A 128,170-nucleotide genomic window follows, 5' to 3' on the forward strand; every position below is an offset into this window, starting at 1 on the left:
ATCCGGTCCAAGATAAATCTTGTAAAGTACCACCAGGTGGAGATACTGAGAGCGCTTTCCCCTCTTCTCTTGACCTGTACTCACAGGATGTAAAGCCATATGTCAGAAGGAAAGAACACAAACACACAAGCTAGGAGTTGACATGCGGTTACATCGATCAGAGAATTTTTAGTACGTCTTGATGCATTTATATTGTCAAATGCACTTGAAAGCACTTAACAATGGATTAATAACTACAGCTGGTATTGGTATTTAATACATGCACAAATGTAGTCTGCTGAGAAGCAACCATACCACCTGTTCAAGTCCTATTGAACCAAACGCTCTCAGCCCAATTTTAGGGAATGTTTCCAATTCCATCAGTGTCAGTTTCCTGTTCAAGACAATCATTTCTGGGTGCAATTTTTTCCTGGCACCCATCTCAGGGACTTCTCTTTTAATGTTTTCAATAGAAAGAGAGCACTATTTTAAAAAATATGGACATTTTTAGGGAATAAAATACAATCACAGCGGTTTCTTCACATACAAAACCAACCCAGACAAGGCTTTGGTGTGTGTATGTGTGTGTGTGTGTGTCTGTGTATGTGTGTGAAAAGCGTATACCCATCATTGAGAGGTGAAACAAGCTCGACTGCAGAACAGACCTCGCTGCACTGCATCGCTTGTTGCAATCCCAGCAAACAGCTCTCTCTCTCTCTCTCTGTAAATATCATTGTGCAGCAGTGTACTAGGAACAGTGCCTGTGCTCCAAATTAAAACATTGTAATTATTAAGCATCTCCTGAAACGAAATGGATTTTATGTAAGTTAGATTATTTATACAGAGCATGAATAAGCTGCTCTCTATCTATTTCTATGCTCATTACAGAAAATGGATTCAGTCAGAAATCATTTTAAACTTATGATGAAGGCTTTTTTTGTATTAGACTGTGAATTGGGGGCGAGAAGAATTTGTATCTATATGCGAGGTTCAACACTGTTAGGTACTGTAGCAATAACTGGAAGCATTTACTACAGTCATCTTTGCATTCTAAGAATATTTTAATTTTATTATAATTCTATTATTATTAGCCTATTGTTCAGTTATTCTTGCATGCCGGTTCATAATAATGAAACCTTTGGGCTTTTGTGGTTTTTTTAATGTGTTGCTGATTAAGGGTGGGTTATGGGGAGGGGGTGGAGTTGGGCTTGGGTTCGTTTTATTCTGAATGTTTTTGGGTTTGTGTTGACGGAACACAACACATCCTGTTCATTCTGTTTGCGCACACATACATAAGCACAAAGTATTTATTACGGTGTAGGAATAAAATGGCATTGAAAGTCAAAACATACTTTACGCAAGTGCGTGAACGCGGACGCAAGCTTGTTGCGCACACCTGTGCTTTGCATTCGAGCCGTTATGGCGGAAATTTTTCTTTGAGGACAAATTCTGTTATGTGGGACAGATAGTTAAAGTCTGTTTTTAACAACTTACATGAATAATAACATCTGGGTTTCTGTCAGAGACATCTGAATGTAACTTTATCGCCCTCGTGAGGTTTGTTATCGCCGCTAAACAAACGCAAGAACTCACGTTGGCAGTGCGTCGATTAAGTGCTTGCGTCTGCGCATGCGTACTTTGAGTATGTTTCGACCCTTACAAATGTGACCCTGCGACAACAACGAAACCAGCCATAAGGGTAATTTTATTTTTTAATTGAGATTTATACGTCATCTGGGTTAAAGATGAATAAATGTGCTTTCCATTTAGGTATGGTTTGTTAGGATATATAGGACAAGATTTGGCCGAGATACAACTATCTGAAAATCTTGAAAAAAAATAGCCTATTACTAATAAAAAAAAAAAATAGGTTTTGATATATTTTCAGTATAAAATTTACTAAATATCATCATGGACCATGATCTTCACTTAATATCCCAATGATTTTTCGCATAAAAGAAAAATCTATAATTTTAACCCATACAATGTGTTGTTGGCTTTTGCTACAAATATAACTTACCTGTGCTACTTATGACTGGTTTTGTTGTCCAGGGACACAAACTTGCCAGTTGAAGTCTCCTATGCTTCCACTTACCGAGGAAAATTCTATAAACTATAGGTATACACTAGTCCTACACTTGAAATGAAGGAAACAATATGTCTGTGTGTGATTTTGAGTGTATACCTATATGTGACCACAGACGGCTATTCTACTGAACACTACTGATGACATATTTCAGTTTTTTTCTTTTTCTGAAATTTTTTTTTTTACATTTATGAATCAGAATGTGTCTGTCTCCCTCGATGAAAAACAACAACAACAACAGCAAAACAAACAAAGGTAGCATCTGTTACCAAAACCCTTAAGACTGTACTTACCGTGCAGCATCCTTTTATGTACTAAATATGTAAACATTTTTGTTTTCAAGTGCCATAGCTAGTGTGAAGTGAAGCTGAATGGCATAACGGGGTAGATGCTTTACTGTATAAGTTGTTTACTTGAGAAGCAATCATAAAGTGGAATTCAGATGCAAGTGTGAATATTCAAACAACCAACTGTTTGTTGTTCATGGAGAACAGGCTCTGATTGACAGAACTTTAGCGCATGTCCACAATACAAGTAAAGCACATGTAGCATGGGAGGGTGGGGGCTTCTGTTAACTTGCCAACAGTCTGAGTGTGTGTGTGTATGTGTGTTTTATGTACTGTATATTGTTTGGCTTTAAGACAGTATATAAAAGAATGGTGAATAGCACTTTGTGTGATGGACTGAATATGAGTGCATGTACTTGTTTGAGTCGGGGAAGGGTTGAGCTTGATGTGCGAGCATTGTGAAATGGACATGTAAAAGAACTGATTAATCGAGACCTTAATGTGTCTCCTCCATGTTGTATATACTAAGCGAAGGACTTAAGTGATTTTTGTTAAATTCTATATTTTATGGCTTTTGTAGACATTTCTTTGTGGGATAAAAAATAAAAAAATAAAGAAAATTTTATGGATGCAATCTCATCTTCATTTCATTTTATTATGGATCAGTCTTGTGTTCCAGTAAAATATCGAAACTTGCTTAAAACCAGATTGATTTATTTTAGAAACAAAAGTGTGTAAGATTAGAGAATAGTTTTATTTAACCCTTTTGCAAATGTTCCAATTGTAAACATAAACCTCCCTACATTTGTTTAGATTTATGCTTAAACAATAAAAAATAAAAAATGGCCATTGAATTAAAAATAAAATATATTCCATGAGAACAAGTCTTATCTTACCCAGTAATCTTATGAAATAAATTGACTTTGGCAGCAGAATTGGACGAGACTTTTGCAAGTGAAGTAAGAACATGCTTCAAGATACATTCTCACAAAAGATCATCTTACAAAAACAATTAAAATAAATGTATAGGATGTTAAGTTTTGTTTGAAGACTTGAAGACAAAAATACAAAATTAGATTTAGCATGTGGAGTTTCAGGACCTCACATACAATTATATTTATATTTTTATTTTTAAACATAAAAATATATGTTGAACAATGTTTACACTATTAGTATAGGTACACACAAAGAAATAAAAGAATAAAAAAACTGACTTCCCTTATCACAAAAATGAAATGTTCTGTCACCTTGTGCAGCTCTTTACTATATATAGTATATTCAGTCAGTAAAAACTGCAGATAGAGATTAGATTACGGAACAGGATGTGAACAAGACGAGCTCCCTGGAAACTGAGACTACTTCCAGGTTAAAGGTTAAACTGTGCTGCTCGTCTCATCAAAGGCAGGAACTGACTTCCTCTGGCTGCGGCAACTCCTCAAATCTGAAAAGCCAAACACAATATACTCAACTGTGATGCATATTCATAATTCATCACAAAGAGATGCTTTTCTTAAGATCCGAAATGAAATTTGTGGATTGCACATGAATAATTTGTTTTGATTTGATGTGGTTCTTGGAGAGGACGAAGACGAATAAAAAACAAAGCACCTTTGAAATATCAAACAAATGTGGCGGAGTGGTTTTCGTTTGTTTGTTTATTTTTTATCCCTGTACTTCTGAAGCAAAGCCTCCCTCTTGATACAAACAACAGGCATCTCATATGTCTTCCATGAGACAGTAATTAATATCTAATCAAAGTCAACACTCTCTAACGCACAAAGAACTATTAAATATGTAATCAAAGAGAACACTCAACATGGCACAAAGGAAACCACGCCCCTCTTTTGCATGCCTTTGCTGTCATGGAAATGAAAAAATTTCTGCCTCATTAGAATTTTTTTTTTAAAACCTTCAGGCTTAATTAGAAGGCTTTTCCTGTTCATTTTGAAGTTTGCTCTTTTCAAACAAACTATCAAATCATGCCATGTGGACGTATTTGCGAGAGCTGCCACTGCAGGGAATGAAAAATAGAAGAGTACTGAAAGTTCAACCCTCAGCCGGTGACATGAGTGTTACCTCACCTGAGAGACCGAGCTTCTTGCAGCAGGAGTTGCAGGTGTGCTTGAGAACAAAGCTCTGGATTGCATCATCACCCAAATTAGCAGGTCCAAATGCCATTTCTCCAGAGGAGCTTCAACAGGAGCAAACTTTACTTAGAGGCAGCGCAAACCAGTGCATTGTGAAGTTCAAATCATAGCAAATACATGAAAACGTTTGGATGCTACACATTTGTGGTCCCTATTTACCTTTTATCATCAACTCTGATCAGAGAGGGGTCTGTGAGGTCCGCTCCCACACCTTCAGCCAAAAATAAAAAATCGATTCATCACCTCTCAAACAATAATAATAAACACAGGCTCTTAGAGTGAGCCTATCTTATACCTTGTAGATCAAGCACTAGCAGTTCCCTGTTGGTGTACTCGTATGTCCAGTGAGAGAACGCTAGTATAGCTTCTTCCAGACCAGTGGAGGGCGAGATCTCCTCTCCTGTATTATTGTTGTATTTCCTGAAATGACCGCTCATGTTCTTCTCAACAGTCAACCACTGGCCGTCAGAGCGCCAATGCAGCAAGGAGACATCTAGAAACCTGCACGCATACACGTGCGTAGATGTATGCTTAGTCATCAACTTCTTGTCATCGTAATAACACAGAAAGGATTGATAATGCTGACCTAGGACTGAAGGGCACACTGCTGGGTTTAATTTGGTTGAATCGCTGCATGAGTTTCTGTGCTCCTCTCTGTTGTTGGATTTCCTGCATGGTGAAGAGAAATTAGTCAACGGAGAAGCATAGAGAATAATAATGAGTAATAAACCTGCAAAGTGATATTTAATAATAAATACGGTATATAAATAATCAAAAATTGAAATATGTTTCTATACCGTATTTTCCGGACTATAAGTCGCACTTTTTTTCATAGTTTGTCTGGTCCTGCGACTTTTAGTCAGGTGCGACTTATTTATCAAAATTAATTTGACATGAACCGAGAGAAATGAACCAAGAGAAATGAACCAATAGAAAACATTACCGTCTCCAGCAGCGAGAGGGCGCTCTATGCTGCTCAGTGCTCCTGTCTACACTGAAGACATAGAGCGCCCTCTCGCGGCTGGAGACGGTAACGTTTTCTTTTGGTTCTTGGTTCTAAAATAAATGCGACTTATAGTCCAGTGCGACTTATATATGTTTTTTTCCTCATCATGACGTATTTTTGGACTGGTGCGACCAGTCCATTTTTGGTGGTAAATTAATAAATAATTAATAATGGTTCTTATTATCAATGCTGAAAACTGTTTTTGCTGCATAATATTTTTGCAGAAACCATGACTTTTGAATGGTAGTGTATCCTGGTTTCAGTAGTAAATTCAGTACTTTCAAATTGTAATAATATTTATATTACAATTTGACCAGCCTTTGTTAGCAATGAGACTTAGGGTTAGGTTTTAATTGTGTGTGTGTGTGTATATATATATATATATATATATATATAAAATACAAACAATTAAAACATTTGCTGTATAAAATAAGTGTAAAAATGCAAACAACTAAATTTACATACATCAATTGTAGAAATGTACAGTTTATTTATTTAAAATGTAAAAACTGTACCCGCAGACAGAGATGAAGTGAAGTGCTGATTGGGAACACTTTCTGCCAGATGCGAATCACCTCTGGCCTGAAGGCTTTCACCACATATACTGATCCCAGCTTCAACACATCACTCTCAGCCCAGGTACACACCACCTTGGTGGCCCTGCGCAGACCCCCATCCAGCACCTCCTGGTGGGCTAAAGGCTGAAGAACAGCTGTGCGTCCGTTCTGAATCCAGGTGGAAATTTTAGAGGACTGATCTTTAAGTGAAGACCCTGATTCTGTCTCCTCAAGTGTATAAATACAGACCTCAACGCCACCTGCATAGAGCAGAGGACATTTATATAAATAACTAAATCTGGCTAAAACTGGTTTAAAAAAACGATGTTTTGATTGTTTTTTGATTGTTTTGATTGTTGTTTACCCAATAATGACACAGGGGTGAATGGTATAGAGTGAGCAAGTCTCATAAGGTTGTTCCTCTCCATTGCTGAAAGAAAAAAACACACGCCAAAGACCAAAATAGATCCATCATCTCCACAGAATAACAAAACAAAATATTTGAGGTTATAAAGTCCAATTATTACTCACCTGAGTAATGCTGGCCTAAATCTTCAGTCAACTTAAATGTAGAGCTCTTTACTAACATTACACATAGACAGAGCACGCCAAAATCAATCCCATGCAATTTACTCACAACATAAACAGAATTACAATATAAGTACAAGTAACTTACCTTCTTGTGTCATGCTGCTTACCCTGCAAGAAGTAGAAAAATTAGGTGAAAAGTTAGAAATATTTATTCTTAATAATTAACATGTCTCATCAATCCAAAAACTGAACTCACGAGGGTCTTTGACTGATAGACTTGGCCCAGCTGCTTAGAAGTGGCTGCCCGGGGGTCACCGTGTTCTGAAGAGAGGTCATAACATTCAGCCCATCAAATGTGTCACAAACAGGAAAGAAATCACCTTCATGATGTGAGCACTACAGGTGAACTATGATGGGCCTTACCAGCCATGATGGGGCCAATTTTGTGAAATCCATTTGGTCGACATCTAATAAATAGAATGAAAAATTATCCCAGTGTCATTTTGCAGGTTGGTGTGATTTCATTTCAGGTAACAATTCCAGATATAAGCTGAAATGTATCTAATGTAATTTATACATATTAATATATATATATATATATATATATATATTACATTATATTAATATATTATTATTATTTCAGGGTTTCTAAAGATTCTTAAATCAAAATACATTTACTTGCAATTCAAATATACTGTACATTACATAAAAAGATCAAAAAGATTTGTTTAAGTTCATGATTAAAACAAGAACAAATATCTTGCAATGGTCTCAGAAATATCAACTTAATTCAAAGAAAAAAACAAGTTTCCATACCCCATGAACAGATATTTGTTCTTGTTATAAACATAGCCACACTTAATTGTTCTGGGGTGTATTCCAGAAAGCAGGTTTTGTTGGAAACTCAGAGTTTGTAGAACCTCTTTTCTGGAACACACAAATGAATCTTGATTCAAGGACATTAAGATATTTGTTTTGGAAAAATTTGTTGAGGAAGATACTCATTTTAGTTTTTTTGCAGAGCATGCAAAATTCAGTAGCATGACTGTTAATTTAAGACTTTCTGCTCCAATTTAAGAGCCTTTTAAATAGTGGAGGCCCTGGAGGGGGCACATTAAAACGGTCTAAGACCTTTTTTAGACCCCCAGGAACTCTACATTTGGACATGTTTGAAAACATACTCAGCTGGGTTAGACTGACTGAGGTTCTGAATCTCCGGTCAAACAGGCCTTTTACTTTCCTCCTCATTTTTCTGCGTGGGTCAAGCTCATGCATGCATCCCCGTGTTTCATCTAGTTTTACCTAAGAGACAGTGGCATTACTTAACCATATGTTTATCACTAGGTCTGACTGCTTAAAATTAAACAGACATAGCAGGTTGGCTTACATTCTCAGGGGTTCCTGCTCTGGTCTTTATGGACTTTTTCCCAAATGACCTTTGTCTCTTAAAGATCTTAGATAATCCTAGAGTCATATACATTATTGGATTATTTAACACAAACTGAGAATGACATATAATGTGTGGTTTTTATGGCTTGCATCCATATTACCTCTCTGGTCATGGCTGTGTTGGGGAGGCGCCAGAAGTGTCCTTCTGCTGTGCTCTGATGTCGAGGCATCAGGCATGGCCATAGTCTCCATGCTGGCTGAGAGCGAGTGGCTCTGCTCCAAATCAAAAGCCCATTCGCTGCCTAAAAGTCTTTGAGGTCTTGTGACGTGTCCAGCATCATCAAGCCTGTAGAATGCTGGGTTTCTGATCCCCACTGATTGATCCCCATCACTTTGGGAACCTGTAAGCAGGAACGTATGGCTGGAGGATCTGGACATTGCATGTAAGTTGTCCTCATCATCCTCTTCCTCCATAGACTCCTCATGGCTGGGTTGAAGCTGTAAGTCTCTCATCAGAGGCATGGTGGGAGAACTAGCACGTGATGGTTCCCCAGATCCATACATTCCCTTCTCCCTCCTTCCAACGCATAAGTGAGGTAAAGAGAGATGACATACACCTTCTCTTGAATCGCCACGCTGTAGGGGCCACCTAAAACTACAATCTTCTTCCGCTGGGCTTGCCGACACACATTTGCTCCTGACCTCAAAGGGTCCAACACTCGTCCCTGGTGGCAGCTCCAGGGAAGGACGCTGCCGGCCAGGCCCCAAGCCTCTGAGTAAGGAAGGTGGCATACTGCGGTAGTGCTTTGGAGACGGAAGTGCTTGGCTGGGGCCGACACTTCCGCCAATGCGGAGACAGCAGCTATGGGACACTTGCTCATGGAGGCATGCAATTGGCTGGCTCTGACCAAGACGGGCCACTTCTTGCTGCTGGTTGTCTGTGGCTGAGAGGAAATTTAGAGTGTCCACTGCTAAAGCAGACAAGTCATGCAACTGACCCAAGTGACAGTCTAAAGTGCGCATATTGTCCTGGATGATACTGATCTTCTCAGCAACCTCAACTAATATTCCAGACATCTCTTCAGCCCTACAAACAAACATCATAGACAATTCATTCAATTATTTCAGGTAAACCAAATCATGTTAAATGGAAATTCAGATGCATAGTTTTATTTACAAAGTTCAATCAACTGATAGATTAAATAAAAAAAAAATGATGTATTTCCTGCTGCATCCAAATGAGATTTGGGAGATGCACTGACTTGTCAGCTGCAGAACGTATCTGGTTGATTTGACTGCCTTGTTGACTCTCCTTTTTGTCTCTGAAATATCCAGCGACACACTTTTCTTCAAACTCATGCAACTTCTTCAGATCATCAGGGGCCAAGAGTAATTCTGTACATAAACAAGCAATACACTTAAATATGTGATAATATTCTGTATAAAAAAGGATTTTAAGAAACAACAGTATGCACTTTTTTTGTATTGGATCAATCATAAATGTAAATAATTTTTAATACAAGAAAAACATTTTGAAACTGTGATTGTAAAACATTATGTTGTCACATTTTGCCGATATTTAACAATAGTGCAAATTGCCAATTGCAACTGAATTGGACTGAATTGTGAAAATTTAGCTTGTGTGTAAAATGTGTGTAAATTGAATCAAAAATCATTTCTAATCAGACATGTACATCTCTAGTAAACAGATCTGTTTCTCAGTCAAATTCTGACAGGATCACAATAATCATGCAGCAAAGAATGCTAAATACTAAGCTACTAATATTAACTCTTTTATGCTGTATGAATATTTGAATATGCAATTCATCAAATAAAAATTTCAAAGGTTGTACTTTAAAAAAAAATAATAATAATTTTATTCTAGCTTAAAGCATTATTTTTTTTATCAACACTTGAATATAGGTAGGTTTCATGAAAATGTATAATTTTTATCAAAACCTAAATAATATTCAGTACGATTATCAAAGTATAAAACCAGTAAATTGCTTCCATCAACACCTCCAAAGCTTGCACAGCCATATACCACTTCCTGGATCACCATTTTACTCCATAACATTATGCATTTTTAATCATTTGCTGTCTATTGCTGATGATCGCATTATTTATCAAATGCATCTGTTTACATAAGAGTTCGCTCATTTCTCCATCCTGTTCAAATGTGTTTTTGTTCAAGAGGTTTTGTACTCATTCAGAAGATGTGAAATAGCGCCCCCGAGTGTATAACAGTGAACACACAAAAAGCCGTAAAAACTCATCAATGTCTGGGAAGCGCTGTCTTCTAAATGATGAGATAACTCGTCAATGGCAGGTAAAAGTTAATGTTTTAATTTAATATTATAATCATTGAATATTCTTAATGTTCAGTGAATATTTGATTCTGCTGTTAGATAACAAAAAAGACATGTTGCAACACCTATCGTACAAAATAACTGAACAGTATATGTCATTTTTTTTATTTAATCATTTCGTATTTACATTCTTTTTTTTATCTTTTGAAATAAAGATGTTTCTTACTTTTTTTTTTAAGAAACTTTAACTTGTAAAGAACTATAAACTGGTATTGGTATCCTTTTTTTGTACTGTAACAATCCTGCTGAGTCAATTTTGTAAGACATAAAACAGAGAGCTATGATGGTTCATAAAAAATTGACACACTTACTCAGACCAGTTCTTCCCCGTTTGGATGCCTTTTTGTGCTTTTGCCACATTGAGCTGAGACACAATGTTACATGACTGAGAAGGATGAGAGGCGGAGGCAGCCACGGCTTCTCCTGATATGTCATGATGTAACGATAGCGGTTGTATTTCCACAGCTTACGAGATATGGAGCTCATGTCAAAGTAAACATTGCTGTGAAGTAAATAATAATGCAAAGTAGGTTAAACCATCACAAAACAACCAAGACTCAACAATACATCAACACCAACTCCTGCAGCAATCTTCCACTCTGGATGTCAAGGCACATATTGGTCCAACAACTCAAAAGACCAAACTATCATCACGCCAGGAAACAAATAAAAATATGTAAGCGAAATGACGCTTATGCTAATTCATAAAGATAAAGATGAAGTGCATACTTGAAGAATGCAATAAGTACATTAACCATGATAATGTACTGAACAAATAGGTAGACGGCCTGAAGGAAGGGGGTGAGGAAAGCTCCAGGGACACAGGTTTCAGGATTACTACATGCTGTCAAAAGAAGAAGGCATGATCACAATAGAAATATCTTACAAATGTTATTAATAAGATCATAGATAATAGTACTGATAGAGTAGATCATATACAAGATGTGGAAAAGGTGAACCAAAAACCTGACAACCAAATATTAGAAATAAGGTTTATTTAAATCAGATGAACTAAACAGACAGAATGGTGTTCTTTTGTTGTACTCACCATCAATCTCTCCAGCATACACCTCCCCAAAGATCATCCAGTAGGGCTGAAAGACTACATCTCTGAGCAGATTCCAGGACGGATCCTCATTAGGGGACAGAATGGACTTCCTGGACGTGCCAAAACTGACCAGCACAATCGCCATAATGACTACTATATAGAACATGTTGCTCATCTGTGGGAAAATATATACACATTTTAAATTAGATTTTCTATTTTTGTGAAATGTATCACAGTATTCGAAAACAACTGATCTTATGAAAAACATAACAACAGCAAATGCTGCATGTAGACAGTTATTATGTATTGATAGATTTAAATTACACACCATTTTGGTGATCATGGTCAGGTAGGGTCCTGCATGCTGATTGACAGCAAAAAGGTCCAGAAGCCTGACAGACCAGAAGATGAAATCCAAAGAGTAGACAATGTGACTGGCTAAGCGTGTTTCTTGATGCCACCGGAGGGAGACCCCGACCAGGAACAGGAGGATGCCCATGAAGTCATTGATATTCCAGTACTCACTGAACCACACCTTCAACTTCTTAGTGAACTTCCTGGGCTCTAAAACCAACACCTAGAAAACACATGGGAACCCATGTGTAGCCAGCACTCTCAACACAATATACTACTAATAGACGTATTTCCAGCTGAAACTGAATATTGAATAGAGGGCGTGGCACTCCTCCTCTCTGTTTCACTTATAGCAAGCTAACGGTTGGAGGGGTGTGTTTAAGGAGATTCTGCCCAAGCCGGAAGAGAAATTCATTCCAGAGTGAAAGCAAATATTCCGATTTTGATTAAAGATTACCAAAACTGTTTTTCTTTCAGCGGACTAGCTTGCATGGATTAATTGTTCACATCAACACTAGCAATATGCACTATTAAAGTAAATAAAGTCTATTTTGATTTCATGCAGACTTTAATATATCAATAAGTGGCTTTGAACTAGTGGGTTGTGAACCAGAATTAAGTGGCAGGCTTGTTCTGAAAGGCTCATGAACAGCAGAAAAAATGCTAAATGCTAGTTATAAAATGTAGCTAACCATTTAAAAGATTTAACACTTCCCATATCTGTTGTCATTTACGACAAATATGATACATGAAATCAAAAAGTGGAGTACTCTGGCACAAATTCATCTGTCACATGTTAAAACCTAGCTAAATTAGACTGAAGGAAAGGAGAGAATACATACTTGAACATCAGGAACAAAAGTTTATATGCGGATGAAAATAATATACTACTCCAAAGTATGTTGAAAATACTGTATGTTGAAATAATTGGATTGTAATTTACAACAATATTCTAATTAAATTCTGGTATTAAGGAACTCCAAATAAATAAATAAAGACAGTTCAAACAAATCTATTTTATGTTATTTTATGTCTAGAATCATTATGAGTTATATGTAGTCACTTAAACTGCTTTTAAATATTAGTAAAATTTTGTTGCTGATTTAAAGGAAAGGGCATAATATTTTTTTTTTACTGTTATTCAGAGATTTTTTTAACCAATAAAAAAATAACTCAAACATTTAGTCAATGGCAGAAGTCTGTTAATAATTCCCACAAATGCACTGCTGTAGGGGTCATAGATAACAGAAGATGGGGAGTCAGGCAGTGGCATTCTCAAGGTCAAGGTTGAGAAGAGCCTAATCAGAAAGTGATAGCACCTAACTGAAGACCTTTGGAATCCAGCTTGGTAAAGATAAGACTTTTCAAAGACATGCTTTCTTTAATTGCCCTGAACAGCTTCAAAGGGCACTGAGCCAACTTTTCACAGACAAAAGGAGACATTGACTGCGTTTACATGCAGCCAATAACCCGTTCAAAACCGGGATATTAGCAATAACCCGGTCGCGCACGGCCATGTAAACACCGGCAAAAACCCGGATATGCTCATATTCCGGTTTTTAAAAAAAATTTTTTTACCTGGGGTACCCCTTTTCTAACCCGAATATTTGGTCTTGTAAACGCGTTTCGGCATATCTCCATTAAAATGTGTGTTCTGCGCATGTTCTATTCGCAAGGAATCTTGGTCTTTTGAGTAGAGACGGCGCATAGAAAAAAACCCAGCGTGCAGTATAGAGGCACAGTAGTGTCAAGTGCTGCTGGTGGATCAGTACCAGCGCCAAAGCGCAAACAAAGACTATCGCTATCTGCCCCAAACTATTCATTATCCACCTGCTGCTGCTGTTGTTGTTGTTGTCTTTGGATACAGGAAGAAGAATCGGAAATGACGCATATTGCGTCTTGTTGTCCGTACGTCCAGACGCTAACCGTGCGTCGCCGTTTACATCGGGATTGGTAACTCTCTCTGCTCACGCATGTAAACGGGTTATCCCGAATGTTTCAGAAACCCAAATAGTGACCTTAACCCGACCATAACCCGAATTTTAACAGCATGTAAACGTAGTCATTGATGATCTCATACTGTACATTTCTTTTAACTGGAGGGGTGTGATTTCAAGGGCACTCACCTCTCGAGCTTTCTCCACTGCCATGGTCAGGATGTAAGTTATGACCAAGCACTCCTGAATGTTGGGTTTCTCATCCAGCCTCACCAGCACAGTATAAGAGAACATCATGAGGAAACCCAAAAACGCCATCTGTGTGGACAAATCAAATCTTCAGAGATGCAAGGTTGAAAAGAGCGGTAGCTGGAGCAAGAGGGTGTGAAAGAATGGGAAGGTGAGAGAGAAGGGGAAAACTTAAGGGGAAACCTACTGTGTGAAACCAGAATTTGACCACTGGAGCCGTATAGAAGTCATACACCTTTCTGGTCCAGGGACAAAGACACCTGCTCCCTCTCTCCTCATCACCCTGAATCTATGAATTTAAAGCATCAGATGACAAAACTGCATCACATGCTTAAAATAGAAAGTTTTCATCTGTTGATGTAGATTCTAATATAGTTATCTTTATATTTATCATTCTTGGTGTGAACGGCTCTCTGACGAATCAGTTGAATCTATTTAGACAAGTTTCCCTGCACAGAAATCCTTGCAACACTATAAAGTAGATAAAGAAAATGCAATACTTTTGTGTGAAAATGCAAACGTTTTGCCAACGAACGCTTAAAGAAAAGCAATGCTTTTTGATGGGAGGCAATATTTTTCCAAGACATCACAAAAGCATTTTTCCTCACATCTCATATTTTTCCATCACCATTAGGCCGTGGGGCTCTACTGATAGCTACCTAGTGTAGCTACTAGCCTTTTTTCAAAAGAATAGCTTAACTATAGTTTGTGCAGTGTGATCACTGTAGACGTATTCATAAATAAATGACTCAAAAAGAGTGGTCAGTTTGAATCAGTCCAAAAAAAAAACTGGGCTTACATGATACAAACACATAATTATTGTGTAGTGAGTTATCAGAACAGTGAATGTTTGTTACAGCGTGTGTAGTGTCTGTCTAGATTCCTTACTGTATTTGCTGCCCCTTCTTGCTCTGATGCCCCAGAGCTTCCTAGGTCCCACCCAAACTGCAAAGCTTCCTGGGGCTGAGGAACATGGGACATCTCTGCCTGACTCTTAAACTCTAGCATCTGAATGGCCACAGGCATCAGGATACTGGCAATAATCTGGGGACAAAGGATGTGGTTTTGGACAAAAAATAAATAAATAAATAAATCTGGGTCACAAAAGTGCTGTTAAATGTTAAATGTCAAGACAAAAAAATGAAAAGAGTTATATCTTTGACAGATGGCTGGCAGACCATGTGACCATGTTTCACAAATATGTTTAAAATGTAAGATATTTGTGTCATTTCTGTTTTACTTCTAGGAAATTTGACGGATGAGTAATTTCTTATTTTTATTTTTGTCTCTTTGTTTTGTAAATACAACAGAGAATGACAAGGAATTTCTGCAGTGAAAGAAGAGAATGGGATCGGAACATGTTGCAGGTAAGACTTAAACCTGCATTTTTCATCTTAGCACCACAGTCCAATGTGTTTGGATGCACTTGTGCTAATAATATCAGTCATCTATAAGTAATTCATGCATTCATATTTTAGAAATATGGCTATATTCCTGATCAAATAATCTGTAATGTAGCTTGAAAAATGTTACGTTTACCACAAATACTAAACCAAATTCAACAGATAATTACCCATTCTGCAGCTTTGTTACTGCAAAGAGTAAATTACAACTAATTAAAAATACCAATGTCCAAAAAAGTGGTTCATATTATTTATCATGTACTGTAGATGTACCAATTCAACACACCTTGAACCAGGAGTTCTTGCTCAAGTTGAGCCGGCCCATCCATAGGTCTGTGAGGAGCATCTGAGTGCAGTTGTGAGCCACAAAGGGCCTGAGTCCTGAGGAGACGGCCATTTGTAGACAGGTGAAGTTACTCCAGTCCTTCATCTCCCAGGTCAGCAGCTTCATCGCCATGCGTTCGTTCTCTCTGAAAGCCTGATCCAAGAGATCCACAGCCAGCTGTCCGAACTCTCTAAAAGACCAATACAATGCAATGCATAGCATTGTTTTACCAACTTCTTTTTTATTACTAGTCTTTCAAGATTCAGTTACTTCTAATCCAATGAAATCTCCATTAAGCAACATTTAGCTACGGGGGCCCAGTAGTGCACAACACAACAAATTCGACCCAACACAACACGTAGGACTAATATAAGTTTGTGTTGTGCTAATATTGTTGTGTTGATGCTAGTTTCCATTGTGTTGTGCTAATATAGTTGTTGCGACTAGTATCCGTTGTGTTGTGGCTTGTTTCCTTCGTGTCCAAAATACACACATATACAGTATATGTTTTGAAAATATTTACATGCATATATTCATAATAATAAACTGTATTATATATAAATTTAATATATAAAAATAAAATATTTTTCTTTAAATATACATGCATATGTGTATTTATATATAAATAATAAATATACAGTACACATAGGCCTACATATATTATGTGAACAAAAACTTTTATTTTGGATGAGATTAATCGTTTGACAGCACTACTTGTTCCCATTGTGTTGTGCTAATTTCATTATATTGTGGCTTGTTTCCATTGTATTACAACTTGTTCCCATTTTGTTGTGCTAACTTCGTTGTCTTGTGGCTTGTTTAGTTGTATTGTGCTAATTTTGTTGTGTTGTGACTTGCTTCCATTGCATTGCGTCTTGTTTCCGTTGTGTTGTGTCTTGTTTCTGTTGTGTTGCATCTTGTTTCTGTTGTGTTGCTTCTTGTTTCTGTTGTGTTGGGACTTGTTTCCATTGTGATGTGGCTTGTTTTCATTGTGTTGCTGCTTGTTTCTGTTGTTTTGCAAATTGTTTCCATTGTGTTGTGACTTGTTTCCATTGTGTTGTGCTAATTACATTGTGTTGGATCTAGTTTCCATTGTGTTGTGAAGATTTTGTTGTGTTGTGCACTAATTGGGCCACCGTATTTAGCAGATGTTGTTTGTATTACAAACTTTAGAGTGAGGAAAAACACAAACTGACAGAGAGTTCTTCTTCAGCTCCTCTGCCATGCTGTCACCCATATTGCTCTCTCTGGCTTCCACCGCCATAGCACGGTAAAGCTTGCAGGCCACAACCGCCCTGGCCATAGCCTGCTCTCCATGCTGCCACAGAAACATCGCCATCTCTTGCCGATGCTTGAGCACTGCCCACACAAACAGGTCGTTAAAAGTGCATAAAAACTCGGGGCTCGAGGTTGACTTCAGGTCCTGAGGCGCAATCGCACCCTCCTGCAAAGACACAATTCTGGGTGTTTTTAATAAACGGAATGATTGTGAATCTATTCAAAAGCATATGACTCAATACAGTGGCAGTGAACAGAATGGAGATGTTGAGAGAACCTGGTGTCTGCATGGCTGAGCAGTTCTGTGGAAATGGGAGCGAGATGGGGAGGTCTCTGTAGTTGGAGCTGCTTTCCTGGCTTTGCTGAAAGGGCTGGATGTCTCCTTAACACCCTCCTATCCCATATCAAAAAAGATCATAGAAATTTAAGTTTGATAATGTCTACAATAAATGGAAACTCACTTTCAAAACACAGAAATGAATCGATTATTGGAAAAGAAAGCCGACCTTAGCTGGGTTATGAATGCGACTGTACATGGCTCTGAAGCTCTTGCGTGTATATGTGCTTCGATAAGCTCCACCAATTAGGTATTCAATCACCATTCCAATGTCGATTAAAGATATCCTATAAACAGCAGGCAGACGAGTCTACAAAAACACAGAAAATGCTTATGGAAACAGTATTTCTGGTCAAGGACCCCTTGGTGGATTGATAAACAGAGCATTTTAAGCCTGACCTATAATAGGGATTTATAATATAGAATACATTTTGAGGTCAGTAAAGTTTTAGTTTGGAGTCAGAGTAACATTATTTTATGTTTTGAAATAATTTGCCAATGTTCACAAAGGCTGCATTTTGTATAAAAAGAAAACAGCAAAAAGAGAAATGTTGTTAATACAGTTACTTGTAATATTGTTGTTACAGTCATAAATAACTGTTTCCAATTTTAATAAATTTTCAATTGTAATTTATCTCTGTGAGAATTTCTCTAGTCTTCAGTGTCAGCTGATCCTTTAGAAATCATTTGAATATGCTTATTTGGTGCTCAGTGAATTAAGTAAATTAATTGCATCAATATTGTATTTTTGTTTAATGTATCCACAAAAATTCATACAATAATTTTCTGACTTGCTGTTGACAACCAACACAACAAAGAACAGAAATAACTTCAAGGTTGCACTTCACACAAACCTGTTTGGCATCCTCAATGATGTGTCGAAGAAAATGATCAGAGCCTTTTTGCTGGAAAATACAATTGATTTATCATAGGAAGGATCAGAGATATTCACTTATATCAGAGACAAAATCTTCCTGCAAGTGGTAAATGGGAATTACTGTATTGTAGAGCTGTTCCAGACGACAAATGGTCAAGAAGCATCTCATGGTCATGCCGTTCTCAATCAGCAGCTTCACAAAACTGACACGATCCATTACCAATGCATCCAACATGGTCTGCTCCAGAGATCCCACCTACCAAATCCAGCACTGGATTATACATGTCTGCTCTAACTTATAAATGCCTTAATCTTGGCTGTAAAATCATAACTGTACCTGCCATTGTTGTCCGTACACCAGAATGTTGTCCTTAGCCACATCAGCTCTGTCCCAGGCCAACGTGATATTTAGCTGCCCCTCAGGGGAAGCTCTGGTACCTGTATTTTCATTTTTTGATGAACAACCACAGTAATCCAATATTTAATTAGTATGATAACAATATTACATACCTCTCAGTGATGTAGTCAGGATAGCAACATCTGCCTCTTGAAGGTCCTCTGATTCAGAGTCATAAATGGTGATCTAAAATGAAAAATCGTCGAAGTATGACCTCATTTAAAAAGGAAAATTAATTTTAACCAACACAGATGGCCAGCATTAAAACAGATTTGTAAACTAGTGGCGCTGCTGTGGTGTCATGTTCAATATAGCCAGCCGTTATTTATTTTGTTTGGTATTAGTATGAAACCACCAGCATCCCATGCCAATATATAAATGCATGTAACTCCATAAGACACCCAGAGGAGATGTTCTTCTCTTAACATGCCTTTGGCATTTCGTCTTCACACGAGTGATTCATACCCAATCAAAGAATCTGTGTGCCTGGGGACCAAATTAATCCCTCGATTAATATGGAAATAAGTTTCATGCGCCATCATTCCAATTATTCTGTTCTCTCTCAATTTAGAAGCTCAGAGATGTGGGATGGGTGTGGTAAACTACAACATTCCCTTTGATGGAGGCTTAGCATCAGAGCTTTCGGTGTAGTGACAGAGACCGATACACAGCAGGCATCTTATCACACAAAACAACCAGTGTTTACCGCCAAGTAGGAGGGGAGAGGAAGAAGAGGAAACAGCCAGATAGATGCAGAAGGGGATTTGAATATGTTGCACTAGGTTCACAGCTTAGAGGACAAGAACTTCGCCGATGAGTGAGGAGTTCGAGATTAAGTTAGGACTGACTGGTATTTCCTGAACTGATAATTAGAATCTGCAAACTGATCTGTATCTCCTGAAACCAAGAGAGTAAAAATGTCTTTTAACTATTTAAATTTTAGTTTCCCTTTTGGTTTAAGTAAATTATAATAACTCTGATGAACACATGATTAAAGAGATCAAGTCATTCGTCATCATCAATCCAGAAAATGTTCAGTCAGTCATAATAAATAAAACACTGACATTTGAAATGACTCTTAGTACATGGCTAGGCACCAAAAATAAAACTACAAAAAATAATAATAATTAATTTCATTTAGAGTGATACAAGAGAGATGAAACTAGCAGAGCTATGTAGGAAACCAGTTGTTTTTGACTATGATCATTGACACTGTTCAGCAACCATTATACAAAAATTTGTCATAATTGACCATTTAGGGTAATTAGTTATTTAGGTTATTTAACTTACAAGCTCTCTATATTCCATGCATTCCATGAGTATGCTGAGAAGTTCAGAGGCCTCTTGTCTGTCCACAACAAACGTTTCCTGAATCCTCAGCAGGACATCCTCCTTAATATCCGAGTCCAACTTACTGTGACAAATATGAGACAATATAACAGAACCCAAACATTATTTTAATACATATACACTTATGTGAGACATGCCTTTCTACAGCTGTTTGTTTGTGTATTAAAGCCAGCAGGTCTGCAGCTCTGCCTGTTCCCTCAAACACCAGCACAGGCACAGGAGAACTTCTGCGCACATACTCCAGCACCACTGAGAGGATGGCAGGACCCCCTTCCACTACAACACACACTAAAGGCACATGCTGAGGCAGCCCTAAAATCAATACACACGCATTTACATACACATCAGACATGCACATATACTTTAACTCAAAAGGCATGTGACATTTGTAAGAAAACACTTACTAGGGTGGATTTTCTGAAAGTGTATATGCCTTTCTAGCCTTTTCCTCAAGTCTATTTGACAGCCTGATTTGCCCATGGTCCCATCATCAACTAACAGGAAGTGTGAATGCATGCCGTTCAGGCTGGCACGTTTACTCAAAGGATTACCTAGAGCCTGGTAGTGCCTCAAAACCTAGTGTAATAAACCACAACATCAGTATAGCAGAAGCAAAAAAAATAAAGAAAATATATATGACATAATTCACAAAATAAACCAGCACAAATAATAATTGAACAAAGTAACAATTAACAAATTGTCAATGTCACAGATTTACTGCAGTGGTCCAGAAATATATAATCTTAAATGCATTATTTGTTTTATATCATCACATTTACTTGTTTTGATTTTCTAAAAATCCAGGTTTAAATAATTTTGAATTTTGAATCCCCTTCACCTCGGATCCTACTGTACATTGCAATATAATTCAATAGCATAGTGTTGAAATGTAAAACTCACATCCCGGCCAATAAGGTCAGTGTTATTCTCAATAATGCCCCAGGGTGTGATCCCGAACACATTCCTCTTCCTGAGGTCATGTGACCCATACACTTTTACAGCATCACCAACATACTTAGACACCCCTGAATACAATGAGAAAGAAGGTCCAGTGTTGTTACTGTAACTAAAACTAGAAAAAATTTTATTGGCTATTGAAATATAAAGCTGAAATAAAATTAAATCTATATATAAGATATTTAAGATGCTTAATTGAAATGTGAAATACTGCCTTGGCAAGTTAGTAAAATCAATAAATTATTTAAGTACCAAAAATACTGAAATATAGATATAAAAAAATACAATTAATAAAAAGGAAAAAACTAAATTTCTAAAATTAAAAAATATGAACGTTGAATATATAAAAATAAAAGCCAATTTAAAATATGAATAAATACTACAATAATAATAAAATAACCGTGATAAGGTCATAACAATATGAAAGAAGTTATGTGTACCGTGCTTCACTAGAAAACAGTGTGATAGCAAAAATAAGACTTTTAAAGTATATGTATCCAGCCACAAACACAAACCAGTATTGATCCCGTCAGTCAGTATCCATGCTCCAGTGCTCTCTGCAGCTATGATGAGCCCTGTGCTGAAAGCCTGGCACACCCGTGGAGAAAGATTGAAGTTTTCTGTCCCTCCGTGCACAGAGATCACCAACTTGGGCATCTCCATGTGCCATTCTCTCAGCATCAGTTGGAGCAGGAGCTCTGCTGGAGTGTCACAGGAAAGACGTACATACTGTAGAGAAAACAGCACTTTACTGTATGAACTATGCACAATTCTATATATTATAAATACGCTGTTAACAGGTATAGACACATCTGCCTGGTAAGTTTTTCCTCCTTGTAAGCACCAACCTTGGCATGAGACGTGCGCTTTGTGCTGCCCTGGAAGTCCAGTGATCCGAAAGCATCAGTGGGGCTGACACTGGTGTGTTGCAGCACTGACCACTCCTCATCAGGACCAGGGCCATGTCCCAGCAAGCCAGAGTATGGACCCACATGCTCCGCGATCAGCCTCCCACAGCAACATCTGAGGAAAGAGATGAAATGAGCCAAATTGAATGAGAATAAAAGAGAGATAAAAATAATGACAATTTGTTTCCGTTACACAGAATATATATATATATATATATATATAATTTTTTTTAATGACAGAATTCAGACTCAGATTCTCACAATTCTGAGAAAGAAGTCAGAATGGAACAAATCTTGCAATTCTGACTTTTTTCTCAGAATTCTGAGTTTACATATTGCAATTCATTTTTTTTCCCGCCATGGTTAAAAAAGTAAAAAAGGTAACTGCAACAAGTCTGATTTCTTTTTTTCAGAATTGCAATAATTATGAGATATAAACTCTTATTTTACCTTATTTTTAAACCTTTTTTCAGTCACTATTACTCGATGTAGTTAAAAATATTTTTTTTAGAGATCGCAATCACAAAGAGCTATTATCAGAGTATGACTAAAAAGCATCTATTTAACTGACAATCAAATCCCAGGATTTTTACCAAGAATCCCCATGAATTTTAAAGACTTGAATACTACAGTTCAAAAATGTCCATGACTGTGAGCTTTATGCACACAAATTATTCAAATGAGAAAACATTTTCATGGTAATACATAGAGGATGAATGTACTGATGATTTTACCTTACTAAGCTTTGGCACACTTGACACACTGGATAACACCTGCAAATAAACAAAAGCTGCAGTTCACATGGGTCCTTTAAGACAAATCTTCTGAAGCACTTGATAAACTCACATTATCATTGCTAAAAGTTAAATGCAGATATGACGGCCAAGATTATTAAGCATACCTGTGATGATCACGTGAGGCTGGCAGAAATTTCACACATTCTCTCTTGGAAAAAGTGGCCTGGATCCAACTTCGTCTAGACTGAAGGAAAACAACTACTATAAGCTTTGTTATACTATAGGCCAATTTTAATGAGCCGATATAACCACCACATTATTACTTAAAACTAAGTAAAACTAAGACTAAAACAAAGTGTGTGGTCTATGTAAAGACATCTAAATAGAAGCCACTTCAGAAGCACCACTATCCCACCTTTTTACAGATATAACCTACATACAGTGTACATAACTGTACACTCTTATTGTGTGTGTGTGTAATGCAACAACATACCATTTCTCCTCAAATCTCCTTCACAGCTGGGTGAGTCAGTCATGAATACTTTTAGAGAGCCTTTTCAGCCTTGCAGATAAAAAAAAACCGGAAAAAAAACAATGCATTGTTGTGAGGTGGAAAATTACGTTTATACATCCTTTTCCGGGAATTATTAGGTGAAATACAAAGACACGGATGAGAAACAATATTCCCAACTTAAAAAAACGACATCTAGCAGAGCAAACAAATAAAAGGGTGGAGGGCGTCCTCACCCAAAACAGAGACTGAAACATACTGTATTTTCACTTACTGTACTACAACCTGAAGAGCCACATCTGTTCAGAAATGGTAGATGAGTGCATTTGAAGGAAAAGAGGTCGCAAACTGCTGTAACTACGCATTTAAAACAGCAGTGCTGTGTGGAATGGGGAATGAACTCACAAGTTTTAACATGTCTTGGAGTAAAGCCCTGTAGGATACAACTTTTCGTTTCATACAACAAGGCAGCTACTAACTTAGGCTATACCATACGCTGACGCTCTTAGCCGTTTAATTACCTGTGAAATAGCGTTGTTTCCTCAGTCATGTTTTCCATAAATTCAGCGGATACTTATTCCTGCAATAAACGCGCATAACAGAAGAGATGCGATCAGCTAGGAAGTGGGTGGTCTCTTCCAAGGGCTGTAAAGTGTCGAGTGTGGACACGCAGCTGGAACTCTGATGCGAACATGTTTCGTTCTGGGAAGCTCGTGCTTGCTTGTTCAAGAGAGGCCAATATGGTAGTTGCATAACAAATGTAACTAAATTCTTCACATTCTTCCTGTGTTCATTTCGAAATGTTTTATGAGATTACGGTATTTTATTTCCTCGCTTAAAGTGTTATACGACTTGGTTTGAAAAGCAGCGAAGCGAAAAGGGTTAAACATTGTTCGTGAATGACTAACTTAATGAGCACTGGCGGTTAAAGTTAGTTAAAGAGGAGCGCAAATAATGAACGTTCAGTCAGACCTCAATCATGAGATCCCAGCTTTACAAAAAAACAATGTTTACTTATGAAAATCTTAATTACAGAAATCATCGCTGTAGATTACGTTTCTCACCGTTATATCGCCTCCTTCTGTCAAAAACAGGACGTGATATTAGTACATGCTTGCGACAGGCCCACCGAGTTTGCCGACCTTATCTTATGAAATCGGATTGGCTGATTGCTGCCATTAATTATAAATATGTAGCTGTCCTCATTTATCAGTTTGCATCAAACACATGGCATAACAAATATTTACAGTGTCTATCATGCCAACAATTGCCAAACATTTTTTTAATTTTAAGTACTTATCCCATTCAGGAATTGTAACAAAAAGTGTCTGCCATACCTCAAATAGATTTTCACTCAAAAGTAATGCATAAAAAAAATCTGTCAGTTTTCCACTTTACATATTGGTAACCTTCTATGATGGCAAATATACAAATTACATTAAAATATGTAATAATTGAACACAATTCTAGCCTGTCATCAGAGGTGTGGAGCTTGATTCTCACATGCTTCCATTTCACTCCCAAAAATAAATAAATACATTTTGTCTTCGTTGTCCTTGAGGTTAAAGCACGTCTCTGAATTGCTGTCGTTTCATTAGATTAAGTACTAACAAGACTGCGCATTATTTTCTTGTACATCCCATTTCCACATATTCCCAGAGAACCCAAATAGGACAAAGTATTAAAACTTGGCTTACCGTTGCAGCATTTTACTTTCATGCTTATTTTAGCTTAGCAGATGAGCAGGACTATCTCTATACTGATCACTGGCGATGCAATCTCCTGATAAAGTTGGCATGTTCTCAGCCCTTATACCCTCCTAGACCAAAGGTCATGAGCACCTAACACAACAGCATGGAAACAGGTATGTTTCCCTTCCTTTGTGTGAGGAACTGGGAAAGAAAACACACACCGTATTTCACAATAGTTCTTTACCTCTTAAAAAAAAAAAGAAAAAAGAAAAATAGTATGAATCGTGAAATCAGACAGTTCACCAAGGATATTGCAAGCCAATATCAGTATAAAAAATACATTTTATTGCTGTTGAGCAATTTCAAAAACACTGCAATTACGCCACTGGAACATTCCAAGCACTTCCTGTATCTAAGATCAGAAGTACCACATACTGTTGTCAAAATAATAATGCTGTTCAGAGAAAAAGAACAAGGCCCTAAAGTTTACAAAAACGAAACACCTAAAGAATAAAAGTGGCTTATACCTACTGAACACCATAAACATAAAAAAACAGGCTCAGTCCAAGCAGAAGAACATACACTTGCTTTCACAGCTATACTGAAAAAAGAAAAAAAAATACACTCATGATTAGTCTAAAATGCTTTCACACTGTTGAACACTTGACCTCTAGGACAGGAATATGAGGTCATGTGACCATCATGTGTTTCTACCAGAATGGAATCTTCTGCTGGAGGCCTTCATGCTGTTCACAGCACAAGGCTTTGCTTACATGTTCATCTAGTGCAGACCAGGGGGAATCATCTCATCATATCCAGTCAGGTAATTTGGCAACACCTAGACAACATCTTAACAAGAATGTCACTGTGCACTGGGGATCTCCTCATGTTTCCATCGCCTCTAAGTCTTTGTTGGAAGAGGCTATGTGGCCCAGCCAAGAGTTCAGTCTCCAGGAGAGCGAGATCCAACTCAGGCAGTGGAACCCGCCAGAACTGGAAGGTATTGAATGGAGAGAGGTCCTCATCTGTTTGCATCACCTAGTAGGATAGAAACAGAGCTGAATTTCCAAAGGGTTTACTACAATACAGTACAGCAACAACCTGCACCAAGATGAGTGAGAAAATGCTAATGGTGATTACTTGCAAATTCTAATCTGATACTGACTTCGAATTACATTACAAAATTTGTAGTTAGTAATGCAAGCCATTACACATTTTAGTTAATATAATCAAGTCTACTTTTATATTCCTTTGTTTATCACATTGATTTAATTAGGATAATCTTGTACCATATTGATACAAAGATTAAGAAAATATATTCCATTCATTGTCATTAACAACATTAAGTGTTTAAACATTATATTATGTTAATGTTTCCCAAACTGGGTTTTGTGAAGGACCTGCAGGGGGTTTGTGAGTTTAATGAAAAGCTAATAAGTAATTAAATCATAAATTGTTAAATTTAATCATTTTTAAATCGAAAAAAAGTGTGTACTAAAAATTAAAATGTTTACCTGCATGTCATGTGACCATGAACCAACAGAGAACCATGAAGATGCAAATGTTATATTATGAAAATTTTTATTTTAAAATCTCATGGGTACTTTAAGTAACTATATTATCAGATGTCCAGAATCTGTGCATTTTAATGTGTTTGAAAGACAAAAACCTTCCAAAGACATAGAAATCTATGGTTAAATAACCTACTGAGTGATAATTCAAATAGAAAAGTAACTTGCTCATCAGTAGTTGATGCAATGTTGAAACAATCCGTTAACTTAGTCAAATGCTGCAGACTTTCTGAGTGTATAAGCAGTAGACTATTTTCGAAAGGAGATTTTAAAAGATGAAAATGATGAATTAGGGAGAATCAATATTAACTTATTTCTATTGTGTAAAAAATATGTAATCAAGCAATCCAAAAAAGTAACTGTATTTTAAAATGTAATTTAATATAATTACAAGTACTTCATTTTTGGAATCTGATCATCCAGATTACGTGTAATCGGTTACTTTAAGTTTCATAGTCTTTATAAAATTAATAATAATGTTTATAAGAAAGAGGGAAAAAAAACAGTCTGGCCAGACAGAATAAATAAACAGAAATAAAACAAAAGACAGATATGCCTATTAAAATAATGTGTATAATGTGTACATATTGGTCATGTACTGCCACCTTATGTTCATCTGGAAGCATTGCATATTGTTCCACCGAACACCACGCAGGCCACAAAAAAAAAAAAAAACACGAGATTTTTCGCTCAGGTGCTTGAAACTTTACCTTGTCTCCTGCAGTACTGTTAGTTCTTTCGTCTGTCTGTTTATTTGATTGAGTCTGAAGCGCGCGAAATGACCGTCGCGTGACAGGTCTCCCAGCACCATCCTCGAATGTTCTAGACTTGCACGTGCTCCTGCCTGCCAGCGATGAATTAACCCCGTTTGCAGCCAGCTTTCTCGGTAAGTTATCTGTATCCAGTGAATCTTCGAGATAGCTCGGTCTTTTCCTGCAGCGTGGTCTAGCCAGCGTTAATAACGAGGATGGAATTGCGTTTTGGATCAGGTTCACGCCTCCTACCTGTTTGTCGCTGTCGGACAGAGAACGAAAACATCTTTTATGAGGGATTTCGGAATTCAAAATGTTTTCTGCTCCTCGTTTGGTCATGTGTGCGACCACCAAAACTCAGCTTCTACAAAATAGAGACAATACTTTTTTTTTAGTACGCAGAGGTTGAGTTTCTCGACTGTTTACGACAGTTGAAGTTGAATACAGCGCCCTCTGTGGCCAGAGAGGTCAAACAACAACAATGTTAGTTGGGATAAGCGTCATAATTTATTCACTACCTTCCAAACAATTATTGTGGATTTTGTGGGGTGGATAATAAATAGATTCAAATGCTTAGAATAAACATCATGATTGATTGTAAAAGTTTTATTACACTATATATACAAGATCATGAAAAATCTGTTAAGTTTAAAACAACTTTATTTTGACTAGTACAATTGTGATGGTCAACATATTTCCTAGGGGACACTGGATTATTTGTGCAAGATCCAGAGCAGACTGTGAATATGATTTTGATCATAAAGCTTGATAATGTAAACAATTGCAAGAAAACACTGAAATGTATGTGTGGAGTGACAAGTGGCAATTAGTCAGTTGTGAAGCAAGCAGCACCCAAAACCTGAGGAATATGAATGCAAAGTGAAGCACCAAAACATAACATACATTTTAGGTAAATATCCGAGACAATTCAGCACACAATAAAGCTCCAGATTTCTTGTATTACCAGGAATATACTATAACGCTGGCATTCATGATTAAAAACATCAGTTTATTATTGGGCCATTTGTCTGTGAATTTGTCCAGAGCTTCACCCTTCTAAATGTCATGTTGACATTTTTTTCTGTAAAGAATCCTCAATCTGGCCATGTTTAGGTGTCTGAACTCCATTGATCAACTGTTCTGAAGGTTTCCGCACGATAAAAAACACACAGTCATAAAGGTACTTGAGCATGGAGCGATCATTCTCCGTGTACGTGCTGGGAACAGATTCTCTTTCCAACTGTAGAAAAAAATACAGTAATATGATTTATAATAATTTATTCTGATTAAATAAAAAAATTACAACTTGAGCAATTTACCTCCAGGACAAATCCATATTTTAAAATAACAGCCTTTATTTCCTCATAGCTCAGCTCAATGGACAATTCATTGGCCATGTTCTCATAGTGGTAAAGAAGTGGACCTTTGAAAACAAATACGAAAAGCTTTCAACCCCATGTGTGTTTTCAGGCTTTCATTTGTAGATAACATTTGACTGAAAATGCTTATGTAGAATCTGTGACTGACCCAAGTTCATCCAGACACCACCAGGTTTTAGAATATTCCAGATGGTTTCAATGTAATCAAGCACATTGTGGGCAGTGTCAATGAAGAAACAAGTAGCAACACAATCCCACAGTTCTGTATGGAGGATAAAACTCGAAATGTTATTGTATGTTAATGCTATTTAAGTGCAAATCATTATTATGTTCATGTTTATTCATATAAACACAAAAACTCACCAGGGTCACTATATATTTCCTGGAAGTCTCCAGCGACCATAGAGAAGTCGGAGTCTTCTGGGAGACTCTGTGGATTGACATCGGGTAAGGACACAGGTCTTGTCTGATCGGAGGACATTTTGTTATTACTGAACTGGTGAATCCAGGGATACAGTGTCAGTGCATTTTCCTTATCACACCTGAGAGACAAAATATTAGTTAGTGTCTTCATAAATACAAATGCAATAAACATTCCGACTTCATAATTCAAATTTGCTGTCAGAATCATGTGCTTTAACACGATAGAATGTGGTTTACCTGTTCAGAACAAAATGAGAGGAGAAGAGCATGAAGAAACTCCACTCGTTGCCTTGGCACGAATAGCCCAGGTTAGCGATTTCCCATGCAAGCCGCCCCAGACCTGCCCCCGGCACTAACACTTTGACCTGAGACACGTCACTGAAGAGAGAAATATTACAAGAATCACACATTTAGTTATAATATATAACATATACATTTATTTGAAATTGAAATCTTTTGTATATTTTGTTACATTATAAATATCTTTACCGTCACTTTTGATCAATTTAATGTGTCCTTGTTGAATATTTAAGAAAAAAAAACTATATCCACTGATCTATAATAGAGAAATGGATTGCTCATTACATAAAAAGTGAAGCTACTGCACCATCAAATTGCTAGTATTCCCATATATTCTATAAAATTCATAGGAAATTGCACAATTAAAATGAGAAAACATTACCTTATGAGTCTAGCTGCACATTCTTACAATACAGTTTTTTGAGCACCAGATCAACAAATTGAAATGATTTTTGAAAGATTGTGTGGCAATAAAGACTGGGGTAAATGTTGCTGAAAATTCAGCTTTGACATCATGTGTATAAACCACATTTTATATATATGTAATTAGAAAACAGTTGTTGTTGTTTTTTTACATCAAAATATTATTTTGAAATATAACAATTTTACTGTATTTGAGCAAAAGAGATACACAGAGAAGAAAAAAAAACACTTTCCAAAACCAAACTTGTAAATGATAATGAACAGACATACTATACATGTAACTTACATTTAGCCATCGTAGTTAAAGCCATATACCGATGAGAAGAATTTCACAGATTGTTTATCATATTTACCACTGGTCAGGAGGAAATAATCTCTGGATCTCCGCTACAATAGGTTTATAGCAGCTGTCCCTTTCTGCTTTTCCTGCTTCACTCCAGTCACGGACAAACTGCTTTAAGGTTGACTTCAGCTTGTCCATGTCAAAAGTTGAGGAAGGCCGCACTTTCCTTGGGTCACCCTTTAAAATGCAAGGAAACCATTATAGAATCATGGACTAACTACAACTAACCAAAAAAAAAAAAAAGATACACTTCTGTCATCACAACAACCAAATAAAAAATATGACATTATTAATTGTAAGACCTACAGCCACTGATTGCCACCTACATCCTGTCCATACTCCATGTTCTCAAACATATGGAGGCAGTTGTGCACTATAGCCTGCAGCACCTCTTGGTTTCGGTCGATACAGTAGCGGATCTTAGTCAGATTGGGAATGAAGTTTGTCAGAAGTTGCTGGTGGTGATCTGGAAGGCATCGGAACTGCCGCTCGGCTCGATTCACTCGTTCATGAACATGAATTCTGAACACATGGAAGACAAAACAATATTGAGGAGGACAGAGGAGGGAGGGAGAGAGAGAGAGTATGGATAACATGGATAATTTATAAGCAGAGGGGTCGATAAACAGAATTCCATAAGGATATATTACATTTTAAATATTAAAGCTAAAAAAGAACAGTTGCTCAGCTTGTGTTGTTGTGGAGCAGATGGGTATTTGATGCTGCAGCAATCAAGTGTTTACCTGTAGTATTTAAACGCGTTGATGACATTCCAGAAATGTTGTCTCTCTAATTGCGCATTTTCCTCGGGGGAACATTTATTCCTCTCCCGATAGTTGTAAAATACCTCCGGTTTAGACGTTGCTACTGTTTCATTCGTGCTATCAGCCATTGCCGTACGCTGCAGGCGTAAGTAATCGACAGATCAACAAACAGAATACAGGGAAGATAGCAGAACCCGCATTGTCGATTCTTGGGTTCATTGCGGTTTCTAGACTCGTGTCAAATACAGACACAACGAAAAGATATTTGTTTATAAAGTATCTGTGTTTAAATAAAGGGAGACTAAACAAAAACAGCACGTGATTTTTGTCTTCAGTCATCTTCACCATTTTGGTCACAAAATGCCTACGATATTGTTAGGTTACCTCTGAAAAAACACTTAAATCTTTCTTTCCTTTTTTTAGGTTTAGTAAAATTTTAATTAATACAATTCCAATTATATTATGTATTTTCCTTTCAGTAGCCTACTGTCAAGACTACTATCCAGTAGTAAAGTTATTTTTTTTTTGCTGTTTACAAAACAGGTGTTTTCTTTTTCTTTCCTTTAAAAAAAGTATAATACTGTGTACGTCTTTTTTAGCATAAAGTGTGCTGATAACAGAAATATACAAACACATCACAAAGTATTTTCACAGGTCTCTTTAAAACATTCACCCCTTAATTCTGTATCAGATATATATATACCTGTGGATATGCCACTGTCAGTGGGATGATAAAACTGGAAATATATAGGTATAATCATCTTGGTTTTGATGGAGAGGATTACATGAGACTGGATTTAGAGGGAAAAAATATATATCCCACAAATATAGGAGGCAGCCAACAGACAGTTGGAGTAATAAAATAGATCTGCTTTAACATTTTCTACAATTCATCACAGATGACTTCATTGTCTTTCTATTATATGGAGCATGGCAGAACTTTAACAGAAAATATATACTCCATCATATTGAATCTTTTTTAGTTTCACTAGATTATTTGTAAATACTAATCACTTTGTATTTCACATAATACACAAATTACAGAACCACAATGCAATCAGTATGAGAGAACTATATAAATGTATCTTCATTTTGCTAATATCACAATTGCTGCAGCCTGGAATTGAACTACTGGTTTCGTCTGGTCAGAGGAGAACTGGCCCCCCAACTGAGCCTGGTTTCTCCCAAGGTTTTTTTCTCCATTTTGTCACCGATGGAGTTTCGGTTCCTTGCCGCTGTCGCCTCTGGCTTGCTTAGTTGGGGTCACTTCTTCTACAGTGATATTGTTGACTTGATTGCAAATAAATGCACAGACACTATTTAACTGAACAGAGATGACATAACTGAATTCAATGATGAACTGCCTTTAACTATCATTTTTTCATTATTGACACTGTTTTCCTAATGAATGTTGTTCAGTTGCTTTGACGCAATGTATTTTGTTTAAAGCGCTATATAAATAAAGGTGACTTTGACTTTGACTTTGACAATAGATACTTAAGTCTTTGCTTTGTCATTATAACATTAATGCACTTAGATAGTATGCATCAAGTAGAAAAATTTATGGAAGTTATACTTTTTAGTTCCTCTCAAAGTATATCTGCTGCAAAAGAACTCCTCTCCAGTGGTGTGACTTGCAACAGGTTTCTACGCAGCAATAGTGAATATTACCTGGAGGAAAAATGGACAGGAGCACCATGAACATGCAGAGACAAGAGAAACTTAAAAAAGATGGATGAAACCTTCCAGAAGCGCAATAGTTTCAGAGTGAAGAAAGAAGAGTGGAAGAGGAACTGTTGCACCACACAAGAGTTTGAAAAAAGACATTTAGAACATTCTAAGTGTAATAGACCATACTCAACATTTTCTTTCCAAAAAATGTAGGTCTAAAAAAAAAGCAGGGGATAAAATGTAATTATAGGATCAGCCACAGTACTTATGACATTTCTTTCTACAGAGTTTCACCTTGTAATAATAATGTAATAAATGTCTTACATGTGTATTTATCTTTGTTCGCATCACTTGACTCTATTGAATAAAAACCTAACTCAGATCAGGTTTAGGGTTTAGCTGGTCATAACATGTTTTCAACTGAGCATGTTTTATTTGCATGGCCATTTAAATGCTACGAATTAAAGAAGAAGGGAAAGAACTCAGATTATCAGATTATATATGCAGTATATGGTATTTTGTTCTGAGCGTATGTGGTAGAATGGAATTAATGATCAAGTTAACAGTATACTAATTACTAAGTGATGAAAGCAACATGAGATCCTCTACCCAGGGCTCAGGACAAAATTATGATGGGTTGTAAAACGTGTTCAGATATGAATTTATCAGAAATATGATAAACAAAATATACTCTTTTTAAATAATAATACACAATCTCTACAAAAATTCTTACATGCCAAAAAGCTGCATTTAAATATTTCCTTTGTTTCTACAAGGTGCATAAAAAGGAAACCACAGAAACAGCCAGTTGAATATACCTCTTGTTAAAGAGGATGTGAGACTTCATCCCCTGTCAGCTTTTTCCGATCATCGGTTGCAAATTGTATTTGCCACATCAACAATTTGCTCTGTAACATCAGTTATGGCATCAGTGTTTTCAAATCAACACACTAAAAAGAGAAGAGAAGTTGTTCAGAGCACTAATTGTTAAATACTGTCTTGATTTTGCATCAGTCCAAATGGAAACAATGTCAGTAGTTCTTAGAAAAGCACAGAAGGCTGTGAAGACAAAAAGGTAAGTTGTGATGGCATAGTGGATAAGACACATGCCTTTGGTTTGAGAGACCAGGGTTCGAATCCACTGTGACACACCAATGTGTCCCTGAGCAAGACACTTAACCCCTAGTTGCTCCAGAGGCATGTGACCTCTTACATTTATAGCAATTGTAAGTTGCTTTGGATAAAAACGTCAGCTAAATGAATAATGTAATGTAATCACAGATCTTAGACAGCAAAAAAAATCAATGAAATCTTTACTGAAGTGACTAATGCTGATTTGATGTGAAAGTGTGACTCACAACATTGCATAGCTTTATTTAAAAAAAAGAAAAAAGCTCAACGGTTAGAATAACTATACAGTTTACTGTTATATTTTTACCAGTCTGTTTATCGGGTGAATTGGGATTATATTTATGCACCAGAGCAACTTACATGCACCAAAAGTAATATTAAGCACAGGAAGTTATGAATATATATACATATATATATATTTGGCAATATTTGGCAATAAAGTTGTGTTAACATGAATGCTTAACATAAACTACCATATTAAAACAGACCTTGCAAGGACTCACAGAGCCAAGATCCTCCAGGTTTGTATTTAATCAAGGATGTGGACTACAAACATTTATAAAGAAAGAACCACAGAGCAGAACAGTTTTTAACTGATTTTTAGTCTGGCACGCATATGATTAACACCCAAATGGTTCAAGAGTGAGCTGGCATGCTTCTCTGACTCATTTTAGCTTTCTGTGGGAAGTATTGGGGGTTTTCTGGAATGGCATTCTCAAAAAATAGTTTACCACATAAAAGAAATGGTAAATGTGAAATTAAATGAAATTTGAAAAAAAAAATCAATTAAAATATAATTGGTTAAATATATGGAAGCATGAATTGCTGGCCTTAAAACCTGTATTGATGAAACTTAGTAGGAACTTGTGAATATTGAAGCGGAAGGGCGTTCTCACACTGAGTGCAAACTACTATATTCAGTAACATAATGGCATCTGATAAAAAACAAAAAAACAAAAAACAGGGTTGGAATGAGAAGCAAAATGCTATTGCTTAAAAATGTATAAAGCAATGAAAAATCATTTATAATTTACTAGTTGATCCCCTGGACATGTTTCAAATACATTTAACAGTACTTGCAAAGAACAGATAAAGTGAACTTATAATTTGAAAATCCACACTTTCAAATGAAACAGCTTCCTTGAAAAAGTCAGTTAACTGTTGACCCAGCTGTACAGATCATTGTACACTTTTTTATGCTTAGAGAGCTGGTCATAACGTGAGCAAATATTACATAGTCTCTCTCTCCAGTCTGTGCACATTCTAACATCATACTTATTGTGCCATCTAAAATAAGACTCATAACGCTCTCTATCAGCAGCCACTTGTCTTAAGAAATTAGCCAGTGCCTTAATGCTGCTGAAGTCATTTATATGGATGAATGACTCTGGTGGAATGGATAGTTCATAAATGTTCCTGGGTGGGCCGAGGACCACCGGCACACTCCCCGCCTGAAATGAATTTCGCCACAGCTTCTCTGTGATATAGTCTGTGGATACTGAGTTTTCAAAAGCAAGGTAGAAATAACATCGAGATATTGTAGAAAGCAGGTTTTTGTTTGAGAGCGGCCTCTTGGACCACTGACCATATACTTCTATTAGTTTTGATGGAATGTGTTTCTCCAGCTGCTTGAAAACTAGAGAGCGACTATGATTGGCGTTGTATTTGCTGACCACCCAGCAAACTAGGCATTCGCTCTTCTTCGGAATAGCGTATGTGGCATTAGTCCATTTAAAAACAAGCTCTCCGTATGGCATGTAGATGTCAGCGTCACGGCGATAACTCATTGTCCAGTTGAACAAACTGTTGTAGTTGCTGAGGTTGTGGTTGTTCATAGGAGGTTCCAGCGATAACCAAAGCCACCTTTGCATTGGTGAACGCGTAAGGTGGAGAGGCAGTTTGGAGTGACCAGTCCAGAGCTCATTGTGATGGAAGACTACAACATCTGCCTGAGCGAAAAGAGATCGGTTATCCTCCAGAAAGCATCTGGGGATTTTATATTTATCCATACAGACACCTCTCTCCAGTTTGTAGTGAACTCCGAAAGGCCAGTGCCACAGGAGGATGGTGATGTTGTCCTCTGGGCCTTTAGGTCCACTGGTCTCAATCTGACTCAAGAGTAACATGGTTTTACTCCAGGATAAGAAATTGTAGAGCAGCACGAAGCCAAACACACAACAGAGGGCACGTTTATAATTTTTCATTACCCGCATGGCACAAATACTGTAAAGACACAGTGGTGAGGTGGTCACAGCAGGGTTATTATAGATATTAAATTAAAATCATGAAAATACTTGAAATAAAATCAACGACAACTAAAGCATTTATACTTATTTTAGGTGTCTGACAGGTAAAAGCTCATATTTGATGAACTAATTAAATAAAAACTATACAGACAAACCGAAAACAAATCTACTAAAACTTTAACTAAATGTATAATAAAATATAAAAATAAAAACAAATATATAAAAAAATGATAGTAAAATAACAGAATAAAAACAACTCTGTCTCTTCCTTCTGACAGTAGTGACTAAAACTGAGCTTATGATACAGTATGACGGTGTAAACTTATAACACTTAATCCTCACTTTGCATTTTAGTCACAGCTTTTCATTGGTTAGTTTAAAAAAAAACTGCATAAATACTACCACACACTGCCATTTTAACAGCCAAGTAATATATTTATTATTCCCAGTAAAGGTCAATAATTTACATCCAAATATATATATATTTATTTATATATAAAAATATTATTTCTCTTTATTATTTTAGTCATTTTTTGTAATTGTATTTTTTTTTATGTAATAACAGGCGCAATCAAAACATATACTTGCCTACAGTTGAGAGTCCAGGAAGAACTTGAAAATTTATGGTGGTTTGTCTGTATGAAAGCCACTGCTTTGAGTGTCAGTACCATATAAACCAAAAGCATCACCGCTTGTGTGTAAATGAAGTATAAACCAAAAGTGTCACTGCTTAGTGTGTGATTGACATTTAAACCAAGAGTGTGTATCCGGTTTGGCCCCGCCTGTTGGCAGACAACTTCGCAATGCAGACATATGGACACATGAAATCAACTGTGGTGCAAAGATTCACCATGCACATGTTTAGAGGCCACACCTCTTTCAGCACAGAGTAAGCAAGATCGCCCAAGTAATATTACACACAACTAGGCACTGATAGTACATGTGGTTCAGATCATATTTTACAGATAATGCAAGGAGGATTTCCATTTTAAGCCCTAATGCAATGTTTCTATTATGTAATATTATATAGACTGTGTATACACTGAAAATTTTTTTTATTCATCATAGGGAAAGTTATTTATTTTTCATTCTCTCAAGTTAAAAGCTATATAGATTTAATTTAATTGGATGAATGAAGCATTGTTTTCAGTGTAGATTCCATTTACATTTAAAAAACATTTGACAAAAAGCACTGAACGTTTGTGATTCACCAAGTTATTCAAATAATTTGAGTCTTCATTGTGATATAGTGAAAGATCTTGGTGAGGGGAAGAAAATATTTCGAAATTGCACTTTTCTTTTTCCTTTTCCTGTTGTGGACTGTTGTTGGAGAGTGCAAAAACCACAATCTGCTCTCCGATCAGCACTTGATTTTAAAAGTGCTGTGGGCAGGATTATACTGATCATTTATCATAATGAGGAATATCAACTTAATCCATACTGTCTGAAATGTTAACATGAATGTTTATGTAATTTATCTGACTATTTTAACTTGTGACATTATGAATGTTAAAACTGTAGGGTAGACTGGGGAGTGTTGCAACACGCAGTCAATTGTAACACTGTCAGTTCAGACAGGAACCACTTTGGCAAATTTACTTGAGTTTATTGAACACAATTTATCTTTGGCAGTATGGTTCCTTATGGGGGTTCTTGCTCCCAGAATAATTGAACATACAAGAGCTTTAACATTAACCCCCTGGAACCATGAATTTAGAAATACATAACAATTAAAACTTTTAATAAGTCTTTAAAGCAAACGGTGATAATCATGTGGATGTGGCAGTGGGACGTCTATCCTGTAGCCTAGTTATGAAGATGGGTGTCTCTCAGCAGTGAGGTCCATACCAGCTAAGATTTTGGAAGCCTTAGTGATCTGAAACAAAGAAGACTACAGCCAGAAGGTGCACAGTAATGCGCTCATGCTTATAATGGGGAGGGAGGGAGGGTTGTGAGCCATTGAGCATACTTACCGAGCAGTAGTGCCACGTATATATATGTCCCGTGTCTAATAGGAGAGAGGTGGTGATTGGAGCGATTTGACAGCTGACCGCATCAGCTGTTCACAGGCCTCCGTGGCCTGACTGAACTAACGCTGCGCTCGATTTTTACAAGTCAGAAAAGTGCTGTGGTGATATTTTTGAGTTTAGAGGAAAAGCAGCATTTGACCGCGAGTAACATTGTAAGTTACTTTTTTGTCTTGCAATCATTGTATTGTAGATACAATGATTTGACATACTTAACATGTGATATCCCAAAATTTGCATAAAAATAGGAGGATGGTGACATACAGTAGCTAGTGACTGGACCCTTATGTGACAGGAATACATTACATGAACACTTATACATAGATGGAAATTATGCAAAATTTAAATCCTTAAAAAATACAATATGATGTTCGTCACTTTAAATTGTTAGCTTTATTCAAAGCTGATTAATCTTTGTTCTTCAATGAAGTTCTTGTAAAAACAAAAATTGTATAGTGTGGATAGTGTGATAGCAAATTGCCTCACACTTTTATATATATCCCCAGCCCGTGTTACTGTACAACTCACACCAGATTGTGATTGTGTAGTAGAACAAGTCCATGTGAGCTTTATTTGTACAGGACAAATGCAGCTGTTATGCAAAGTTTGTCTACACAAACATCCACTGAGTTATTGATGCCCCAAAAAAAGTGTTACTTTCATCCCCAGTCTCCCCTAATAGTATTTATTACTTCTAGCCACTAGACAAGGTGTTTACTTGTTATATTTGGTCACTGAATCATTCACTCATTCATTAAAACACTAAATCAACAGAGAAAAGTCTTTTCACAATGAGAATTCAGAATGAGCTTTATTGCCAAATGTGCACACACAGAAGGAATTCATCTCAGTCACAAGATGCTTCCAGTCAGTGGACAGTAACATCACCACCACCAACAACAATAGGATTATACATATATATATTTATATATATATATATTATACATATATATAAAAATTGATAGCCTGAATGCACTGTATGTCGCTTTGGATAAAAGTGTCTGCTAAATGCATTAATTTAATTTAATTTAATTTAATTTAATTTAATTTAATTTAATTTAATATATATGTATATATATATATAGAGGAGATACCCCATCTATCCATCATCCAGGTGGATGCTGCACACTGGTGGTGGATGAGGAGATACCCCCTGTCTATGTAAAGCGCTTTGAGTGCCTAGAAAAGCGCTATATAAATGTAATGATTTATTATATATATATATATAGTGAAGTGAAGTGAATTGACATTCAGCCAAGTATGGTGACCCATACTCAGAATTTGTGCTCTGCATTTAACCCATCCGAAATGTACACACACAGAGCAGTGAACACACACACACACTGTGAGCACACACCCGGAGCAGTGGGCAGCCATTTATGCTGCGGCGCCCGGGGAGCAGTTGGGGGTTCGATGCCTTGCTCAAGGGCACCTAAGTCGTGGTATTGAGGGTGGAGAGAGAACTGTACATGCACTCCCCCCACCCACAATTCCTGCCGGCCCGGGACTCGAACTCACAACCTTTCGAGTGGGAGTCCGACTCTCTAACCATTAGGCCACGACTTCCCCCATATATATATATATATATATATATATATATATATATATATATATATATATATATATATATATATATATATATATATATATATATATATATATATATATATATATATATATATATATATATGTGTGTGTGTGTGTGTGTGTGTGTGTGTGTGTGTGTGTGTGTGTGTGTGTGTGTGTGTGTGTGTGTGTGTGTGTGTGTGTGTGTGTGTGTGTGTGTGTGTGTGTGTGTGTGTGTGTGTGTGTGTGTGTGTGTGTGTGTGTGTGTGTGTGTGTATATAAATAAACATTATACACATTAAATATTCATAATTCATCCGGGAAAAAAAAATCTACAAAAATCTTACCATATCTGTCACATAAAATACTATAAGAATAGCCATAGCCTTTGTTATTCCAAAGCCTGCCTGCAAGACAATACATGGAAGTTATTGTGAAAGCTTCATTCACTTAATTCGTTTGAAATAACTTAAAATAAATGAGCTATATTCAATTTTTTCAAGTAAAAAAAAAAATAACAATGGCAATACCTGGTAGTCCTGTTTGTTTGTCAGGTTGACTGTTATAAAGAAGGTTGTAAAGAATATCTGCAGTGACATTTTTGCAAAAAAGAACAATGAATGTTTAAATATATCTTTAATTTGTTTTGTTTAAAAATAAAAAGGTAATACAATGATTATTGTGAATAGAAAAAGGTTGAGGGGTTTGGATTATTGATTTGGAGAAAATAGTGTATGTATAATCCAGAGTTAATATAATATGAGTTGCCCCGCAACATCTGGCCTTGAGATGCGTGTCTAATGGTTGTTAATTACTACTACCGTGATCATTATGTCTTGAGGGAACTGATTACTCGAGCTATATTTTCCCTTATAACGTACTATTTAAGACCAGTGCCCAGCTGCAGAGGGTGCTCTTCGCTTTTCTTTCCAATGGTAACTCGCTATAATAACATACAGTACTCTGATCAAAGATCACAGACTTCATTAAACGCACGACAGCATCAAAATAAAATGTGATGTCGGCGAAGTCTGTCCAGCCAGGAGGGATTACCTCAGTCCTAGAAGTAAAGATAAAAATGGTGAGATTAAAATGTTCTCACATCGATGGAGTTTCTAAAAATAGCCAGGCGTCGCAGAATGATGAGGATTCAGCAGCGCAATAGTAATCCATCTGAGGCTAGATTACCATAAAAATCACATCTGATCTACCTGACACATCGCTCGCTCGCTCAAGTTACTATAGCAATAAGAAACGTTCGCTCTCTCGCTACGTTCGGCTGAGAGGAGTAACGTTATCTCCGCCCACTGCTCAGTGAGATGCAAATATCTACATCTGCTGCTACTAAAAATCATTTTGTTCACAAACCCAACCCTCGTAATTTAGGATTTTTGGCTTTGTCTCACGCCGGGGAGGACAAAATGCAGACGGAGCGGAATCTCAAAACAACAACAACAACAACACTGTGATTAATATATTAGAATTAGCGACTTTAATCTCCAACTCATCGAAAATGGGATTTCTTCACCAGCTGCACCTTCTCCTGTGGAAAAACGTGACTTTAAAGCGGAGAGGACCGGTAAGAGTGTTTTTGTTTACATGTGTCGTGAGTATATTTTTTTATTTTAATTTAACGTTAGGCCTTGATGCGTTTTTGTTTCGAGCAGGCGGGCGTCAGTCAGTCATGTTGAGGTATTGTAAAACATTTAACGTTAGCATACAGGCAAAATAATGTTACTCATGGCTTCGGTGTTACAGTTTCATCACGATCTGGCCTTTTAAATGTTGTACAGTTTTCACATCTAGGCTAACGTTACCTAAACAAAGTGTGCGGGCGGTGTTGTGTCGACAGCCGATCACCTACTAACAGGTTGTTTGGGAAACTAACAGGTTGTTGTCTGAACAATCTGTTGGTTCGACTATGACCAAACATCTCAAGCAAGGTGAGGGGCCGCTAAACGACCTGTTAGCAGGGTGATGTATTGAGGAAGAAAAAATATATATCAGATGTACTTAAACAAATATGGGATATGCAAAAACTATGTTTTATGACATGTCACTGGCCTTGACTGTAAGGAAATATGATCCTGGTGCATCAAGGACTGAAATACTGTACAGCAGTCTTACACCAGACGACAAAACACTATTCTTATTAAAACAAAGTAGTTCTGTAATTTTTATCTACACATGGCTAACTTTTGAATGTCTGTAGGAGTAGAGTAACCTTTATTTTTATCCTTGGAGGAGAAAATGCAATGTTGCAGCACCAAAATACTGTATCTGGGCTTAGTTGCAACAAATCCCCTAAGTTCAGAAAACACCTTTATATAAATACCCAAATGTATTGGGTATTTTTACCTACAGTATTTGCATCTGGCTGCAGGGGAAAAGGACAATTTCAGTATATAGTGGGATCCAAAAGTCTGAAACCACCTTAAAATGTGGTATTTTGATTTTCAGATCAAATTTTATGTAGAATTTTTTTATTCTCTTAATAAGAATGCTTGCTATATAATTTGTAATGGTGTTTTTTTTTTGTATGTATAAATGCAAAATAGATACATTTTTATTGGAGGAAACATTACAATGTAATAAAAATATAACATCAAAATAGAGTACTGAAAAATGTTCATTGTGTATATTTGTAACATTCATTTAGTGACAAGTTAATTTAGATGTTTCATTTAAATATTGAATAATAGCATTAATATTTGAAAGCTATCTTAAGGCCATAATGATAATGATAAACATATAGTTAAAAAAAAAATCATTCTAAATCTAAAAGAATAGCAGAGTCCACGCCACAACTGTAACGACAATGGAGGAACAGCATTGTTGGAATCACATTTACAAATATTTTTTTCCAGCTTATGAGCAACAGAACCAATCAGCCAATCAGAATCTATCCTGCTTCAATGAGTTTGACAAAACTGCAGTGTGTGCTTATAGTGTTATGAATGGAACATAATTGTGCATTGGGGTGAATGGATATATGGTTATCATTAGCTATCTTTATAGTTATCGTTCTTTATGTGAACGCACCTTTAAAGCAAACTGTTTCATAATTTGAAGTTTCTGGGCGTAATATAGCACTCTAAATATTTATATAAGGCCAGGCCATTTTAATTTTTTTATTGTATGACTAAGTGTAGCAGCATTTTAAGAATGCTTGTAAGTTAAAGGGCTGGTTTTTCTAGGCTTGATTGTGTTTATGGGGTGCCGTCTAACATGTGTTAATGCTTTTTTCTGTTTTTTTAATGCATTATTTTTCACATAATTTACCTTTATTCCACACCGCTCTGTCCCTTCTACTATAAACGCGCTGATCATTTCCTGCTTTTATGAAGCCCCTCATCAGAAATACGCGATGGGCTCTGTTTGGTTTGCTAGTCCAGTGCGTTGTGATTGGCTAAACCGCCTCTAGTGCACGTCTAAGCGTTTTCTGCCCCTCACCTCAGCACAATGTGCTCCGATTGTATTGTAAACAATGGCGTCATCTATATTGCTTATCATTTAGAGCTCAGTTGAGACAAGGATATTTGTGAAGAGGATCACGCAGAACCTGTGCAAGCACGGCTCTTAGTGGTATGTTTTTTGTTTGTTGTTGTCTTAATATTTTAGATACACTGTTATTTGTAAATGCTACTGCTTCTGTTAGCTTTTAATATACAGTTATCCTGATTAAAGCTTTAATACAGTATAGCAACCGCATGCGCATCCATATATAACCAAAGTCTCTTAAAGACAAGTCATGTCACTCGGTGGCCATCTTTAAAATGCGTCTTGGGCAGTGCAGCTCCTATCTCTTTTAATGGGGAAACATCAAATTCTCCAAAACTGTTCTCTGAGATTAGGATTAAATTTTATATTTGAAATCACCAAAGAAATCTGACAACAGCTGTGTCATAAATGTTCTAACGTCAGCTCCAGATGATTTTACTGATTAGCGATTGGCTCTTTCATTCAGAAGGCGGGGCTTCCTGCGATTAAGCAACCATTTACATTTAATTATTTAGCAGACGCTTTTATCTAAAGCGCCTTACAAATGAGAACAATAGAATTAATAACACCAAACAGGCAATTAAGTACTTTTTTTTACCATATTGAGCGTTACATTTTTCTCCATTCAAAACTATACGAGTGACACGTCTTGGGTATTCTACAGTTTTTGATATAGCGCTGCTCATAGCTATTTAAAAATCAGTGAATAAATGGAACAGCTCATTGTTTGAGCTGGTGATCTGAATGAGAGATTGAGACAGACAGAGAGAGAGAGAGAGAGAGAGAGAGAGAGAGAGAGAGAGAGAGAGAGAGAGAGAGAGAGAGAGAGAGATGCAGGGCGATGTGAGGAACAGGATTGAGAACTGCTGCTATAGAACATTGATCTGAACCTTTGGGAACCATTAGAATTGTTAGAAGACAGAATCACAATTCTAATATGAATAGAGATTTTACATGCACCCCTATTTTTCTTTCTCTTCTCTAAAGCAGCACAGCATGGCCTCGTCCCCTATGTTGCATGTTCCCGGGGGCGGGGTTTGTCTGGAAGGATCTTGTTTTAGTCCCAACAAGCCGTTTTTGTAGGCATTAAACTGCCAGAATTTTAAAAGATCTCAGTTTGCATTGAACTCTCAGCGCTGAAACTTTGCAGATATTGCTTATGCTCAAACAGCAACAAAACACACGAACGTTAAAAAAAATTAAATCGCAATCAACCACCCCTTTAATCCTAATCTTTATCATATCAGCTTTCTGCTACTATGAAACCATATCTGGTATTGAACAGAAGTGGGCTCTCAAGAGCCCTGTCCTAACACTCAATTAGGAAATAAGCCACACTACTTTGAGCAGCGTTTTGACCTTGGGATGATACTTAATTACTAAGCATTGTTCCTATCTTTATAAGCCTGGCTGCACCATTATGTTATTTTTAGAAGCAGTAGCATTTTACAATAGCTCACGTTTGCAGCATACGTCAGGCTCCCTGGAGGTAAGGATCACCCCATCAAGAATAGTAACAGTTACGTCACTGGACCAGTTTGATAGATCTATTTCATAGGGAGTTTGAAGGCTTTGTAGATTGATGGGACCCTGGGAAGTGGCTAGTCAGCAAAAGGTTCAGCCCACTCTGTCCAGTGGATGCTAAATGAATGAGGTCCAGTGAGTTGAGCTCTCCACTGGCTGCCTGCCTTTATTGGTTACTCACTGCTGTTATGTCAGTGGTGAATGCTGTCAGCTCTTTGTCAAGAGTGTGTGTGGTTTGATGGTGTTGGAGTGCAGGTGTGTTCACATGTTTGTCAGAGATAGAGATGTTTTTGCTGATTCGATGATGTAGTTCTGAATTAATGGGCAGTTGATGGAGATGCAGACTTATGTTATGATATGTTGATTTTATGGTGAGGATGCAGTTATATTCAAAGAACTGTCATAAAATCCCTCACAGCAGCTAAATGATAGCTTGTTTGTCTCAGCTGTCTGAATCCCAGAGACATTTCTCTATATCCCAGTCACAATATATATAAGCATAAATGGCTCTCCAAATTATATAATATATTTGGTTATTTAGACTAGCATGTCTTCTTAATTGTTTAGTCAAAGGCTATAGAGGTTTCACTCGTATAGTTTTGAATGGGGAAAAATGCAACGATCAATATGGCAGCTGAATCGGAGGAAGCCCCGCCTTCTGAATGAAAGAGCCAATCGTTAATCAGTAAAGTCAGTGTGTCACTGCAGCTGCCGTTAGAAGTCCCGGTTGCTATAGATAGACAGCGTTCTGAGGCGTACACTCAGGACTGCAAATGCACACTGACTGATCTAGCCTGAATAATAAGCTTTTTAGAATGCTATTTGAGCAAACATTTATGACACAGTTGATATCAGATTTCTTTGGTGATTTCAAATATCAAATTTAAGCGCAAGCTTAGTGTACAGTTTTGTAGAATTTGATGTTTCCCCATTTTCAAAGAGATAGGAGCTGCACTTGCATTCCCAAGAGGCGTTTCAAAGATGGCCACTCAGTGACATGACTTGTCTTAAAGGGACTTTGGTTTAGTTTAAACTTGTTTTTTGGAAACATTTAATTTCATATTTGACATTGTGTTTCATTTAGTCAGTTGTTGGATCGATTCAGAGTGTTAATTTTTGAGATAAAGACATTTAATAAGAATCATCAAGACCATGTTTTCATGAATCATGGTTTGTTCTGTGTTGTGTTATGCCAGTAAGATTTTAAATTGCTGTTACAATTTGTATTATTATTTATTTTCGCTACATGTGCGACAATCTGGAACCCTGCTTAAACCCTCTTCCCCACTAGACTGGGTGCTTGTTTTTCTTTTTTAACAAAGCGATATTTCCACTTCCTGCCCCATCATAAAAAAAATAAAAATTCCACATTTCATAGTCTGTGCTATGGACTGTATTACCTGTTTGAAGGTTAGATGAACATTAACCCAAAATTGGTCTTTTAATGCCCCGGTTGCCTTTACCTTATGCCAAGTGCAACACAGGCTGACCTACTTCCTGTGAGCTTCAAGCCCTGAACAATTGGTTGAAGCAGGGATGGGCGAAACTGTCTGCGTATCTATGGAGACAGAGATCGAAAGAGAGAGAAAGAGAGAGATGGATAAAGTAAGAGAAAGAGTCAAGACAGACAGCAGTCTGATAACAGGACAGTCATCAAGAGAGCAAGTTATTGTAATGGCAGCTGTCTGAATTATGCATGCTGACTGTATGTTAATGGAATCACAGTATGTGTTCTGTGAGCTGGTTTTATGCCGTGATCTCACTAGTAGAAATGCAGATACGCATACCATCATTAAAAATTCAGTTTATGAATTTGGGGATTATGGTATAGGCAATTTCTTTCCATTAGGAACAGCTACTAAAATGCAGTCTAAATGTGGGCTCAAATTTTTGATGACATCATAGATTTGTGCTAACTGTTTAGCCTTTATGCCAGACATTAAGCATTTTAAAACAATGTAAATATGCCATTTACTGAGTAGCAATACAGAAAACACTGTTCCTTTTACATTAGTTGCTTTCAGTGCTGTGAGAAATAACAGAGGACATCAGTGGTCCTTTAGTTTGTCACACATGTAATCTGAGTTTGGCTAACTATACAGGGTTCCATTTTTGTGAAGAAAATTAAATGGGAAGATCCATGAGAAGTATTAAGTGTTTAAAGATAGTTGATCCAGCAATAAAGTTATGCTGCACTAGCGAGCCCCTTTTGAGATTAAGCCTGCGTCAGTGAAAGACTAATCATATATGCAAGCACAAAATGATTTAACTACTTTAAAAGGAAGTTAATTGAGAAGCAGTATGTTTTTGAGATCCATTAGATTGTAATTAGAAATGACGTTGTGGAATGTGTTGTAATGTGGCGATATGGCAGCAGAGTATTCATGGTCCTTGTATGGATATTTTTTTTACTACTTTTAATTATTTCTTTTTTCTTTATTAATTTCTGCAATTAATTAACCCAACTTGCCCAAAACTCCATTCTTACTTTGGTTTGTACATCATTTTAAAGGTTAGTTCACTTACATGATAAAAATGTCCTGATAATTTACTCACCCCCATTGTCATCCAAGATGTTCATGTCTTTCTTTCTTCAGTGAAAAATAAATTAAGGTTCATTGTAGGTTCATTGCTGTTTCAGTGCCTCTTCAAAGGGCTCTACACAATACCAGTCAAGGAATAAGGGTCTTATCTAGCGAAATGGCCATTTTCGGAAAAATAAAAATGTATATAATTTTTAACCATCTTGCACTAGCCCGACCTCATGTTTAACGTAATCATGTTGGAAAGGTCACGCGTAGGCAGACGTACTTACCCAGTATTTTACAAAGCGAACGTGCAAAGGAAGTCAAATGCTTTACAAAAAAAGTAAAACGATGTTGGACGATTTTGAAGTTGAAGGAGAAAATGAGATGGAGTTTTTCACCCTTCCTTCTTAAACCAAAGTACACCGGCAAAGAGATAACAATGCGTGACCTTTCCAGTGTGATTATGTAATGTGTGAAGTTGCACATGCGCATTGCAGAGCTAGTGGGAGATGAGCATTTGTGGTTAAAAAATTTATATAATTTTTTTTTTTTTTTTCAGAAAATGACCAATCGTTTCACTTGATAAGACCCTTATTCCTTGTTTGGGATCATGTAGAGCCCTTTGAAGCCGCATTGAAGTTGCAGTTTGGATCTTAACCCATTGAAGACTACTATATGGAGCAAAATTTATGCAGAACCAAAGCCTCCCACCTTCCATAAAACTTTAGCATGGTGATTTTGATTACTTCTGAGCACTGATACACTTTTAAAAAATGTATCATGGATCTTGTAATTTTAATTTAAAAAAATGAATGTGATAATTAAAAATAATGTGTAGATTTCATTAAAAGAAATTGTGATTCAGTGTTGTATAGAAAATATTGAGGACCTTTTACTAATAAAGCCAAGAGATGCGTTTTCCTCTTTTCTTTTCTTTTTTTTAAAGGAAACTTTAGCAGTTTTGGAGCTTGAATTGAGGAACTGATTAAACAAAAAAATAAATAAATAAAAAAAATAAGGAAAGAAGGCTACCTATCAATCTTAAGAGAATTGTCTCTATTTTGCAGTTTTATTTTAGAGGTGATTGTTAGTTCCCAGCATGCTTTTGCATCTGGCTGGATACGTAGAGTACATTTTTTTTTTTTGCATATCTATTAATGTTTAATGTTCAGTTATGTTTCTGTTACACTGAAGTTTCCATTGCACAGGGCAATCGTTACCATTGTGCAGAAGAGTAGAGCTTATGGTTATGGATACTACTCCTCCTAAGGCATTAAGCCTTAGTGCAGTACTTTCCAGTATTTCTCAAGTATTTTCCTACTTGAACTATTTGGCTGTATACAGTCTTTTAAATAAATAAATGATAGTGGTGGAAATTATGATTCTTTTTAGAGATTCGTTCATTTTCAGTTCGTTCACCAAAATGATTCGTTCAGAATCGTTCACTGATTCGTTCAGTGACCATTTCTTCGTATTACACAAAATAAGCCAGCAGATGGCAAAAAAAAGAGTGTATTATGTGTTATGTCTTAAGTCAACGAACGTATTCACTTGTTACAAAAACTGATCTGGCTTTATTAAAATGTGTTAATAATCACATTCAATATATAAAGTCTAATTAAGTTTTTCAGATGAACAAAGCACAAGGTTTTCTTGCCTAATTAGCATTTTAATTGTTTGGTCAGACAGTTTGTATATTATATATTCACATTCATAAATCGGGGATTAAACGTGGAGTTGCTAAATATCAAAACAAGCGTATGTGCACAGTACAGTACTTAACTGCGCTGTGCATTTTCGCGAGATTGACATGCTAAATGGCAGACTAACCCGGTTTACTCTCATTCATTTCGTTCACAAACGAGATAAGCTATGTGCCAGTTCATTTCATTCACGAACGACATGTATCAGCTCATTCAACTCATTCACGAACGACATGTGTATCAGTTCAGTCATTTCATTCAAGAACGACATGTATCAGCTCATTCAACTCATTCACGAACGACATGTGTATCAGTTCAGTCATTTCATTCAAGAACGACATGTATAAGCTCATTCAACTCATTCACGAATGACATGGGTACCAGTTCAGTCATTTCGTTCACGAACGATAAGATCTCCAGATCTAGTTCAGACTCATATGAAACTCGTTCATTAAGGGCGTATTCGTTCACTACATTCAACAAATCACATACTCTGTCACATCTCATACTCGAAGGCTATTGGCTCGAGGTTGAGTAATTCTTTGACAGGATGAAATGGTTGTTACCCGGTTCACTGAGCTGCGCATGCGCTGCTTATAGCGCCGCGCTGCTGTGGAGGGAGGAACTTCACTGAACGAGAAGTACGAGTCAGTGGATTACGTGAACGAGAACGATTTGTTCACCTAAAAGATTTGTTCAAAAAGAACGATTCGTTCACGAACGACACATCACTAATAAATGAGCACATTTCACTAATTATATTAAATTCAATGTGTCATAGATTGATTACTAAATTTAGGAGATTTCACATGATTTATTCAGGTAGATTCCATAAAAAAATCAAGCCTAAAAAACTGCTCAAAAATATTGTGTAATATTGTTACCTTAATTCTTTTTAAGTAAATAGCGTGTTCCATTTTTTACAGTGTATGTGCAAATGTGTTAGTCATACATTTGCAAGAAGATTAATGTGATTAAATGGTTTGTGTGGGAGTGCGGCATACCAGTACAGTAAACAGACGTGCACAGTAACATTTACTACAGTAGGATGATTGTGTGACATGAATGCTGTGAACATTTTGTGTGATTATGGAGATTTGTGACTCATTCACCAGTTGCATAAAGAAAAAGTGGCATTAAGGATAGTATGGATGTTCATGGACAGTGTACTGTAGATCATAGTGATCTCGTCGGTAGAAAGCAGTGCTTTGGAGCAGTATTGTTGACTATCCGTCTGCTTGTGGAGTAAGTGGGGCACTGAAAGTTCCCCGTGTCCAGTGATGGTTGTCCTGCTAGCCCAGCATAGCTCAGGCAGCCTTCTGAATTATTGAGATCTCTCCGTACTACTGGGAGAAAAGCAGCACTAAAGGAAGATTGGATGAAATAAACATTAGATAGAGTAGAAAAGGAATGAGGGATAGAGTGACAGGAGGAAAGTACTGTAATGGTCAGCGGTTCTGGAGGAGCAAGATTTAGGTAGGAGAAAGTTGCTGGACGGAAGCGTCTTTTGTCAGTGCAGTGCTGACAAGCAGTCAGTGACGTGATTGCTGGAGCGAGAGAGGACTGTAAAGAGGACAGGTAGGGCAGTGTGTTAAATGAGGATCCAGTGAGACAGTAGAGGTGTTAGAAAGAGTGTTTTAGGCAAAGGTGAAGAAGGCATAAGACAAGACAGAAATGAAATGAAGTGGGACAGGAAAGAGGGATTGTGGAGTACAGAGCTCAAGAGGCAATGAGTTATCCTTTATTTCGGCAACAAGATCAGATATAAAACCCTGACCTTTAAGCCTCTCATTGTGTGACTGGCTTAAATGAATGGCAATATGTGTCCGGAGTCAGGGACGGTCCCTCTGAAAAGATTATTATTGCAGCAGTGTTCACCTTGTAAAACCAAGCTCAGGCAGGGAGCCGTAAATTGGGGCAGAGAGAGAGAGATGGAGAGAACCTGGTTAGTTTTGGAGATAGATTTAAGTTTTCCACCAAAATAGTTCTGATTCTCTGAACTGAGTGTCTGTAAACTTAATGCAGAACCAGCCTGTATTTCCACTAACTTTAGAGCTGAACGATGACTTAACTGTCACTAAATACTGACAATGACATCTTTCATTTAAAATAAGTTTTGCGTGTTCTAGTTTGTTTTGTCTCAGTCTAATCCCTCGGGCTTGTGACTTCAGTGGTTCAGTGCAGAGACTTTTTGGCTTGTAATTGCCTTTTCTTAATTCTAAACATATAGAAGGATTCCATAATCAGACATGTCAACTTTGTGTTAATAATGAAGGGAATTAGCACAACCTAACAGGTTGATTTTAGGTGATATGTATGACCGTAGCTCAACCGTCAATGGAAGTTTAAGGAAGTTATGCACCATAGTTTAAAAATGTAATTTTATAGACATTTAAATCTCTGATGCACTAGTTACAGTAAAACGAAGTAAAAATGGTATAATAAAACAGTAAAAAGGAAGATTTTTTTTCTGTCACATGATCTACCCCACCTATAATTTTGATAATATTGAGACTTTTTTTTAAAGGAAGTACAATTACTTTACAGACTTTTGAAAATGGGCAATTGTTTTATATACTAAACATACTAAATATAAAAATGTCTTATAAAATAAAACCTTTTAAATATGTTTCCCTTTGAAAGGTTTTTGAACATGTCTGCTAGGTTAATGAGATATTTTTATCAAAAATATAAAATATTTTAGATATATAAAAATCACAGTTATCTTGTTTGACAGTTAATCATCACCCTCCAAAATTGATGAAAAAACACAGTTTCAACAACAATGCAGAGTCCCGACCCTTTTTCCTTTGCTTCATTTATCTTTTAAAAGCTTCAAAATGCTACTCTCTCACTGTCACCCACCCCAGTTCCTGGAAAGTGAGAGAAATGAATCAAAGCCGTCCATCAAACACTGTCATGGAAGCCTGTTATTGATCTGTTTTTGTATATGTGAGATTTTTATAATGGATATCAAGAGTTTATCTGTGCATGCAGCGTGTGTGTATGTGTGTGTGTGTGTGTGTGTGTGTGTGTGTGTGTGTGTAAGCCTACATGTTCTTTCCATATATGGCTCTTCTCCTAGTCCTGCTGTGTGAGTCACCTGTTTTCCGTTCTTTAAGTGTGGATCTGTTTACTTTTGTTGTGTAAGTGTGGGAATGTATTTAATAAAAAAACAACAACAACAGACTACTTTTTTTCCTTTAACAGTTTAAGTATCAGTATCTAAACTTTAAAACTATCTTCAAATGAATTCTTATCTTAATTGTGATTGAGTTTTTGCTTATATCAAAGAGAAAACTGCATCATTATTCCTTTTACGTGCCCTATTGTATCCACCATGGGGAGTGTGAACTCTGCGACTGCCCTCTCCACTCATTCTCAAGAACACTTGATCTCAGTTTCTCTTTTCCCACAGCTCAACTGCTCTTTCAACTGTTTTCTTCCTTTCTTCTTCCTGCTCTCTCATTCTGTCTGTCTCCTCCTCGCCCTCCTCAGGAGGAATGATGGCGTGTGTTCTTATTGAAATGAGGTGCAAATGCTCTCAGCCTGAGCTAATTTTGTCCTCATGTATAAAGCAATTCATGAAATATTTACCACTTTGCTAAACATGAAATATTAATCTATTATAAATGTTCCTTTTCACCTTAATTTTGTGTTTTGTCATGCAAAGACCTCTGAGACAATAAGATAATTACATCATTAGAAAGACAGAATTGTGCTTCACAGTCTTGACCAATCAAATGTTTCTCTGATGCCAATGATTCATGATATTCCTGGCTTATTTACAATTCTTCTGGCTACTTAAGTATAAATTTTCTTTCTGTGCTTTTCTCTGTAGAGGATATTTATGTGCCAAGATGTTCTCCTTTCACAGCCCTGCACTAAGAAATAGGGAGAACAGAGGAAAAGAAGACTGCAGTTTCCCTTTAACTAAGCCAGATGCTAATTGAACACTGAATGGAATTAGTGGAGGGAGAGCGAGAGAAAAACTGAAGGAGGGAGATTACGGAGTCAGAAAATAGAGAAATGTTATATGGAGGACAGTCTGCTTTCAAGGGTTTGTAACTGATCCTGTGTTCTTGGATCGACATTCAGTATCCTGGTTGTAAGATGATACATTTTCTCAGGAGAGCATAATGGTAAACGCCTAAGAACACCAAGGCTGCATCATTAAAAATATAGTTAAAAATAGTAATATTGTGAAAGCTTATTACAATTTAAAATAACTGTCTGTATTCTATTTTAATATATTCTAAAATGTAATTTATGCCTGTGATGGCTAAACTGAATTTGCGGCTCTTTTGGCAAGTTTCTATTGTAACAGCAACTTTATGATTATGGATATAGTGTAGTTCTTCATTCGAAATTTGACAATAAGAACATGCTTTTCTTTAAAAGAACGAAGTTGAAATCCTTCTTCTTTACTCTCAAAGCTCATGGTACTGTAGGTTCATATTGAGAGGTTCATTGTCAACTGTTTCTGAGCAGGTTTTTTTACTTCCAAAACCTGACTGTTGTGCTCTATTCTGGTATTCCAGGTCAGTTGTATCTCATATGCCACCATTCAAAGAAACGATGCTGCATTAAGTGAGATACTCCTCTAATTAGGCTTACCTTTCTGTGGCATGAGGTCTAATTTGTGCCTATGACAGCTGCTTTCTTCACTGCTGTATCCTTCATGCGCTTACAGCGTGGGAAACAATGCGGTTGACTTCCCATGGGCAATGAATGATAGTTAGATCTGTCTTCTGCTGTCAGCAAACTACAGAGATGTCCTGGACATTGTTAATTTTTGTGATTAGATAGGTCATTCTATGTAAGAAATGTATCCTACATGGAGCAATACAGAATCAAAATCAGAAGTTTTGTTGAGAATCTTCTTTACTTTAGCCTGTGACCTTTAATTGTTTCAAAATGGCAATAAGATTGGGTGAATTGCTGTTGTTTTCATTGTGAAGACCGACTGAACGATTGCACTCATTATTACAGTGCAGCCTATGCTCTGTGAGGCATAGAGCCGTTAGCATAAACATGCTAACTACTCCATTTACTGAAGGAAAAGGAGTTTTTGAAACTCTTCTGCCCTCCAAGAGACTCCTATTCTACATGAGGCAATCTTGAATTCTGCCTGATAGAGGGATTATCTCCCTCCCTCAGTGGCGTTGAAGGATGTGAAGGATGAAAGACTGTGATTAGGGACAACGGGAGACTGAAGCAGTCTGCAATCTCAAGAATGCAGTGTGGGAGAGACTAGGACAGACTTTTGTTTTACACGGAAATGAGGCCTTGAATTGGAGAAGGAGAAAGAAGAGAACCGAGAATTGCTTGTATTGAAAAACTGTGACAGAATAAGGATGAAGAAACTAAAGGGATGTTTGGCAGAGAGATGGGGATGAGATTCCACTGACATTCCCTCTTCTTTCTGTCTTTGTGTACAGTGCTTGAGTGACAGTGTTGGGGAAGATACTTTGAAACCGTAGCTTGCTAAGCTACTTATTATAAAAAAAAGTACTGACGTAAAAAGTAGTTTAACACACCACGTTCCTTTAGAAGTAGTGTAACTACATTAAAGATATTTAAAGGGATAGTTCACCCAAAAATTAAAATCTTTCATCTTGGGTCTTTCCTTACCTGTACGACATTCTTCTGCAGATACTTTGAAGAATACTTGTAACCAAACAGTTTCAGTTACCCTTGTCTTATATTGACACAAAACAGTGTGAAATTTCTCAAAATATCTCTTTTTCCATTGAGGTTTGGAAGAACATTAGGGAGTAAATGGTGGCAGAGTTGTAATTTCTGGGTGAACTATCTCTTTAAGAGGGGAGTGTCCTTAAGAATGCTGTGTGGGGATTTGGGAGCAACTAGAATGAATCAGTGAATTGGCTTTTTAAACTGGTTTATTGAAATGAACAGTCCCAATGAAGCTCAGTTTGCTAAAATGAGCTGGATTTCCCAGAGTGTTAAATTATTGCCTCAGCTCATTTTTGCTACAGTTACTTCTTGGAAAAACGTCTAGTTTCTGAAATAAGCTATTATAGACTATATTGAAAACAGACAATTATGTTCATGCTAATGAAAAATTGAATTATGTTATAAGTACTGACAAACCTGCTTTTGTTTATTCTCAATTAGAGAGCAGTGGCACTCTTTCTTGTTCCTTTTATTAATTTGAATATTTCATATATCTAAATAGTATGCTTTTCTGTCTTCTGTTATTTAAATGTTTTTTCCCACTTTTACACCATAGTCCTCTATTAGTTTTTCTCCATATTGTTTGCTTTCTCTCCAGTTCTTTTTATGAGTTAAATTTGATTGAACTGCAGTAAACAAAGGAAGCCTAGAAAGTGTGGAGTTGTTTCAGCAGATGAGTGTATTTAGGTTAGGAGGTTGATTCTCAGTCAGGTCTGCAGTAGATTACAGCTGCTGTGTCATCTGCGGGCTTCGGGCCTTGAGCTCCGGTAAGCGTTACATGGCTATTCATCCTCTTCAGGCCGTGCATTATTCATGATTGGATTGACATGCTGTCCTTTCGCCCCTAATCGCTCTCTCCGTGGCACAGTCAGGTTCTGTAGTCCGTTTTTTTTTCTAGACAATATGCCCTTTCTCAACCTTACACCTGTCTTGGTACAAAACCCTGAACGCCCACTGGAATTTCATGAAATTAACAGCGCTGTTATTACCTCGCTAGTGAGAAATGTCATGTGTAGACTTTAAGACTGATAAAGTCGTCAGGGCAGCGCTGACAACACCTTTTTGTGCCAACTGCGTGACCGTTATTACTGTTAACTATGCAAAGTGATATGGAACTGTAATGCGGTCAGGAGAGCTGCCTGGAACTACATTCGCCGTGTGTTTCCCAGAAAAGAATTGCACACCTCAGAACATTCGTCAGCCAATCAGATTCAAGCATTCAACGGCCCCGGAGTATAACCGCAATTATTATATGATGCAATCACACATGTGCCAATATTTGTTAGTTCTGTATGTTGTTTCAGGGTTAGCATCATCTGAGGTGATGATGCATTTGATCAGATACAACTGCAGCCACAATTTAAGAGATACATTATTCGAATGCTTGGCAAAAGAGATGTGTTTTTAATCTAGATTTAAACCGAAAGAGTGTGTCTGAACCCCGAACATTATCAGGAAGGCTATTCCAGAGTTTAGGAGACAAATGCGAAAAAGCTCTACCTCCTTTAGTGGACTTTGCTATCCTAGGAACGACCAAAAGTCCAGCGTTTTGTGACCTTAGGGAGTGTGATGGGTTGAAGCGTGGTAGAAGACTAGTTAGGTACGCAGGAGCTAAACCATTTAGGGCCTTATAGGTAAGTAATGATAATTTGTAACTGATACGGAACTTAATAGGTAGCCAGTGCAGAGACTGTAAAATTCGGGTAATATGATCATATTTTCTTGACCTGGTAAGGACTCTAGCCCCTGCATTTTGGACTAGAAACTCATACAATTTGCACATGTATGTATTTATTTCTTATTTGGAGAAAACTGTGATATTTGGATGCAGTTTTTTTTGTTTGCATGTTATTGCTCCCACACCTTGCTATTTATTCAACTACAAAAAAAAAAAAAAAAAATATATATATATAATAATATTAATAATAATAATAATAAATTATATTTATATCCCCCCTATTCATTTTAGTGTTTAGCAAGGTTAACTACACATGAATGTTATGTAATTTTGTGCTTCAATTAGCATATTAGCTTACAACAAACTGTGATTAGCTAAATATTTAGTCTGGTTTTGAAGAGAATTTGTTATATTAAAACGTACATATTTTGAAAATAATAATCACTTCTGGCATATTTTTTGCCAACAGAGTGGACATGTTAAGCTTTGGCAAAGCAAGTAAGCAAACTCATACGAAGAAAATGTCAATTGAAAAGTCACCAACTTATTCACCTCAGCCATTGAAATTCCTGCCACTGAAGAGAGGAAAAATCTGTTGTCCTGATGTTACTAAAGGGGATGGCCTTTTCTTAAATGGGCGGATTGCCCAATATGACAGGGTGGAAAACCATTCAAGGGACATGGACAAACTCTTCTTTTTTATTAAATAAAAATAGTTTTTATCACCAAATTATCAATGCACACAAATGGACTAATCTTTTAGTTGACAAAATATTAATAGGAAAACAAAATTTTTAAATTGTATGATCTGAAAATATTTTACTGCCTTTCAAATTTAATGAGCAAAGCATGGGACAGACATAGCAAAATAACACGTATCCTCTTACACAAAACTTAAAACATCTAGAAAATATATCTAAAGAGCAGAGTAATGCTTTTGTTATTAATATAAAATCTTAGCCTAATATAACACCGCACCCCACTTCATAGTAATTTTTATGTTAAGTCATCATGACAAATTAGTCATTTATGTACAGGACACCAAAAGGCACCCTTTTTAATTCACTATTTCATGCTGTCTTGGTCCATTTTCCCTCACACGGTTTAAAATGTGTGACTTCAAGCTGTCAAGTTTTATTTTATGTGTTATAATTTATTACAGTACATAGTTTCAAAACAGCTTCACAGTAATAAACAAGGAATAGTAATATTAATGTTGAAATTTCTTTGTTTCAGATGTAAAGCAGCTTTAAAAAGACTTTAGTGTCATTAATAATCCCTGTTTAGTTCAATGTTCATTCAGTGTAGTTCAATAACAGTGTGAATTGGTTATGAAGCAAACAAAGTTCAACAAAAAGCAGCTCTGCACAGTAGATAATAGTATCTATAGTAATCTTAAATCAGTCCACTGTTGATTCAGTTTGATAGTGCAAAGTTCATGTAATTATGCAACAAAGATTAATTCAGCTAAGCATAAGCAGCTCAACAGAATGCAATAGTGTTGTAATTCAGCCCAAGTCATTTCAGAGTTGATTCAGTTCAGGTCAGTAGCAGCGTTGATGGTGCAAAACTAATTAGATTTAGCTATAAAACAACTCTAGAGAAAAGTTGTTATTGATCCAGCCAACTTAGTATTATTTCTGAAAAGTATTAACTTATCTCTTTATTTGTAAAAGAAAAGAAAAAAAAAAGAAAAAGAAAAAATATATATATATGTATGTATCATCTTAAATATCCCTGTAGAAATATACTAAATATGACAAAATATGCTAGATATTACTGGGTATAGTGATTTTTGTTTACTTAAATAGAATCTGTGCATGAAGATCCCTCGCGACAAGAAGCACAGTAAATTAAGCCCTACAATATTCATATTCTTATTAATTCTATACTAAATGTCTTAGATGTTCATTAAACTGTTATTTGTATTGTGGTGTATTATCTTGTTTTATGGTTGAGCTGAGAGACGGAAAGCTGTTATAAAGCTAGTCAACAAATATAAAAGATGCCACCCACCACTGACCTGTACTTAACCCTTCCTCTTCTCTCTCTCTCTCTCTCTCTCTCTCTCTCAGTATCCTTCTTCTTAAATCATGTTGACTCCCACTCTGTTTAATTCACATGCACAGTGATCCCACAGAAAGGGAAGACTACATACAATTTTAAACACTTGCATGTAAATGTCCTGTCTCATTCCACCTCTTTTCTGACTGTTTTCAGAAGCTTTTTATAGTTAATCTGTAATGGCTTTCTCTTCAGTCATTACACTAAGATGAATTAGCAACTGGAAGAACACAGAGGTTTAGGGCTGCAACTAACGATTATTTTGATAATCGATTAATCTGTCGATTATTTTTACGATTAACCGATTAATCGGTTTATGTGCTTATATTTTAGTTTTTTCCATTTTTTTCCCCAAGTAAATTATTAATAAATGGTCTTTATCCTTCAGCATAGATTTTTAAGAGATTTTAACCATTTTGCATTGTCATATCCTCATTAAAAATATACCTGGAGTTGTTTTATTGTGTTAGTAATCCTTTGTCGAACTCTTCTGCAATCAAAACACTGACCCATACTCTAGCAAATTTCACAAGGAGATATCAAATAATGTTTTCACCATGCCAGTCCTTAGAGCTCCTAAAGTAGTTTAACATCCCGAACAAAGCTTATTAAGGAATCTTTCAGAACATATTTTCACGAAGAATAAGGATAAAACAGAATAAGATTGCAGTGCGTTGTATTTTATTATTTACTGGGAAACAGCTTTATAGCTTATGCTGTGAAATTGTAAACAATCCTTCGAATAAAGTGCCAATGGCATGAAACCTGAATGGAACTCACAATTTAAAGTAAAATCCATCAGAAGGTTGTCCAGAAAAAAAAATTGGACACACACAAAAAACCTGCTGTGTGAAAAAGAGCAGTGAATACTTAGAAAAAAAGTGCATTTCAAATATCTTTAAACATTTATCTCTCTCATTCAGTCATAATTAGGCTGCACGACTGAATTTTGAACTGGTAAACGACAAACTGATCACAGAACATGTTTGTAAAGCTTTAAATGTTAACTGTTAAAAAGCAATGTTATCAGCTTTTACGACTAAACATTTGCAAACAACATTGTACTGGAGAATCTGCAGAATCTGTTCACATATCGCGCCTAAAAACGCGTGGAAAACGCTAGGCGCGCCGCTTTCTCCTCCTTTCCCAAGCGCTCGGGCAGAAGCGCCCCTGAGGCGACTGCCTTTGCTAAGCAACCATGACGTGCTCTCTCCTTGAAGACGTGGAAATTTCAGCAAAGGATAAATGGATTTGCAGCTCAAAAAATCGCTTGCAGTAGCTCTGCTACTAAATTTATTTCAAAATGGAAATCCATATACAACTATGATCAGCTGTTCCTTTCATCTTGACTGAGCTTTTAACGTTGTTACGGGAAAGCATGAAGCTGATTGGTTAGTTCTTGTCACATGACCCGCGGTGCGCTTGCTGCATTCTGAAAAGTTGAAATGTTTTAACTCGATGCGGTGCGGTGTTGGAAATAACGAACTTGAGCGCGCAAAAGACGCGATATGTGAACGTCCCCTTAAACAGTTCAGTAGTGCAGAGTTTACAGGTTACTCTTCTTTTTTGAAGGCTCAAAGTAAAGTACTCCCACATCCTGCTGAATGCTGCAGAGACGCTGTTCGGGAAGCACGTGACATAAAACGAGGCCAGCTATTGGCTATTCGCTACTTCTCCTGCTGTACTGGCTGAGTAAAACCTCCGGTGGCTCATTACTGCCACACTTTGGTCACCGCAGATTTGAAATATGCACGAAATGAGCCGCTTACGGCAAATAAATGTTATTTAGCAACGAATCGATGACTAAATTAGTTGAATACTATTTTAATCAATCGTTGTTTTCGTTGTTTCAGCTCTACAGAGGTTAATTAACCTTTAAATTAGGTGAGCAGTTTTCTGTAATGCTGCCATCTGTGTAACTGGCCTCTAGACACAGAGCCCGTGCATTTTCACATATACAGTGTGTAAATCTAACATACATTTTATTTCCACTTTTCTGTAAGATTTAAAGTTTTGTTAGATTAATCAATTCTAAGCAGGTCTGTAAAACGTTTTCCTCAGAAACCCTTACAGCTCAGTAAGGACAGGAGAAGCACAGTTCTGCCTTTGTAAGTAACAGAAACAGGATCTCTGAATAGAGCCTAATGTCATAGTAGATGGAGAACAGAGTCTTTTGAGAGTGATGCCTTAAGTATTGCTGTGTGAGAGGTGATCAGGATCACAGGGTCAAGAGGATCAACCTTGAGAAAAACCGCTCAGTACATCACTCCAGTGTCTGCTGAGTTCATGGATATCATTAATATTTGAGACACACCAATACTACAAATCTAGGCCATACCAATAAATGGCGTTATTACAATTCTGAACTGTTTTTGTCTAGATAAATTAAGTCAAATGTATTTATATAGCACTTTTGGCAATACCTGTTGTTTCAAAGCAATGCAAGTATACTGAATGCATGTGGATAAACATATTTATATATCCAGCTTTATATAAAGAATTAGGTGATAGTTGCATTTTGCAATTAGATAAAAAGGTGGGGGGGGGGTGAGATTTCCTATATTACTTTACATGCAAATACTGTATGTACTGTATTCAGGTAAAGTCGGATATTTAAACATTTTAATATATCGCTGAGAGTTAATATAGTTAACTTTTTTTTTGTTTTGTTTTTTACAAATGAATAAAAAATAAATCACCAAAAACTAAAACCAGTCATGCTAGAAAGCATTTTTGCATATATCAATATTCAAAACAATAATAATCACTTGAATCTAGCTTGCGCTCACTGTTGTAAACAGAAGCAGTTCCAGGTGGATGACGTATGAGGTCAGCTTTGTGGGTCAGCTTTGTTCTCTTTTTAATTCAATTTTTTATATAACTCCGACTGGTTTTGTCTGAAAGAAAAAAGTCATATACACCAAGGATGCCTCGGGGGTAAGTAAAATGCAGCCTAATTTTCATTTTTGGGTGAACTAACCCTTTAAGCAAATGTTATGTGAAGGTAATCTGAATGTAAAAATAGTAGAAATAAGCAATTAATACCCAGTATCTCTATGTATTCAGTATCATTACAAAATAAGTAAAAAAATCTGTAATCTCAGCCAATAACAGATCGGGTCATGCATCCCTAGTGAATAAAACCTATGATGAAAATTAAAGGCCTCTCTCATCTTTTTAAATGGGAGAACTTGCACAATTGGTGGCTGACTAAATACTTATTTTCCCCACTGTATATATTATTCTTATTATTAAATGTTTTTCACTCTGCTTTAAACTATTTAATTGACTAGTTGTTTTGAGCGCTAGGTATGATGATAACATCAGTCTATTAAGGGGTAACAGCCTTCAAACTTCAGGACATTTTTGGACAGATTTATTGGAGACATTTGTATAATAGGTAGGGCTGAAACGATTCCTCGAGTAACTCGAGTTCCTCTGCCTCGAAGCCTCTTTTAATTTATTTTAAATCTAATGTCAGGTTCTTTCGCAATGATTTTTTTTAATGTGAAAAAAGCGGAAGGATACACAAGCGCTGAGTCTGAAATCGCATACTGCAAGGAGTCAGCAGTGTTTTGATTTGAGGGCGCGGGCAAACGTAAAGAGAACGTCGTGGCATGTGTCCATTGCAAGATAGAGCTGGCATACCACAACTAGGGCCCTATGATTTCCGCGATGCAGAAAGGAGGGAATCGCAGAATCCAGTCATAAAAACGGAATTTACAGTTTAACGCGGAATGGCTAGGAATTTTTCAAATTTTGAATGAATGAATCAAAAATAGGTCATTGCACTTACATCAAATCACGATATGGAATAATGTCTGTAAATATTAAGCCGGAACAGTCTATTTAAATATGAATCCTGCATGTACTGCGTGTCTCTGTTAATGAATGGCGCAGAAGCGCTTCATTTATTTACACACACTGAAGCGCGCGTGATGCTCGCGGTGATTTTAGCGTCTGCTGTCACACTAAATAAGGACGTGAACACATGAACAACATCTCCAGAACTGCTCTGACAGTCACTTCATGCGCATTTGACCGTTTGATTTGAGTAAAACTAGCATCACATCACATACACAGAACTGTAAAGGTACGTCAACCCGTCAAAATAAAAGTCCGGTTTAGATTAAAGTCAAGTATTTGCCAGAGATGTATTACTATTGTTCAGCAGAATGTACATAGCCTACTACTAAAAAAAAAAGACATAAATCAAACATTATTTTTTTAAGGTTTAATCACACAACATTTCTTCCATGTTTTATTTTTAATAGTAAATCCCCTTCGTTTACCAAAAAGTTAAGTTTGCTTAATTTTCAATAGTTAAAATATAAATTAAATTTAATGTTTTATGTGTTTAATGTGCATCTCAGAAAATGCTTTATTTAAAACCCCAACTGAATGGCACTTAATTCATCTGTCAACTTTCTTGTCATTGTTCACAGTACAAGTACAGACAGAGAAACAATGGGTAAAAATTAAATGTTTATTTTTGATGTATGCATTGCATTCTATGCATTTAAGGCTGAAGTAGGTAACTTTTGTAAAAATGTATTTGTGAAACCTGTCATTATGTCCTGACAGTAGAATATGAGACAGATAATCTGTGAAAAAATCAAGCTCCTCTGGCTCCTCCCAGTGGTCCTATTGCCATTTGCAGAAATTCATCCGCTCCCGGTAAGAAACAACCAATCAGAGCTGTGTTCCGTAACTTTTTTTGTGTTCAAGATTTACAAATTGTATATAATAAGCGAGTACACCATGAATCCATTTTCCAAACCGTGTTTTTAGCCTCTCCTGAATCACTAGGGTACATCTTTAATAAGTGTTTATATTTGGACTATTTTAGATTGCTTCGGGGGTACCGCGGCAGAGTAACCCGGTACCTTTGTGATTCTTCATAGACATAAACAGAGAGAAGTAGCTCCGGCTACAGTGTTCTTCTGCAAGACACAAGCAGTTCTGTTTATTAACCGCTAGAGTGTCAAAAGTTACGGACTGCAGCTTTAAAAAAAAAATTTTTTTTTCTAAAAAAGGAAACTTAGTTGTTTCTTAAGAGACCCAGGAGTCTTATTTTCTCTTGCATAATTAATATTGCACTTTAATTAAGCAAAAACACATTTTATCCGATTACTCAATTAATCGATGGAATTTTTGGTAGAATACTCGATTACTAAAATATTCGATAGCTACAGCCCTAATAATAAGTATAATCTGTATATAAGTATAATCTTTTTTATATTAAGCATAAGCTCAATCCCACACATAAAATGTATAAAGTGATTTTTTTTTCTTCTTATCCAGTAATCACAAACAAATGGGAAAATCATTTAAATTCTTTGGTGCAAAGGTCGGCTGTGTCGAATTTCAGAGATAGTTTTGCAAAGTAGCTGCACTATGAATTGCACAAAGTTCATTGTTAGTAATTAAAAATAAAAGTTACGGGAGCAAGAAGTTAGAACCATTTCAACTTTAGAGCTTTTAGTTCTTAATGCACTTGTTAATCACTTTTGATTGTGCTGTTGAATTGAGGTTTAAACAAATCCACCAATATGTATTCAGCTTTCTTTGTTGGTGAAATGGGTTTCATTTTTTTAGATAAACTTTAATGATCTGCTCTCAGCGCCTGAAATATTATATCCGTTTATCATCTAGTTGAGTTGTTCATATGAAGCATTGTATGTTCTTTCGAGGTCCCTTTTGCTTTTTTGTTGCCTGGGTGGAATTGTTTTTGTATAACCTGATGGGATGGAAATGCAGCAATGTCCCAGTGAGTCTCTGAAGAAATATGTCTATAGCCTGGAGCTACTGGGTATTAACAGAGGGGAAGATGGGTAATCAATCCAGTGGGAATGACCACAAATCCATTCTTCAAGCCCCAGCTGCCTGGAGTGCGAGGCTAGAGTCGAGTAAAGAGTAACTGCATTACAGCTTTTAGATTAAGCACATCCAATACACTTGCGATTAATACACCTTACTCATTTTAGTTCAGTTTAGATTTATTAGTATTTGTTTGTATTTTAACAGTTGCATTTGTCTTGCCAAGCAGCTTTACATAGCCCTAACATTCAAGTCTTGCACTTGCAAACAGGTAACGATATAAAAACAGGGATACAATCTAAGTTCTGATTGAATGAACCATAAAAAGTGTTGCTAAAGGGATTTGTTACAATAATAAATAATAAATGTCCAAAAATTGTATTGGACATTGGTGCTATTGCTGCATTTTGTGCTCATAGCAGTGGAGAAATCACTGAGACACACAGCCTTTCTGATCACGCACACTATAATATTTATAAAACATACATGTTTTGAAACACAGCTCACACAAACAGCACTCGGTGTCTTGATGCCAGGCGACTGTGGGGCCTGTTTGCATTTGTTGGCTAGAATGTAATTATGAATGCTAAATGATGTTTTGTGCATGTGAGTTTTATCTGATTATGCAGGCTCCGTTCATATGAGCTGGGTAGAGGAAAGAGAAGACTGATTTTTCAGAGGTGTTTATGGAGGTTTATATGAGCTGTTCTCTAGTTCTCACACAGTAAAAGCAATTCCATTTATCTCCGATTTTCTTAAAAAGAAAACCTCATATCTCTCAGAATGCATTGTTTTTGGAGGATTGCATTGTTTTAGCTCTCATTATTGGCCTGTTGGTTGGTGATGGATGCTGTGCTTGGTGGACAGTAGCACAAAGATGTAATTATATTATAAGATAGAATAAATGCTGTTCATTTGAATTGTCTATTTATCAAAGAATCATGAAAAAAAATTTCCACAAAAATAAAGTAGCACAACTGTTTTCACTGTTTTTGTATGACACTGAAGAATGGAGTAATGGCTGCTGAAAATTCAGCTTTGTCACGAGGAAAATACATTGACAAATGTGTTAACATAGAAAACAGTTATTTTGAATTAATATTATATTACCGTTCATGTATTTTTAATTAAATTAATGCAGCCTTGGTGAATGTTGCTAAAAATATTACCAACCTGTGACAGTGCCCTAGTAAAAAAAGTGATATATTTTAAATGCTTTTATTTCATACTAAGTATAGTTCAAATCTATTAACATATTTACGGACATGTAGCTTGAGACTTATTTATATACAAATTATAATTCAACTTTACTGTATTTGGAGTACTACTTGTGCACAATGGACATTTCTTAATATTAAGCCTAAAATATTATTTAAAGTGTATCTGAAGTGTACTTGCAGTAGTTCCACTTTAGCAGAATCAAATATACTTCAGTATATCTTTAGATGGATTTCAGTGCATTAAGTACAAAATAAGTTGTTCCAATTTAGCAGAATTTAGTTTAGAAGTATATTAGTTTAGTATAAACTAAAATAAGTGCAATTGCAGGGTATTTTTATTAAGTCCATAAATGTATTCATAGTATACTTAGCATAAAATATATGTATTGCAAATACATTTTAGCATATTTATATTTCACTTGAGTGATATTGGTCTTATACAGTAGCTCTGTTGGCTCTGATATTTGGTGCATCAACTCCTCCAGACTAAATCGGTTCAAAAATCTGTGTAGTGTATTCCATTCCCATTGTTGCATATTTATATTAGACAAATAAGATTATTACCAAAACAAAAGACTTTCTTGGTTTCTCCACCATTATAATCCATCACAGTCATAAAGGTCACAAGATTTTGGTATATCAAGGCCTTCTAGATCCATCTTCACCCAGCCAGATTATCTACTCACCCTACGACATGACGCTATCCAATGATTACAGTAGCAACCTGTGCCAAAATATTGTTGTAACTCAACGATTGATTGTTTGCATGCCCCGTCTGTCTTCCACATTTAAATTATGTAATAACTTTCTAGCAAAACAGTGGGTGATGTATGACCAAAATCTTGTACCATGCGATGGGTCACGGTAAAGATATATATCACAATAAAGTAATCCAATCTGTAGAGCTGCTTTGAAACAATTTGCACTGTAAAAATAAAAAAGAAAGTGCTATACAAATAGACTTGACTTCACTAGAGTATAAGAGCAGTGCTCATAGGCTGACACAATAGCTCCACAATTAATAAATGAACAGCCTCCAACATACAAATGACAGTTTAAAATGGACTGTGAGTGAAGCAATGTTTTTCTTTGTCAGTTTATAACTTAAATAAGCCACAGGACTTTCTAAAAAGAAACACGCACTCTTTGGCTGGTGTTTACACCCCCCGTGCTCAGCGCAGAGGATCTCGTAAGCAAAGCTTTGTGTGTCGTGTCAGATGCGGCTTTGTGTATTGTGAGGGATGCATGTAAAAGGAGCTTCTTGTTTACTGTGACCTTCACAAATGGCAGAGATGGGGAGAATGTCTAACAGCGAGAGAAAAACCTCTGCACCTTCTCTTGTCGCTTGTCAACAGAGACGGGATGTGGGGTCAGCATGATGCTGTGCTGCAGTGAAAGACACATTGTGGTCAGGACAAGATGCCACTAGATACTAATCTGAGATCAGGCTCTCTCAGTCAAGCACAGATGGCAGCCACATGCATTCGTAGAGGGAGGAAGAATAATAGGCTGATCTCAGTTCAGCTATAAATGGCAGCCTTGGCTATAACCCTGTGAGTTCCTAATCATAGTCTACACTTCAACCGACAGCTTATTTCTAAGTAACTTCAGCTCCAGCAGATTTGTCCAAAAAGAGCCTCCTGCAGAGAGAGAGAGAGAGAGAGAGAGAGAGTGCACATAAGGAAGTAGTGGAAAAAATTCAGAGGTAAATGTTGAAAGATGCAGCTTTTCTGCAGTACTTAGCACACATAAAACATCTGACATCTCTTTCCAACCACCTGCTGGAGAGAGTGTGTGTGTATGTGTGTCTATGTGTATGCAATATCTTTCATTTCTCTTCCAACTCTTTTAATAATTGTTGGAACGGGCTGTTTGGAAGCACTAGTAGGCGTGTTGGCCAACCCAATCGCAAATATTGCATGTTAAGCAAACTCTTCAATTGGCCAGTCTGTGTTTACCAGATCAATTTCTGACACTGGACTTAGTCGGTTGGCAGGCCTCAACAATGGGATTTTTTTTTTGCCTGCTTATCAACTTGAGTCAGCCAACATTTTCACTGGCCCCATTATGAAAGAATGTGATGTATTTTTATTTACTACCAATTTTTACATCTCTTATGTTTTACAAATCAACAATGCTGTATCAAAAATAAATTACTTCAGTCCTCAGTGTCACACGATCCTTCAGATATCTTTTTAATATGCAGATTTTTGCACAACAAACATTTCTATTATTATTATTATTATTGTCACTGTTTAAAACAATTGTGCTGCTTAATATTTTTTTGTGATAGAAAGTTGAAACGAACAGCATTTATTTGAAATAAGACCTATAGATCCAAAACTCTCTAACACTGGGCCATCTTTAAAGAGTAACTAAACCCTAAACCAACTTTTTTTTGTTAATGATCTATAAGAATGGGGCTTTATTACTGCTGTTCATAGTTTCAGGTAACTTTTTTGGCATTTGAGTATAAAGTGTTTTAATTCTATAATATATGGTGTAAAAACGTCTGAGTGCTGCCCTCTTCAGGTTGAACAGTGGCTACTGCAGTTGATTTTTCCTATTGGATGTTGCGGTGGCAAGTGACGTAAGCGGTGGCAGGTGACGTAAGCAGTTTCCAGCTCACCACGCCCCTTGGTACGAGCTACCACGCCCTTGGCCGTATAAAACCATCTTGTTCCGTCAAAATCACTAGTGAGTCAGGAGTTGGAATTGCGAGTATTGAAACGATCAGGATAGACTATTATAGCATCTATTTAGCATATCAATTATATAGTTATTTAGATCTTCAAGTTAGCGTAGATTTATCTGTATTTAGTACAGTGGTCAGGATGGTATGGAGGTGTGTTGCTGGTTGTGACAGCACTGCTGGACTGCATAGTTTTCCAGCAGACTTTAAAATTAGGCGCCAGTGGTTGCATGCACTTGGCCTGGAAGACCGTGAGTTACTGCCTAGAGCTGGAGTGTGCAAACTGCATTTTACACTGGATTGCTTCTCCAATGCAATGGAGGTGGAGATGGGCTTCTCCACACAGCTCGCGCTGAAAAGCGACGCGGTGCCGGAGTTAAGACCGCAGTTTGAGCCAGTTGCTCGAATTGATATGAACAGACACCTCGACACCCTCCACTTCAGGTGAAAGTGGGGGAGAAAACTCCTCTACTTCAAATGATCGCTCTGTTGCAAAGCTACTTGCGTCATTACAGTCACTCTCCATTTTAGCGTCTCTGACAGCAGCTGTCAATCAATCCATCACTGCGAGTCTCAGGATCACGCCGCACTCGCTCAGCCCCGCCCTAGGTTCGTCCCCTCTATCTCCGCTGTGATCTGCCCACTTTTCAGCATTTTTCAAATATTGTCAGTGGGTGGAGTCAGGCTCTGACCAGGGGTTTAGTTACCCTTTAATGATGCACAGTGTGATATTTCAGATGTTCAAAGGGGTTCTGTAGTGTATCAGCTAGGCTATATGTATATAACCAGCAACCACAGTGGCTAGTGTGGATTTCATAACCTGTTTTCTCTGTATGTTTATCTCTGCAGTGGGTTCTTGCATTTGAGATATTCATCCCTCTGGTGCTCTTCTTCATACTTCTGGGCTTGCGGCAGAAGAAGCCGGCCATTCCTGTGAAAGAAGGTAAGTTAAGTGACAACACAGAGAGAAGATTAGGAGTAGGAGATGAAGGAAGTGTAAGGTGATTCTTACCCCAACCCAGCTCACTCTTGCCCTCCACTGGTCCGTCAGATCACTTCTTTTGTCACCTGGGGTTTTTATGAAGTTCACATACTGTATGCAATACAATACTATAAGTGTGTCTGAATTAGTTAGACTAGGACCTTTTATTCATTTTCATTAATGAAAGAGACGGTACACACTCTCAGGTCATTTCACACCTGTGTGGGTTTCTTTCTTCTGCAGAAGACCAAAAGAATTACACTGCAGAATGTACTAACTATACAATGATATGTGTGTGTGTGTGTGTGCGTGCGTGCGTGCGTGCGTGTGTGTATGAAGTGAAGTGACGTGCTCAAGTATGGTGTCCTAAACTCAGAACACACACACCGTGAACACACACCAGGAGCAGTAGACAGCAGCAGTTGGAGGTTTGGTGCCTTGCTCAAGAGTCTGACGTCAGTCATGGTATTTTGGGTGGAATGATGTTATATGGAGTGGAAGAGAGCGCTGGTAATTCACTCCCCCCACCTACAATCCCTGCCAGACCTGAGATTCTGAGAAGTCTGACTCTCTATCCATTAGGCCACCACTGCCCCCCTATATATTGATATATAGAGATTATATCCAATTATTCTGATGCCAAACAGTCATATAATCTAAAATATTTTTCTCTTTTGTGTATATTTAAATCACTTTTGTGTTCCAATGAAGAAAATAAATTCACACAGGTTTGGAATGACATGAAGGTGGTTAAATGATGACAGAATTATTGTTCAAAAATTGTTGTTTGTGGTTCATTATAATGATATGATAATTTATCCATTTTTCTATGTGGTTGCTTCATACAGCTTTGCCAATCTGTCATTGATTGCAAAGATTTTTGGCTGTTAGACAGCGCTTTAGCCATGTAGTTTTTTTTCTTTCACAGAACACCCTCATTTGTATGTCATCACAATGTCTGTTATTTTCAATGCTGCAATCACACCATGTTTTGTTTTATTTTTGCTTCTTTCTGTCATCTGTCCTCAATACTTTTGTATCTCTCTTTCTACCTGTCTTTCATTCTTTATATTTTCCCTCACCGTGCATGTTAACTGCATGCTGGACCAGTGTGTAAGTCAAAATGTTTGTTTTTTGTCTGTGTGTGGCTGAATTCTTAACTCTTTTGAGTATGTGGGATCATTTCACTGTGTGTCCTCTAATTGTGTGTGTTTTTTCGTGGACTCTAAAAGGCTTTAATGTGCTGCTATCTGTCTATGTCTCATGCATCAATCTAATGGTAAAAGGCCACAAATGACTCCAGCAGTATGTGCAGACTGGAGCCTGCCAGGTGTGATGCATCAAGATTCCAGCGATATGAAATTTGCACGTCCACACTGAAGGCCCATCCATGTTTGACTTTAAAAATTGTATACTGTGACCACGAAACGTTTGGAAATGTCTTACATTGGAGTTTTAGGCAGTATTGGCATAAATCCTCTATTACAAGTAACTTGTTATTAAAGTAATTAGACCAATAATAATGTTTTATCTTACAACACATAATAATGGCAATATACAGTACAGATTAAAGTCAGACAAGCCTATATATATATATATATATATATGTATATATAATATTTATTTATTTATTTTACATTACTAGTAAGACTTTTTAAATAAATTAATATTTTTATTCAGCAAGGACTCATTAAACTGATCAAGACTGACAGTAAAGACGTTTATAAAGTTACAAAAGATTTAAATTTTTGAAGGATCATGTGACACTGAAGACTGGAGTAATGGCTGCTGAAAATTCAGCTTTGCCATTACAGGAGTAAATAACATTTTAAAATATTATTAATTATAAAGCATTGTAACAACAAAACATGTTAAATTGTAATAATATTCCACAATACCACGATGATGTAATCCAAAACCTCACTCCACCTAGGGTGTTTTCAAACATTAAGCTAGTCACAATGCTGCAGAAATGGAAACTAGTCGTTATTACAGCTGATTTCAGAAACTCGGATTAGCATAGCTTTTATCGCTTGCCATTTTATTGCATCACGCCTGGTGTAAAAGGTTTAGGTGTTGGGTTCCCATTTGTCTCTGTGAACACTAACGTAATCCACAACCCACTGTGAACGAAGGATCTTTCTTACGAACGGCACATTATTCAAACACCTTGTCTTAATAATGTCACATCTGTGCTTTCTTCAACCAATAAGCTGATTCTAATTGTCTGACACTCACACACACACACATAAACACACACACATGCTGAGCCATCAGGTTATTTCCCGAAACTAATCTTTGCTCTTTTAAACCTCAGCTGTGTTTGCAGAGCGGCTGCAGATGTCAGAAATAGGAGTTAGGAAACCAAACCAATAAACACAGCTACCTCTTGTGAGCAGACAACCTGTCACTGGAACAGCAGAAATATAACATGCCTGTGTTAACGTCAATCGAGGGACATTTTTCACAGAGTCATCAGGTGCCGATGGCGAGTGGTGTCTAGCTAATGAGGGCAATGTTGGATGAGGATGCCAACTCCACAGGCCACGCGCCGCAGTGACAAAACACTTAGGGAAGAAAAAAAAGAGTCAGCACTTACCATTAAGTAACCTTCTAGATCCCTCCATCAGCGCCATCTGCCTCGTGTTTACATTTCAGTCAAGGCTGCCAAAGTGAATGGAGGTGAAAGCTGTATTTGAATTGACTGATACTCTAATGGAGGATCATGTCTCACAGAGCCATTCATTAATTAAGACTTCATTAAATAATCTCTGCAATTATAGACCTAATTTAGTCATTAGCAATAGCATATCAGTGTAGGGCAAATTCGTAGAAAGGGATTGTTGTATGAGAGAAGTGCTATCTAAAAGGTGGTGGTACATTTCAATAAGTGAATTGTTAAGTGAACAAAAGTTACAGCCTGTGTGATCATTGAACTTACTATTGGCCGTCGATGATTTGTCAATTAAAGAATCGTAATTTGTGGCCTTTGAGAGACAAACCCGGTTATTTACCCATCCCTGAGATTTGACTCCATATCAAGTGTGTAGAGGAGCAGGTTGCAGTGGGGAAGTGAGTCATCTAAACACGTCTGTCCACTCCTGTGTTCTATAGAAGACGTGACTGGCAGCATGTGGGTGTAGAAGAGCCGTGCTACACAGCGATGCTTGTTTCTCTCTGCTTCAGTGACAGCTTGTCCGGTCGACCTCTGCGTGCATGATGAAGTGAATAATTTGAAGGCCACTTGGAGTTTATCGCGATGATCTGACATCTGAAACCCTCTCTGACTCTGTGTTTGCTCTCTGATATGTGACAGCTGCTTCTTTTTCTCTCCCTGTCTTTTAATCTCTCCCCAAATCTTTGATCTGCGGACCTCTGAAAATATCATTTCTGTTGTTTGTTCTATTATCCCGCATTTTATGATCCCGCTCATTCATTAATTCACTCACTAAACTTCCCGGCCATAAATATCTATCTCCATCCGTACACTGCTCTGTTTTATGTTCCTCTCCTCTACATTTGAACACACCTGCACCTTCGTCAAAACCATTTAAACCTCAATGCAATACTGGATTTCACTTTTCTGTCACCTCCATCCTCTCCGTCCCTGCACCCTGGCGGTCTGTTTTTCCCCGGTTCTGTCCAGCCTTCTACAGTGGGGCCCCTCTCACCTCGGCGGGCATCATTCCCATCATGCAGTCTTTGTGTCCGGATGGTCAGCGGGATGAGTTTGGCTTCCTGCAGTATAAAAACTCCACGTGAGTCCACCTACGCTCTGTTTCTGATTTTTCCTCTCCCGATGACTAAGATGTTCTCTAATGGATTCAGTTTTCATTATATGGTGTGGATAGCAGTCACCATCTCCACCTGTAATAGTGATCTTACAAGTTGTTTGATTGTGTAGTGGATCTTGTCTTTGTGTTTAGATGTAATTTGATTGTTTGATGGATTGTAGTGATAGAACAACATAACTTCGACCTCAGCATGACTGGTCAGCAGCATTTCTTGGGTTTGGGAATGCACTAACTTAAGTAGCAAGACTGCCTCCTTGATCAGTTTTACTACAGTTGTTTTGCTGGTAAAGGGCATGGCTATTCTCATCCACCAGCCAGGGATCCGTTCTTCGTACGTCGCTTATTACATCCGAGATGAACTGTCACATCCAAGATGATATAATCGCACTAATCAGGATCTGGCTAATTTGGTTCTCCGAAAGCACCTGTTGTTGATGATTAGTATGACTGGATTATGTTATCTGAGATAATTGCACGTTCATGGGTTGGTTTAAAAGGGGCTATGTATCGATACTCGAAACCACAGCAATGCAGCGATTGGCTGGCGGCAAGACATCAACGTGATGACATCTTATAATTACTAATTTCTGGACTTTTAAAAGGAAACAGCCAAGTTAACAAAACTACATAAATGTGCACATTTTTTATTTTCCTTTTTTTTACATGATCCAAATTATTTAGATGCACGATTTATAATATTTTTACAGTCTTTACATTTTAATTTCAATGTTGTAATTAGCTATTAATTTAATTTTATATTTGGACATATTTGTTACGTGACCGCATTTATGAAAGTTTCTTAAGGGTCAAGATCATGTTATCTGCATCTCCTGCGCTCCATCAAGACACTCCCATAATAGCCTTCATCACTCAAATTAATGCACGACTCTACATGATCTGTTTAGCATGTGTGTAAGACTCAAATATGATTATGAAGTAATAATTTTATGACGAATAAATATTTCAGGCGAGTAAAACTGGCTGTCTCTATAGTTGGCAATTATGGACTACACAACATTATATTATCTTTGAATATATCTTTCTATATATCTTTTATATTATTATTTTAAATGGTTGTCCCTGGATCAGTAGGATACTCTTGTAATAAAGTAACGGTGGTAGTGCACCGATTCTAAGGATCAGTTCTGGTTAAAAAGATGCGAAACTAATCCTGTTTACATGAAATAAGCCTGCTTAGCGACGTACGAAGAACAAGCCCTAGAATAGACCAAAACTGTATACGTGAATATGTGTATATATATATAATATATATATGTGTGTGTGTATATATATATATATATATATATATATATATATATATATATATGTATATATATGTATGTATGTTTTTTTGTACTGTCAAATGTTTGATCATGATTAATCGCATCCAAAATAAGTTTTTGTTTACATAATATATGCATGTGTACTGTGCATATGTATTATGTACATATAAATACACATATAGTTTATATTTTGAAAATATTTACATGTGTGTGTATATACATTAATATATTTATATTCTTATATTTTATATTATGTATAAACATATTTTTCTTAAATAAATACATCCATGTGTTTGTATTTATATATATAAATAATAAATAGGCACAGGGACCTTGTATTACAGTATTATGCCAGCATCTACATCTTGATATTATGATGTGATTCTTTTTCTGGACTTTGGTGTTTTCTGCTAGAATGAAATTAAACAAATATAACAAAAAATGTATTAATTATTGGTGTGAGATAGAAGCATAGGTTTATGAGGTAAAATTCTTTAAAATTTTGTTTTTCCAGCATCTTATCTATAATCTAAATTCTCAAAACACTATCCAACAGTCAAGTCAAGTCACCTTTATTTATATAGCGCTTTAAACAAAATACATTGCGTCAAAGCAACTGAACAACATTCATTAGGAAAACAGTGTGTCAATAATGCAAAATGATAGTTCATCATTGAATTCAGTGATGTCATCTCTGTTTAGTTAAGTAGTGTCTGTGCATTTATTTGCAATCAAGTCAACGATATCGCTGTAGATGAAGTCTGGACCACAGTCTCTTTTTTTTCAGTTGATTACTCCGCTTATACGATTTACCTTTCTCTTCTTTGTATTCTGCTCTTCTTGTTCTTCTTTTCTTTTTATTTCATTTCTTTGACCTTTCTTTTTCTCCTGTTTCTCAGTGTGACTCAGTTATTAGAAAGGATCAGTGAAGTCGTGGAGCAGAATCACTTGTTTACGTCAGACAGACCCAGTCTGGGAGAGGAGCTGGAGTCACTGCAGCAGCACCTTGAAAGTCTGAGCTCAGCACAAGGCCCTCTAGAGAGCCACTACAACACCAGCCATGGTCAGAAAACACATGCATACATACATATACCAACCTTGACCATAACCGTACATGCAAATAAGAAAGCAAATGACTATTTTGGTCAGTGTAGTATTTAAATCACATTGTTATTACATTTCAAAAACAGTTAGATTTCAGATGCAATTTCAAATTATCATTTGAACATTATCATTATTATTATTTTAGTTTTTTCAGGATTTTTAAATGAGTAGCCAGTTCAAAAGAGTTCAGCAGCAATTTGTTTGGAATAGACATTTTTTGTAACAATGAAAAAATAATAATATTATGTAAGTAATACTAACACTATAAGGACCTGGGGAACCAGTATTACGTCATCTGTTACATCCCTAGTACAACAATAACACGTATCTAATAGAAATCTTGATATGATGATGTTGTGATTCCTTTTTTGGGATAACTAATAAAGAAAATATTTTGGTGTGAGAAAATACTTTAAATCTTATAATAATTGAAATGATCAAAACGAGTATGAAGTATGAATTTCGTTAACTAATAATTGCTGACCTCATATGTTTAAACAGTAGTGTACATATACGTCAACTGCAGCAAATCAAATTTTCTTTGAAAATGTTTCTCCACTTCAGGCTTTACTGTGGGAAGTGTCCTCAGGAACCAGTCGATGTTCCAGCAGTTCCTGATCAGAAACCTATCCCTGCCAAATGACACAGCCAGCCTGCTGCTCTCCTCCCCCATCAACCTGAAAGAGGTCTGTCTTCTTACCTCAGCTTCTTTTTCCCTCCAACCCAGGTCAAACAGCAGTGCTTTTGAAGTCCAAATCATGACTCGGCGTCATGTTTCTCTTAGCCTTCTTCCGCTTTGATCCTTTTTGGAGTCTCAGCTCGTGTTTGCAGCACCATTAACGATTGTGCTCCATGACAACAGAGAGGGAGGACGTGCAATAGAATCTAATGCTTTAGGGCAGAGGAGCTCCAGCATAACGTGCTTTAATGTCTCGGGTTAATGTGCTGTAGACAGTGTAAAAGTGTTGAGATATGCTTCCGAAATGAAATCTTAATTTTCCTTAGGGAGTTTCGTTTCTTCTCTACTCTGGCTATTTGAAGTATGTATGAGATAGGAGTTTCTAAATCTGTGCTTGTGCATGGGTGTGCGTGTGTGTGTGCTCTGTTCAGGTGTATAATCTCATCTTTGGGACGTATCCTAAAGTGGGATCAAAGGTAGGAGAAAAAGATGAAGGACAGCATGAACCCCACAGTCCTGGAGAGAAGCTTGTACAGCTCGAGGTACAGAATGACAGAAACGCAAACATTTCCATGTGCATGTATACAGTATGTCCACTGCTCTTCACAAGTTTAGGGTCTGTAATTTATTTCTTTAAAATCAATAAATATTTTTATTTAGCAATTATGAATTGAATCAACATTGAAACTTTGACATTGTTACAAAAAATCCATTTCAAATAAATGATTTTCTTTCTGTTCATCAAACAGTCGTGAAAATAGAGAGCAACTATTTTTCAACACTGATAATAATCAAATATATTTTTCTTGAGCAGCAAATCAGCATATTAGAATGATTTCTGAAGGATCATGTGACACTGAAGACTGGCGTAATGACGCTGAAAATTCAGCTTTAGCATTACTGGAATAATTTGTATCAAGTATGTTGACAGAAAACATATTACAACTACTGCTATATGACCGACCCCAAACTTTTGAATTGTAGTATGTATATTAGATTTTGCCGTTATTGTGTGGTTGACACTCTATTCTAAATAAAACACGTTGTATAAAGGTGCATTTATGGAGCAATGCATTTTTCTTTCACACTTTTCTATTTTTGCAAAAATACAATTCTCTATTTTATTCTTATTATATGTCACATTATAAACAGCAACTTCTAATTAAATAAATACAAACATAAATATGGTTTAAATATACTGACTATATTGCTTAGACTCCATTAAAATGCACAAGAAGTGCAAACACTAAACTTACTGTAATGCAAGTCAGCAATAATTAAATAATATAATAACTGTCCCACATTTTACAGACTTAATGCGATGCCAATGCTGCTGCAGTGTCTTTCTCATTTATATTTCATACTTGTTGAGTTGCTGGAAGCAACTTTTTTTGAATACTACACACATAATTAACCGACTACTTGATCACAGAGTCCTGAGAAATCACCTGTCTGTGGCCCAGCCCTAGAGACTGTAAATGGCAAAAAAATAGTATTTTTTCTTCAACATTTTCTTGTGTTTGCTGATTTGTTGGCATGTCTTTGGGTTAGGGCTTTTGGAGAGAGGTTGTGAGGTTAAGATATCAGACGGAAATAATGTCAGATTGTTAGGATGCTTAATAGATGGAACATTGTAAAGATATTATATGCATTATACTATATTAATTTTGACATAAAATTAGTTTAGAAACTGAAACTGTACTGTCTTTGATTTGGATTCATTAGAAAGTTCGGTGTGATCTCACTATGTATCAGCGCCATGTAGAAGACTACTGAAATGAGGAAGCAAAGTCTCTTCCCTACATTTTTTTTTTGTGCATTCATATTTTGAACAAATCTTAAGTTCTGATTACATTCCATACTGCTTGACCAATTGAAATGATGTTTGCACATTAATGTCACACTAGCCTCATCAAGTTGAAGCACTTGGGACATTTAGACTGTTGTTGATCATTTTCTAGTGCCAAAGCAATTGCATGCCCTAATTGGAAAGCCCTTCACAACAAATGACTAACTACTTCTACCTGTAAATAATGAGGGGGTGTTTTGTCCCTGTTTTGAGTAGGCAAAATCTGTGTCTCTCTCCTCATTCATGCTCAGAAGCAGTTACTTGGAGGCTGGCGTAGTTTGGACGGGGGTCTGATTCAGAAGGCATTGAGAGACCCATCCAAAGCTGCTCATCGTCAAGCTCTGCTCAAAGTCCTGTCCCAGGCACTCGGGATTGCTGGAGGTGGAGGAGGCCAAAAATTTGATCCCCAAGCATTACGTGAGATGGAGGTTGGTCTGCAAATCCATTTTTTAATGAGTTTAAATGTAAAAAAGATGTTTTGCAATTTTGTTCTGCAAAAATTGTACTTTAAAAACCCACCTCAAAAAATTGCTTACATTTTTTTATCTGTTTTTTAGGGGATTCTGTTGACTGGTGCCGTGCTTGAAACCCTCACTTGTGGGGAAGGAGGGAACAGTGAGATAAGCAAAATCCTATTGGTCCCTGAGAAACAACAGGCAGTTCTACAGGCCTATCAAATGACTGTTTGTGGTGGAAGGGCGGAACAGAGGGCGGAGCTGTTCAGGGAGCTGAGTGAAGAATTGAGAGATCAGATTAATACACAGAGAGTGTTTGATCAGGTACATGCAAGAACTGCACATCTTCTTAAACATACAATTTGGTATCTACATTTAATATCCCAGGGGTTCATTTTTATTAAAAATAGTTTGTATGCATATGCATAATATCACATATATATGCATATATATCACATGATCCTTTAGAAATCATTCTAATATGATGATTCATTATCAAAGTTGGAAACAGTTCTGCTGCTTAATATTTTTTCAGAACATGTGACACTTTTTTAGGATACTTTGATGAATAAAAAGTAAAAAAAAAAAAAAAAAGAAGATATGTTTTTAAAATGTAAATATTTTGTAATAACAATATACACTACTGGTCAGTAATTTGGGGTCAGTAATTTTTTTTTTCTTTCTTTTTTTTTAAAATAAAATCAATACTTTTATTCAGCAAGGATGTGTTAAATTGATAAAAAGTGATAGTAAAGAAAATATATTATTATAATATATAATATTTTTTTTAATTTTAATAAATGCAGTTCTTTTTAACCTTTTATTCATCAAATATATTAGACAGCAGAACTGTTTCCAACACTCATAATAAATCAGAATATTAGAATGATTTCTAAATGATCATGTGGTAGACTGGATGTTACATGTGACACTGAAGGCTGGAGTAATGATGCTGAAAATTCAGCTTTGCTATATATATTGAAGTATATTCAAATAGAAAACTATTATTTTAAGTTGTAATAATATTTCACAATATTACATTTTTTTTCTGTATTTTTGATCAAAAATGCAGGCTTGATGAGCAGAAGAAACTTCTTTCAAAAACATTAAAAATAGTAATGTTTCCAAACTTTTGGTCTGTACTATATATATATATATATATATATTAACCATGTTAATATATTTGTGTGAAAATTATTGATCAGTTTTCCAAAAATTACAACAGTCTCAATTTAGCAATTTATTTGTTTATTTATTTTGTGTTTTAAGGATATATAAGTGCTTACTGTGAAACTAGTTTTAGAAAGACACAGAAATCTGTCATTTTATTCCATTCATTATAGCTAAAAATTTCATTTCCATCACCGTAATTGACAAAAAAGGGCAGAGAGTGCTATTAAACACAATATATAATTTAAGATGTGCTGTAAATTACACTGTGGTAGGAATTTTCATTACTATCAGAGAAAAAAAGACTAAAAGTCCCATATAGTTGAAGATTATTAGTGGAAAAATTAAACCTTTAAGAGTATAAAAAGAGTGTTTAAGAAAGTGTACAAGTCAAAAAAAAGTGCCCATTAGTTCAAGAAACACCCATACTGTACATATTACTTCGGATTCAGCATTACTCCTTTTTTATTTCTCCGTATGTCACTCACTCCTGTCCTCTTTCCCCAGTTGCATCTGGAGCAGTCCAACATATCCAGCCTTTTGGATCAATCCCATCTCGGTGCTCTGCTGAAGAACCTGGCGGATGTAGAACGGCTCTTGAGGGATGTGGATTTGCTGTCAGGTCTGGCCAGACTGCTCCCTAAAGGGGCCTGTGCAGGCCACCAGCCTCCTCCTATAGCCAACACCACCTCTTGGAGCTCCAACACAACGACATGGGGTCCCAACACAACAGACAGCCCTGTGGAGGAAGGAGAGGGAGACGAAGGAAACCAGGCAGAACCTGAAAACCCTAGATCACAGTTTTCTGCCTTTGTTCAGCTGTGGGCAGGTCTTCAGCCCATACTGTGTGGAAATAACAGGTGCGTGTATATATGAGTGTCAAGGTGTATTGCCTTCCTGAATGTGAGATGACTTTTTCAAGAATCTTTATTGTTTTATCAGGATTATTGAGCCAGAAGCTCTGAAACAGGGCAATATGAGTTCCCTGGGCTTTACCAGCAAAGAACAAAGAAACTTGGGATTACTTGTCCATCTCATGACTACAAATCCCAAAATCCTCTACTCTCCCATTGGCTCAGAGGTGGACAAAGTCATACAAAAGGCAGGTCCAGACTCCTGATGTGTTTCAAGGCTGAAAAAGACTTACATTGAGCATTTATAATGTAGAAACTGGGTTTGCAGTAAAAAAAAAAAAAAATCTAATGATTTACTCCTGAATCCAAATTAATCCTTTTTGTTTTTTTTTTTTACTTTCTGCTGGTAATTCTTTCATTTAATTTCAGTTGTACCCAATTATTAGAGAATCATTTGAATAGCTGAAAAAAAAATGTCTCTCTCTCTGTAGGCCAATGAGACATTTGCTTTTGTGGGGAACGTGACTCATTATGCCCGTGTGTGGCTCAACATCTCGGCTGAATTAAGAGCCTTCCTAGAGGAGGGTAAATTGCACAATCACCTGATGTGGCTCCAGCAGGTAACAACATGTCTTTTTGTTGCTAATTTAAGAATTTTTGGCTTGAATAGAACTTTGTGTTGTGCATATGCTTAATGTCTTTTGTTGTCTGTATGTCGTAGTTCATTGCAGACCTAAAGAAGCACCATGAACTGTTGAACGTTTCAGACAGTGACCTGTTGAACAGTCTGCTGGAGGAGAACTTCACCCTGCCGAACACAACCACTCTACTGGAGCAGCTGCACACCATTGATAATGCTGCCTGTGGTTGGACAAACTTCATGTCAAAGGTCTGGAGAAGAATTTGATTTAATTATAATTAACTAGTTGTAATTATTTAATTATAATTAACTTGAGAACAACTATTTCCTTTTTTATTTAATTGCATTGTTCGTTTTGATATATATATATATATATAATTCTGACTTGATTTCTAAAAACTAAATCTGTTCTGAATGCTTCAGGTCAGTGTGGATATCTTCAGAGGCTTCCCTGATGAAGAGAGCATTGTCAATTACACACTGAACCAGGCCTACCAGGACAATGTCTCAGTCTTTGCAAGTGAGTAATCATTGGATCTCATAAAAGCTTTCACTCCCAAATCAAAAAGAAATAAGAACTTATATTTGCTTCTAAAAACCTATTTTTTGATTATGATTTGATTATGAACCTATTATGATTTTTTGCATTGTGAAATATTTTTCAAGACGATTAAGTTGTTTTTCTCTAAGTTCTCAGAGATAATGCAAAAAAAGTTCTCATATTCTAATTATCATGTGAAAAAAGAAAAATGATTCAAACTGTCAGTTATTTATGTTGTGGTAATATTTGCGATACTGTATTTCAGAATGAAACACAAAAAGTATAAATATTACAGTCTAAAAACAATGATCCCAGGCACACATCAAAACATTAATGAAAAGCTATTATTCAACTATTTCATGACGTTAAACATTTAAAAAGAATGAGTACAAATAAGGGGCTGCAAACCCACTTGTTTCAGCCATAAACAGCTTCCTCTGGGTTCACTATTTGTGCTCTTTTCAAGAGTTTTGAAGTTTGCATTGGTTCATTATTTTTTTGCATTGTAATTGTTCCTTACCAAAAGCACATTCAAACATATTTTGCAGAAGTTCTTCGTTTTTTTTTTTATATAACTTTAAAATGTAGAATTATGCATTATGATAATGAGAATCATCTTCCAAAAAAAATATTTATGCATTTGTGATGAGAATTTGGGGAGATAAAATTGTCCTGAGATAATATCGCAATGCAATGTAGTTTTATGTAAATGAGATTTTTCATATGATTTTGTAGTGTAATATGACTCAGCTATTTCTTAACAAGGTTTGAGACACTGACCATTCTATTCCCCATGAAATCTACATTTTCATGATTAATTTAGCCCTCAGTCATACCTTGTTAAATGTAGCCGGTAGCCATATGTTTAATCTGTGCATCCTCTCTAGGTGTGATTTTCCAGACCAATAAAGATGGATCTCTGCCACCCCATGTTATGTATAAGATTCGACAGAACTCCAGTTTCACAGAGAAAACAAATGAAATCCGTCGAGCTTATTGGCGCCCTGGGCCAAACACGGGTGGCAAATTTTACTTCCTTTATGGCTTTGTGTGGATCCAAGGTATGATAAGACGACTTAGCGAGACTTTGTTCTTTCACCTAGAATAACAGTTTGGATAGGATATCCAAAAGCAGATATTTTTTTGCACTTACTGTAAATTACTTTAGCTTGAGCACTTTAAAGTTTTGATCTTATTGGCAGTGAAAGGTCTATCTTTTATCTAGAGAGTGGTAATCTAAACTTATGAGCATTAGTTCTGCCATTTTTGCAAAATTCTTTACAAAACTGTTGACAAAGCAATAAATCGCTTGCTCTGAAACAACATCCACAGAGAACTGAATTGGCATGGGAAAAGTGGAATGGATTAGATTTTTCATTCAAAATGAAAGTTCTTCTGGTAAAATGTGTACCTGGTTATGTAAAGCTTGGTGCACCAGTCGGTAAAGTGCTGCTTTGGCATTTCTGGAAGCACTTATTTAAGAGCTCAGAAAAGCCAAGAGGATCAAAGCTTTCCCTCAGTGTAAAGCTGCAGTGTGCAAATTCAGCTTCAGCATGTCTACTTCATGCTGTAACATTTTCCATGTTTCTTCCTCTTAGATATGATTGAGCGGGCAATAATCAACACGTTTGTAGGCCATGATGTTGTTGAGCCTGGAAACTATGTGCAGATGTTTCCCTATCCATGCTACACTAGAGACGAGTGAGTTTTTGTATATACATTGTCTAAAATGCTGTGTTTAAGACATGGTGAATCGCAGATGTTAAGTTGCATTGCGTTAATACGTGTTATACACATTACAGAGTGGGATCTGAATGATCTCAGAGTCAGAAAGAACACAGATGCTAATATTAAGAAGAAAAAAAAAACATCCCTCACTCCAGGCAAAATCACACAAGCTCCCTGCTCTGCTTCCACTCCACATTAAATTTGCAGACGACACAGCATTAGTCAGTCTCCTTCAGGGGAAAGAGGACAATCATAGACTCATCTTAAGGCAGTTTACTTTGTGGTGTGATTTTTTTTTTTTACCACAATTTCTCTGAAGAATATAAAATTAAAGAGAGCAGCATTTATTTTGAAGTAAATAGGCTTTGTAATAGTGCTGGGCGATGTACCGGTAAAAATGGTAAACCAGTTTTATTTACACAAATGGTATGAATTTTAAGAAATAACATTGCCTTAAAACCATAGCTACATAATGTTGTTTATTTAAAGGAGATCACTGTTAACTGCATACACTCCTGACTAGTGGTCGACCGTTATATTGCCAAATATCGACATCGGCCGTTAAGTTTTTTTCTGCTTAGCCTATATTTTTTCGAGGCGGGACTTTTAGTTAGATGATTCTAGTTTAGATGGATTTTCTTTTCATCTTAACTTCATACAGTGTATATTAATGTAGTATTTAAAGGCGCAGCTACAGCAGTAACCAAGGAAACACTGTGTCACTGCTGTTCCATAAGCGCCACCTGCTGTTAGTGAGTGAATTTGCGTTCTCATTCACATTGTCTGCTGTTTTTGTTTGGTTCAGATGTGTTTTATTCAATTCAATTCAAGTTTATTTGTATAGCACTTTTTACAATACAAATCGTTACAAAGCAACTTTACAGAAAATTACGTTTCTACAATATTTAGTAGTAGTGGTGTTAAGTTTACTTATAAGTGGTGACTGTCAGTTTGTGCACGTATGACAGGATTTTTAGAAAAATTAATACAAGACTTAGTCAGCCAGACGATGAACATTATTAATATTATTAATAATTAATAATTATTATATGATGCAGTCACACTTGTAGCAATAATTGTTAGTTCTGTTTGTTGATTCAGGGTTAGCATCATCTGGGGTCCTCTGAGGGTCAACATCATCTCTTCTCAGGTGTTCTGGATTCAGACTGGAGCTTGTGTGTGGCAAAACATAGAAACAAATAGAGACATCATTAGCATAGCTGCTGTTCCAACAAAGTAAAATTAATTAGTTTAACCCAAGCTAAAGAATAAGAATGCGCATTTGATCACATGCAACTATACTCACAATTTAAGAGATACATTATTCGAATGCTTGGCGAAAGAGATGCGTTTTTTAATCTAGATTTAAACAGAGTTTTAAACAGTTTTATGTAGCAAGATATCACAAAGGTAGAGTAAGACCATTCTGTTTTTCCTATAAATTTTGAAATTATGCAATTCAGTTTACATTAAAAACTGCTCATGCTATATGTATGATGTTTGTTTGGAATGTGAAAATGCAGTGGTTCTGCAAGTGTTTTATGCATTCTGGTTAATATAAAGGCACAGTCAGGGAAAAACTGTGATCCGTGACCATAAAACCACTAAAATCCCCCCCCAAAAACCCTGCCCAGCACTGTTTTGTAACATTATAAATGTTTTTACTGTTACATATGATCAATATAATACATCCATGATGAATAAAATGTTGTTTTTATTTTCTAAATGAATAATAGCGATGTACTGGTGTATCAGCTTGTTGATGTGGGAAGTTGTAACCGGTTTTTCCATTTGCAGTTTTCTGTTTGTTATCGAGCACATGATGCCTCTGTGTATGGTCATATCCTGGGTCTACTCTGTGGCCATGATGATCCAGCACATTGTAGCAGAGAAGGAGCAAAGACTGAAAGAGGTGAGAGAATAGACTGAACTTTCTTTTAAAACAAACTGGTGTCACTATCAAACTTCTGCGTGAGTGGTGCCATGGTTGAAGCAAGTTGTTTTTCCAGGTGATGAAGATGATGGGCTTGAATAATGCAGTGCACTGGGTGGCCTGGTTCATCACAGGCTTCGTGCAGCTTTCGATCTCAGTGACGGCCCTCACTGCCATACTGAAATATGGCAAAGTGCTCCTCCACAGTGATCCCTTTATCATCTGGCTCTTCCTCACAGTCTACGCTGTAGCCACCATCATGTTCTGGTACTGCAGCCATATTCTAATGTTTACTTGCTTTTCCGTTCTATTTACATTGCTTTTCAATGAAGAACAGTAATCAAAAGGTGTTAATGTTATGTAAAAGTTCTCTCCATTTCCTTTTCGGGAAGTTTCCTTGTGTCAGTGTTGTACTCCAAAGCCAAACTGGCTTCAGCATGTGGAGGAATCATCTACTTTCTGAGTTATGTGCCGTACATGTATGTGGCCATAAGAGAAGAGGTGGCTCACGACAAAATCACTGCCTTTGAGAAGTGCATAGCGGTATGAAGGCTTTCCATGAACCCCTTTCATGTTCCATTTTGATATTCTATTAATCTTCAATAAAAAAGTGATTCTCTCTCTGCAGTCTTTAATGTCTACCACAGCGTTCGGTCTGGGATCAAAATACTTTGCGCTGTATGAAGTTGCTGGGGTTGGAATCCAGTGGCGTACTATCAATCAGTCACCTGTGGAGGGCGATGACTTTAACCTTCTGCTGTCTATGGTTATGCTCTCCATTGATGCCATTGTATATGGTGTATTGACCTGGTATATAGAAGCGGTGCATCCAGGTAAGCTGCAGTGATGTCATTATTGTGCAGTGCAAACACTGCACATGTTGTTATTCAGCAGCAAATTTAAAGTATTTGTTTTGGTTTTTTTGTAATGTTTCTTTTTTCTCTTCCAGGGATGTACGGACTGCCCCGGCCATGGTATTTTCCCCTGCAGAAATCCTATTGGTCAGGAAGTGGCCGCATAGAGACATGGGATTGGCCGTGGGGTGGCGGCACCAGGCTGAGCGTGATGGAGGAGGACCAGGCTTGTGCTATGGAACACAGACGCTCAGGTACACTTTGTTTCCCATCCATCCATCCATCGTATCATTAGCTTTCACTTTTTTGCTGAAGTTAGAATGTTTTGTGTAAGGATAATGTCATTTGTACAGATATTTTTAGGCATGTTACAAAATGTATCATTATTTGTTGCTCAGAGGAAACTCGTGGAATTGAAGAAGAACCCAGTCACTTGCCACTGGTGGTGTGCATAGACAAATTAACTAAAGTCTACAAGACAGGCAGCAAACTGGCCCTAAACAAGCTGAGCCTAAACCTGCATGAGAACCAGGTTGTCTCCTTCTTGGGACACAACGGGGCTGGCAAGACCACCACTATGTGAGTGTTATGATATTGTGTTTCGTAGTGTATCAGAGTGGTTCTAGACCCATGCTGTGCTTATTTAGGCTCACGATAGCACTCTACGACCTAAAGTTTGGATGATATATGAAACTGATATTTCTTGCAGAAAATTAATTTATTATCCAATGAAACTCTTGTAGGTCCATACTGACCGGATTGTTTCCACCCACTTCTGGCTCTGCCACCATATACGGCCATGACATCCGCACAGAGATGGAGCTCATCAGGCAGAATTTGGGCATGTGTCCCCAGCACAACGTTCTGTTCGACAAGCTCAGTGTGGAGGAACATCTGTGGTTCTACTCGCGTCTGAAGGGCATGGCTGAGGAAGATATCCGAAAAGAGATGGACAAGTAGGTTAACACACTCGCATTTTGCTAACACTTACTCAATCGCACCCATTCCTGAGTTCATTAAGGCTGTGTGTCGGAATTCACAGGATGATAGAGGATCTCGAATTGTCCAACAAACGTCACAGTCTGGTTCAGACTCTTTCTGGGGGGATGAAGAGGAAGTTGTCGGTGGCAATTGCATTTGTAGGTGGATCCCGGGCGGTGATATTGGATGAACCCACGGCAGGAGTCGACCCGTATGCCCGTCGAGCAATCTGGGACCTCATCCTTAAATATAAACAAGGTGATACTATGATTACTGTACTGTTTAAAAGTCTGGTGTCGGTCATCAGTTTTCAAATATATGATCAGTCCCAAACTATAATCTCTGTGTGAACAGGTCGCACCATTCTCCTCTCCACCCACCACATGGACGAGGCAGATTTGCTCGGAGACCGTATTGCCATCATCTCACATGGCAAACTCAAGTGCTGTGGTTCACCCCTGTTCCTCAAGAGCACATATGGAGATGGCTACAAGCTTACACTTGTCAAGAAACAGAGTGACTCACACACTGCAGGTATATGCAGATATGTGTCTTCTCATTTGTGGACTTTTGAACATTTTTTGGAAATGTTTTATTATTATTGTCTGAGGTGGCAATGTGAGTTTGTATCCAGCTCATATCATTTCTTTATTTAATTTTCCATTTTTCTCTTAGTGCTTTCTTGTCAGTAAATGTACCAAAATGCCTTGATATATTCAAAAATTACAAATCAGGGTTATTAAACTAACACTATCAAAAATATGAATTGAAATAATTATGAAAAAAAATATGTATTAGAGAAAAACTATGAAATGGTTAGAAATGTCATCTTGGAAACCAAATGAAATAAGTTGAAGCAGTAAAATTAACTGGAAAAAAAAATTAATCTGAAATAAACTAAAAAGTTCTATATTAAACAAGCAAATGCAAATTACATCATACAAATACTAAAATGTATCTTAAATTCAAATGGAAACTAAATAAAATATAAAACTAAAAGCTAATTTGAAATATTAATAAAAACTTACCAAATAACTAAAATAAAATGATTATAAATGTATAAAATCTATTGGTAAATATCATTTTGGCTTTTCTGTTTTATCTCCATATTTCTTTTTAATTTTCCTGCTTTATCTCCATATTTCTCCATATGGTTCTTCTGTTCCTCATTTAATTGTTTGTTCCTTTCAAATATCAAAAGAGCAGATGAAAAATCTCCTAGTTTTTCTTCTGCTCTTTCATGTGCCACGGCCTAACATCATGTTTCTGTTTGTTCTCAGATCAGTCAATCCAGTCTCCCGCCTCTTCCATATCTCCATGTTCAGAGAGCAGAGTGACACAGTTCATCCGTCAGTACCTTGCCTCCTGTCTGCTGGTGTCTGACTCCAACACTGAGCTCTCTTATGTCCTACCGTCTGAGGCTGTCAAGAAAGGATGTTTCGAGAGGTTGTTTCAGGTTGTCCTACACACAAACATTTTTAGACCAACATGATTTGATGGGAGTAAAATCTTTATTAAACTGAATATGAAGCATTCACTGATGGGCACATATGTTGGGGGTATTCTCTTCAGGCTCTGGAGCAGAGTTTGGACAGCTTGGCCTTGACCAGCTTTGGTGTGATGGACACCACACTGGAGGAGGTCTTTCTGAAAGTATCAGAAGAAGATCTTTCACTGGAGAACAGTGATGCAGGTTAGATGGTCAGACAGATCTATTAAAGCAATGCATCTAAAGCCATGAGATTTTATCTATGGTTATTTATCTTCAGATATGAAGGACTCTCCGGGCGGAGCCTCAGCTGGGAAGCCCTCTAATCTGTTAGGAGGGTCACAGTGTGAGGGGGCAGAGTTGATCCGGCCAGAAGTGGAGCTCAGTAACCTGATGATGTGCTCCAGGCTGAGCCCAAGCCAAGCATCCCTACAGTCCGGCTCTTCTCTCGGCTCAGTGAGAGGGGATGAAGGGGGACTTTATTCTGACTTCTATGGAGACTACTGCCCTTTGTTTTCCAATGGCCAGGATCCTGACTCAGCCAGTCTCAGAGGTGAGGAAATTGGATCTATCTATCTATCTATCTATTATTTTTATTTTTTTATTATTCAAAGTGGATAATTGCAGGTTAATAACACATTTATTCAATTTGACATTGTAAAGGTTTCGTTGTGGTCTGTGTCATTTCTGATTGGAACCAAAAATACATACACATTATCATATTGTTTCTTAAAAAAAACTAAATGCATTAATAACAAATTATTTATCACAGATCATTTGTATTAAATGTTTTTAAATGACAGCCCCTAATTATTGTTATTATAAATAAAAATTAATTAATGAAATAAATGTCATTATCAGTTCAACTGCACTGATATTTTAGACTGTTTTCTTTGTTAATAGCTCAGTTGGTAGTTGAGTTGTCTGCGAAGGAACTCACTAGGAACCAGTTCTTTATCGTGGTCATATCTTGAAGGCTTTTGGAAAAAGAACATTGTGTCTAGTGCTGTTTGCAGTCTTTGGACACAAAGCGGAAGTCTGTCTGAGACAAATGCACCTCTGAATGGCCTTTAGGTAACAGATAAAGATTACCTACCGCTCAGTGTACTATATACCCTCTGTGCTCCAGATGAAGATTCCTCTCCGGAGCCAACCATACACGAGGGCCAGGGCGGCTTTAAGCTTGAGGGCTGGTGGCTGAAACTCCGGCAGTTTCACGGGCTAATAGTTAAAAGGTTTCACTGCGCAAAGAGGAACACCAAGGGCATTTTCTCACAGATCCTGCTGCCTGCTTTCTTCATCTGTGTGGCAATGACTGTAGCTCTATCTGTGCCTGAGATTGGTAAGGACACTGGGCACCTTGTGTTGTGATTGTTTGCATGTTCTGTTTCTCTAGGGAATGTAGGTTGACCCAAATCTTGTATCACAGTATAAATAATTTTATATCAAGATATATAATGGTACATATCATTGTAAGCATATATATCATGTTATATATACAACTGTTTACAATTTTAGGGTTGAAAACATTTAAAAAAATTTACAGATCCCAAACCTTTAAAAAGTAGTTTATACTTTATCATTTTTAAAGTATTTAATTATAATTTATATCAATTAAAAAGGAAAGAATCCAGTGAATTCAATACTTTACAAATTAAAGCTTTGCTAGTACCTAAAGTACAAGCTACTAACAAAGAACCACTAGATCTCAATTAAACTAATTTAGGGGGCAATACCTTTTTAAAAATATTATTATGTAGATTATGCAATTTAATCAGAGCAGTTTATCTGGATTCTGGGACAAAAAAATGATAGACCTAAGTGAAGACTGTTTTGCTGGTCTCTCCTTGGTTCTGTAGGTGACCTTCCTCCATTGATTCTGTCTCCATCTCAGTATCACAACTACACACAGCCTCGTGGAAACTTCATCCCTTATGCCAATGAAGAGAGGCTTCAGTACAGGTCAGCTACAGGAAATATTGATTCAAATATATTTAAATTTTTTTGCATTATAATGAAGACACAAACATTGTCTCTCTTTCTCAATCCCTATAAACCTTTCTTTGCTCCAGGAGTAAACTTTCTCCCGATGCCAGTGCACAGAGGATTGTTAACACCCTGCGTCTACCCTCTGGAGTTGGTGCGACGTGTGTACTTAAAACTCCCTTCAACAGCACTCTGGACCAACTGGCCCAAACCCTGAATCCATATGCCAACAACTCCAAAACCCTGGCAGCCCGCTACTTCGACTCTATGTGCCTGGATTCCTTCACACAGGGTGTGCCTTTATCAAATTTTGTGCCCCCGCCACCCTCTCCTGCCCCCTCAGATGACCCAGATGCGCATTTTGAAGATGGCCTTTGGAACTACACTGCCGCTCCTCCCACGACTGTACGAGGTCAGTGTTTCCAGACTGGTGTATGGTTAAATATGCATGTTTTTTTTGTTGTTGTTGTTTTTAAATCAAAGCTGAGCACATTGTAAAATTTAAAACTGCACTTTTCCCTTTTTAATGTAACACTTTAAAATAAGTTTTTTTTTGTTAGTTTTTTTTATACATTTTACAAAAATGTATTTATTCCTGTGATGGCAAAGCAAACATTTTGCAGCCATTACTCCAGTCTTAAATGTCACATGATCCTTCAGAAATCATTAATAAGCTCAATAAGCTGATTTAGTGTAGAAATAAGAAATATTTCTTAGTATTATAAATGTTTAACAGTTGTTCTGTTTTACTTTCTTTCTTTTTTGTGGGGACTATGATTTTTTTTTCCAGGATTCTTTGATGAATATAAATGTGTTATTTGAAATAGAAGTCTATTGTAACATAATATATAAAAAATGACCAATTTAATGTATCCTAGTGGAACGAAAAGTATTAATTTCCTTTAAAAAACTATAAAACCAAATACTATAATATATAAAAATGATTGAATATTTGGTTTAATTTAGCATTTTTTAAAATTAAATATATAGTAATTTTTCTGGACTAAAATTAGATGTAATTTTAGAAATTGTGAGTTTAATTGAATGAATATGACATAATGATGAAACTATAATTTAGTAAGAATTTTCATCAGAAGACAAAAACTATGCCCACAACAAAAATCAAAAAATTAAAATAACACTTACTGGCAGCCAAAAGATGTAAAAGAATGAAAAATAGTAATTGATACTGAAAGGTATGCACCTTTGAATATGATTTTAGGAAAAACTGAAAACAACTCCTGTGTCACACACCTGCTGACTATTGCTAAAAGTGAAAAATGTATTTCCTTGCATAATGTAGATTATTCTAATACATACTGATTGCCGACTCTGTCTTTTTCCATGAAGATGTGTAATATGGATTCTTCCACTCATTTGATAAGGCTCCTCTCACCCTGCTGTGCTCCCACAGAGATGGCAACATCTCCCCCCACGCTGCCCTTGAGCATCCGGGAGCCGGTACGTTGTATCTGCTCCATGCAGGGCACGGGCTTCTCCTGCCCCAGTGGAGTTGGGGGTCGACCGCCCCTTATGAAGGTAGTAACCGGAGACATCTTGGTGGACATCACGGGACGCAACGTGTCCGAATATCTCCTGTACACCTCTGATCGTCTCAGATTACACAGGTAATCTTCTGAATGGGTGTCAAAGGGATAATATCATATTTTACTCCATTTATTAATTGATTTAATTAAGTAGTAACAGCATTTGAGAATTAAGATGACTTTTTTGCTGCTGTTTACTATATAAAAGTATTGCATTTGAAATGCTTATTCTGAATTTGTGGGTTTGCTCCCAGGTCCAATAAAGTTTTTAAATGAGCATCTTTGCAATGCCAGCAAAGTGATGGAGCAGGCCAAGTTGCTGAATTATAAATATTTTGTAATATGGAACAATATCATTGCTCATTTGCAATGTGCGCATGTATTCATCCTAATTACATCACCACAAACCAATGATTTCTGAACAAACTGTTTGTGCAGTGCAGTTTTTTGATTAATGAGCTTTTTGGACTGACTGGACGTTTTGGGCTTTTAACATGAATATAAAATATGACTCCTTTAAAATCGCTTTGTAACTGAAGTAGCGACAGGTCTCTTCTTTCGTTTTGTGATGCACGTCGAGTGAAACTGATTATCGAATAAGAAGAATCTAAAAATGGGCAAAAAATGCTACTTTTATATTAAAAATAAAACGTATGTATGAATGAAATAAACATTTACAGTTAGATCAATAAAATGCTTTCATAAAATAAAATGGGTAAAATAGGTGAATTACTACCAACTTTAAATTCTCATGCAATTTTAAATTAAGACTTTTTTTATACCTCTCTTTTGACAAGAACTCAAAAACTGCATGTTTTTTGTGTGTTATCCTGTAGATATGGAGGCTTTACTGTAGGAAACATTCAGAAATCTGTCCCAGCATCCTTTGGGAGAAAAACACCACCTATGGTGCGCAAAATAGCAGTGAGGCGATCCTCACAGGCAAGTCAGAGCATCTTTACCCTTTATAGCTGATATATATTTCTGAGGTAGTATTTCATCGTAATTTGAATGTGTTTGTCTTACTCTACAGGTGCTTTACAATAACAAAGGGTATCATAGTATGCCCACCTACCTAAATGTCCTGAACAATGCCATCCTCAGAGCCAATCTGCCCAGTAGTAAAGGAAACCCTGCTGCATACGGTGAGTCTGAATTAGCTACAGCTAACTAGCTAGAAGTCATCAATAGTTTTTTCTATTTAATTGTGCATGTTTACTGAATTCTAATGAAAACCCTATATGTGCAAACGTTCACAGGCATCACAGTGACCAATCATCCCATGAACAGAACCAGTGCCAGTCTTTCTCTGGATTATCTGTAAGTATTACTTTCCTCTCTTCTTCCTATTGCAGCCCTCAAACACTCATTGCTTATTTCTGATTTCATATCCGCTCTTCTAGGCTCCAGGGCACTGATGTGGTTATTGCCATCTTCATCATTGTAGCCATGTCCTTTGTGCCAGCAAGCTTCGTGGTCTTCCTGGTAGCAGAAAAATCCACCAAGGCCAAACACCTACAGTTTGTCAGCGGATGTGACCCTGTCACTTACTGGCTAGCGAACTACATATGGGACATGGTAGGGGGAAGGAGAGACTGTGTGGGATTTGGTGTCTATTCACAAACAAGAACAATCCTGAGGGCTAAACTGGTTTACACACAGATTTCTTTTGTTCTTTCTTCATTAGCTGAACTACCTGGTTCCAGCAACGTGCTGTGTCCTAATTCTGTTTGTGTTTGACCTTCCTGCATACACGTCACCTACAAATTTCCCAGCAGTGCTCTCTCTCTTCCTCCTTTATGGGTAAGCTCTTTCTGTGTGAAGCCTCAATCAGACGTGGAGAGACAATAAATACAGTTTTTTTTTAATCCATTTTATTCAGGTCTTAAAATACCACATAAAATGTGACCGTTTCGCTCTCTCTTTCTAGCTGGTCTATAACCCCCATCATGTATCCAGCCTCTTTCTGGTTTGAGGTGCCCAGCACAGCTTATGTTTTCCTCATAGTCATAAATCTCTTCATTGGCATCACAGCTACGGTGGCCACTTTCCTCCTGCAGCTGTTTGAGCGTGACAAGGTAGGTCAGACAGACATTTTTATCACTGCTGGCATGTGTGTATAAGCTGTATGACAACACTCTTTCGAGATCACGCTCAATAGAAGAAATATTTTTTTAATGTCTTTATGTATCTCACTTCCATCCAGGGGTTAGTTCAACCAAAATTCTGTTATTAATTACCCTCATGTCGTTCCAAACCCTTATGGCCTCGTTCATCTTCGGAACACAAATTAAGATATTTTTGATGAAATCCGAGAGCTTTCTGATCCTGCATAGACAGCAACACAACTACCACATTCAAGGCCCAGAAAGGTAGTCAAGACATTGTTAAAATAGTCCATGTGACAACAGTGGTCCAACCTTAATTTTATGGAGCTACGAGAATACTTTTTGTGTGCAAAGAAACCAAAAATAATAACTTTATTTAACAGTTTATTCTCTTCTGTGTCAGTCTTCGACTGGACTATTTTAACAATGTCCTTATTAGGCTTGCCACGATAGACTGTTCTGACGGTGAAGCCAGAAACCAGTTACATCATCGTCGTTTTGATTTTTTTAGAGTTACAAAATCATTCATTTTGTATTTTGAAAACCCTGTTGACTTTTGCCATTTTATCTAAGGTGATTTTAGAAGTTTTTTTTAACATTCATTTCTTATTTAATTGGTTCCACATTGTTAGAAGATTTTTTTCTTTATTTAAACTTTGTCATTTTCTATTTTATTTGCCACCTTTCTATTATCATGCCACCAAGCTTTCATATTCATTTTGCTAATAAATGTTCTACGTTTTTTATTTATTTGGTTATATATTATACATGTTTATACCTTTTCAATCGTATCCAATTAATAAAATCATATAGCAGTGTAACATGTTATCACTTGTTTGAATTTTTTTTTTTTTTTTTAACAGGATCTAAAGTTGGTAAACAGCTATCTGAAGTCCTGTTTTCTCATCTTTCCTAACTATAACCTGGGTCATGGATTGATGGAGATGGCCTATAATGAGTATATCAATGAGTATTACGCCAAGATAGGTGTGTTTATGCAATCTTCATCTCAGGGCATCGTTGAGGACTGTTCTTTGCACTTTTCAGATGATAAAATGCCTTCTCTTGCCTGCAGGCCAGTTTGATAAGGTGAAGTCTCCATTTGAATGGGACATTGTGACACGGGGACTGGTGGCAATGACCATTGAGGGTTTTGTTGGCTTTCTCATTACAATTCTGTGCCAGTACAACTTCCTCAGGAAAGCCCAGTGAGTGTGATTTTGTATACAGTATGTGTGTGCCTTTGACAGTTTAAAATGAAAATGATCTAAAGGTCACTGTTTTCATTTCTTTGAAGGAGAGTGCCTGTCAACAGTCAGCCAGTTGAGGACGATGATGTTGATGTGGCCTGTGAGAGACGCAGAGTGCTGAGGGGAGATGCTGACAATGACATGCTAAAGATCGACAACCTAACCAAGGTCAGACACTCCTTGACATTTTAAAACTTTCCCTTAACCCACTGCATCTGACCTGAACACATTGTTGGGTCCTCAAAATGTCCTCAGAGCCGGTGTTTCCTCACAGGTGTACAAGTCTCGCAAGATGGGCCGGATCCTGGCGGTGGACCGTTTGTGTCTGGGGGTCCGTCCTGGGGAGTGCTTTGGGCTGCTGGGAGTGAACGGGGCAGGAAAGACCACAACCTTCAAAATGTTGACTGGAGATGAGAGCACAACAGGGGGAGAGGCCTTTATTCAGGGACACAGGTGCTACATTCAGACCAGCTTTAATGTGTTCCTCCCTCTCTTCCTCACATTTTTTCTGTTATATTTTAAGCATAAACCAATCATTTGTTTATATTTATGTTATATATTGAAACAAGACAAAAACCTTTTTTTCATGGAATAAGAAAAATCTATTTTATATTTTTTTTTAAAGTCTCCTCTCATACAGTGTAATTTCTCAATTGAATTATTTCTAATTGACTTTTTGTAAGGAAGTTTTTATAAAAAGTAATATATTTTAAAAACATTTATGACATACTAAGTATAGTTCAAATCTATTAACCTATTTACTGACATATCACTTGAGACTTGCTGATATAAAAATCATAAATAACTTTATTTGGAGTACTACTTGTGTGCAATACACATTGCTTAATATGAAAAATGTGTTTTACTGTCCCTGTTGATGAGGATTTTATGATCTTTGAATAATAGAATATAGAATATGTCTTGAATTAAGCTGATTGTTTTACCCTTTTGGTAATTTATTAAGCATAAAACTCCAGTAAAGTGTATGTGTAAAACTACAAAAATAAATTCCTAATTATTCTCCCAAGAATTAAGAAAAATAAACACAATTCAAGTCTTATTATTAAGTCTTATCGTCTAAATATTATTACCACTTATCCCTAATGCAGCTCTGTGTTAATGATTTAAAGCTTCAATTTCTTCTTTATTTTGAATATATACTATTAATGTGAATGTCTTGGTCAGAATGAGTCTCTCATTACCTTGCAGTATCTTGCGGGAGCTTTTGCGCGTGCAGCAGAGCATTGGTTACTGCCCTCAGTTTGACGCTCTATTTGATGACCTGACTGCTCGAGAACATCTGGAGCTGTACACACGCCTCCGTGGCATCCCCTGGAAAGATGAGGAACGGGTGAGCACACACACACACACATCCTGTGTAGTCACACAGCATTCTGTGAAAGGTTGTCATGCACTTATCAGTGATAGTCAAGTGTGCATAAGAGCTCCTAAAAGCTCTCTTGAAATCATTTTAAAGAGTGCAAGAGCACTTAGTAATCTATAATTGTCAGCTGCAGTTTGAAATTCATTGTTCTTGCTGTTAAGGATAAAAGATCTTGCATTCTACACTGAACAAAATTATTTTTCATGAGCTGAACTCTAGATCTAAAACTATGTACACAAAAGGCCTATTTCTCTCAAATATTGTTCACAAATCTATCTAAATCTGTGTTAGTGAGCAATATTGTGAACAATATTGGAGAGAAATTGGCCTTTTGTGTACATAGAAAAAGTCTTTGATCTTTGAGTTCAGCTCATGAAAAATGGGGGCGAAAACAAAAGTGTTGCGTTTAGTGTAATTCACTCTCTTTTTGTGTCCTGAAGGTGGTTCAGTGGGCTCTGGAGAAGTTGGAGTTGTCCAAGTATGCTGACAAACCTGCTGGCACCTACAGTGGAGGCAACAAACGCAAACTCTCCACAGCTATTGCTCTGATTGGATATCCCTCACTCATCTTCCTGGTTAGATCTCCCTATCATTCTTTTTAAAACTCTGGTCCTGTTCCAAACTCGCTGCTGCTGCTGCTGCAAAAAAAAAAAAAGAATTTTAATCAGTATTTTTGTCTTGATTTATGTTAAAAAAAAAAAAATATATATATATATATATATATATATATATATATATATATACACACACATTTTTTTATTTTTGCAAAAAGAAAAATGTCTCGCTCACTTGGCCAGAAAGAAGGATCCTCTCCAGTGAGAGGAAGTACAATTCCAGTGTATTTTTATTAAGGACGTAAATGTATTTGTATTATACTTAGCATGGAATAAATGTATTTCAAATTAGAGATCAAACGATATGGCTTTTTCGGTTGCACTTTATTTTACATGTACTTTACTTACATGTACTTATAGTGTACTTACAGTGTATTTATCTAAGAACGTTCTGTAATACAAGGTAACTACATGGGGTAAGGTTAGGTTTAGGGGTAGGTTCAGGGTTAGTACCTAGTTATTACATAGTTATTGTAAATACAATAATAAGTACATAGTATGTACATGAGGAACAGGACTGTAAAATAAAGTGTTACCGCTTTTTCTATAGCCGATGCCGAAGCCGATGTTCAGCGGTCAGGGTCAGCCAATGGCTAATATGTGCTGCCGATTTTTAGGGCCGATATCTTGAAGTTTTCCCCTTCATTTGCATGCTAAAATGTTACACTAATAATAAATGGATGCACAACATTTCTAAACTTATCATCATTTATTGAGCACTGACTTGAACCATCTCTCAAAGTTTTATAAACAAAAATCAATTAAACTGAAAAATATAAAATATATAAAAAATAAAAAATAGTAGTGCTGCAAACACACTAGCAACCAGCAACATTTGTGTTTGGCATAAATGACACAAAACATCTAAAGTACATTCTAATTTCAAACTCACATCGCAGTCTGTTCATTATTAAAATAAAGTACAGTCAACCAAACATATAAAAGGTAACACTGGTCAGTTTAAATAGACCATAGTATACCGGTCCACTCTGCTGTTAAGCCAAGGACGTTTTTGCTCATGTGAAGAGAATGTCTAGTTTACATTAAAAATAAATAAAAAATATTATAGTTTAACATTCAGATACATTGCGAATATGGAAACATTTGGATATGTGCAGAACGAGACGTGAGCAATAATTTCCAAATACATCTAGCCAAACCCGCGCTCTCTCGTCCTCGTATGCAAGCACTCATGCACTGTCACAATCTAATGTACTGTAAATGCTGGATTTTTTTTAAAACAAATAGGCCTAGCGGAACGCAAAAATTCTAAATCAAACATTTTGCAGAACAGGATCAAATAAAGTACTGGTCATAATACTTGCATAAAATGTTTGATGTGGAAAAAAGCGGCTCACTGACTGTGCAGCACAGCTACAAGCGCCACAGTTACGTTTGGGATAATTGTATTTTTAATACTATAGTGTCATTTGAAAACATTGCAATAAAATTTTAAAATACAACAACGAGCACCAAGAAACCATTTAAAGAGGCGCATTCAGCGGTCTCCTTCACGGGAAGCAATCAACAAAGTTAAATGATCTCAAACGTATGGCGTGCACTCTTCATTTTATCAAATGATCATAATCACATCTATTCATTTTACTGTCCTGCTACTAGCATTTTATTCATACTAAAACCCCTTTAATTTGGGTGAGAAAGCTTTTTTTCCAAGTGGCTTTTGCACATAATAATAATACCGCTGCAGACGCATTTTGCAGCATTAAGGTTATTAATTGATTGTTAATTTAAACGACGATCAATCATGGAAATTATCGAATATTAGCATCCCTAATTGCAAATGAGTTGGAAACCTGGCTATTGTCTGCATCAAACAATGCTTCTGAGCAAATGTCATTCACGGTTCTGGGCAGCTCCAGGACAGCTGTCTCTCCGAGCGTGGTGCTGTAAAGGTCCGTGAGAGTGATTTTTATGTTATTTTTATGTTATTTTTATGTTATCGTGTTGCTATGCTAACTACACAACTGTTTAATTTTCAGAATTAAAAATACAAGGTATTTTTTGACAGAATATGGAAAATGTCTTGAATTAAGCAGATTGTTCTATTTATTAAGCATAAAACTCTTTTTAAAAAAACTGTATTTTTCACACAATTCACTTATCTGTATACCGCTGTTTTCACTGTCATAAAAACAGGCTGATGTCTTCCTTGTTCTATAAAGTCTCTCCTTCAGAAATACGTAACGAGTTCTGATTGTGCCAGCCCTTCCTGTGTTGTGATTCGACATCAGTTTAGGGCATGCTGCCCTCCTGGAAACGCGATTGGGCTAGTTTTGGAGTAGTTTCGAGATGCAAGTGGGCAGGATTTGTTTTGAAAACCTAGCAATCCTGATCTGAACGCACGTGCTGGAGATGTACTTAAAATCACAGAACGCCTTTACTGACGAGATGCGCATGAAAATCACATTCGATTTTTTGCACAGCCCTACCATCTAGTTAACAAAGCTAAACAGCGTTGCCCATTGTGTAATAAGTTACAGAAACTGTTAAACGCACCAACTTAATAATAAAATACACTTACCTTTTGTGGTCCATAAACAACGCCTTCTCCAGACAAAGAGGGATCTGCTCCATCTTTCAAGAATAATCTTTGTGCGAATCCGGCATTAAACTGATTGAGATTGAGGAAGCTGTCCTCAGAAAAATGTGCTGCACATAGTTTTACATGTGGATTATAATTTTCAGGAACCGAGTTAAACATAAATTAATTAGTTAAATTAGTTAAACACAAACGCAGCTCTTCCTCTTCTCCGTCGGAGCGCAACAAGACCACGCCCCCCTGTTTGTGAATTCATGTGGGCGGAGGTTAGTCAAAAAACGGTTCTAGTGACGTCATTACTGCAGGAACTAGAGGGATGTAGTCCACACGGGTCATTCGATGTAGGCGAATTCTGTTAAATAAAATATCTCTAACTTTGAGCTTTAGAATTTTACAGATGTAATTTATACTCTAACAACAACATTACACACTAACTAAAGTTTGAAACATGAGATCACGAAGAACGGGACCTTTAAAACAAGGATGCATTTTTTTTTTTTTTTGCAGTTGAGCTGTTTAATTACTGTGAAATGGTCTAAACATGATTTTTTTCATGATCTGTTGTTTTTCGTTATAGGATGAGCCCACCACAGGTATGGACCCAAAGGCTCGTCGTTTCTTATGGAATCTGATTCTTGACATCATCAAGACTGGACGGTCTGTGGTGTTGACATCACACAGGTGTGGTAACTATATAAATCTTCATTTCTGTTTTACATTTCATTTTTATAGCACTAATGTACTGATGTATTTGTTTGCAGTATGGAGGAGTGTGAAGCCTTGTGTACGAGACTGGGCATCATGGTTAATGGCAGGTTCAAGTGCCTAGGAAGCATCCAGCATCTCAAAAACAGGTTTGAAAAGTCTCAGCCACCGTAATGTGTGCTACAGGAGTGTCGTTTTCTTAAAAATGCCTACTCACTGTCTGTTCTTTTATTTATTTATATTTTTCAGATTTGGGGATGGATACATGATTACAGTACGAACTAAGACCACCGCTAGCGTCAAGGAAGTGATCCGGTTTTTCAACAGGAATTTTCCGGAGGCCATCCTAAAGGTGAGATTGGGGTGATTTTGATTGGAAATACATGTATTAAGGTAATTTTAAGGACAAGACTTGAAATGCAAACATTTCATATTTGCTGTGCATCAGCTGAAATTTCACCAGAACAGATGGCCGATATACAAGCACCTCCATGTTGTCAGTTTGGATTGTATATATAAAACACAATGAGTTTCCAAAGTCGCAAGAAGCTCTCATAAGGTGTTTTTGTGCAGTGTTGACAAAACTAAGTGTACATGGGCGAATATTTTGAGCTTGCTTTGCTTGCTGTAAAAATTGTAAACTTCTGCGTATTCTTTCACACAAGGAGCGCCACCACACAAAGATTCAGTACCAGCTGAAGTCAGAGAACATCTCTCTGGCTCAGGTCTTCAGCAAAATGGAGCAGGTGGTCGAAGTGCTGAGCATCGAAGATTATTCTGTCAGCCAGACAACTTTGGACAACGTAAGTATACCTCACTGACTAACAATGAAAGAAAAATGTCAATATTCAGAGTTATTGATGCAGAAGATTAACTAAATGTGAGAAATATGAATTCCAAAATCTACATAATGTAACGAGAAAAATTAGTATTTTCTTTTCTGTTCTTTTTTAGGTCTTTGTCAACTTTGCAAAAAAGCAAAGCGATAACTTAGAACAGCAAGAAAGTTCCCCATCTAGTGCTGGTCAGTCGTCACTGCAGCGGCTGCTCAGCATCCTCCATCCGCGTCCCGCTAACACCGAACTCAACGCCCTCGTGAGTGAAGAGCCAGAAGAACTTGAGAGTGAGGATGATGAAGGACTGATCAGCTTTGAGGAAGAAAGGGTAAGACTATAAAAACTGTAATTCACTTGATGAGACAATTCAATTAAATCTGCTTGGGACAGTCAGTAAAGACTTTGGTTATGATTTATAAAGACATTTGTTATAAGAAAGCTTTATTCTATTAAAAAGTGAGAGAGCAAATCAAATTTCTTATGGATTCAGAATCAAGCTGTGGCTGTTGGAATGTCACAAAAAGTGAATTAAATGGATTATAATATTTAATTCATCTCACAAGATAACATAAAATTTTGTAAAACTATGGAAGACAAAAATTTGGCAAGATAGTACAGTCTTCAGTGTTATATGAATCTTAACAAATCATTTTAATTACATTCTGATGAATAAAGGTTCCAAAATCGATGTTTCAACAGTTCTGGTTCCCCAAAGAACCTTTCAGTGAACAGTTCTTAAAATAAAACAAATTTCTTAGTGTGAAAAACATCTTAATATTCTTGAGAACCTTTTCCCACTGTAAAGAACCTCTTGTGGAATAAAAAGTTTCCATGGATGGTAAAGGTTCTTTGTGGAACCACTGATGCCAATAAAGAACCTTTATTTTTAAGAGTGTATGCTGAGTAAATACTCAAGAAGCATTTTTATATCACAGTTGAAATGTTTTGCTTCTTAATATATTTGTGGAAAGCGTGACTTATTTTTTCTAGATTCTTTGATGAATATAAAAGAGTTCAAAAGAACAGGAATTAGTACAAGACTATTAAACTACATCATTTTTATTTTGCCTTCTCACAGGTGCAGTTGTCATTTAATACAGACACTCTGTGCTGAAACAGCTGTTATTCTCACAGACGGAGAGATGTTCAGACCCGTGTCTGTATGGTGAAAGACATTTGTGCGTTTTTTTTCTCGCTGGAGAGGATCCATCTCTCTGGTCCAGTGAGTGGGTTGTTCTTGTTTCCATTTGCACTTTGCTAGCGGAGCGAGAGAACGGCTCTTCTGGGAACTCTAAACAGAGATGTGGACACAGTCGGTGCCTGGACGTGATCGGGCCTCCCCTCCTGCGTTTCGGAGATTATGGTTTATGGAATTGTGCTAGATGGGAACTAAAGAGAATGTATATCTTGGACAGGCTATGAACCGGCCGTATGGTTTATTTTGGTACCGCTTTCAATTTGAATATGATCATACTATCTTAAAAACGGATCACATATTGAATTGTTTTAACTGTAGTGTTGATGTCATAACATAATGTCATCCCTCAAGGAATAGGACTCATATGGGTTCAGCCTCTGCATCTTGTTCTTTTTATGACTGTTTATCCTCACTTTGAGTACCGAATCTTTTTTTCTTTACTCTGACCTACTCTGTTGATTTGTACCTGCATTGAGAGCATGCTATAAAAAGACAAGCCTGTCGTGTTGTGGGTTGAAGAACTTTTACTATGCTTAAATGTTTTGAACAGACCTGTTGTTCTTGTTGAAGAATGCAAATGTACCTGTGCACCTTCATTGAAATCGGACACTCGATAGTGAATTATTTGTGACCGATTCAAAGGCCTTTAGTCGAACCAGACCGAACCAACCCTGCTATGGAGATGTTTGTGGTCTTGTAATTGAATGTAAATGGCATACGTGTTTTGTGCTGACTTTTGTGTCTCCCAAACCAGTAGGGTACAGGGGGTTCTCTCTCTTGTTTTTTTTTTTTTTGTTGTTGTTTTTTTTGATGAATGACTTCTGAAATTAATTGTAATTGATGCCTGTGTCTGTCTCGGTGGAAAATGTGTTGCATTATGGTTAAAATCTGAGTAATACCAGATATCAGTTGAAAGAGCTCCTACATCAGATGTCAGTAGAGAGTTCATTGTCACGCTATCACTGTGAAGCCAAAGGTGAACTCTTAGTCACTATTAGATAGACGGAAATCAGGTCATTGCTATTGATTATTGTATTAATGAGAAATGTTTGTTTATTGAATAGCAGGAGGTTTAGACTTTGTTGTTTGCACTCTAATGTAACACAAATGTACATGTTTCGTTATGACCTGAAATCAGTCGATTGTATTGTCCATTTGAAATGAAATGATGCTTCTCCTTCATGTCAGTGATGTACATGACCACTCAGTGGAAGTCTAACCGTGCTTAATCTCTGAATCTTACACAGTTGTTGGCAATTAGTGCTATAATGGTGTCTTATTTTTCTGACATTGCTGCGTAAAGGAGTATGATCGATATTTTGGAGCTCTTCAAAGAGAGAAAAAGCTGAGACCGATAAAGAGGCCCTTGTCTGCATTTTCATGTACGATGACCAAAGGGAAATGAAGCGTAGTTTTTTAAATGTGTAAATTAATTGTGAAAACTGACCTACTGAACACTTATTTACATAATGTTCAGGCGTCTGGGCCACTTCAGAATATATTTCCTGCTAACGGAGAACCTCAACAGCCTAACTAAAGATCAGCGCAAGCTGCTTTTCACTTTGGAAATGAACAAGTGCAGTGATTTAAGACACCAGCAAACATGAGTGTGGTTCTGTTTCATAGAAAATAGCATTATGGTTAAAGAGGTGATTTAGTTTGGTCTTTCTTGTTGGAATGTAAATTCAGTACATGTGAATATGATTCGATATTTATGAACGTTTTTTTCATCCAGTAATACCCATGTTCAGGTGGATTCCCTTGTAACAAGATTGACTGGACCTTTTCAGCTTGCTTTCAATTACTTTTGTTGTTTCCATAATCTTGTGCTAACTGGGGTGAACTGGTGTTTTTAATATTAACAGGGAGAAAAGAGTAAAAAAATTAAATCATTAAATTGTTAAATTGATTTTCTGACTTTTTTGTTGTTGTTGTTGTTGTTCATGTCTACTCGTTAAAAATAACATTCAGTGAACAATTATTTAAAAATAAAAAAATTTATTAGCAATGAATTTCAAAAGTAAACAATATGAAGAAATCATTTAATAATGTCATTTAATAAAACCTTAAATGGTACATGATGACTTAGAAATCACAGTGTGAACTGTTTTATCCAAGATGCATTTTAAAAACAGATAGTGTTGAGTTGGTTAAAAGGTAAAATTCTTGTTTTTGTTCGTTTTTTTTTTTTTTTTTAATCAAACTCAGTGGTCGTGTTGACTTCAATTATCATCTTCGTCATCAAAAGCCACACCTGTTGCAGCTTTCTTTCTGTAAAATCAACAGAAATGCCCAGTGAGCAGAGGAATTCACAGATTATTATTCATTAATTCTGAAGAATAAAGTCAATGAAAATATTCACCTTTTTGTTCCTGGGTTGATGAGAGAATCTCCAGGAAGACGTTTTTTGACTGCTACTACTGGACCCTTATGTTTCCTAGGTTCAAATTCTAAAACAGAAACATGTCATCACTGGTTTTAAATGAGATAATTCTGATAAAATTAAGTAAAGTTAATATACAGTGTACCTTTGGTACTTCTATTGTAATAAAATAAACTTTAAAAAAGCACTCAAAATTGTAATGTTGGGGCTTTTTAGCATTTTAAGTAAGATTATGTTAATATAACAAAATCATTTTAAGACTCATTAGGCCTTTTGGATGTTTACAACTAACTTACCAGCACTCCATTTCTGAGGACTCTTGACTGGACTAAATGAGGATGAAGAACCTACAAATGATAAAACGGCAAACATTTTGAATTTTATTATTTTAAAAATTAATAAATATAATAAATGAAAATCTATTGGCTTGCCTTGACTTTCTAGCTGTTGCAGGCTGTCTGCCATTTTAAAAAGCAGTTCCTTGACTTCTGTCCTTCCCTCTGAGTCTTTGAGTTTGGACAGGGACAGATTGAGGTCTGTGGGCTCCGATCCTAAATGCAGCACAGCACAGTCCTCCTGCAGCTTCACAAAGGCTCTGCCAGCTTTACACGCACATCTGTCCACACACACACGAGACGGTTCTCAGAGAGGACAGTAGATCTTGCCAACCCAGATATCAGATTATGGATTCATTAATTGGCCCTCAAGGTTGCAACTCACTTCAGTTTGAAGGTATAATCCTCTGTGGACTTCAAGGAAAATTTCTTAAACTGCAAAGAAATAAAAGCATTGTATTATTGTTATAAGAGACAAATATCTGTCATGTAGAAAGACTCCTTACGAGCTGAGACAGTATCTCCTCTGAAAGAAGTGTTTTCCAAACATCTTCACCATTGGTAAATCTACGGGAAACAGGACATCATGATATATACAACTATAAGCTATATATACAATTCGTAATATTATGTATTATTATATTATTATTACAAATGTTGTAGCCAACTGATATGAGTGAGCAATTTAGTGTTGTCACTGTTAACAAAATTATATATATATATATATATATATATATATATATATATATATATATATATATATATATATATACTGAATAGAATTTATAGAATTTATTATATACCAAAAATAAAACTGAAATAAAATATTACAACTGTTAGATAAAAAACTTGAAAGAAGGAGCAAAGACCAAATAAACCACCTAAAAATAAAATGAAATCAATTAAAGCTAAAATAGAAATATTTAAATAATGATGATGATTTAAAAAGCGCGTAAAAATCATAAATCTGAAAATATAAAAACAAAAGCAAATTAAAAATATACGAATAAATACTATAATAGTATATTAAAAATACTAAATCATTACTGGTTTATTTAACCTGGGTTTATAACTGCACACACAACAAAAAATAAAATATGTATTATTTAAATTACAGTACAGCATATCAAACTGCTGAGACTGCTTACTGCAACTCACCCTATGTTTATGTTTACGTCACCTGCTGATCGTTTTTGTGTAAAAAACACATATTTGGATTGATCGTTTTTATCCAGCAATGTGCAAAGGACAGATTTTGACTCGGAGTTTTGTTCCATACTCATTTAACATAAAATCACATAAAAAAAAATACATTTGGAAAACTACATGCTTCAACCAGGAACTGCTCCTCATCAAAAACAGCCGGTCAGACCTCAGCAACCCGGAAGTCGTTGTGCCATTCGCGTCCTGTTTACCTCGTAAAAACGATAAAAGGCGTAGTTACACGAAAATATTTATGACCTGGAAACTAATACTTGACACGATGTTATAATACATACTATTCATTTAAATTGAGAAATGTATATATAATTACCATTTTTAATAAAACAGCTGGTCTAGAGTGCTGCGTGCATGTAGGGGTCACAGACTGACAGTAAGTTTCGCGTGCAGTCATTTCTTGCTCAGTCACTGCGATTATCTATTCTAAATTGCTTCATAGTATGCCGAGCCGCTGTAATGGGTTGGCAGTCTCGAACCCGAACCCTGCAGGTGTTTGACACGGAGTTAAGCGCTGATACCGTGGAGTGGTGTCCATTACCACAGTTCTCTCATGTTCTGGCATGTGGGACTTACCAACTCCAAAAAGGCGATGAGAAGGTAATGTTAAATATCTTTTCGCTTTAGTTTATGGTATTGTGTGGTATTAACTAGTCAATCCTAGTTTCAAACGTTGTTTTTATGTTAACAGGAAACCGCAGAAAACTGTCCTGCACCGAGCAGAATCGGTCGAGTTTATCTGTTCGACTGTAATCCGCAGACATCGTTCATCCCTCCACTGACTGAGACTCAGCGGATCGACACTCCTGCTATACTCGACCTCAAATGGTAAGTGAAGCTCACTGTGCTGACTACACCATTACACACTCCATGTGTATATTGTACTGTATTTTGTACAGTCTGTGTATATATTATGTATGTTATTTATTGTATGTGATGGCATCCATCTATTTTCACCGCTCGTTCTGTGTAAATGAGGCAGGGTAACACTCTTGACAGATGCCCAGTAATGGAGCTGATGCTCTATGTAACTGGCCAACGCACATGAATTCTGAGTGTTTCGTTTGTTCTAATTTCTCAGGTGTCACGTGCTGATATCAGAGCGGCCAGTTTTGGGGATGGCCACTGCTAGTGGAGAAATCCAGTTGTACAAGCTTATGGATTCTCAGGTGATAAATCAGACTCATGCTGCGTGGTGAAATGCCCATTCAACGACTGGTCTGAAAAAAAAAAAAAAAAGGTTAATTAGATTGAAAAGGAAATATGATTTGTAATTTTTACAGCATTTCAATTAGGTAAGATAATTCAGTTTAATATAAAAATTATGAATAAGTTTGGAATAATTATTTATTTTATATTCATGTAATTTATATTAATTAGTTATCATATTAATAGGTCACCCAGAAATGAAAGCTTTTATCATTTACTCAACCTCAAGTTGTTTCAAACCTGTATGACTGTATTTTTGATTTTTTGATTTGATATATATATATATATATACAGTACAGACCAAAAGTTTGGAAACATTACTATTTTTTATGTTTTTGAAAGAAGTTTCTTCTGCTCATCAAGCCTGCGTTTATTTGATCAAAAATACAGAAAAAGTAATATTGTGAAATATTATTACAACTTAAAAAAAGTTTTCTTTTTGAATATACTTTAAAAAAATAATTTATTCCTGTGATGCAAAGCTGAATTTTCAGCATCATTACTCCAGCCTTCAGTGTCAGATGTAACATCCAGTCTATCACATGATCATTTAGAAATCATTCTAATATTCTGATTTATTATGAGTGTTGGAAACAGTTCTGCTGTCTAATATATTTGATGAATAAAAGGTTAAAAAGAACTGCATTTATTCAAAATAAAAAAAATTCTAATAATATATATTCTAATAATATATTTTCTTTACTATCACTTTTTATCAATTTAACACATCCTTGCTGAATAAAAGTATTGATTTTATTTAAAAAAAAAGAAAGAAAAAAAATTACTGACCCCAAATTACTGACCAGTAGTGTATATTGTTATTACAAAATATTTATATTTTAAAAACATAGCTTCTTTTTTTTTTACTTTTTATTCATCAAAGTATCCTAAAAAGGTATCACATGTTCTGAAAAAATATTAAGCAGCAGAACTGTTTCCAACTTTGATAATGAATCATCATATTAGAATGATTTCTAAAGGATCATGTGATAATGATCCTAAAAATTCAGCTTTGCATCACAGAAATAAATGATAATTTAAAGTATAATTAATTTAAAAACAATTATTTTCACAATATTACATTTTTTTTCTGTATTTTTGATCAAATAAATGCAGGTTTGATGACCAGAAGAAACTTCTTTCAAAAACATTAAAAATAGTAATGTTTCCAAACTTTTGGTCTGTACTGTATGTGTGTGTATATATATATATATATTCTCATACTATGAAAGTCAGTGGAGACCAACAGCTGCTTGGTTACCCACATTATTCAAAATATCCTCTTTTATGTTCAAAAGAAGATAGAAATTCAAACAAGCTTGGAAAATTGAGGGCGAGTAAATGATTTTTGGGTGAATTTTGAGTGAACTATCTCTTTTAAATATATTAATAATGAAATCTATCTAACTAGCTAGCTTTGATTTAACCCTCTGGAGTCTAAGGGTATTTTTGGGGCCTGGAGAAGTTTTGTCATGCCTTGACATTTGTGCTTTTTTCAGTTTCTTATAAATATCTAAATGGGTAAAGACTAATCTCACTGTAATCAGCACAAACTGGGCTGTAATAATATGTGAAATGCATGCATGTACATGATTGTGTTTTTGAGAAAAAAAATATTATGCGTGGTTAGTGAAAAACTAAAAATGTTAAAACGCTTGAATAAGGCAAAAAAACACATAAAGAACAATGGTTCCCGGGATTTTTGAGAACTGGAGCTTGTAGCCTAGAATTTTTCTTTCTAAATGATGTGAAAATCATCTTATTTACTCACTCACAGAAAACAATATATTGATTTAAATTTTCTAAGACACTTTTTGTTGGTAAAAGTCATATGCGAGTAGGCGTCAACTACCATGAATATCATTGTGATTTACACCTGAGAAGACAAAGGGCCTGCATAATGAGCTGCATAATGAGCCATTCAGTCATCTGTGCCACTGTGAGTGAGGAGTTACAAGAGAGAATGTGAGAACAAAATAAATCTATATAATTTTATGTTTGTAGTTTATTAAGAATATATTTAATTATCCCACAACATAATTTAATATCCACTTGGGGGAGCAGTTAAACAGTTTATTAGAAACAATCAAAGCTGACTTTCAAACAAATTGTTTGGCATGCTTACTCCAGTCACACAATCCTTCAGAAATCCTTTAAACAATCTTATTTTCTACAAAAAAAAAAAAACGTTTGTTGTTATTATTATCATCATTATTATTAATGTTGAAAAGAGCTGAGAATATTTTTCTGGGTTTTTAGGTGGAATAAATGGAAAGAAAAGCATTGTTTTTACATTTGTTACAGTTATCTATTTGTTACATTTATATTATTTACATCAAGCTTTCGAAGGGTATAGTGTTGTATATTGCCATCCTTCACATTCCTTTGAGGTAAACAGTGACGGCATTGGACACCGTATTTATTGCTGTATTTGTACTTCATTGAGTGTTTTCTGCCTGTCTGGACTGTGTCTCCAGTAGCAGGGCACATGTGGTCTGGAGAACGAGTTGAGCACAGGGTTGGGTCCTGACAGACTGGCCTTGTCTTTAGACTGGTCCACAGGGAGAGGTGAGAGGTAAGGTGCGCTGCACTTTGATGGACTGATGATTTGGCTTTGCATTATCTCTGTAAATAATGGCTACTGTTGTGTTTTTGTAGCAGTGATGTGCGTGTGGTGTCCAGTGACTCGAGCGGCTCTCTCACAGCGCTGTCTCTTGGGGAAGCCAGTTTAACTGCTGTGTGTCAGTGGAAAGCTCATGACTTTGAAGCCTGGATCGCAGCATTTAGTTACTGGGATACACAGATTGTTTATTCTGGTATGAGAGCAAGAACAAGCAAAAGGAACCGTTTGTAGCGCTGTTGCATGTATGCTCATTGATTCAGGGTTTTTTAATTTAAACACTATTAAAAACATTTTTTGTTCAAAATTAAATAAAATATAAAAAAATAGATGAAAAATTTTGGAAAAACAAAACTAAAATAAACGGGAAAAATAAAGCTAAATAGAAATATTAAAAAAAGACTAAAGCTAAAAATAACAGCTAATTCAAATTATTAATAGTATATTATACAATACTAAAATAATACTGCATTGATTTATGTTTTTATGTATAAACATAACTGCTGTCTCAGGTGGTGATGACTGTAAACTGAAGGGCTGGGATCTGAGAATGGGTTCCTCTACCCCTACTTTCACCAGCAAGAGGTCAGACACAAGCTATGTTTTTTTTTGGCCAGCAACATTGCTTACAACATTTATTGATTCACTGTTTAAAGGTCCCATGACATGGATTATTTCCTTTTCTTTAAATGCTTTTTAATGTTTCCTTAGGTGTACTTATATTGTTAGTATGATTTTTACATTTAAAATTTAGAAATAAAAAGCATTTTTTATATCCTGATATTAGCCCTCTGGCTTGAATGCTCTGTTTAAAGGGGCGTGTCTGCTGTGAGACTCCGAGTAAACGACAACTGTTGTGATTGGCTGACATCTTTGCATTTGAAATGCGTATTACATGTGGACCCCTCTAAAATATATATATACATATATATATATATATATATATATATATACTATTGAAAACATCTGAATGATGCTATCTTGCTCAGTAACTGACTGTATTGCATGACTGTAGCTTTCGGCCAGGAGAAGATGTCATCAGGTGGCGTCCAACTTTCACGGGGTGTTTCGACCCTGAACCACAACACCCTCCAGTTGACGGGTCGGCAGTGGTGGCCAGTCACTGCCCTCCTCCTCCTGGCCCCCAGCTCAACTCCTCCCTCCTACTCCAGAGCCAACAAGACGCTCTTTCTGCTGCCTCACCCAGCCTACGGACAGCTGCCTTCCTCTCCCTTCCTGCTAAACCCAAAGCAGTGAGTGTCTTCCACACAGACTGTGCCGGGAAACCCCTACACCCGACCTCAACCGGGAATAGCCAGGTCTGCCACCCTTTGGCCCTGCACTGCTCAACAAGGTCCTGATACTTTGTGGCTTTCCGCTCATGGGCCTCCTCACACCCGTCTTCCCACGGGACCGTCAGTTCGATCAAGATTATCTTCCTTGCCTCCTCAGACCATAAGACCATGTCTGGCCTCAGCAACGTTTGCACAACCTGGGGGAAGACTAGTTTCTTTCCCAGGTCCACCACCATCTCCCAGGATTGTGCTGCTTGCAAGAGGCTATTTTTGATCTTCTTGGGGGCTGCTGGTTTCTCCCCTTCTCTGATGAACTGAATGCATGTCCTCGGCCTTGTACTAGTCTGGCGCTTTTTCTGCCTCTCCCGCTCCAAGATGTCAGCCAGTGCAAAGAGAACCTTGTCATGGCGCCACCTGTATCTTCCTTGGCTAAGGGCTGTTTTGCATCCTGCCAGTATGTGCGCCATTGTTCCCCTCCCTCCGCATAGCCTACACGATGGGTCCTCCCTCATACCCCATCTGTGGAGGTTTGTTGGTGATGGAAGGGTGTCGTAAACTGAACGGAGCAGGAAGGAGATGCGAAAGGGCTCCAGTCTCCAGATCTCAGGCCATGTGATCTTCCGCTTCGGCAGGTCCCACTTCGTCCAGGCACCTTGTACTCCAAGTTCGACGGCCCTAGACATGCGCCTTTCTTCCTCCAGGTGTCGGACCTCGGCTTGAATCATGTCCCTCCTCTGCCTTGGGTCTGCTTTTCCCCACTGCTGAAAGTGGGTGGATCCGAATCCTTGCCCCCCTACGCATGGGTTCCCGATGACGTCCTTCAGCTTCAATGCACATTCGGCTTGTGCCACTGATGTGTCAGCCACCCACTTGCGTCCTGATCTCGTAGTGACACCTGCTCTCCTGACTTTTTCATCAGTGGAGTCTTGGTACATCATCACAAGCCGGCACTTTGCCACCTTGAACTCCTCCACCACTGATGATAGGGGCAGCTGTACCTGACCAGACCTGGTGTATAGCCCTACTGACGTGAAGCTTGGTGGGATTCCGAGCCACTTGCGAAGGTGTTTATTCACTCGCCTCTCGACTCCTTCCACTGCTGTCATAGGTACTTCGTAGATTGTCAGTAGCCACATAAGCCGTGGTAGCAGGCCGTGCTGGAAGAGCCAGGCCTTGAACTTTCCTGGCAATCCTGACCCCTCGATCTTACTCAGCCATCCATCTGCCTGTTTCTCTGTCCTGGAAACATTGCATCTGTCGGTCAGGGATGCGTTGTACCATTTACCTAGGCACTTAATTGGGTTTTCCTCAATTGATGGTATCGTCTCCCCCTGTACTCGCAGCTGGAACTTGCTTGTCACTTTCCCATTTCGAATCACCATACTTCTTGATTTCCTCGGTTTGAATTTCATCCGAGCCCATGTTGCTCCATCTTCAAGGGCCTTCAAGATCCATCTTGCTTGCACATGGGTTGAAGTTGTTATGGTAAGGTCATCCATAAATATATATATATATATATATATATATATATATATATATATATATATATATATATATATACTACAGCTGTCGAGATTAACGAATCGTGGATTTGTTGATTATATAATTATTTTTTCGATCTTTTCCCATCACATGAAAGGCTGCAGTGATGAGCAGCATTGAGTAGACAGAGTCTGTTTATCACGTGAATGCAGTCATCTCGTCATTATTGCAACACGTTTTCTCTCACAAAATGCTTTCACCACAACTAACAGCAAACACATGAATACAGTAAGAGCTTTGTTGTGCAGCATAACAGCGTCATTCAATGTAAAGGCAGTTTGGGCAAGTGTGCAGATATACTCGCGATGTGTGAGAGCTCCGAAAAAAAAGGGAGCGTTCTTTGATCGCTCTCTGTAGTTAAATCACAATTTAAATAACAGATTTGTTTCATGCTACTAAGAGAAACAACGTGAAGTTGATCGTTTAGTCACTGGCTTGATTCACTGATGCATAAACAGCATTAAACGATTTAGAAAGAAAGTCTGTGTGAACTTGAATAATTAGCTACACATGAGAAATCACTGATCACAGATCAGGCATTAATGAACACTTGTTACTCACTGTTTGTGCTGGTGCTGTCGAATCCATATCATAAAAGTCTGTTTGTAACGCCTGTGCTGACATTGCGACTGAATTATATGTAAATGTTTGGGCGGGCAAAGCAGAGAAAGGGGAGGTAACATTTCTCTTTACAACGTCACAAAGAGGAGATTCCAGATCAGCCTGTTTGAGCTTCCATTTTCTCAAAGGCAGAGAAAGATAGTAAAATCTCGATTTACACCGATTAAAATTTTTTGAAACTTGGGGACCACATACATGCTAGGGGAAGTCATATTAATGTTAAAAAACCTCAGAAAGTGAAATTTTCATGTCATGGGACCTTTAACTTAATTATGTGTTGTATGACTGTTTATGCAGTCATTGTAAATACTGCTCTCCTGTCACAGACACACTATGGGAGTTTGCAGCATACACAGTAACCCCCATCGAGAGCACATACTAGCCACAGGAAGGTAAGTAAAAAAAAAAACTCAACTGGGGTACATGGGACTTTAACAAGACTTTAACAAATATCTTTTTTTTTATTCCAGTTTGCTCCAGTAAGAAAAAAATCCATGATTGCATTTCCATTTCCATCACATTTTAGGTCATATTTGTGAAATGTCCACTGACTGCTGTCAACAGTGTAGGGGTTTATGTGTTTGTTCCTCTTGCAGCTATGATGAGAACGTGTTGCTCTGGGACGGGAGGAACATGAAGCAGCCCTTGAGTGAGACTGCAGTGGGTGGAGGTGTGTGGAGACTCAAGTGGCACCCCACTCAAGAGCACCTGCTGCTAGCTGCATGTATGCATAATGATTTCCATATCCTCCACTGCCAGAAAGCTATGGGTAAGAATTACTCTTAATACATGTCCATTACAAAATGTACTCTACTGGTCAAAAGTATGGGGTCAATGTATTATTATTTTTTTTTAATTAAAGGAATTAGTTCTTTTATTCACCAAGAATGCATTACATTTATCAAACATATTTATTATGTTATTTCTATTTCAATTAAATACATTTATTTTACTAAAATGGTTTGCATGAAAAACAAAACAAATTAACCAGAAAGTTTTCGTCATTATAATTAATACAATTTCCTTGAGCACCGAATCAGCATATTCAAATGATTTCTGAAGGATCAAGTGACACTGAAGACTAGAATAAAATTCCGGTGTCTGAAAATTCAGCTTAACCATCACATGAATAAATAACATTTTAAAATAGAAAAGTTATTTTAAACTGTAATAACATTTGACAATATTACTTTTTTACTGTATATTTGATCAAATACATGCAGCCTAGGTGATAGACATAAGAGACTTATTTTTAAAAACATTAAAAATCTTAGCAATCCCTAAGTTTTGAAAAGCTCCTGATTTTGAATTCTACTCTTTATGCTGTTTTTATCCCTAATATTTACATTTGTAGAGGGACAAGATGCACCGTGCCCAGTTCTGGCCTCCTATATTCTACACAACTCCTTGGCGTATGGAGCAGACTGGTCCAGACTCCCCCTAAGCAACTCCGCACCCCCCTCTCCTCAAGAACCTCCCCAAACCAGCGTTGGGTTCACAGAGTCTGGAGGTCATCTCAGGATCCAGTATGAATCGCCCACAGCCAGCTTTGACACCACTCTGGAGGATGACTCGGGGCGGTACATACCTGAACAGTGTTCTTTACCAGAAAAAAGTTCCGTTCCAGACCCCTTCACCAGCCATGCTAGAGACTCCCAGTCTCTGTCCTGCCTGATGGCTACCTGCTCCTTCTACGACCACATGATGCACGTGTGGAGATGGGACTGGAGCCCAGAAGACAAACAGAAGCCATCTGAACCCGTCCTCTCTTCCTGAAAGTTGAGGTTATTTGGACCTACACATTTCGCTGCATCGTGTTGCTGTAACACATACAGTATTGCTTAGTATTCAGTATATGCAATTTTGAGATCCAAATCTTTATTTCAACTGGGTGTCATTTTCTGACTATATATTTTAGCTAGAACATGTTAAGGATGTTTTCTAGTTTTACAGAGAACCAGACAAAGTCCTTTTATAACAAATAAACCATAACCCTATTAATGAACCCAAGTGTCTACATTTATTTCTTTTATAAAATTGTTTATCCAAGGTAGGGGTTTACAATTTTTTAAATACCCCAAAATATGATCATTCCTGTGCAAGGGACCCCGATCCTAAAATTTAAAAGCCATCTATAAAGTTTATACTTATATAATGGAAAATTAATATAGGTCTAAAATATTATTTGGAAGATATTTTGTTTCTGTTTAGGTACAGTTATGTTTTATTTTCCTAATCATCATAGTACTGTTTTATTTTCTCTTTTTAATCAAAAGTTTGTTTATTCGTTTAGATCTAATTTTTCTATTATTTATTTAAATCTTAATTGACCCCCCCGACCCCAGTTTGAAAATCCCTGCTTTACAAAATTATTCACTGGCAATACATCAGTTTTGATAGGTGTTTGAAACTTTTCATTCCAGTCGTTTTTAATAATTTCCAGATGAAGAGACATGACTTCTGTTCAGAAGTTTAAGAAAACATCACACACTTGTTAACAGTCCAACAGCAAACCACTGAAACACAAAGTCCACTTAACGAACAAAGTTCCTCGGATGTAGCTTGAACAGCTTCCGCTCTTGTGTTTTCTCTAATCCATATTTCTCAAGATTCTCCTCATTGAAAACCCCTTCATCGATGTCTCTCTCGATCTGTGGGGCCACCACCTCATTGAAGAACATCTCTGGAGTCATAGGCGGCTCCGTCCCTGCAGGGGTCTTGTACGAAACGTATGGTTTCAGGTTAAATCCTTCCAGATTGGGCACCACAAACTCTGGGATCATGGCCTGTACAGGTATGAACTTTCTGCTGGAGGTGAGGATTCCCGTGGGTCTCGCACCTCTGCTCTTGTAGAATGTCCTGGGCCCACGCTTGCTTGTGAACTCTGCCATTCTGTCGGCTCCTCTCATGAGCCCTCGTGTCAGTGCTGACAGCACCCCCATTTCCCAGTTATTTAACTGCAGCGACAACCTGTTCAGAAATCAGTTACATCTAATTATGTTTTATATTATTTCACAACATTACTTCTGGAAACTATATACATATTAACAATTTTACACTATATTATTGTTTGTTTATTTATTATATATTGTATACATATACAGTATTTACACATTCATTCTTCATATTGGTTGAGTGAGATACAATGTAAATTGACTAGAATTTTACAGATGCAAAATTGTATATAAATAGTATGTTACGAAGGAAGCAAATGAACTGATGCACCATGTGCAGTTGTGGGTTGGTAATCAGCATTAAATATTAACAATCATCATTAATAAATTATTTTCTATATCAAGCAAGAATTACAACAAAATTAACATCTTGAAATCTTTTGAAATGTTGTTTCAAGGCATTCTAGTTTAAATGTTTTTAGGAACACTGCTTCGAAATTAAAACTATTAGTTGTGTTATCAAAACCGTTCACTTCAAACACTTTTACACATCGCGATAAGATAATGAAAACTTAACAGATCACATATAAAGTATACGTTAATGAAATATCATCTAGAAATCAATAAAAAGTACATACACTAACCTTGACGGTGTGCTAATGTGCCTTCGCGAGGATCACTGTATTCCCAAGTTCAGCGTGATAAAGAAATCAACTGCGATTCGTCAGATCAGCCTGGAGATAGCCAATAGGAGCAGCGAATACTGAATGGCGGCTTCAGCACTGTTGCCATATCCGCTTGATATAATTTTTTTGGGCTTGTTTTGCAGTGTTTTTTTAATCAGAATGCATGCGAGTTTTGAGCTTCCTAACGGCTGATCACAGCTGTGAAATCACACTTGCTGTATATACACTTGCTAGTTTATATGTTAGTATTTAGTTGTAAATACGTTTATTAATACAAAAAATATCTCTTACACACACACACACACACACACACACACACACACACACACACACATATATATATAGTACAGACCAAAAGTTTGGAAACATTACTATTTTTAATGTTTTTGAAAGAAGTTTCTTCTGCTCATCAAGCCTGCATTTATTTGATCAAAAATACAGAAAAGATAATGTAATATTGTGAAATATTATTACAATTTAAAATAATTGTTTTTAAATTTATTATACTTTAAAGTATCATTTATTTCTGTGATGCAAAGCTGAATTTTTAGGATCATTATCACATGATCCTTTAGAAATCATTCTAATATGATGATTCATTATCAAAGTTGGAAACAGTTCTGCTGCTTAATATTTTTTCAGAACATGTGATACCTTTTTAGGATACTTTGATGAATAAAAAAAAGAAGCTGTTTTTAAAATATAAATATTTTGTAATAACAATATACACTACTGGTCAGTAAATTGGAGTCAGTAATTTTTTTTTTTTTTTTAAATAAAATCAATACTTTTATTTGTGTTAAATTGAAAATATATTATTAGAATATATATTATTAGAATTGTTTTTATTTTGAATAAATGCAGTTCTTTTTAACCTTTTATTCATTAAATATATTAGACAGCAGAACTGTTTCCAACACTCATAATAAATCAGAATATTAGAATGATTTCTAAATGATCATGTGATAGACTGGATGTTACATGTGACAATGAAGGCTGGAGTAATGATGCTGAAAATTTAACTTTGCATCACAGGAATCAATTATTTTTTTAAAGTATATTCAAATAGAAAACTATTATTTTAAGTTGTAATAATATTTCACAATATTACTGTTTTTCTGTATTTTTGATCAAATAAATGCAGGCTTGATGAGCAGAAGAAACTTCTTTCAAAAACATTAAAAATAGTAATGTTTCCAAACTTTTGGTATGTACTGTGTGTGTGTGTGTGTGTGTGTGTGTGTATATATCTATATATAAATTGTATAATATAAAATATATATAATAATACAAATATATTAATTATTGCCATTAAAATATGGGTATAAGAATTGAGTAGACATACATTTTGCATAATTTTGATATAATAGAAAAAGAATAGAGAACGCAAGAGTTAGAGGGTTGGTGTTTTTTTAAATAAATAAAAAGTAAACATGGTTTATGATGAGTACATCTGATCAACGAAATTAAGCAATTCTTCCTCCCCCATAATACAAATACACAAACGAAATGAACATTAAAACTTATTTTGGACCCGTTTAATCGAACTGGGGACAGGTTTTTAGAAGGATCTGGCAACACGATTTTGTAATCGTTGGGGGTTCTGACATTGTGAATGGAATCCCTGGGAGACTCCAAAGTGCACTGAGTCTAAGAGTGACCAAAACAGCTTGGAGACGCCGTTCAGAAGGTATTTTCCATTTATCTTTAGACATTATTTGCATGTAGGATCTTCGCGTTTTACAACATCATAATGTTTTTACAGTCTTGATAGATGCAGTGATTGACGGTGTATTTGATTACAAGTGCATGTTTATAGCCGTGGCTTGTTCGTAAACAACAGAACCGTACTCACTTCTGACCCAGAGCCACATCCTGCAGCCCGTCCTAAACCAATTACATTCTCATTGCCAATGGTTTGCCATTCTGTGCAAGACACTTCAGATTGAAGTTTTAGCGTCACCTTCAGCCTGTGGTCATAATTTGACTTTTTCCCCTCACAGAGGGTCTCATGATGAATCACATCAACAGGGTGTCAGCTTACAGTAAGGGACGACAAGCAGTGTCACATGACTCAGACAGAATCCCTCCCACTGACACTTTCGATTATAGTGTTTTTTATTTTTATTTATTTATTTATTTTACAGTGGTGTTGCTATTTTAACGATTTTGGAAACTTTAGGAATATTAAGAAACACAGTAGTGAAAGACAGCACTTGATCAATGTAATGGTGTCAAAAGGCCATGACCACGTGCTGGGGGATTCATATTGAAAATACATTCCTGTCAAATTGGTTGCTATGACACTTTTTGGAAAGTGAAGTTATATTTATTAGAAATAGGTATTATGTAACTATATAATTAACAGTTGGTCTCAGAGGGTTAAGCAAATTACATAGAAATTGTTTCACGTCTCTTTAATAGATATAATAAGCCTGATGTAGGTAATTAGCTTTGTAATTTGTGTCAAATGCGTTGATTTCTGCTTTCTTCTCACTGTAAGAAATGGAAGAAAAAGAACAAGATGACACATGCAGTATATTTCCGGTAAGACATATATAAAAAAAATGCTTTTAATTTCACGAATCACGAATAAATGAATAAATACATAAATAAAGCCATGCTACTATTTAATATGAATAATCTTTTCTATGAAGGTAATCTGCAGTAAGGTGTGGTTTATAATGATGATTTTGTGTATTCTAGGCAGTGCTGCCATCTGGGACTGAGATCAAGGCTCGAGTGCAGCACTTCATAGAGGATCAGTTACAGAGTACCATGGTATATGACAGATCCGCTTATGTTTTAGTGACTCTGTGTACTCTCTATTGTTTGTCTTGCAAACACAGTTTATTACTGTCTTTATCGTGATCACGAATCACGAATAAATGAATAAATACATACATAAAGCCATGCTACTATTTAATATGAATAATCTTTTTTATGAAGGTAATCTGCAGTAAGGTGTGGTTTATAATGATGATTTTGTGTATTCTAGGCAGTGCTGCCATCTGGGACTGAGATCAAGGCTCGAGTGCAGCACTTCATAGAGGATCAGTTACAGAGTACCATGGTATATGACAGATCCGCTTATGTTTTAGTGACTCTGTGTACTCTCTATTGTTTGTCTTGCAAACACAGTTTATTACTGTCTTTATTGTCATTTCATAATACAGTGGACTGGTGTGCTGATTGGAGCTGCTGTTGCTATTTCATTTATCAGTATTGTGGCCTTTTTTCTGCACAGAAGATACAAGTTTGGTGAGTGTGAGAGATTGTTAATGATTTTCACAAGTGCTACTTAAATCAACATACTGCACATCAATGGGATAGCATGTAAATACTTTGTGTTAAACTTGTGAAATATAAATGCTTGATAGCCAGGTTTTGAGATTTTGTCATTTGTCCTTTGTTTTTCCAGGAGAAGAGCAAGATGAAGGTCCTAAATATCGTTTCAGAAAAAGAGACAAAGTGATGTTTTATGGCAGGAAGATCATGAGAAAGGTATCGGAACTTCTTACTTTGGATGGAAAATGCCTTGAGTTTCAACAAAACTATGATTAATGTGTTGGTCATGGGTTGATTTTAAATCGCAGTGTTGTTATTTGTGGCCATTCAGGTCCAGACCTTATCCTCACCAGCCACTTCAGGTCCGGTGTCTCAAAAGCGATCCAGAAAAAGAACGAAAGTTCTATCGATAGCTCGCAAGTACGTGAAAATTCACAAACCAAGAAAAATCACACATTCAAAAGCCAATCCATTACCATCTAAACTTCCCATCTGTCTCCTATTCAGAATCCTGCGCATCCGAAGGGAGCCACCGGCTCTGCAGCCAAAAGAGCCTCCACCTTCACTCTTGGAAGCAGATCTGACTGAGTTTGACATGCAGAACTCTCACCTGCCCTCTGAGGTCTTGTATATGCTGAAAAATGTGAGGTTGGTAGCTTGTCATAGCCTCATACAAGAGCTATTGATTCTTTTCCATAATAAACAGTGCATAGAAGCAGCTCTCAGTGATATGTGTCGGGTCCCCGCTATAATAGCAGCAACATTCACAAATGTTTACAGAACAAGCGGGAACCCAGTGTGCCTGTAGCTTTCTCTATTTCAGTTTTATCACGTGATAGAAAGTCTAAGGCCTTTTCAAGCCGAAGGGCAAACTCATCTAATCTGCAGCCTATTATGCATCAAACTAAGATCGATGTAAAGACACAAAACACTGCCATCAAGTTAGCATTTTTAAACATTTGCTCACTAAAAAAAGAAATAATTTCTAATCAATGACTTTATAACCACCAACAATCTGGATTTTATGTTTCTAAATGAAACATGGCTAGAAGACAGCTGCAGTGCAACAGTCCTCAATGAATCACCCACTCCTAACTTTACTTTCATGAGTGTCTGCAGGACTGTTAGGAGAGGGGGAGGTGTAGCTGCTCTATTTAAAGATGTCTATCAATGCAAGCAAGTGTCATTTGGTCAGTCCTTGTCTTTTGAATATCTAGGGATTGTGCTGAAAGGTGCTCCACGCATTCTGTTTATTATTATTTACAGGCCTCCAAAATACTCTCCAGCCTTTGTTGAAGAGGTCACAGAAATGTTATCAATGATTTCCTCAGAGTTTGACTGTTTTGCTATTGCAGGGGATTTTAATATTCACATAGATAATGCAGAAAACAAAACTACAAAATAAATTATAACGGTTCTAAATACCTTTGACCTGATTCAGCATGTGCATGGACCCACACACAAAGGTGGACACACTCTAGACTTAATCATCAGTAGGGGTCTAAACATTTCATCCATTGTTATTAAGAACATAGCACTATCTGATCACTTCTGTATTTTCTTTGATATATTGATCTCTGCTACCACTGAATCTAGATCTGTCTCTGTCAGAAGGAGATGCATACACGAGAACACAAGTGTACTATTTATGGAGTCTATGTCTTTAACACCAAGCATCTCTACAGACTCTGTCGATATTCTCCTTGATTCTTTCAACTAAAAAGTTAACAATGTTATTGATGATATTGCTCCAATAATAGTCAGTAAGAAAACAAACAAGTGAACGCCTCACTTCTTTCTGGGACATTTCCAAACTCCCTGAAAACTGCAGTTGTTACGCCCCTTGATAACACCATTTTGAACAATTATAGGCCAATATCTAACCTTCTTTTTATAGGCAAAATTATAGAAAAGGTAGTTTTTAATCAGCTGAACAAATACTTAAACTCATATGGATACCTGGACAATTTTCAATCTGGTTTCCGACCGCATCACAGCACAGAGACAGCACTGATTAAGATAATAAATGATATTCGCTTAAATTCTGACTCTGGCAAAATATCAGTGCTGGTATTGCTAGATCTCAGTGCTGCGTTTGACACTGTCGATCATAACATACTACTAGAGAGACTGGAAAACTGGGTCGGGCTTTCTGGGATGGTACTCAAATGGTTCAGGTCATACTTAGAAGGGAGAGGCTATTATGTGAGTCTAGGAGAGCATCAGTCTAAGTGGACGTCCATGACATGCGGAGTCCCACAAGGGTCAATTCTTGCACCGCTCTTGTTTAGCCTGTATATGCTCCCACTAAGTCAAATAATGAGAAAGAACCAAATTGCCTATTACAGCTATGCTGATGATACCCAGATTTACCTAGCCTTAACTCGGCCACCTCAGGAACTGAAGTTGGCAAATCGTTTTGGCGTGCTGGGTCAGGACTCACCTCCTGAACAAACTCCCATCGCTCTACCTTCTACATCTTTTTCATCTTCAACAACAATGCCTGCCTCCACCGTGGTAATCGGTGATTCCATCGTCCGAGGTCTTTCACTCCCTTCTCACGGAGCTAAAGCAGCAGTCCATTGTTTTCCCGGAGCTAAGGTACTGGACATAAACGCAAAACTTTCTGATGTGCTTGGGAAACACGTAACTGCTAACACTGTTATAGTACATGTCGGTAGCAACGATACCTCATGCCGTGAATCTGAAACTTTAAAGGAACATTTTACATCTATTCTCACTTCTCTCACTAACACAGGGAAAAATATTGCTATCTCAGGTCCACTGCCTACTTACAACAAGGGAATTGAAAAATTCAGTCGTCTGTTTTCCCTAAACACTTGGTTAAAATCTACATGTGATAAATTCAAGGTCATTTTTATAGATAATTTTGATCTGTTTTGGGGCCGTCCTGCGCTCTTTAAGAGAGATGGCCTGCACCCAAATCACAGGGGCGCCCAGATGCTTGCACGTCATATTGAACAACATATTTTATCATGACTACCTACCCAATGTACTACTGTTGAATTCATAAAACCTATTATTTCAGTTCGTCACTACACTGCTAAGAAAAACACAGTGGGAACAAATATGCCTAATTTATTGAAAATTCGCACGTCTAGTCCATCAACACACATGGTAATTAAATCAACAGAAATTAACATGGCTCTCTTTAATGTAAGAGCATTAACAAACAAATCATTTTGTATCATCTTAGTGATTATAATTTGGACTGTGTTTTTCTTACTGAGACCTGGCTCGGCACAGATGCACCTGCCACACTGATTGAGACATGTCCACCTAACTATACCTATACATTTTCAACTAGAAAAGGAAAAAAGGGTGGAGGGACAGCAGCTATTTACAGAGAAACCCTCAAGGGAAGGGACATTGACCTTGGTACATTTAATACCTTTGAATATAATGCTATTTTTCTAAACTTTCAACCTCGTCTACTTGCAGTGACAATATATAGATCACCAAAATTACCCATCTCCGCCTTCATAAAGGATTTCTCTGATATGCTGTCTGTCATTCATATGAATTATGACAACTGTGTTTTAATTGGGGATTTTAACATACATGTTGACAATTCATCAGACATTAGAGCTAAAGAATTTTTGGAACTATTGGAGTGCATGTCTTTTAAACAGCATGTAAATGTACCCACCCATAAATGTGGACACACTTTAGATTTAGTTGTAACATATGGATTAGATATCAATATAACATCTGTCATTGATCTTGCATTATCTGATCACTTTTGTGTCTTTTTTAAGAGTATTGATCATCTTGCACTAAATGCAACTGAACGCATTGTTAAAAAACGTTATATTACTTCTGAAACGGCTGAAAATCTCACAATGCATTATAATAGTTATGAAAGGAACATTTTACCATCATCCTGTGATGATTTAGTAAATGAGTTTAATAATAGAATGAGATCAGCCCTTGATACTGTTGCTCCACTTAAAACTAAAAAGTTAACTACAAAAAAGAAAATTCCTTGGAAGACAAATCAGACTATGAAACTTAAAAGAGACTGTAGAAGTGCTGAACGAAGATGGCGTAAAACTAAATTAGAAGTTCACTTAAATAAATTCATTGAAAATCTTAACACTTATAATAAAGAAATTCGTATAACGCGCCAAGCTTATTTTGCAAACCTTATAAATGCAAACATTAATAACCCCCGATTATTATTTAACACAATAGACTCACTAATAAATCATAAAATTGATAGCTCTGAGTTACTAAACAGGAAATGTGAACAGTTCGCTGGCTACTTCAGAGATAAAATTATAAATATTAGATCAGGAATCTGTTCAATACATAATAATAAGTCAATTATGTTCCCTTCATTATTAAGTGTAGAGAATATTATCAAAATGGAAAGTTTTACTTTGGTTGATGTTGAGACACTAAGAAAGGTTGTAACAGACTTGAGACCATCTACTTGCTCCTTTGATCCTATTCCTACCTTTCTTTTTTAAAGTATATTTGATTCTATATCTATTGATATCCTTGAGATAGTTAATCACTCCCTGCAGCTTGGCATTTTCCCTTTTGACCTTAAATCTGCCCTAGTAAAACCTGTGTACAAAAAAGGGAGTTTAGATATTTTAACTCCTAGTAGTTATAGACCCATTTCAAATCTTACATTTTTAAGTAAAATACTAGAGAAAATCGTTTTTAATCAGTTGAGTACATTCTTAAATGATAATTCGAAACTAGAGATGTTTCAGTCTGGGTTTAGAAAATATCATAGTACAGAGACCGCTCTTATTAAAGTAGTAAATGATATAAACATAAACCTTTACAGAAATTGGCCTTCAGTTCTGGTGCTTCTTGACTTGAGTGCAGCATTTGATACAACAGATCACCAGATTCTTTTAAATAGATTAAGTGACTTTGTTGGTCTATCTGGAACAGTTTTAAATTGGTTTATATCATATCTTAGTGAAAGAACATTTGTAGTATCCATTAATAATACCTTGTCTGAATATTATAAAGTACCATGTGGGGTTCCTCAGGGATCAGTTTTAGGACCACTACTTTTTAATTTATATATGTTACCTCTTGGTCAACTCATCAGGAGGCATGGTATCTCTTTTCATAGTTATGCAGATGACACACAGCTGTATGTAGCTGTGTCTCCAGACAACCCTGTACAAATTGATTCCCTAGTAAATTGCATTAAAGACATAAATGATTGGATGTCACAAAACTTCTTACAACTCAAGCAAGATAAAACAGAAGTTTTGCTTATTGGATCAAAAATGCAGAGAGAGAAAGTGATCCCTAAATTAAATGTACTCGGATTAAACCCAAGCCAAGTGGCAAAAAACTTAGGAGTTGTCTTTGATTCTGATTTTAATTTTAAAGCACATGTACGCAATATTACTAAAACAGCATTTTATCATCTCAAGAACATTGCTAAAGTAAGATCATTTCTCTCTCTGAGCAATACAGAAAAATTAATGCATGCATTTATTACTAGCAGACTTGACTATTGTAATGCCCTTCTTACAGGTCTACCAAAGAATACAATTAACCAAAAAAAAGTGAAGTGACATTCAGCCAAGTATGGTGACCCATACTCAGAATTCGTGCTCTGCTTTTAACCCATCCGAAATGCACACACACAGAGCAGTGAACACACACACACTGTGAGCACACACCCGGAGCAGTGGGCAGCCATTTATGCTGCGGCGCCTGGGGAGCAGTTGGGGGTTCAGTGCCTTGCTCAAGGGCACCTAAGTCGTGGTATTGCAGGTGGAGAGAGAACTGTACATGCACTCCCCCCACCCACAATTCCTGCCGGCCTGAGACTCGAACTCACAACCTTTCAATTGGGAGTCCGACTCTCTAACCATTAGGCCACGAATTAATTGGATTACAATTAATCCAAAATACCGCTGCTCGCATATTGACAAAAGTCAAAAAAAGAGATCATATTACACCAGTATTAAAGTCATTACACTGGTTACCTATTAGATTTCGAATTGATTTTAAAAATCTTTTATTAGTTTATAAGGCATTGCACGGACTTGCTCCTGACTATCTTTCAAATATGATTACAGTATATGAACCGAGAAGGACTCTGAGATCTTCAGATTCTTTTCTTTTAAATGTACCTTATAGTAGAACAAAAAAATTTGGTAATGCTGCTTTTAGCCGTTATGCTCCTCACCTCTGGAACAACCTTCCAGAGAACATAAGATGTGCTGAAAACATTAATAGCTTTAAATGTAAATTAAAAACATATTTTTTTAGTCAGGCCTTCCTATAAAATCTTATGAAACCTTTTTATATTGTGCTTTGCTTTGTTGTAATGATGTATTTTTTATTTATTTTTACTCATACTTTGATTTTTATAAATTCAATTTTTATCATGTATCTTAATGGTTTATTTTTTTTTTATTTTTTTTTTTTTATTAATTGCTGTTACTATTGTTTCCTTGTCAAGCACTTTGAATTGCATTAACTTGTTTAGAAAAGTGCTATATAAATAAAAATTTGCTTGCTTGCTTGCTTATCTTCAAATGACTACAGCCCCATTGACTCCCTCTGCCAAGATATTGGTGAAATAAATAGTTGGATGTGCCAGAACGTTCTTCAGTTAAACAAGGAAAAAAACTGAAGTTAATGCATTTGGAAACAAAGAAATTTTCAAGGTGAATGCATACCTTGACTCTAGGGGTCAAACAACTAAAAATCAAGTCAGGAATCTTGGTGTGATTCTGGAGACAGACCTTAGTTTCAGTAGTCATGTCAAAGCTGTAACTAAATCAGCATACTATCATCTAAAAAACAGTGCAAGAATTAGATGTTTTGTTTCCAGTCAAGACTTGGAGAAACTTGTTCATGCCTTTATCACCAGCAGGGTAGACTATTGTAATGGGCTCCTCACCGGCCTTCACAAAAAAAGACCATTAGACAGCTGCAGCTCATCCAGAACGCTGCTGCCAGGATTCTGACTAGAACCAGAAAATCTGAGCATATCACACCAGTCCTCAGGTCCTTACACTGGCTTCCAGTTATATTTAGGATTGATTTTAACCCTCTGGAGTCAATTAACGCGTATAGATACAGACGGTTGGTCTGGGAACGCCCCGTCACGTGATGTGAATTTAGCCCGTGGGGGAAAACATTGCGTTGGCGCCAATTGGAAATACACGGGACAATCATGCCGAAGAGTTGTTGTGTCGTTTTCTGTACCTCCAATAAACTAACAAATTATGAAATGAAGTTCTACATCCTTCCTAATAAACATACAGAACCGGAAAGGATGACAAAATGGCTACAAGCAATAAGTTGTGAGGAATGATCAAGGGAAGTTGTGGAAATGTGTGCAGTCGGCCATTCCATCACAGGCAGAGGCTACGTTAACATTGTGTTCATTATTAATGCTATCAAAACTGTGTAAGGTTGTTTCAGAAAGTGGCATGTATATATAATTAGCCTTATCATTCTACCTTAAGCAAAACTATGTAACGTTAGCCTAGTGTCGAACATAAACCCGTTTACCCACTTAAAGGGTCATGAAACCCAGACTACTTATTCTAAGATTTTAGCAGAGGTGTTTGTGTTGTACATCATAGAAGACAATGTTAGCATCCGCTAATTTTAACTGTTGGAGAAAATTGGTTAATTTTAAGCTTTTTTGCTCCATTTTCATCTTCCGGATTTAGAATCTACATTGTGTTGACGTCACGATTTTTGACGTGGCAATGGGACTAATAGTACATTGATGACGCATCGGTGTCTATTCAATTATCCATGAGATTGCGTGGTTTATCCTATGAGAAGACAAGAGAGA

General features: G+C 36.7%; 9 protein-coding genes across 14 annotated transcripts in view; 3 read left to right on the forward strand and 6 right to left on the reverse strand.

The window, feature by feature from the left end:
• Positions 1 to 2,972: 2,972 nt before the first annotated feature.
• trpm6 (transient receptor potential cation channel, subfamily M, member 6) lies at positions 2,973 to 23,877 on the reverse strand. Of its 2 annotated transcripts, none has more exons than XM_059550933.1 (40): positions 23,541 to 23,877; positions 23,002 to 23,070; positions 22,673 to 22,752; positions 22,506 to 22,544; positions 21,712 to 21,886; positions 21,379 to 21,592; positions 20,807 to 20,931; positions 20,311 to 20,482; positions 20,040 to 20,218; positions 19,847 to 19,966; positions 18,670 to 18,742; positions 18,497 to 18,597; positions 18,281 to 18,415; positions 18,137 to 18,187; positions 17,452 to 17,592; positions 17,223 to 17,339; positions 16,864 to 17,111; positions 15,629 to 15,857; positions 14,828 to 14,983; positions 14,127 to 14,228; positions 13,880 to 14,008; positions 11,728 to 11,976; positions 11,400 to 11,574; positions 11,081 to 11,195; positions 10,663 to 10,853; positions 9,245 to 9,377; positions 8,144 to 9,069; positions 7,981 to 8,057; positions 7,775 to 7,895; positions 7,017 to 7,060; positions 6,850 to 6,914; positions 6,739 to 6,761; positions 6,594 to 6,644; positions 6,427 to 6,492; positions 6,021 to 6,322; positions 5,086 to 5,168; positions 4,795 to 5,000; positions 4,659 to 4,710; positions 4,434 to 4,543; positions 2,973 to 3,793 (listed from the first exon to the last, which is right to left on the reverse strand). In XM_059550933.1, the coding sequence occupies exons 2-40, from the start codon at positions 23,002 to 23,004 to the stop codon at positions 3,726 to 3,728; spliced, it is 5,646 nt and encodes a 1,881-aa protein (XP_059406916.1). In that variant the 5' UTR covers positions 23,005 to 23,070; positions 23,541 to 23,877; the 3' UTR covers positions 2,973 to 3,725. The 2 variants fall into 2 exon arrangements, with proteins under 2 accessions (XP_059406916.1, XP_059406917.1); XM_059550934.1 differs by having other exon boundaries at positions 19,847 to 19,970; positions 20,044 to 20,218; positions 23,541 to 23,876.
• Positions 23,878 to 25,034: 1,157 nt separating this feature from the next.
• Positions 25,035 to 27,477, reverse strand: wu:fa19b12 (uncharacterized protein LOC560551 homolog). Its single transcript, XM_059550936.1, has 2 exons — positions 26,992 to 27,477; positions 25,035 to 25,748 (listed from the first exon to the last, which is right to left on the reverse strand). Exons 1-2 carry the CDS (start codon positions 27,370 to 27,372, stop codon positions 25,530 to 25,532), a joined length of 600 nt encoding a protein of 199 aa, XP_059406919.1. The 5' UTR covers positions 27,373 to 27,477; the 3' UTR covers positions 25,035 to 25,529.
• Positions 27,478 to 27,624: 147 nt separating this feature from the next.
• On the reverse strand, positions 27,625 to 30,859 carry LOC132141435 (carnosine N-methyltransferase-like). Its single transcript, XM_059550935.1, has 8 exons — positions 30,645 to 30,859; positions 30,228 to 30,423; positions 29,912 to 30,078; positions 29,073 to 29,213; positions 28,776 to 28,954; positions 28,561 to 28,674; positions 28,353 to 28,456; positions 27,625 to 28,273 (listed from the first exon to the last, which is right to left on the reverse strand). The coding sequence occupies exons 1-8, from the start codon at positions 30,791 to 30,793 to the stop codon at positions 28,097 to 28,099; spliced, it is 1,227 nt and encodes a 408-aa protein (XP_059406918.1). The 5' UTR covers positions 30,794 to 30,859; the 3' UTR covers positions 27,625 to 28,096.
• Positions 30,860 to 33,794: 2,935 nt separating this feature from the next.
• Positions 33,795 to 35,763, reverse strand: fut7 (fucosyltransferase 7). The gene has a single exon (XM_059549228.1). It carries the CDS (start codon positions 35,678 to 35,680, stop codon positions 34,622 to 34,624), a length of 1,059 nt encoding a protein of 352 aa, XP_059405211.1. The 5' UTR covers positions 35,681 to 35,763; the 3' UTR covers positions 33,795 to 34,621.
• Positions 35,764 to 40,285: 4,522 nt separating this feature from the next.
• Positions 40,286 to 102,206, forward strand: abca2 (ATP-binding cassette, sub-family A (ABC1), member 2). 2 transcript variants are annotated; one of them, XM_059550945.1, is made up of 50 exons: positions 40,286 to 40,885; positions 68,583 to 68,676; positions 68,851 to 68,853; positions 72,362 to 72,473; positions 74,692 to 74,855; positions 75,461 to 75,582; positions 76,007 to 76,117; positions 77,676 to 77,852; positions 77,982 to 78,203; positions 79,557 to 79,909; positions 79,992 to 80,151; positions 80,395 to 80,523; positions 80,625 to 80,792; positions 80,967 to 81,063; positions 81,972 to 82,145; positions 82,683 to 82,785; positions 84,610 to 84,724; positions 84,822 to 85,012; positions 85,138 to 85,288; positions 85,374 to 85,578; positions 85,695 to 85,853; positions 85,998 to 86,178; positions 86,343 to 86,555; positions 86,642 to 86,838; positions 86,935 to 87,114; positions 87,861 to 88,036; positions 88,153 to 88,273; positions 88,350 to 88,622; positions 89,199 to 89,411; positions 89,929 to 90,031; positions 90,142 to 90,467; positions 91,470 to 91,683; positions 92,439 to 92,544; positions 92,636 to 92,747; positions 92,862 to 92,922; positions 93,006 to 93,180; positions 93,290 to 93,405; positions 93,533 to 93,680; positions 94,574 to 94,697; positions 94,786 to 94,918; positions 95,008 to 95,128; positions 95,235 to 95,413; positions 96,170 to 96,311; positions 96,785 to 96,919; positions 100,096 to 100,199; positions 100,280 to 100,372; positions 100,473 to 100,575; positions 100,889 to 101,026; positions 101,178 to 101,387; positions 102,138 to 102,206. In XM_059550945.1, the coding sequence occupies exons 1-50, from the start codon at positions 40,820 to 40,822 to the stop codon at positions 102,171 to 102,173; spliced, it is 7,509 nt and encodes a 2,502-aa protein (XP_059406928.1). In that variant the 5' UTR covers positions 40,286 to 40,819; the 3' UTR covers positions 102,174 to 102,206. The 2 variants fall into 2 exon arrangements, with proteins under 2 accessions (XP_059406928.1, XP_059406930.1); XM_059550947.1 differs by lacking the exon at positions 68,851 to 68,853.
• A 2,074-nt stretch (positions 102,207 to 104,280) lies between these two features.
• paxx (PAXX non-homologous end joining factor) lies at positions 104,281 to 106,358 on the reverse strand. The gene is made up of 7 exons (XM_059550943.1): positions 106,134 to 106,358; positions 105,482 to 105,542; positions 105,361 to 105,410; positions 105,072 to 105,256; positions 104,937 to 104,987; positions 104,620 to 104,707; positions 104,281 to 104,528 (listed from the first exon to the last, which is right to left on the reverse strand). Exons 1-7 carry the CDS (start codon positions 106,256 to 106,258, stop codon positions 104,480 to 104,482), a joined length of 609 nt encoding a protein of 202 aa, XP_059406926.1. The 5' UTR covers positions 106,259 to 106,358; the 3' UTR covers positions 104,281 to 104,479.
• Positions 106,359 to 106,492: 134 nt separating this feature from the next.
• On the forward strand, positions 106,493 to 115,485 carry dph7 (diphthamide biosynthesis 7). 3 transcript variants are annotated; one of them, XM_059550942.1, is made up of 10 exons: positions 106,545 to 106,569; positions 106,686 to 106,793; positions 106,885 to 107,021; positions 107,275 to 107,362; positions 109,883 to 109,977; positions 110,061 to 110,218; positions 110,535 to 110,607; positions 113,807 to 113,872; positions 114,077 to 114,249; positions 114,835 to 115,485. In XM_059550942.1, the coding sequence occupies exons 4-10, from the start codon at positions 107,312 to 107,314 to the stop codon at positions 115,254 to 115,256; spliced, it is 1,038 nt and encodes a 345-aa protein (XP_059406925.1). In that variant the 5' UTR covers positions 106,545 to 106,569; positions 106,686 to 106,793; positions 106,885 to 107,021; positions 107,275 to 107,311; the 3' UTR covers positions 115,257 to 115,485. The 3 variants fall into 3 exon arrangements, with proteins under 3 accessions (XP_059406923.1, XP_059406924.1, XP_059406925.1); XM_059550940.1 differs by having other exon boundaries at positions 106,493 to 106,793; XM_059550941.1 differs by having other exon boundaries at positions 106,493 to 106,793; positions 110,064 to 110,218.
• A 386-nt stretch (positions 115,486 to 115,871) lies between these two features.
• On the reverse strand, positions 115,872 to 117,159 carry mrpl41 (mitochondrial ribosomal protein L41). The gene is made up of 2 exons (XM_059550944.1): positions 117,019 to 117,159; positions 115,872 to 116,450 (listed from the first exon to the last, which is right to left on the reverse strand). Exon 2 carries the CDS (start codon positions 116,420 to 116,422, stop codon positions 116,015 to 116,017), a length of 408 nt encoding a protein of 135 aa, XP_059406927.1. The 5' UTR covers positions 116,423 to 116,450; positions 117,019 to 117,159; the 3' UTR covers positions 115,872 to 116,014.
• A 1,527-nt stretch (positions 117,160 to 118,686) lies between these two features.
• Positions 118,687 to 128,170, forward strand: part of pnpla7b (patatin-like phospholipase domain containing 7b) — a 27,175-nt gene continuing 17,691 nt past the window's right edge. The window contains exons 1-7 of one of the 2 annotated variants that reach the window (XM_059550939.1): positions 118,687 to 118,750; positions 119,531 to 119,607; positions 119,767 to 119,841; positions 120,237 to 120,321; positions 120,482 to 120,564; positions 120,680 to 120,768; positions 120,856 to 120,996. In XM_059550939.1, coding sequence (XP_059406922.1) covers positions 119,566 to 119,607; positions 119,767 to 119,841; positions 120,237 to 120,321; positions 120,482 to 120,564; positions 120,680 to 120,768; positions 120,856 to 120,996 — 515 coding nt within the window. In that variant the 5' untranslated portion in view covers positions 118,687 to 118,750; positions 119,531 to 119,565. Of the gene's footprint in view, positions 118,751 to 119,530; positions 119,608 to 119,766; positions 119,842 to 120,058; positions 120,134 to 120,236; positions 120,322 to 120,481; positions 120,565 to 120,679; positions 120,769 to 120,855; positions 120,997 to 128,170 lie in introns of those variants that run through there. The other variant, XM_059550938.1, reaches the window with a different exon arrangement.

The sequence above is a fragment of the Carassius carassius genome, chromosome 5 (assembly GCF_963082965.1).
Source record: "Carassius carassius chromosome 5, fCarCar2.1, whole genome shotgun sequence".
Taxonomy (NCBI): Eukaryota; Metazoa; Chordata; class Actinopteri; order Cypriniformes; family Cyprinidae; genus Carassius; species Carassius carassius.

Bases quoted from the DNA above. Each gene is read 5' to 3' on its own strand.
- trpm6 (XM_059550933.1), bottom strand. The intron at 17,340-17,451 runs GTCGGCTTTCTT...GATATGGGATAG, and splicing joins GCATTCATAACCCAGCTAAG to GAGGGTGTTAAGGAGACATC. The intron at 9,070-9,244 runs GTCAGTGCATCT...GTTTGTTTGTAG, and splicing joins ATACGTTCTGCAGCTGACAA to GGCTGAAGAGATGTCTGGAA.
- wu:fa19b12 (XM_059550936.1), bottom strand. From the start codon at position 27,372: ATGACCAAACGAGGAGCAGAAAACATTTTGAATTCCGAAATCCCTCAT. The intron at 25,749-26,991 runs GTAAAGTTTCAA...CTATCCTACTAG, and splicing joins ACAGTACTGCAGGAGACAAG to GTGATGCAAACAGATGAGGA.
- LOC132141435 (XM_059550935.1), bottom strand. From the start codon at position 30,793: ATGGCTGATAGCACGAATGAAACAGTAGCAACGTCTAAACCGGAGGTA. The intron at 30,079-30,227 runs GTAGGTGGCAAT...TGCATTTTAAAG, and splicing joins ACATGGAGTATGGACAGGAT to GGTGACCCAAGGAAAGTGCG. The intron at 28,457-28,560 runs GTCAGTCACAGA...TTGTTTTCAAAG, and splicing joins TGGTGTCTGGATGAACTTGG to GTCCACTTCTTTACCACTAT.
- fut7 (XM_059549228.1), bottom strand. From the start codon at position 35,680: ATGCGGGTAATGAAAAATTATAAACGTGCCCTCTGTTGTGTGTTTGGC.
- abca2 (XM_059550945.1), top strand. From the start codon at position 40,820: ATGGGATTTCTTCACCAGCTGCACCTTCTCCTGTGGAAAAACGTGACT. The intron at 96,312-96,784 runs GTGAGCACACAC...TGTGTCCTGAAG, and splicing joins CCTGGAAAGATGAGGAACGG to GTGGTTCAGTGGGCTCTGGA. The intron at 100,373-100,472 runs GTTTGAAAAGTC...TATATTTTTCAG, and splicing joins ATCCAGCATCTCAAAAACAG to ATTTGGGGATGGATACATGA.
- paxx (XM_059550943.1), bottom strand. From the start codon at position 106,258: ATGAGTATGGAACAAAACTCCGAGTCAAAATCTGTCCTTTGCACATTG. The intron at 105,543-106,133 runs GTGAGTTGCAGT...TGTTTCCCGTAG, and splicing joins GACGTAAACATAAACATAGG to ATTTACCAATGGTGAAGATG. The intron at 104,529-104,619 runs GTGAATATTTTC...TTGATTTTACAG, and splicing joins ATCAACCCAGGAACAAAAAG to AAAGAAAGCTGCAACAGGTG.
- dph7 (XM_059550940.1), top strand. From the start codon at position 106,653: ATGGGTTGGCAGTCTCGAACCCGAACCCTGCAGGTGTTTGACACGGAG. The intron at 110,219-110,534 runs GTATGAGAGCAA...CTGCTGTCTCAG, and splicing joins TACACAGATTGTTTATTCTG to GTGGTGATGACTGTAAACTG. The intron at 113,873-114,076 runs GTAAGTAAAAAA...TTCCTCTTGCAG, and splicing joins CACATACTAGCCACAGGAAG to CTATGATGAGAACGTGTTGC.
- mrpl41 (XM_059550944.1), bottom strand. From the start codon at position 116,422: ATGGGGGTGCTGTCAGCACTGACACGAGGGCTCATGAGAGGAGCCGAC.